Source organism: Pezoporus flaviventris, unplaced genomic scaffold (assembly GCF_033815535.1).
Source record: "Pezoporus flaviventris isolate CSIRO_AGI_PZ_B2104156 unplaced genomic scaffold, CSIRO_AGI_Pfla_v1 ptg000031l, whole genome shotgun sequence".
Taxonomy (NCBI): Eukaryota; Metazoa; Chordata; class Aves; order Psittaciformes; family Psittacidae; genus Pezoporus; species Pezoporus flaviventris.
Genome location: NW_026892579.1, coordinates 50,019,723 through 50,137,044, shown reverse-complemented (window position 1 = coordinate 50,137,044; position 117,322 = coordinate 50,019,723). Strand labels below are relative to the sequence as shown.

The window sequence follows — 117,322 nt, the reverse complement described above, 5'->3', positions numbered from 1 at the left end:
ATGAGCAAAACAAACTTGACTTAGGAAAAATCAGTTTCATTTATTGCCAATTGAAAATAAAAGTAGGGTGATGAAGAACAAAGACAAACCCAAGACACATGACTTCCACCCCCTCTTCTCAGCCTCATTTCTTCATTCCCAGCTTCTCTACCTCCTTCCCTCTAGCAGTGCAGGGGAATGGGGATTGCTGTCAGTCCATAATTTATTTTCTTTCCCACTTCTTTCTCCTCAAGCTCTTCCCTTGTCCCAGCATGTGTCCTTCCCATGGGCTGCAGTCCTTCAGGATAAGCCTGCTCCTGTGTGGGCTCCCTACAGTTTTCAGTCCTTTGGGGCATCCCTCTGTTCCAGCGTGGCGTCCTCCATGGGCTGCATGAGGATATCTGCTCCACCGTGGACCTCCATGTGGTGCAGGGGAATTTCTGCTCCAGTGTCTGGAGCACCTCCTTCCATTCCTTCTCTGACCTTGTTTGCTGCAGGACTGTTCCTCACAATTTTCCTCACTCCTCACTGCTGGGCAGTGGTTTTCCCCATCTTAAAGATATTTTCCCAGAGGCACCACCAGCACTGCTGATGGGCTGATCTGTGTGCTGCTATGGTGGGTCCATTGGAGCTGGGTTTCCCTGGCATGGAGCAGCCTTGACCTTTCCTCAGAGAGGCTCCCATGGACCCCACAACTGCCAGCACGTGGCACAAACGTCGTGTACAACTGCAGTGGGTCACTGCAAGAAGAAAGCTTGACTTCATCCGAGATCACACCTTGCACAAAACGCACTGTCCTCGGTGCTTTACTGCTCCAGAGTCCACTGGTAACAGCAGATGTCATGAGAAACAAAATGCAGAGCAGGGGCGCAGTCACATGGAGAAGAGGAAATCATGTTTTCACGTGAAGTGTGGCAGAGAGAGGACACATAAGGCTGGTGTGGTACAGGGGCTTTCCACCCCACCTGTCCACCCTGTGGCCAGTATTTAGCAATACTGGCTGTATTGCTAAAGCCAGTTAGCACCTCTGGTGAGTAATAGTGATCAACATATTCACGCTTGTGCTATAAACCAATGCATGATAGTGATACAGCTCATATTATTATGGACTGTGAAAGCAGAAATAAATGTAAAACAACAAATAGATATAAACATGTTTAGTTCAGTAGTTTCAATCAGCAGATACCAAATTTTTAGGAGGTTTGCAGTAGTGTTATTCCACTTTTGCATCTAGCCCATGTACCAGGTCTGATTTACTTTGACAATAACTTACACAACGAATTGTATAAATGATAATAGTAACTTATTTAACTCAGAATAATTGAAAGAATTGTAATGAAGCTTTCTTAACTTAGATAGTGAAGGTAGAACATCTGTATCATCTACACTGACTGGAGAGTTGCATTAGAGATTAAATTACTTGGGTTTTATAACAAAATATCAACATTTTTAATGGGCTTCAGCTTTTATTACAGTTCCTACTTCTTGCAAACCTTGCACTTCACACAGGGTAGAGTCCTTAGCAGTGCATTTTCCAGTTTGGGATTGCTGAAAATCAGAGTAAGGGAATGAAGAGATGGAAAAGCATACTGGAATATGAAAATGAGAAATGACACAGTATTTTCCTTCTTTGTGGCATAAATCAGTGTCAAGATCAAACATATAAAATTAAAGCTGTAAATAATGAAGATGGACAGAATAGATTTTATGGCTTTGATATAGGCGTCCATATTGAGTTCCTTCATTGAGTTGTTCTGCATCTTGCGTTTTTGTCTCCAGAGAGAAAAGATGAGTAGGACAGAAAAGATGACTGCCATGAATGCAGTGGCAAATCCAAAGCCGCTGATAAGAAAAACAGGAAAAAATTCTTCACTCATTCTGACATCCATTTTCCAGAAGTTTTCTAGGGCAGTGGAATTGGGGTGGACACATTTTGCCTTATCAGTGACGTAGTAGACAGTGATGCAGATGACCAGAGATAAAAGCACTGAAGCCAGCAACAGCCATGGCACAATCCTGTCAATTTTCACTTTCAGGTACAGGAAGAAGGTGTACCTGAAATTGGCAACTTTTACGCAATAAAAAACACACAGACAGGCAGAAACCCACAAGTTGGAAGAGTTTAAAAAGCTTTGAACAGCTACAACTACTTGCGGTATGGGGTGAACATAAAAGTATGTGGGATAAAGTATTGCGAGAAGGCAATACACCCATGTGACGATCAAATACGCAAACCTGGAGCATCCTAGAAACAGCATGACCTTCTCATTAGAGTTAAAGCTTTTCTTTTTGACCCAAGAAATACAAATCACAGAAATGATGAAAGCATTTATCCACGTGCCAGCAAGTGCCTGAAATGTGATGATGACAATAGCCAGGGTATCATATGAAGTGACATTGAATTCTTCTTGAGAGTAGCACAAATTCATCCTCCAAGATGGATGGTGACACTCCGCTGGAAGAGTAGGTTGTTGCACCAATGCTTAACGCAGGTTAGCAACTGCTGTTCTATGAGTGTCATGTGAGGGAGCTTTATAGAGCAGGGAAGAAGGCTGGGATTTTGGTGCTGCTCCTGTTCAGAGCAGGGCAGGTGCAGGAATGTAAATGTGCTGCGTATTCCCTTACCTGGTATCAGTGTCAGTCTTCAGTATTTGAATTTCGGTTCACAAGAGCTGTGCTGGATAGCACAAACAATGTAGATGTTTTTCTGCAATGGGCAATGTTGTGATTTAGTGACTGTCCCATGTTTGATCACTGTCAAGATTCATGATCTGTGTTCTTCTGTCCCTTTGTCACTTGTGATGCTCATGTGGAGGGGTGCGCTCAGGAAAACACAGGCAGGGAAGTCACTCTTTCATCTGAGAGACCAGGAGATGTAAAATTCAACCAAGATGCTGGAAACTGGAGTTCATTTTGATCCTCTAGAGGCACTGAGATCTATTTTAGCTTTCCTAATGGTAATGCCTCAATTTTAAGTGAAAAGCCGCTTGGTAGGGGGAGGACATTGAAAGAAAAGCAGGACTTTCTCTTAAAGTTTGAAGTTGAAGCATATAAAGGAAAAGGGCAAAAATAAATATGAGTCCTGTGCACAGGTTCAAAACACACCTGCTAGCAATGTAAAGAGCTTCAGGGACGGGTCCATGCTGGGTTCCTGCCACACTGAAATATTCCCAAGCTTCCAAACAAATTTAAGTCCTGGAAACTGTGGGTCTTTAACGGGAAAAGTGTGTCAAGCTCTGTAGAGCATGGACTGCCAATAGACTTTGAGTTTGTACAGGGCCCTGTACATTGGACCCTGCACATTGGGACCACAGCTACAAACTAGATCTTGGCTGGTGTAATCAGGAAAAATATTAGACCCAACAAATGGCTATACAGCTACGTGAAATAAACCACCAGCATTTTCTCGCTTCAGAATGATGCACTTGTTTTCTGGGGGATATAAATGTAGGAGCTGCTCTTTAAACATTAGAAATGTGTAGGAAGCCCAAAATCTTCATCATAAATTTGGCAATACATTCAGCTGCTCATGAGGAATCATAGAATCATAGAATAGTTAGGGTTGGAAAGGACCTTAAGATCATCTATTTCCAACCCCCCTGCCATGGGCAGGGACACCTCACACTAAACCATGTCACCCAAGGCTTCGTCCAACCTGGCCTTGAACACCTCCAGGGATGGAGCATTCACAACTTCCCTGAGCCCATTCCAGTGCCTCACCACCCTTACAGTAAAGAATTTCCTCCTTATATCCAATCTAAACTTCCCCTGTTTAAGTTTTAACCCGTTACCCCTTGTCCTGTCACAACAGTCCCTAATGAAGAGTCCCTCTCCAGCATCCCTACAGCTCCCCTTCAGATACCGGAAGGCTTCTGTGAGGTCTCCACGCAGCCTTCTCTTCTTCAGGCTTAACAGCAACGTCTCCCCTGTGCTCTTCTGCAGCACAACTCCCAGAGAAACCTTGGCAGTGGCTGTAGTTCAGCTTCTGCTTTGCCGATGTGAATTTATCTTGGTTGGTTACACACGATCCGTGACCAAGATATGAAGCCCAAGTACCTTCATCCCTGTCGCAGGGTTTCAGAACATTGCACTGAGAGCTTTTATTTTCTGACATTGCCCATTTTCTGCTGTATGCTCTGGCGTAAGTTTCCTCTGGTTTTAGTGACAGAACAGAAAGCGTGGTGTAGCATTAGGGGCTTTTTTCTTCTCTGCATATGTATGTGAGGAGAGTATAAGTTATCTCTATAACAAAAGGGCTGAAAATTAACTGCCTGTGCTGGGATTGTGCTTGTACAAGGGCACTAAATGAAAATGTTACACTCGCAGGACCATACAGTGGCTGGGGTTTGGCCTCAGCTCTGTGTGGGGAATCTGGCACCTTACAAAAAATAAGGGTATAAAATTAGATCTTCAAATGATTTTTAAAGCATGGAAGATGTGGATCAGCTGCTTAAAACAGCATTGTCTGCTGCCAGTCCCCCCCAGCACCACTGTAGAAGGGAAGCAATATCTCAAGCTTTTCATCTACCGGCCCATGGATAACCTTGTGCATCTCAAATGGCACCAGACTCCTATGTTTAGGCATCTGGATGAACACACAGCTGTAACGGGATCTGAGACACAGAGAACATAGATTTAATTGCTTCAACCTGAGCTTGGTTCAGGCTCAACCTCTTCCCTGTACAGAATCCTTGTCTGTCTCCTTTAATCATACAAGAAATCCCAGATGATTAACCAAGGTTAGCTAACTAGTTAGGCTATTAGATGCCCAACTTCCAAACAAATCCATTCCACCAGGATATCAGTGTTATTGTTCAGAAGTCCACAGTTATTTCAGGATACAAGCCTGAGAAAAAGAATAAAATCTCCTCTGGGCAGGTGTTACTAAACTGTTGCAGAAATCTTTATTCAGCCCCAAATCCCCTTAGTTTCTGACAGAGAACGGGCATGTTATAGTGTGTAATGGTTGGTTGTTTGCTTCTTTCTGGGCAGTTACTGTTTAGGGAGGTATGGGCTGGTTGATGAGGCAACCTGATGAATTGTGTGGTCCTTGAAAAAGCATATATTGTAGTTCTTGATATGTTACCCTGCCTAAATGGTTGTTTATCTCATTTCAGAAACGGGAAGGAAGCTTTTTGAAGTTGATATTATCTTACCACTATGTGCTGCTGCTCTAAACCAGCATCAGCAAAGACTGGGCTTAAAATGTTAATACAAACATGCAGATCTCATTAACAGCTGGAGAGGAATGCTCTGAGAAACAACTCCTACAGATGGAAATTTCCCAACGCATATATCCCAGCTGACAGCCTGGGTAGTAAGACTTTTTATTATGGTAGCATGGTATTACTTGCATTAGATATACTCTCTTTTTGTCCAGCTCTCTGGGCTGCTTTTGTTTCATTTGCTATTGAGGTATGCTGCATTAATTTAATAACAAGGGCTGCATTATGCTGCCCTTCTTACTGCTGGCCAGATAGAACAATGCAACTCTGCCCCAGGACACTGTTTTCAGTGCAACAGCCCCAGTGACCAGCCAGATGCTGACGAGCAGCCAATTCGACTAGTATCAGTGCATCTCTAGATAATGAAGTCAGGAAATCCTAATCTCAAGAAAAGGCATGTTGAAATACTGCACCCTTTGTGCCTTATCTCTTCTTAACAGGCCCACCTCAGTACAGGCAGAAAGGAAATGCAGGTGCTCTAGAAGTAAAAAATGTTCAGAGCATTCTCCCTCCTTGTTTTCAGCTAGTTTTAGGCACTATTTGAAATTCTGAACAATTTAAGAGTAAAATCTAATATTAAATCTGTTAAAATCCTGCACATTTCTCCTGTGTTTACTAGCCCCAAGCTCAAAGTTTACAATACTTAAAATTCCATAGTAATATGCAGTAACATTGCCCAGTGAAACATGAGCAATGCCCTGGATGTCCAAAAGCCTGTTTGCTTGTTTCAGCATTATCAGTTTATCCACAATATAATCTCTCTCTATGAGCTCTGCCAAAATTACTTCATTCAGGGAATTCTGCTAACAGCCTCCTGCTCTTTCATGCAGGTAGATATTTGTAATATGTGTTCATAGCTTTAATGCACGCTTGTTCATACTTTCTATCTAGAATTATAGATATTTACAATACTATAAAGGCAAAATAACTGCTATTGTTACCCTCTGCTGTCTGTTTCAGATCTGAATGCTAAAGATGTTATCCTGCAGATGTTTGACATGTTCAGGCTGAAGTCTTGCATTGATTTAAAGCCCTACAAAGGAGAACAGGCTTACCTGAGATTTGAGAAGCTGGATGGGTAATTTTGTATTAGAAACCTGTTTTGTACCACTCTGTTTTATATGATTGCTTTTCCATCTTAGAAGACATTAATTTTCATTCTTGTTTGTACAAAGGACATAACTACCTGAGCCACATTTCTGTTCCAGAGCTTATTTGTATTACACTGGAGTTAAAACTGATGCAAACAGACTAACCAAAGGTATTATCTGCATTGAAAAGATTATTTTATTTCCATTTGCATCCTAACTACTGAAATAAATCCCTTTGTTGGCACTGTTTTAGGGAAAACAAGCAAATAACTTCCTCCTGTTGTTGGCATGTCATTAATGTGTTGGCATTAGCATGATGCCTGAGCATCCTTGCTTTCAGATGCAGGGTTAGGTTTACTTGAGCAACTGCTGAAGCCAACAACCACCACTCTGCAGGTCACTGTGGGTTGCCTTTGCACTCAGTAGGTAACTCTTCAAGCCACAAACCATCTTATCTAAAATAGAAGTCTAAAATAGGCCTGGTGACTCATATCCCAAATGCCTGTTACTCTTCAGGGACTGTAAAGGTGCCAGGGAAGATAATACAGTGGTGATGCCAACACTGTGAATGTCTGAAGTTAGGTCAGGAGATTTTCCTGCTTGCTCGGGAGGACCATCAGGAAGTTGTTGATGCCAGTTAGTGTCTGTGTCTAGGAATCCAGTGTAGATCTGCCCCTGGGCATGTGTTGTGGTTTAAACCCAGCCAGGTAGATCGTTCACTCACTCCCCCCCTTCTTGTCCTCCCCCTACTCCCGGAGGAATGGAGAAGAGAATCAAAAGAATGCAACTCCCACGGGTTGAGATAAGAACAGTGCAGTAACTAAGGTATAACACAAATCACTGCTGCTACCACCAATAATAGTAATGATAAAGGAAATAACAAGGGAAGAGAATACAACACCTCACCACCAACCAACCAATAACTCACCCCCCCCAGCCCAACCAAGCACTGACTGATACCTTCTCCAACCCTGCACTGTACTAGCCCTTCTGGGTAACTCCCAGTTACCCCCTGGGCATGATGTGCTGTGGTATGGAATACCTCTTTGGTCAGTTTGGGTAAGGTGTCCTGTCTCTGCTTCCTCCCGGCTTCCCCTCCTCCCTGGCAGAGCATGAGGCTCACAAAGTCCTTGGCCAAACCAAAACATCATTGTTATCAGCTCTGTTCCCAGGCCGAAAGTCAAAACAGCGCTGCACCAGCTACCAAGAAGGAGAAAAATGACTGCTACTGCTGAACCCAGGACAGCGTGGGTACACTTGTGACATTGGCATTTTAGGCCAGCTTTTCTTTTCTTAAATCAGGATTTAAATTGGTACTTAGGAGCCAAACCGGGGAAGCCATTGCAACCTGAGCTCACTGGAAACTGCTCAGTACCTTTGAACATTGGACCACTTATTTAGGTACTCTGGTAAACATACACATAAACAACAGCCATGCTCATGGTCATTGCAAAACTCTCAGGAGCACAGATGGGGATGATTGTGATTTCCAACTCCACTGGCAAAGCTATGATGGTGAATAGTCAACATGTTATACAGTACTGACATGCTGTGTTAGCACACACCTGAATATTGCCACTAGCTTCAGCAGGACTACTTCTGATTGGCACCCTGAAGAGAGAAATGGGCCACAGAGCCTATCCCAGGCAGGGTTAGAGAATATTATGGGTGTCTGAAAGGGAAAGCTAACACGTAGGTTCTGAGCTAGTTCCCACAAGGAAATAGCCAGCCAAGAATGGGATAAAGATTTGAGATGTTGGAATGGAAGGTTACAGGCTTTTTAGAAAAGACAGGCCTGGCAGGCAGGGAGGGGGAGTTGCCCTTTATGTTAGGGATAGGCTGGAGAGTATGGAACTGTGTCTGGGGACAGGTGAGCAGTTAACAGAGAGTTTGCGGGTCAGGGTTAAAGGGAAAACAGCTATGGGAGACATTACTGTTGGGATCTGTTACAGACCGCCTGATCAAGGAGAACCTGCGGATGAAGCACTCCATAGACAGATAGGAAAAGCCTCACGCTCACAGGCCCTTGTTCTCATGGGTGACTTCAACCACCCTGGCATCTGTTGGAATGACGGTACGGCCTGGCACAAGCAATCCAGGAGGTTCCTCGATTGTGTGGAAGACAACTTCCTTCTGCAAATAATAGAGGAGCCGACAAGGAGAGGTGCCATGCTTGACCTCGTGCTCACCAACAGGGAAGGGCTCTTTGGAAATGTGACTCTCCAGGGCAGCCTTGAATGCAGCGATCACGAGATGCTCGAATTTGAGATCCTCAGGACAGTGAGAAGAGCGTGCAGCAAGCTCCCTGCCCTGGACTTCAAAAGAGCAGACTTTGGCCTCTTCAGGAACCTGCTTAGGAAGGTTCCATGGGATATAGCCCGAGAGGGCAGAGGGGCCCAAGACTGTTGGTTGATATTCAAGGATCACCTGCTGCAAGCTCAGGAGTGTTGCATCCCAACCAGAAGGAAGTGCAGCAGGAGGGCCAGGAGACCTCCTTGGATGGATAAGGAGCTCCTGAGGAAAATTAAAATGAAAAAAGAGGCTTTTAATAAGTGGAAGCAAGGACAGGCGGCCTGGGAAGAGTACAGGGATGTTGTCCGGGAAACTAGGGACCAGGTTAGGAAAGCTAAGGCCCAGTTAGAATTAAACTTAGCTAGAGGTATTAAAGATAACAGGAAGGGATTCTACAGGTACATAGCAAATAAAAAACAGACTAGGGAGAATGTAGGCCCCCTCAGGAAGCTCTCAGGAGAACTGGCTACACAGGATTTGGAGAAGGCTGAGGTTCTGAATGACTTCTTTGCCTCGGTCTTCACTGGCAAAGGCTCTGACTGCACCACCCAAGTCTTGGAAGGCAGATGCAGGGACTGTGAGAATGAAGACCTTGCGCCCACTGTAGGAGAGGAACTGGTTCAAGACCATCTTAAAAATCTGAACGTGCACAAGTCCATGGGTCCTGATGAGATCCATCCACGGGTCCTGAAGGAGCTGGCAAATGAAGTTGAGAAGCCGCTGGCCATCATATCTGAGAAATCCTGGCAGTCAGGTGAAGTTCCCGATGACTGGAAAAAGGGAAATATAACCCCTATTTTCAAGAAGGGGAAAATGGATGACCCAGGGAATTACAGACCAGTCAGCCTCAAATCTGTGCCTGGCAAAATCTTGGAGCAGATTCTCCTGGAAGCCATGCTAAGGCACATGAAAAACAACAAGGTGCTTGGTGACAGCCAGCATGGCTTCACTAAGGGGAAATCCTGCCTGAGCAATTTGGTGGCCTTCTATGCTGGGGCTACAGAACTGATGGACAGGGGTAGAGCAGTTGATGTCATCTACCTGGACTTGTGTAAAGCGTTCAACACTGTCCCACACAACATCCTTTTCTCTAAATTGGAGAGACATCAATTTGATGGATGGACCACTCGGTGGATAAAGAACTGGCTGGATGGCCGCACACAAAGAGTTGTGGTCAATGGCTCAATGTCCAGCTGGAGACCAGTAACGAGCGGTGTCCCTCAGGGATCGGTGTTGAGACCGATCTTATTCAACATCTTCATTGCTGACATGGACAGTGGGATTGAGTGCACCCTCAGCAAGTTTACCGATGACACCAAGCTGTGTGGTTCGTTTGATACCCTGGGGGGAAGGAATGCCATCCAGAGGGACCTTGACACACTTGTGAGGTGGGCTAATGCCAACCTCATGAACTTTAACCATGCCAAGTGCAAAGTCCTACACCTGGGTCGGAGCAATCCCAGGCACAGCCACAGGTTGGGCAGAGAAGAGATTCAGAGCAGCCCTGTGGAGAAGGACTTGGGGGTGTTGGTTGATGAGAAAATGAACATGAGCCGGCTGCAGTGTGCGCTTGCAGCCCAGAAAGCCAACTGTATCCTGGGCTGCATCAAAAGGAGCATGACCAGCAGGTCGAAGGAGGTGATCCTGCCCTCTGCTCTTGTGAGACCTCACCTGGAGTATTGTGTGCAGTTCTGGTGTTCTCAACATAAAAAGGACATGGAACTGTGGGAACAAGTCCAGAGAAGGGCCACGAGGATGATCAGCAGACTGGAGCACCTCCTGCATGAAGACAGGCTGAGGAAGTTGGGGCTGTTCAGCCTGGAGAAGAGAAGGCTGCGTGGAGACCTCATAGAAGCCTTCCGATATCTGAAGGGGAGCTGTAGGGATGCTGGAGAGGGACTCTTCATAGGGACTGTTGTGACAGGACAAGGGGTAACGGGTTAAAACTTAAACAGGGGAAGTTTAGATTGGATATAAGGAAGAAATTCTTTCCTGTTAGGGTGGTGAGGCACTGGAATGGGTTGCCCAGGGAAGTTGTGAATGCTCCATCCCTGGGAGTGTTCAAGACCAGGTTGGACGAGGCCTTGGGTGATATGATTTAGTGTAAGGTGTCCCTGCCCATGGCAGGGGGGTTGGAACTAGATGATCTTAAGGTCCTTTCCAACCCTAATTATTCTATGAGTCTATGATTCTGTTTCTTTCAGGGGAAAACATCATTTATGTGAGGTAACAGATGTAGATGTGACAGTCTATGTAGTCTTCAGCTGTATTAAGAACATATTTCCTGATTTTAAGTGCTGTATGTAAACGCTCCAGAATAGGGTTAACACTGGGAGCCTTATTTGATATTAATGAGCACGGTAAAGTATGTTACTCTATTCCCAGCAGCTTTGAGCCTCACCTTTTTGGACCAGTGCTCCTCTGAATACATCAATATATGTGGGATAATGCAGAGTGGACAAGATGGTGCTAACTGGGAGCACAGACTGGGCAAACCAGGAGATGAAGACCATACTTTGGTAGGAAGCTTTGTCAGTAACAAGTGTCATTTTAGAGGGTCATTACACTTTATCATGGTTTTATGAGATGTGAGAATTAAGATATACAGAGATAAAGAAGTCATTAGAAATACTCTTCTATTAATGGTAATCACGGTATACCTCATGCTAAACATGACTCTTGAATTTGCAGATTGAAAGGCTAATAATATTAATTTGAAATGATTAATCCTTATTTAAATCTTCTCCTTATAGTGTAATACCTCATGAAGAAATGACAGTTCAAGACTTAGCTGCTGTAAACTAGTGTAGCTCCATTAAAATGGAGTCCAATTGAAGCATCCCCAGAGAAGGACATGCATAAGCTGTCATGGTTTAAACCCAGTCAGGTAACTCGTTCACTCACTCCCCCCCTTCTTGCCCTCCCCCAACTCCTGGAGGGATGGAGAGGAGAATCGAAAAGAATGCAACTCCCACAGGTTGAGATAAGAACAGTTTAGTAACTAAGGTATAACACAAATCACTGCTGCTACCACCAATAATAGTAATGATAAAGGAAATAACAAGGGAAGGGAATACGTCACCTCACCACCAGCCAACCGATAACTCGCCCCCCCAGCCCGACCAAGCTCCGACCGATACCTCCTCCAACCCCGCAGTCTCCCAGCCCTTCCAGGTAACTCCCAGTTACCCCCTGGGCATGACGTGCTCTGGTATGGAATACCTCTTTGGTCAGTTTGGGTCCGGTATCCTGTCTCTGCTTCCTCCCGGCTTCCCCTCCTCCCTGGCAGAGCATGAGGCTCACAAAGTCCTTGGTCAAACCAGAACATCATTGTTATCAGCTCTGTTCCTGAGCCGAAAGCCAAAACACAGTGCTGCACCAGCTACCAAGGACGAGAAACATGACTGCTACTGCTGAACCCAGGACAATAAGCAAATATGACAAGACACAAATTTTGTTTGTAGACACATTCTGACAAAGAAACCAATCCAGGGCCATCAAAATAGGAAGCTGAGCTTCAGCAATGTGTCATGGAGCATCAGGAAACCACCCTCAGAAGACTTCTTCAAGGGGGGGGTTGCAGTATGATGCAGAGCTGTAACAGGAGGGTTTAGCTGCTGGTAAATCAAAGTTTGTTTTTTTGTGAGCTGCTCCACAAAGGGAGCCTGAAAGATTGTGTTAGAAGCAAACCCTGTGTGATTTCCCCTCTTCCAAGGAGAGCATTGAATGGGGTCCTTTGGCTCCGACTGCAGTGATTTAGACATGTATTGAACAAATATGATTGTACTGAGCTCTGTAGTATTTTGATTGCCAGGACACAAGAATCAAGTAGAGTCTCCTGTTTTCAAAGGCAGTGGGGAGGAAATGAAGCACTGCAGAAGAGCATCACATATACAGTCCAAAAATCCTCAAGGAAAAAAGTTTCTTTTGAAAGTCACAGGCACATATGGTCACATCTGCTTCCTGATACACAAGTGGCTAGTCACTAGAGTGTCTCACAGAGCAGGGGAGTTAAAAAATACTGACTGGAAAACAAAGCCATTTCCAGGGGGGAGGGAGTGAGAGATGGCTTTTGGCAGTAACAGGTCATGTTTGCTGCCAATGCTGCCTTTGATTGCAGTTCAGAGATCCTGGGGTTAAACCAAGTTTGCTAGAGGAGAGCAAGTGCATAGCAGGCAGGGCCAGTGAGTGTTCCTGTTCTTCTCACATGTGGTGTTTGAGAGGGCAGATGTGCACCCAGTGAAGAGCACAGTGCGAAAACCAGCACTTGGAAGACCTTCCGAGCAGGGGGCAAAATGAACAGGAGAGTTGCTTTGGACCTGTCATTGGCACTTTCTTGTTTCTACAGGAACAAGTCCATCTGGCTGTTGTTTGATGGGCTGCTTGCTTGCAGTTTGCAGGGTGTGTGGTTTGCTGACACTGTAAAGGCTCTGGATGTGTGATGGAGCATGTGGCTGGGGAGCTGACAGCAGCTTCCTGCCTCTTGTGGCTAGTGACAGATAAATAACTGCTCAGCTTCAAGGAGGGGGAAGAAAAAATGTTTAAAATGTAAGGAGTCAGCCTTCAGAAGTTTGCTGAGAGCAAACACATCAGCAGTTCTGGAAAATAAGCAGCTTTATTGGGTATTTGTAGGGGACCTTACTGCAGAAGGACAGCAATGCTTATGGGAGTACATCCAAGCACCAGCACATAGCTGGAAACAGCAGTGGAGCTCAGGGCAGCATCAGGCAGCCATTCAGTCATCGTTCTCCGCATGATCTCTGCTATTTGTATCAGCTGGCTCCCAGACTGACAGAAAATGCAAACCCATAGATGCAACAACAAGGTATTTGGAAATCCCCAGTGTGATGAAGCTTGAAAATATCCTTGCTGTCAGGAGAGACACTTCCTATATAGAGGGAATATATTGAGGCAATTAGGTGAAACTGATGTACTTGCTCAGTCTTCTTCAAGAGTCATATTTAAAATTGGAATATACAGATTATAGAATCATAGAATCACGTAATCATAGAATGGTTTCTGTTGGAATGGACCTTAAAGCTCATCCAGTTCCAACCCCCTGCTATGGGCAGAGACACCTTCCACTAGACCAGGTTGCTCAAAGCCCCAGACAACCTGGCCTTGAACACTGCCAGGGATGGGACAGTCACAGCTTCTCTGGGTAACCTGTGCCAGTGCCTCACCTCCCTCACAGGGAAGAACTTCTGCCTAAGACCTCATCTGAATCTCCCCTCTTTCAGATTAAAGCCATTGCCCTTTATCCTGTCCCTACAGGCCCTTGTAAAAAAATCCCTCTTCAGCTTTTTTGTCAGCCCCCTTAGGCACTGGAAGCTGCTCTAAGGTCTCCCTGGAGCCTTCTCTTCTCCAGGCTGAACAATCCGAGGTCTCTCAGTCTGTCTCTGTAGCAGAGCTGCTCCAGACCTCTGAGCATCTCTGTGGCCTCCTCTGGACTCGCTCCAACAGGTCCTTGTCTTCCTTATGTAAGTGAAAGTGTGCTTTCATATCTGAACTGCTGGAAACCTTGGCACAATACAGCACTGATGTGGTTTATCTTATGAAAGTTTGATCAGGTGTCTGGTGTAAATCTAACTTTCATTTGCTTCTCTTGAGGAACTCCAGAGTTAGTGCCCATGAGAACAGAACATGGCTTAGGGGCAGTTTCCTTAAGACTGTTCCCAGATTAGCAAGGGTGTGGGGTGTCCGACAGTCACCATCCAAACAAACAGGTCACAGGATGCTCTTCAGCTGACAAAGAACATCACTAGAAATTGGCCAGCTTTCCCTTTAGTGTCTAAAACAAATTCCAGTATGGATTTCAGGGTTCCAGTATGAGATTCAGGAGATACTTGTGAAGCACTGCTCTTCTGATGGGCTCATCTCCACCAGCTGTGAACTAATTCATCATTGCTGACTAATGGTGGGTGGGATGAATCCATCACCCTTCTGAAGTAAATTTCCTTTGGAAAATGTCAGTGACTGCAAGGTGAAAACACTTTTATAAGTAACTAATCATTAAACCAGGTCTGACCGTAGTACAGGAGGCAGAGCACTGGTCTGAGATAGGAGAGGGCAGTTGAGGGCACGCTGTGATAATCCACTCGCTCCTCATGACCAAGGACTGTGAATGCCAGGCTGTGAACTCTCCTGGCAGAGGAATTTCTCCCTTGCTTTTCATGGGGAAAAAAGTGCAAAGTTTTTGTTTTCATTGTAGCAGAGAATGGATAAACTTTTGAAATGGCAAGAACTGTGAGATGGAAAAGTTGCTTCCCATGAATGCTCAAACCAGGAACGTGTGCTGCCTACTAAAATGCAAAGGGCAGTCTACACTTCTGGTGTACAGAATGGCCCAGCTTTTCTGCAGGTTATGTGGGGCACCCAGCAGTGCTTCCAAGTCCCCTTCAGCAATAAGAAAAGCAGCTGAGGGCTCTTTGTGCTTTCCCTGAACAGTGCTTTGTACCAGGAGCAGTTCACTGTGGGAAATCCAGTTTCACTGTGTCAAATAGATGCCAGTGGTCTCCAGAACATTTGCAGCTCAGTAGAGTGAAATTGTAGTTAAGAATTTTTATGACTGGTTAGGAAACTGCATTTAGTCTCCAGTTATAAATGGGTTCAGCTTAATTTCTAGATATTAGATTGAATATGGTCACATTTGTAAGGTTCTAGTCTGCATCTGAATACTAATTTTGATACCAAGAGCAGTGTTACACTGCTCCCTGATGGAGGTTGGGAATTGTTTCTGTCCAACCACTGGGGATCTGCTCCATGCCTCCTCCTTCTCCACAAACTTTTCCACCCTCTCCCCTCACCTCCCAGCCCTGCTTCAGATCACTTCTGACCCAGGCCCTCTACTCTTATCACCCCAGTACCCTTACACCTCAGTAACCCCAGGATCCCCTGCCATGCATGCCTGCAGCTCTCCTCCCTTCCAGTTTCCCCTTCTTCCCATGAGATGGCCGCATAACCGTAGTCCTCTACAAACTCAAATTTATGCCTACAGAATGCTTATTTATAGACATTCTCTTTAGTTCTTTTGGGTAATTTTTAAATTAAGGGGACTAAAACCCAAATGTTTTAAGACTACTTTGATTTTGCTCCAGTTTTTTGTTCCTTTCTCATGTCTACTGCTACATATCTGCAAATCATGGACTTTTTGCTGTGTTTTGACTCTCTTTGCTCAACTGTGAAAACAGCCTTTACACGATTTATCTTGAGAAATGCTTGTCTTTTGCTGCTAGTGGAAGCCATGTGTGAGGCACCTCCACAGCACTTCTTGTCTTCCTACTCAAGCTCTCTCTATTGTGCTGTAGGTGGTTATGTCATGCTACAAGCCTTTTCCTACTTTATTGCTGAGCATAGAGGTGAGCATCTTCACCTTCATTCCTTGTAATTTCAGATGTGAAATGAGGAAATAGGATTCAATTGCCTAAGTTGAAGGCATTGAGACACTCCACGGAACATGGGACATTTGCAAGTGGGTAACAGGTATGATGCAGGACCTGTGGGAGATCTAGAGCTTTCTGGAGCCTTGCTTAGTTAGCCCATATGCTTCTCTGATACATGTTCCTGAGAAAGAAGATAGCAAAGTGGAGGACAAGAGTTTATCATTTCTGAAGTCCACCACAAATGAAAGAAACATCAGGCTGGAAGGCCAAAGTTTTACTGATATATGTAACTGTCTATGGAGGCAAAGAATGGCCATTTGTGTACTGGGGCATCAGTCCTGGGATGGGATCAGCTCTGGGAAAACACTGTCAGGGCATTCATAATAATCTCTCTTTTATGCCCATGGCAGGGGGGTTGGAACTAGATGATCTTAAGGTCCTTTCCAACCCTTACTATTCTATGATTCTATGATCTCTAATCTTTACAATGTGATGTTAATTATTACTTGAAAACAGCATTGGGCCAAATTCTAATGTCACTGGAGTGCTATAAACCTACAATAATTCTGCTTCAGCATTTGGCTTTCCTCCTGTGTGGCTGCAATCATAATGCTGACAAATAATAAGCACAGTGGAAGGAGTCAGCAACTTTGGACCAAATTGAGATTGTACACAAAGTCTGGGTAAGACTTTCACCAAGTGCACTGAAGACATGAAGTTATCACATTCCTCTCTGTAATATATATATATATATGGACTTTGGTAATCAATAACAACAATGCCGTCACGTGCCACTTACAAAGAAAATCTTGATGTTATAATAATATTGCAAAGGTGGAAAGATAGAAGCTGGTTGGCTGATGTTCTGTGGAAAGCTCAGCAGCATGCTTTATATGTTGCAAGAGATGAGAGGGACCAGCTTCTTTTTCCATTGCAAAAATGAGCTCCAACATCTTCCCACTCTGCCTAGTGCTTCTATTACGCTTTCTTTATGCTACTCCAGTCTCTGTAAGTAGAAACCTGACTTCTTGTCCTGGGTTCAGCAGTAGCAGTCATGTTTCTCCTTTGTGGTAGCTGGTGCAGTGCTGTGTTTTGACTGCTACTGCTGAACCCAGGACACTTCTATAGGGTCCTTTCAGTCCACAGACATCTCATACCTTATAATGGGTGTATTTTATTCTCTTTCAGGTCAGGCACCTCTCCCGTGCAGCTGGTAAGTGCTCTGTGAGCTGTTTTGAGTTTTGAAGCATTTTCGTCTGCTTGCTGTGTGCCACCACATCTGAACACATGATTTTTTGTCTGTCTTGCAGCAGCAGATGTTGATGCTGGTGAGACAATCAGTGACATTCCAGACATAAACTTAGGTGAGTTCATGTCTAAATTCTTGTAAAACCTGAAAAATTATGAGCAAAATAATGAATTTTTCAGTGTGGTAAAAAAGACATGGGTGGTCAGGTAGTTCATGGTAACAGGAGAAATATAATTAAGTGAACTCTGAATTACCATCCTCTGGATATAACATGTAAATCTATCCTAGTACTGTATCCCTGTGTAAACATGGGATGCAGATGTCTTTCATTTCTGAAGTTTGAACAGGATCCATGATGTAAGGCAGTATCACGCTGTATCGATTGGAAAAGCTCTAAGTTCCACTAGCATTTTTCCCCCCTTTCTATATTTTTTCTATATAATTATATAGAAGTTTTGCAAAGTGGAAAAGAGCTTACATGTTTATTGAGCTTCTGAATAAGTGGTAAGGAAATCAAATAGAAAAGATACAACAGACTTGTGGTTTAACAGGACAACACTCTACTGTCTTCCTCTATTTTTATATTTCTTGTAATACAAATTTCCATATCTCCTTTGATAATTTTGCACTGTATGATATTCTTCCTGATGCATTACTCAATATTACCATGTTCTCTAGAGCACTGTCTCATGGTATGACTGACTGATAGCAAGCAAGAGGTTATCAAACCAGACAAGGATAATGGTTTCCGCCACATTTCTGCCACCAAAAGTGCAGCCATCACTGGGTAGCAAATACTGAGTAGAAACTACTGTTACTTTTAGGCCTTTATCAGAATGAAGATGCTGGTACTTCTTTATTTTCTGTAAATGCCCAAGGACATTTATCTTGTATAAGTAAGCTCAATATGGTTTATGAGATGAAATACAGTCAATATTTAATATTTCATTTACATTATATTTCATTAAATTACTTTTCAGCTGCTGGACTGGACCTCTTTCAGGGTGATATCTATCTCCCTGTAAGTAATTAAAAATTTTATATTTATCATTTATCCTAATTGTATTTTTTTTGTACGAATCAGCCTATATCCTTAACACAGATGCATCACCAGCTGCTAATTTCCTTTTCAGATAAAACCCTTAAATGCCCTAAGAAATGAGAGCTACAGATGGAAGTTCCCCATTCCCTATATTCTCGCTGATAACCTAGGTAATGCAAATACTTTATGCAGATTTTAGTTCCCATCCTTATCTGCACTGGTGTCACTGTGATAAAAAAACCCTGCCTTTTTCAGAACTGGTTCTCTCCCATTCAAATTCACTAATAACTAGATGGCTCCTTTATGTCAAACCCTTTTTATTTTTTTCTTCTACAGCTATCATAACAAAGCATAGTTTAATCAAATTAATTTTTCTTTTTCATTTTTCTTTCAATCATCTTTCTTTTGGTCCTACATGTATATCTGTGTGCATATTTTATCTCTTCAGAATGAATGATCTGCAGTGTGTGTTGTACTAAAGATACTCTCCTGATGCATGTTTTCCAGATCTGAATGCCAAAGGGGTAATACTCCAGGCATTTGAAATGTTCCGTCTTAAGTCTTGCGTTGATTTTAAGCCTTATGAAGGAGAGAGCACCTTCATATTCTTTACAAAAGAGAGCGGGTAAGGGTTATACCAACTTCTGTTTAGTTTTGCTGTGGAGAATCAGCCGGGAATTCATTTCACTTGACTTTAGGAGTCTGAAAGTTTAGTCTAAGTTTGTTGTCAGCAGAGAAAAAGAGGCCACCAAGCAAGCAATCTATCTTACCTTCTTACACACAAAGCTTGCAAGCAGCTGCCTCCCTCTGCTGACTGCAGAGGATATTTAGATGATGAACTTGGAATGGGTATATGGTTACTCTTTGATGAGGTGAATCTCAGCATTGCTGAGTTTTCACCAACTGCTTCCACTTTCCCGCCTAGGGTTGCTTTCCATTTCAGTGGTGGGTGAATTGACCCCCATGTACATTCTCTTAGCTTACCAAGGATGTGAATAACCAAAATTTAGGGTTTGAAATCTTTGTAAGACAGTTCAAAAAAAAAGCTGTGGAAAGCCAGTTTATTGTAGTATTGCTAGCCTCATGCAAGCAATAGTGAGTATGTTTTAGGGTTTTAGTCTGCTTTCAGAGTAGAGTATCTGTAAAATATCAAGGTCAGCATCTAACTAATGATTTATGTAACTTCTTTTATATTTAAACCTTTTGGATATTACTTTAAATCCAATGAGCAGACTGAGAACTTAAATAAATTAGAGAAAACACTACTTAACAGACAATAAAATCTTTCTCTTTCTCAGGTGTTGGTCCCTAGTGGGGGACCAGCAGACAGGACAGAGCCTCTCTATTGGGGCAGGGTGTGACTACAGAGCAATTGTGGAACATGAGGTCCTGCATGCTTTAGGATTTTATCACGAGCAGTCGAGGACGGACCGGGATGACTATGTGACGATCTGGTGGGATGAAATTATTGAAGGTGGGTTTTGACTTACAAGTCAGATTTTGTCAAGTGTGGATTCATTGCTATCTTATTTTCCCACCTAGATTTTAAGACTTTCTTAAAGTTATGATTCCAGAAGGACTGGGCCACACCGGAGACCACTGTAAATCAGTCTGTACATGTAGCGGGATTTTGCTACAACTTCTCTGGTCTTTGACCAGAGACTGTCTAAGGCCAGAAGAGAGAGGCCCTGCTTGGAAGTCAGAGGACTTTATTTCCCCTTGGCTCCAGGACTGGTCTGCTCTCTGATTTTGAGCAAATTGCTTCCCCTCCCCATGAGTCTGTTTTCTCTTGCTGTGTAATATAAGTTGTAAACTTAGTGGGATGGCGAGCTTTGAGGTGGCTTTTCTTTAATCGAAGGTCCTCTCAAAATATGAAAGATTTTTATACTCAGAGATTCAGGCTTTCCTGAAACTGGAAAGATTTACTTTGAACATGGAGAAGACTCAAAGTTATTACATCAGATGGGACACATAAACCAGAGCTCTATCCTGCTCTACTGCTGCAGGATCTTGCTTTCAGGTTTAGTATCACCAGATTCAGTGGCTTTATGAGTTTCAGTAGAGTCTCCACAGTTCCCCTGGTTCCCAGGCAGTTCGTCCTGCTGTCTCCTATGAGAACGGTTCTGTACAGCTTAATGATCACTTATTTGAAGAAGAGTGAATGGGAGTCTATAACAAAATCTGAAAGGCATGCTGGCAAAGACACCAGCTGTAAACTCTTGTTCCCAGTGGTGGTGCTTTGCAATGCCAGTAATGGCAGCAGTGCAGCAAAGGTGCCCTGCCATTGCTCGTACTCTGCATGAACAAGCTCATCTCTTCAGTCTTCAGAGTTAGGCACTCACCATCTTTGCAAATAAGTGAAAACTATATGAAAAATAGTCATCAGAAAGGAACAAGATTCAGAGAATGCTGTGTTCTTTTTTGGGTAGGTAAGAACTGATGGTATGAGCAGTTTCTGCTGACCTCTAAGAGCAGTATCTGATATTTTAAATTGTTCCAAGTTGAATGCTCTTGTGCATTACTACTTACCTTTACTCAGTAGTCTGTAATGTCTTTTGGGGTGGCTAAGCAGTAGATAGAATGGGGATATTGATTTTGCAGACCATTTTTATTGTTAGGATTAGCACTAAAACCAATTCAGGTTATTACTAACTTGATCTTATCTTGGGTCGTGGTGATGAAGATAATGATGATGTTAATAATATCTAGACTCTGACTTTTGGACCCCTTTTTTTTCTGCATACTGTAACTAACTACCTCTAAAGCAAGAAGTTTTACAATGTACTTATAATGCACTGCTGTGGGCTCCATGATGTACAGAGGTATGGAAAAGCTCTACAAAACAGTGCCAGTTCTCCATGCTTTTTTTTTTCTTCCTCCTCCGAAAGAATATGTCATTGAATCCTCCTAATGTTATCTGTGGTGTATTCAGTAGTTACAAATCTGGAATGCTAAGAAAATGATAAAGCTGATGGACTTCAGTGTGGCTCTGTCCTGGAGCTGTCCTGATATCACTACAGTCAGTTCTGTAGGTTTCCATCCTACAGAAAAGCTCATTTTCCAGTTAGGCAAGTTTGTTAAGTAGAAAACTTCTGCTATAGTCATTTGAAAGATGCCTGTTCCTCTAAAGGGGAATAAGGCTGATATGATGGTGCTCTCTGGTGTGGGGCTGTGAACATCTGTTCCCATAATTCTGATCAGCAACCCCAGATTTAACAACATGGTAACAGGTTTTGCCATAATGAATTCTCATAAACTGCAATGCAGATAGCTGGCTGGCAAGAAGAGATCTTCTGTTCATGTTGCCGTTGACAGAAAATCTAATAAGCCTGATAGACTTCAGAGAAAACCCACAGACAGCCTAATGAAAATGCCACCTTGAAGTATGGTTTATTTCTCTTAAAAACACATAGAAGTTACCCTTTGCCTGGTAATGACCATTACACAAGCCTGTGCTCTGCCAAGATACTTTCCCCAGCTATTAAAAGTGATAGCACTCAATCAGCAAGATTCTCACTCTTTTAGATAAAAGATGTGATTCAAGTACCTGTAAGAAAACAATCACAAGTTCTTATACAATCTCAGACCTTGGACTGAAGACCTTTGCACACAGAATGGACTTGCAGGAGGGAAGGGCAGTCTTTACACAGAGAAGCTGTAATTATCCACCAGTCCAGTCATGTGCTCTTTGTTCTTGGAGAAAGTCTCTTTATACTTCATACCAAAGTATGTGAAGTGGCTCACTTTCTTTGTCCTAGCAGACATCTTCATAATGAAAAACTTTTCCTAAGGAGAAATTACTTGACCAAGAAACCATGAGAAACATGTTTCTAAAAGACATTTCAATAAAACTATCATGGCAATATTGTCAATCTAGGATAAAAGCATCCCGCCACCTCCATTGCTAATGTGTTCTTTGCTTCAAACAAGAACAGAACCTGGAGCCATTCCAGGAGTGTCATACTTGTCTCCTTAATGATTGGAGGGCTCCAGGGCCTCTCCTTGTCCATATGTGATCTAATATTTGCATCAATATTCACAGGCTCTAGATTGGAGCACGTTAATCCTTAAATTCAATTCCTTAGAATGCTTACTATCAGACAGTCTAATCTGACCTCCTGTATATCCCATTCTTTACAGAACATTGATATTTGATTTTGAACTTACTGAAGACACATATAAGAGTGAGAATTGCAATCTAAAGACACTGCTTTGTCGTCCAAATGACTACATAAGCAAATCTTTCTAAATTTGAATATTTCATTGTAAAGTAACTGCTTTTGTATGTATAAATTCTGCTTCATAAAACTGTATCCAAGGGGTCATGCAAAAGCCATTTTCTTTCCAATTTCTCTAAGCATGAAGCACTTTTCTGTTCTTTTACCAGACAGAGAGCACAATTTTGTGAAGTACGAGGACAGCTCCATCACTGACCTGAACACCCCGTATGACTACGAATCATTGATGCACTATCAACCATTTTCATTTAACAAAAATGAAAGCATCCCCACGATCACAGCAAAGATACCAGAATTCGATAATGTAATTGGACAACGTCTAGACTTCAGTGCCATTGACCTGGAAAGACTGAATCGCATGTATAACTGCAGTAAGTCGTAATGCAACCATGGCAAACTGTTTCTTTGGTGGTACTTGAGCCTGGCTGGTTCACCTCCCTTATATCTCTGAAATGACAAAAACTTTTCTCGGATGCTTGTGGGGAAGTATGGGAGAGGACCTGTGGTGTAAAGACCGAAACAGTTTATTCCTTCCTCACCCCTCTCTTTAGCTCTGCTACTTTCATTACTTTTGTAAAAGTTTGATTACTCAATGAAAGTCAATCCATTCACATCTTTTCTTCTGTGTTGCTCCTAGGGGTTCAGATGTGTAGTTGTGTTCTGCTCGTGTTTGGGCAGCTTCATTGTGGTTTTTTTGACATGAATGCAACTATACTTCTTCCTTTTGTTACTGATGTTTGGTTTTTATTAGATTATTTTGCACCTGAGATGGGCTAAGTCTAGAGTACGACACTGTCTAGTTGGTTGCTAAGCTGGTTGAAGATGTTATCACCACATGTTATTATTAGTGAGAGTTATTGTCCCCATGATCTGTCAACAGAAGCATCAATTTGTAGGCAAACTCAGCTGGACTGGTCCAAGGTAACTGAGTGGACTTTGCTTGAAGTGGAAGAACAGTGCTTGTACTCACCAAGCAGACAAGTAAGCCATGCAGAACCATAACCTCCAGCTGAGGAATGGTTGAATACACCAGCACTGTTCACGAAGTGACTTGTTTATCCAAGGCTTGCAAGCAGGCACAAAGACAGCCACCAGAACTCACTGTGTTTCAGCTGCCGCATGGGAGTTTAACCTTCTGCAAAGTGGTCAACTCTTGTTACCTTTATGCAGGCAATCCCTCCAGGAATCATATCTGTCCTCTTTTGAGTCTTTGGGCTTGCCTGTGCTGTCGGTTGTCTTTTTTACTGGATGTCTATACTGCTTTAAACAAAACACCCTAAAATTGGAGCAGAAATTGTAATGAAATACTACTTTTAAAGTAACTGAGTGTGCATTTTTTTTCAGCTTCAACTCACACTTTTTTGGACCAGTGTTCTTTTGAGATTGAAAATATCTGTGGCATGATTCAGGGCACCAAAGATGATTTAGACTGGGTACATCAGCAGAGCAGTGCTGCAGGGCAGGATGACCACACACTTTCTGGGCATTGTAGAGGTAAGCTAAACAGAATGCTTTCCCGTGGAGAAGGGGTTAGCTGGAGTAATGGTCCTTTGTGTATGTCTGTACTGGTATGGTGTGTTTTAAATACAGCATCTTTAAAATCTTTTCTGAACCTGTTATTGCAGTCAACTCTTGAGAAAACCCAGCATCGGCTACTCTGAAAACAGAGGAGTATAGGACCATATTTAAGATACTACCTAGCAAACAGCCGAGTTGTAGCATTTCTAGTTAAGCAACAAGCCCTTTTCCTTTTCACATGTCTTGGCCATGTGTCAGTTTATGGTTGCACTTCTGCTCTTGTTAATCTTTTTCAACATAGTGGAATGTTTTCCACACCAGTAGGATAAAGTGGAACAAAGAACGATCTTAACTAAAGGCCTTTTAAATATAACCTGGAAAAGGATTTACTGCAACTTCCCAAGTCTGAGTAAGAGTTGGGTTACTGAATAAAACGGCCCTCATAGCCACCCATAAAAGTTCTGTTTGCTCTGTTTGCAAAGCGAATGAAAAATTAAGCTTGAGAAGTGCTGGTTCTGGAGGTAGAAGAAAGTTACAAAGTATTTTATGATAGAAGTTTAAGGATAATTTTCTTTCTCATACAGTAATTTTTCTGGTCTTCAGAGGAAGAAAAAGGTAGAGCCAGCCAAAGTCACAGCTGCAGCATACTGGCTTACAACAGAGAATAAAGATTAAATCCCAATAGGCAATTCTGAAAAGCAAGGGCCTTATTTGTCATTATTTAGACAGGGTAAACTACTACAGGCTCAAAAAAAATAGTTCCTTTTCTGGTAAATTTTGCCTAATTACAAAGTGGGGGACTCCTGGCCTAAAGCAGGTGAGGACTTGGCATAGGTTGCTCAGAGAAGTTGTGGCTGCCCCATCCCTGGCAGTGTTCAAGTCCAGGTTGGATGGGGGTTGGAGCAACCTGGTCTGGTGGAAGGTGTCCCTGTCTCTGGCAGGGGGTTGGAACTGGATGAGGTTTATGGTCCCTTCCAACCCAAACTGTTCCATGATTCTATAATATGTTCACGTGATACCAAGATAAGATATGTGTGCAAACACTCAATCTCTTGTAAATGTCAGGATAAAAGTAGACCCTTGAAATTTAAAGTAAAAACACTTCAGAAAAGGTTAGTGGGAAATTAAACTAGAGGGGCAATAACTCTTAAATATTTTCCTCAAAATGAGTTTTGAAATGTCCTTGGGCAAGCTGTAAAAAAGATCTTCATGTGCAAGTTCAGAAGAGTGCTAGTTTTGTACCCAGGCCATTTTTATTGCCTTATCACTGATAAGAAGTTATCTTACTCTTTACAAGATAATATAGCATACGATCTCCAAGACCTTATCTTTAGATTATCTTGAGTATAAATCAAATAAAAAAAAAAATACATCTACTAATTACTTGCAGTCAGCACTGAACACTTTGTCTTACATCTCTGACATTCCTGAGACATCCAACCAGACCAACTAATGCAACATTGACATAAGCTGCCAGCCATATGGTAAACTACTAGTCCTGTTCTTATCCTGGTCTGTTTTGGAGGTTATCACATACTATTTCCTCTACTATTCATGTTAAGTACTACACTTATGCCTACTAAAAGAGTGGAGTTGAAATGGTAAATTTGCTCCATGCAGCCACAGGAAATCTGGAGATGGTAACACCATGCTTTCTTTGCAGATGCTGGCTATTTCATGTACTTCAGCACCAGCTCTGGCAAGGCAGATGAGGTGGCAATCCTGGAGTCTCGAATCCTTTATCCAAAGAGAACTCAGCAGTGCCTCCAGTTCTTCTATAAGACCACAGGAAGCCTTTCTGACAAGCTGATCATCTGGCTTAAAGAGGATGATGGCACTGGAAATGTTCGCAAGTTGAGGAAAATTCAAACCTTTCAAGGTAATTGTGGTAATATGAGGAATATCTATAGTATTAGAGATGGGAGGGAAGCGTTGCCTTACTGAGTCCATGAATGAAGTGGATTGGCACAGGAATCAAAATATTTTCCTAAAGCTACTAGCATAACTTGCAGTTGGCTATGGATTTTGGCATTCTGTAAGGGCTTTTAGCAATGAAACTATGGGTTGTAATAATGTAATTTAGATGCTCGACAGCAGAAGTCACAATGTTCTTAATAATGTTACACTTAGTGACTGAGATGGACCCAAACTCTGCTAGAGATCTGTTGACTAGATCTCCACTGGCTATATTATCTAACAGTGAGCTGGTCAGATGTAAATACCTGCGCTCATCTGTATTCATTAAGAATCCCAGCTTGATTTTTGCATGGTTGGAAATATAAAAACATATGTAATTCTGGAAATCTGAACTGAGTTCCCACTTCAGGTGATTTTGCTAAATGGGACAAATTCAGCCATGGCACTGTGCCTTTCTTGTGTCAAAACCCAAGACCTGTGATAACCTGCCTGTATCAACCTGCAGCAGTTTGCAGGGAAGCGTAAGTCCCTGGGAAAGTGGCAACAGCAGTTAAGTCTAACACACTGGGTCTTATCCACTTGTTATGACTCGGCCCTTAGCCTGTTCCCTTTACATTAGAGACTGACATTCACTGATGTTTGAAGAGTTCCTAATACAATGTCTCCAAAGCATTTAGATGGTAAGGCAATGTGAATACATAATAATCACAATACCAGCTTAAGATCTCTAGCCTTCAGGAGAGGTCCAGTTGTCCAAAAATGCAGTTGGAATGGGTGGCTAGGGGTAAGCCGTTTCATCATAGCTCTAATCATGCTGATGGCAATGTTTTACTTTCCTTTTACCAAAGCGGATGATGACTATAACTGGAAAATTGCCCATGTAACCCTCAATGCTCAGAAGAAGTTCCGTTACCTCTTCCAAGGAGTAAAGGGCAACCCTAGCTCTTCATCTGGTGGGATTGCTATCGACGATGTCATGCTGACAGAGACTCCTTGTCCCACAGCTGTGTGGATCATTCGGAATTTCAGCCAATTCCTTGAAAACACATCAAGTGATGTTATTCAAAGCCCCAGGTTTTATAGCCCTGAGGGTTATGGTTTTGGCATAAGTTTGCATCCCCACTCCAGAATCAGTGGCTACAGTCGTATTGCCTTTCACTTGTGCAGTGGAGAGAACGATGGTGTTCTGGAGTGGCCAGCTCTGAACCGCCAAGCTGTACTCACAGTGCTGGACCAGGACCCTGACGTCCTGAAAAGGATGTCCTCAAGCAGAAGCTTCACCACAAGAGCAGATGATGTTAGCTCAGGTAAGTGATGTCTGCCTGGAAGAATGATGAAAATGAAAGCCAAGGAACTTGAGTCAGAGGATTGAACATAGGACTGAAAAGCTGAGCAACTTTGGCTGTATCTCCCAATCTGGGACACTTTCTTGCATATAACTCAGAATTCCTGTCTGTGAAAGATCAACTAATGTGAAAAATGACACCTAGGAGGTTGGTGTTATTATAAACTGTCCCTGGGATATCTGAGTTTGAATCTAAATACAGAGTTCTAAGAGCTGGCAATTCCCATCCTACCTGTGTTTTGCCCATTATGGTAGGTGACATATCACCACAGGATGGTGTAGTGACAGCAGGGTGCTGTATTCCATTATTAAATCAGCAATAATTTAAGTTAAAACTGCGTTTTGGAGACTTGGCTAATTTGAACATACATGCTCTGAATTCACAGCATTCACATTGTAGCTGTATTTAATAAAAAAATATCTGTGAGATCAGTCTGCAGCACCTGAAGCCTGTCTTGCTTGGCTGGGTGTAGGCTGCTTTTTCCAGTGGAAGCTTAGTACACACCTTTTCAGTAGGAGCTTTTAAGCCTTAGGTGTGAATATGTTTAACAGAACCATAACAGTGAACAAGATCTGGTGAACAGTAAGGAATGCCCTTACACAGAAGGGAGCTCTTTCTTAGGTGACAATGAGGAGGTAACTTGTGTTTGGTTAGTCCTTAAGGAAAGGGGAGTTGTGGAATTTCAATGCCCTCATATGGACTAAGAGTCTTAATGCAGACCATATCTGACGATCTGCTGGCACCCATAATTTGTCAGTCCTCTGTGATTTGTTTGGGTATTTCAGATTTGAATTTGATTTTACAGCAGAAGTCCCATTTAACACTGTAATGCAGAAATAAAGGCATGTCACACTTCCAGCTGCAAACTTTGTGGCTCTTATTCATCACTTATATTCTCTTTGCAGATGATAATGAAACCTCAATATGGGAGAAACCATCAATTGTTGGGAATTTTGATGTGTCATGCAATTGCTATAGAAGTGTGTCCCTGGGGTGGAATAGCTTCATATCCCACAGACAGTTAAGACGGAGAAGCTTTCTGAAAAATGATGACCTAATTATTTTTGCGGAATTTAATGGTAAAGACCCTCTTCCTGGTTCTTCTTACAAAAGCAAATTGGTGATCCTTTTCTCTTTTCATACATCCAAGTAACTATTGCCACTTGAGTTGTTGTCTCTTCTAATGGGCATCAACTTTTAAAAGCATTTCTGTGTCTTAGTTTCAGGTGGGTGATGATGATTAAAGTGACTATGAGTTCAGAGGAATCTAAGTGGCAATAAGTTACTGAAGGTTAACATCTGAGACAGCTTTAAGCACCCTAACCAGTAGCTGTGTCCATTTCTAAGCATTGAACATAATGAAAGGCCATCTCTATTGTTCATATTTTCAAACAGCCATACTTGGCATAATTTTTTGAAATACAGAATACCACTGATTTACCTAACTATTATTTTCTACTTTGTGTTTTGAATACGAAGAACTTGCTGTGGTATTGCAGGAGCTCTGTATGGCAAGAGCTCTGTAAAGGAAAAATGGAGAAGTACCCTCTAGTCCACAAAGCAGCCTGTAAGCCCCTGGTATGAAGAATACTACATAAAGCATCACTCCTGTCTGATGTCTGTCTCCTCTTTTTCCTTTTTTAAAAGACCTAAGTCACCTCAATAACACTGAAGTTCCTGTTGAACCTGCACAAACTGCCTTCAGGAAAGGTCTCATTCTTGAAAGGCAGAAGAGAGCAGCTCAGGACATACAGCCCATTGAAGACCAGCTGCCTTATCTGCAAGACCCGTGTGACCCAAACCCTTGTCAGAATGATGGAGTCTGTGTGAATGTGAAAGGAAGACCAAGCTGCAGGTACCACAGACCTCTTCCCTGCTTGCCTTGACTTGCCCACCCCTCTGGGAGCGGGGGGGGGAAGTAGGTGGGGTTGGAGTTCAGTGAGCAAGCCGCTGTGTTGTTCTGGGTTGCCGGCTGGGTTTAAACCACTACAATTCTTATGCAAATGATGCAGCTATTAAGTAAGTATTCAGAGCTACACATTTCAGAGGTCTAAGCCACTAGGTTTTCAAGGAACAGTAGGAGCAAAACACGTTACTGCAGTGACCAGTTTTAGCTAGCAACCATAAGGGGAGGCAAAGAAACCCCACTCTCTGGTGCTTCCAGGGTATGTAGGTAGCTTCCAAATAAGGTGGGGATGTTGTGACATGAACCCCTCTGATGGGAACTGCCCACTGAGTGTGGGATACTGAGTGTGAGGTCCTTGGTGTGGACCTATAGGGCAGGACAACACTCCTGTTCCATATTAATCTGTACTTGATTTTCCCAGGTGTCCATCAGGACAAGCCTTCTTCTTCACGGGTGAGAGATGTCAGTCATGGCAGGTCCATGGGAACATCCTGGGACTGACAGTTGGTGGAATTGCTGGAACCATTGTCTTAACCATCGTCCTCATTTCTGTGATGGTGAGAAGATAAAAAGCTGCAGGAGGATAAATCACAGCCTGGTATTAATCCATAGTTCATGAGACATTGGGTTTCAGTGAAAAATTTTGAATACAGCTTGTCGAAAACCAGTCAGTGTATGTATGTGTGTATGTATGATGTAACCAAATAGCTGTTTACACTGTAAGACTTCACAGTTAAAAAACATAACGTAGAACTGTTGTCTAATGAAAGTTCATACACTGCCTTCCTTGTGTATTCTTTGCATGTTTCTGTTTTTCTTCATCCAATAGCAAGCAGTCCAACAATGCTGAGAGTCCATGCATTTACTCTCAACAACAGTTCAAACTTAAATACTGGTAGAACCTCTCAAAACACTGGAAAAAGTCACACAGAAGCACGTATGTTAAGATTCTACAATTGTTTACAGAAATTGCTCAAGAAGTCCATTTTGGGAATGGATGAAAGGTGCCATGGCCACAGGTGAAGTGCAGTTTTTGGGAACTCCTGGAGCTCAAATGAAAGTAATCACCATGGGTAAACTGCAAATACTGCACTCAGCCCATAAGCTACAAGCTTAGGAAAAATCGGTGCTAAGCACTGGAGTCTTCGGTGGTTCCTCTCTCCAGTGAGCCTGCGTTATAATTAACTTGTACACTTCCTGGGATCAGTCACTGTAGGATGTAGCTGACAGCATCTCTTGGCTCTCAAGCATCACATCTAATAAAGGCAGCTTTGTCACAGCTATTGGAGCAGAATATTGAAAGAATGACTCTCTAAGGCTCTGAAAATCTATATTTAGGCTCCTTAAATAGACCTGTACTGAAGTTGCTCAGAAGCATTGATTAACTGTAGTTTCTAGCATGAGACCTTGTTTAATCTGTACTTCTGAATACAGGTCAGTTCCAGGAAGGCCTCCTAACTCTAACCCCTTGGGAGAAGGACTATAATAAGCCTGGCTTGCCATCTAAAATCACTCTGAGAAGTGGCTTTTGGAAATTCTAGATGAGATTTTTATTCTTGTATGAAGGAAAAGATCTGCTTTGTGTGCAAACACAAACAGTAGCTGAAGTGTTGGTCATTTTTGCTTGAGGCCAAAGCATGTGTAGCTCTTTATTTCCTGTTGAAACTTGCATTTAGGGCATTCATTTTCCTAAAAGCAAAAAGCTGTTTCCAACTGTCCCTTGCTTAACAAACAGCACTTGCATGAGAACTGGGAATTCCGTTGTTAGAGAACAAATCCCTTTCTTTCTAACTTCCACCCACAGGCTTTCAGTGCAGAACCTCAGTCCTGCTTGTGTACCCCAGGCCTGTATGGGTGATGGAGCTGCATTACAGCCCTGCAACCCTGGCATGGGTTTGAAGCTGCTGATGCTTTGCTTGCCTTACCCACCTATTTTACCTCACAGCATTGAACTGGAACCAACAGTGGTCCAAGGTAATGGAGACTGGAGATCTGGATCATTGGGAATGCAGACACCACATCCTCTTAGCTTCTGCAAAAGACCCCTGTAACCTACAGAAGATCCTTTGGAGCCACCAGGTGTCATCAGCATTGCTTGCAGCTCTTGGCCACAGGAGAGAGATGTGAAAGGCACAGCTCAGACTGCCTGAGCTTTGAAGCGAGGGTGTCTTTGCCAGCTCCCAGCCCTAAACTTAGCCTGTCCCCTAGGAGGAGCTGTCTCAGCAGTACTTCTCAGGCAAGGTGCCTGTCCTCTCTCTTTTGGGTTTTCTCATCAGCAATGGCATCACTCAAAGGTGTGAACCTGCCCTCGTTCACTTAGCCAGGGCAAAACGGGGTCTGCAGCCCAGGCTTCATGGGGCAAAAGGGGTAGAGAAGACTTCCACAGTGATTTCTATGGCATTTCAGACTTCAGCTTAAAGACTCAGCCGCTTGCAAACAACCGCATGTATCTCTGCTCCTGACCCCACTGCCAGATCTGCTGCTGCAAGACTCTTTCTAACACTTCAGCGCATCACAGTGAGACGGCTCTTGCGTGGCTGTTCCTTGCCCAAGGATGGGACTGGAAGTAGACGGTTCTCAGGGACACATATTTACTTTGTTGTTAACACGACACCTCACCTGCCCAGGACGGCTAGCTGCTGCAAACACGCAGTTAAACAGGGGCTCTCAGTGCAGGGCTGACTGGCCACCACTGCTGCAGGCTAAATGATTTGGGCAATGCTTCCAGCAGTGCTGGACCGTGGGCAACCAGGAGCCTCTCCTGAGATCGCTGCTTAGAGTGAAGTGATTGCTGCTGCCAAACAGCATGTGGAAAAAATCCTACAAGCTCTCATTTGCCCCACACACTGGTTTATCTTCCATCTGCAGCCGTGGGAGATGGACTGCTGCCCAAGGAAGGGAGGGAGCTGCCTGGCCTGCCTGCAGCACAGTGTACAATGCCGACAAGAAGTCAGCAGTGTCACCCCGTGCAATGCACACGCCCTTTTCAAGGAGATGGCAGCTGGGCAGAGATAACACCCAGATCACACAATTCTCTAGCACTTTCCTGTTAGAAAGCCAGGGTGAAGCACAGGATACAGCTGATGTGGTGCACCCAGACTGCGGGCAGGACAGGCAGGTGAGCAGGGACCGGCCAACCATGATGCCAACACTGCCTTTCACACACAGCTCTTCTTTCCTTTGTGCAGCAGCTCTATCCCCTTCCCTTGGGGCTGATTTTTGCTTCCCAGTTCAATTAACAAAGGGAAGCCTCCTTCCTGCCTGACAAAAAGCCCCAAACCTAATGGGCTGAGATGTGCACTATTTGTTACCCTGCAAAGGGAGGAACGATCCAAGAAGAGATTGCAGAAGGATTAGCACTACTTATACCAAGGAAAAAGCTAAAAAGAATTTGGAAAGAGTGTTAAAGTGTTAGAAGAAATTATCCTGGATTTTGTGTAGGTTGTTTTGTACATTTTACCCTGGTTTTCTAACAGGAAAGTACTAAGGCAATGACACGGTCCATGTGTGAATCTGCCTGTCAGCCCCATGTCATCTCAATGGCATGGAATCCTGTTAGTTGTTGAGAATCAACTTGACCTTTCCAAAATGCAGCTGTTTCCTGGACATGTTTCCTGGGACAGTGTAAGGAGTGCATATGCTGGCCAGACTGCTGAGCCATCAAAACATCAGAGATCAGAACATAATTGGTTTCATGGCCCAAACAAAAGGTATCTGAACTGCACACCTGTAAACCCCAGTTCTGAGTCACATTGATTTTCACTGTCCACTCTAGTGTGATTAAAATGGTCCTGGGCTCTTTGCATTGTTTGTATCGAAGGTTCCCAAAGTCTTCTAAGAAATGGAGGGTAAAATCTGAGCTTGAAGCACATATAAGAGCTGTTCAGCAACCACACAGTCCAAAACCTCTATTCAGGGCATGTGAGAGAAGGCATGTCTGATCTTCAGAGACCTGTATGTCACAGTCCTCTTCTTTACTGTTTTTCCTGATTTGGAATATATGAGGAAGGTGTCAAGGCAGTGACTGTTCTCCATCCAATGCTATAAAAGGTGAATAATCCCTTTTAGAGATTAGTGGAACTTGGTAGGGTTTTGTTGCAATGTTTTTAACTCAGTGCCTTGCAGTTAAGCAGAGAGGTACATGAGTGACAGAATCATCAGGAAACAAGCCCCATGACAGCCCTGACTTCAAGAAGGTAGGTGAATGCAGGAATCTGGGCTTTGGTCAGACAAAGGGAAGGACTGGGCCAGCTGCCCACTTCTCACCTTGCCTTGTTCTTGCTGCTGGGAGGGGTATAGCGTTGTTGTGGCCATTTGTTTTCCCTTCTTCCACCATTTAGCACTTCCTTCCACTTTTTCTTCTCTTCCCTTATATCTGATCCGTGTATATACAAGTGAAGCCTTGGCCCCAAGTGTTTAAGACCAGCACAGTTAATTTCTGAGCTGCTTCTCTTTCATGAATTGTCATGGCTTTTGTAATGTTGGCAAGGACCTTGCCTTTCAAGATCCACCCAAAGACAGCTTTCAGTGCCAGACAGCTCAGCATCACATCACATCCTGATTTTTCATTCACATACAGTCAAGACCCAGGCTTAGCTAAACCGGGCAGTGTGGTGAAACCTCAGGGATGAAATGTCTGCAAAGGTAAAGTGGGTGGGACTACACCATCTACATGGACTTGTACTTTAGAGCTTATGTCCCACACAGTGGGATTGTATTATTCTGTAGCAAGTCAGTATTGCACAAGCTACTTCCAGAGTGAGTTAGATCAAATTGCTGTCCAAAGGCAAATATTGGTTGGAATAATGTGAAAAGGTCTAATTTTCAAGTTTCCACTGGCCATGGAGTTCAAAGAGATTCTGGATTTTCAAATATTTCTTAATCTCTGTACTCAAGTTTCAGTATTATATCTACGTCTTCAAGGAAAAAGAAATTCCTTTCAATATAAATAGTACATTTGATTGATGCTTGTTTATTGTTTTCGGTCATTACCTGCCCATACCAACCCATTGCACATGCCTGTAACTGTAGTCAAGAGTTTCACATCCTGATTCATCCCAGAGTCCTGGGAATGGGTTCACCACTGGTAGACATAGGCCTGATTCCCCAGTGACCATATGGGGCTGTACCACTCAACAGCAGTGTTTGATAATGGCCTCAAATCTAAATCTTCATGATTCCACCTACTATATTTTACATTAAGTTTTGTAAAATCTTTGTGCACTATAAATACTTTGCAGGCTCTCTCAGAGCCCCCCACTTTAGGCAGGAGTCCTGCCTTTAAAGGTATACAGGCTTGGAAATAGCTGGTTCCAAAAATGCAGTCTTAGAGCAATAATTTCTATAAAACCTTTCATCCTGCCTGGCACATGGTGGTTTACATTCACTGCAGAGTTGACTCTCTGAGCCCTCCAAGTGTGATGCTCTTCTGAGAGGACCCTCAAACATACAGACTTTACACAAAAGATTCCTTACATACTTAACACTACTATGCATTAGATAAATGCAGTTCCCTCTGTGGTAGAGGGCAGCAACCATCTCCCTCTTACCACATATCAAGGGAAGGACAACTATAGTTAAGGATATAAAGCTTCCTTTTCTTCAAAAATAGTGCCACATGGAGCTTTCAGTACAGAGCTTTCAGTACATTCCATCTGAAGAAGACCATGCAGGAATCATCATGGTCTTCGTTTTACCCAAGTTAAAAGTGAAGATCTGAAAGGGAGATTCTTAATGAATCTTTTTCTTTGTGAATCTTTAGTTCCAGAAAGTCTTAAATAGAAAGTGGAGAGCGCTATACCCTATGCACTTTCCAAACTCTTATATGAGGGCAAGAGACAAGCTGTGAGGTACTTGTGTATCTATCTACACAGGCTTTTTGCATCAGTCTGAGAGTTGATAGGGGAAATACTAAAACCACTGGACAACAGCTGTCTATACAACTGTAACTCATGGCTCAGTACTGCGCAGTGCTAAGCGCCCTCTTAAACGCTGAGAATTCTTCACTCCCAAATGTCTTTTCCAGCACTTAGAGGCCTTCAAATCCCTGTCATCTCTTCTGGGATTGGCAGCCCCTGTAAAATTCCACTTCTCAAAGCTTCCCTGCCTTACACGTTAACCAGAAATGATTATTCCAGAAGAATGCACCAAGGCAGTTTACTCAAAATGAAGCAGTCCACTTCTTGATGACTCACAGGTACTTTTTGTGTGCGTCTTGGAAAGGGCAGAGGTCCTTTCAGAGCTATGTGATTTAGCATTTGCAGTGCCTCAGTTAAGCAAAGAATATGCCTTGGAAGTGTTTTCAGAGGAAGAGCTGGATGGCTCTGAAGAAGATACTCTGTATTTTCCTGCAAAACAAAGCATAGTGGTTAGGCATAAGGACAGATAGCTTCGGACACGTTGTCACTGCAAAGCAAGGACAGTTAGACTGTCCTGATGACGCAGTTGGCTTTGACTTGGTCTGCAGCCCTGATACTAGCTGCATTACAGCAGTACAAGCAACCACAGAAGTCAGTGTGTTTGCTAACATAGCCAGGATATGTCAGCCTGAACTGATGATTATGCCATGGGATAGTAATTTACTCACTCAAATGCAGGGACTTAGTGGTCCTCGTTGAGCATGGTTGAGATAAATCCCAACTCCCTCCTTTTGTGACCATGAGACTCTAAACTAAGACGCAAGTGCAGAGAACCCAGGAGCAGAGTGTCGAAGAGAGTGGTAATAATGCAAGAGTCTCAAGTGACAGCAGCATGGGAGGCAGTTGTGGGCAAATATCTTTCTTGTGGTATGAGGCTTCTGTATCTGATCATTGTACTCATGTAAACTTACTGTAGCAGAGTAAGAAACCAACTTCTCCTTCCATTATCTGACTAATAAACTGGCTCTTAAAAAGCAATTGCTTGCCTACATTAAATTCCTCCTTATCCCACTTTGACCAAATGTCACAATCATCTTCTCTGAGCAATGGTTGGATGCAAAGATTACACACTTACTTAGGAAAGAAATTACTCATATTTCCAGCAGTGCGTCTTACAAGTCATAACTGAAATGCTGACTTCCATAAAATGACAGCCAGAGAACTTTTAAAGAGATATAGCTCCAAGGTGGTGAAGAGTAAATGAACAGTAAATGAAATGAGGAGCACTGTGTCAGGATATGATTAAGCTCAAAACAAAACTCAGTCAGTGGGTTTTAGAACTGATGAAGCATACCACTTTGCAATACTTTAGATTAAATATTAGGAAGGAGTTCTTCCCTGAGAGGGTGGTGAGGCACTGGCACACGTTGCCCAGAGAAGCTGTCCCATCCCTGGCAGTGTTCAGGGCCAGGTTGGATAGGGCTTGGAGCAACCTTATGTAGTGGAAGGTGTCCCTGCCCCTGGCAGGGGGTTGAGACTGGATGAGCTTTAAGGTCTCTTCCAATTCAAACCATTCTATGATTCTATGAATCTATGATTCTATGATTATGCTGCTAGCATTATGCTACAATCACAATCAGTTATGCTAGTGGTACCAATGGCTTACTATAGTTCCTTTGTATTAGGAGGTTAAATGCCATCTACAGATGGATGGATAGACAGTTTGATAGATATAGATAGATAGATGATAGATAGATAGATAGATAGATAGATAGATAGATAGATAGATAAAGAATAAACAGCCCCTGAGAGTGAGAATGCAGGCAAAACCTTATTTGTGCTTCAGTAGGCGAGATTTATTGTCACATACCTGTTTTCCCACATAAGTTGTTAAAGGTTCTTGAAAATGGATAGCTCATAGCAAGCATTGGTGTCACCAGGATCAGAGAGGTTGACTGTAAGAGAAAAAGAAAAAGCTTTTTGTCAAAAGCCTGGAACTTTCTTTGCAGCCACATTGATGGGGGAAAAATATAAAACTTAGCAACAAGATGTCCAGTAGTACAAGCAGGCAACCCACCAATGGACAAGTTAGATGTTTGAGAGGCATCAAGTTCACCCATTTGCATGTTTATGATGGCAATGAAGGAGACCAGCTTTGAAAGGAACTGCAAAGAAACAGCAGGACACAAACAGCGTGTCTCTAACTGCTGGCCAGGGAACATGGGGTGGGCTCCAGAGTCTACCATATCAGACAGTAGAGAGTTCTGGTCCCTTATCTGAGGGAATACGTCCATTAAGACAACCAGAAAAGCTGAGATTTATGTGCTTACGGATGCTCCTTGAATGCCAATAGCCTGAGATAATCAGAGGCAAATTTAACTTGGCACACTAGAGGGCATTGGAACACAACTCTCTACAGTCCAGACAGGAAAGAAGAAACGTTTGCTGCTAAAATGAAGTTTATTTTTTGGTTCTGGAGTGGCTTGGGATTCCTCTAAAGATGTGTTTAAAAAAAAGTGTATGGAAAACGTGGTTTTTTTTCTGTTCAGTCCCTCTCTGTTCATTAGGTTGTACCATGGTGGCAGAAATTAAGCAGTTTTGTGTATTGTCACCTGTATCATAAGGTGGTAGAGGAAGAAGAGATATGACTCATATCTAAAAAGTCTGATCAAAGACTTTGATCTTGCTTAATTTATTCCTTATCAGCAGAACTGCAAAGGACATATGCCAGTTTCCATTGGAGCAGCTTCCACAGTGTCAACTAGAGCTGGAAGAGTCTGAAAAGGAATTCAGAACTGAGATCCAAGACTTGTTATCTCTACTTTATTCTGCTAGATGTGTCAGTATAAGATGGAATGAAGAAAGGAACATGCCTAATGATAGCTGTATCAGTTATTCCTGCCTTCCTTCCAGTATCCTGAGAAAAAAGAATTTTTTCCCATAGTCAGAGTACCATCACGTACAGCAGATGTCCTATTCAAGTCAGAAAGAAGGAATGGTGCTGGGTTCCCAGGAGTAATCCTCCTGCAGAAAGCAATGGGATACTTGGAGTACTGCTGTAAAAAAATCCATGTGGATTATTCTGGGCAGCCTAAATGAAGAAAAATGAGTCAGAAACTGCATCTTTCCCTTTGATGGTTGGAGCACTTAAAATTTAGAGAGTTGCTCTGTCTCCTTCTGGGCCATCAGCTTGTTGCTGGAGGGGGCATGCAGAGAGGTCACTACATTAATAATATAGATGATGGGAAAGGGGCACCTTTACCAAGTCTGCAGAAGATAAAAAACTGAAATGAGCGGCTGATAGATCAGATGAGTCTGCTGTCATTCAGAAGGACCTCAACAGGCTGGAGAAATGGGATGACAGGAATCTTACGAAGTTTGACAAAGGGAAATGCAAAGTCATCCTATCCCTCAGGAGGAACAACCCTATGCACCAGGGCATACAGGGGACATCTAACTGGAAAGAAGTGAAAAGGTCCTACACTTGTGTCAGAGCAATCCCAGGCACAGCTACAGGTTGGGCAGAGAAGAGATTCAGAGCAGCCCTGTGGAGAAGGACTTGGGGGTGCTGGTCGACGAGAAAATGAACATGAACCAGCTTCTGTGTGTCCTCGCAGCCCAGAAAGCCAACCGTATCCTGGGCTGCATCAAAACGAGTGTGACCAGCAGGTCGAAGGAGGTGATCCTGCCCCTCTACTCTGCTCTTGTGAGACCTCACCTGGAGTATTGTGTGCAGTTCTGGTGTCCTCAACATAAAAAGGACATGGAACTGTTGGAACAAGTCCAGAGAAGGGCCACGAGGATGATCAGGGGACTGGAGCACCTCCCATATGAAGACAGGCTGAGAAAGTTGGGGCTGTTCAGCCTGGAGAAGAGAAGGCTGCGTGGAGACCTCATAGCAGCCTTCTAGTATCTGAAGGGGGCCTATAGGGATGCTGAGCAGGGACTCTTCATTAGGGACTGTAGGGACAGGACAAAGGATAACAGGTTAAAACTTAAACAGGGGAAGTTTAGATTGGATATAAGGAAGAAGTTCTTTACTGTGAAGGTGGTGAGGCACTGGAATGGGTTGCCCAGGGAGGTTGTGAATGTTCCATCCCTGGCAGTGTTCAAGGCCAGGTTGGACAGAGCCTTGGGTGGCATGGTTTAGTGTGAGGTGTCCCTGCCCATGGCAGGGGGGTTGGAACTAGACAATCTTAAGGTCCTTTCCAACCCCAACTATTCTATGATTCTATGAAAACAGAGCAGGACTTTTCTCCTTGGTGCCTACTAAAAGGACAAGAGGCGGTGGGAATGAAGACGGAGCCAGGCTTTTCTTGTTTGTGCCCAGTAAAAGGACAAGAGGCATTGAGAACAAACAGAAATACAGGAAATCCCACTTAAGAAGAAACTTTTTCACTGTGAGGTTGTTCAAACACAGGAAAAGGCTGCACAGAGAGATTGTGGGGTCTGTATCCTTGGAGCTACTCAAAATCCAGCTGGACATGACTCTGACCATGTTTTGAGTGAAAGGGTGGTACTAGATGATCTCTGGAGGTACTTTCCAACTTCAGCGATTCTATGACTTCAGGGAAGTTGGAGTGATTTTAGTCAATGCTGCTCCTCTGAGCTGACAGTCCAGCCTTAATAGATGCCTTAACTCCTTTGAGTATATGTACCCATCTGTCTTAATTATCCTCATTTTTAGGTCTGCTTCCTAATTCTTTAGCAGTACCTGTACAGACTTTTCTAAACCCGTATAATATTCAGATACCAATATAAAATTAACCCCTATTGTCATTTAAGAATGATGCTAGCATATATCACCATTTACTTTTTCCACTATAAGTGCCAGTAGTTAGATTCTGATGCCTTCAATCCCTTACCCATCCTTGTGTGGCTTTCTTTACTGAGGGATTATGAATGCAGAAGTGTAAGGTGAAACAAGCATTTCTGGACATAGAGCTATCCATCCTCATGCAGCCATCTCAGATACAAGTATTTTATTCCTGTTGGCTGAAACTTTTCTGTATTCTGTGTCTGGGAATGTGGCTCCTCTTGTGCAGAAGTAGAGATGGACACACCTTTGGCATCAGCGGGAAGAGGGTAATAAACAACTCTGTAGTCCCAACATGTCTTCAACCAGCAGAGTTCTTTGTGAGGTGAATATTAGTCCATAGCCTCAGCTCATGGCCCTCTCTTAGGGCTGTAATACATGCCCTGGGTCACTGAGGCTATTACCCCATTGTGTGGGTGGCCTCCTCTATTCTGTTTCAGAGTTTTGTCAACCCTCATTGTAAAAGCAGGAAGTTCTGTGGGTTTACTCCTTTGTGCACACTGACAGACCATCCCCAACCTCTCTAGAGGGCACTGGTTGCTTAATATCATAAACAGAATTGTACTCGGTTGGATGCAAGTATCCTCTAGCCCAGTTGCTTCTTATCCAACATAGGCTATAGCAGAGGCCCTAGGGAAGAGTTTTATAAAAGCAATGCAGTAGTTCTCCAGAATGTTCTTTCCCCTTCTGCCTTTCAGACATACAGGGACGTCTGGAGGCAAAAGGCAATACTTTGGTGTTTAACAGCCTTTAATGGCCTATTAAGCTTACACAACATGAAGTAAATCAAGGCTCATAAAGGGATATAGGGTACAGGTTATTTTCTCCTCTCTCCTTCCACTTGTGGGCAGCAACATGAGAACAAATAGACAGACACAGTCCATTAATACATGGCTTTGTGGTTGGATAGCCACAGAGCAGGTCAAAAGCTTAAGGGTAAGAATCAGAGAGCATGGCAACAAAGGATGGTTGGTGTTTACTACAGGCTGCCCAATCAGTACTACTGATGAAGCCTTCTTACTCCAGCTTGCAGGAGACATCATGCTTGCAGGCTCTTGTCCTGCCTGGGGACTTCAACCATCCTGACATCTGCTGGAAAAGTAGCATGGTGAGCTATAGGCAATCCAAGAGACTCCTGGAGTGCATTGAGAATCACTTAAACCAGGCAATAGAGAGCCCTACCAGGGCAGATGTGATACTGGACCTGATGGTCATCAGTGTAAGCAAGCTAATTGGTGATGTCAAGATTAGAGGCAGCCTGTGCTGCCGTGATCATGTACTCACGGAGTTCACAGCCCTGAGGGAGATGAGACAGACAAAGGATACAGTCAGGACTCTGAATTTTAGGAAAGCCAACTTGTAGCTCCTTAAGGAGTTAGTCAAGAGGACCCCCTGGGAAACTGCCCTCAGGGACAAGGGAGCAGAACAGAGCTGGCAGGTCTTTAAGGATGCTTTCCAGAAAGCACAAGAGCTCACAATCCCCAGGTGTGAGAAATGGGGTAGGGAATGCCAGCTGGCATGGCTGAGTTAAGACCTACTGGTCAAACTAAAGGGAGAGAAGGAAATGCACAGGCAGTGGAAACACGGACATTGTCCTGGACACTGCCTAGTTGTGCAGAGGTGGGATCAGGAATGCCAGGGTGTAGCTGGAGCTGAACTTGTCAAGAGAAGCAAAGAATATCAAGGGCTTCTACAGGTATGTCAACCAGAAGAGGAAGGTCAAAGAAAGTGTACCTCCCCTGATGTGCAAGACTGGAAAACTGGTAACAATGGATAAAGAGAAGGCTGAGGTATTCAGCAACATTTTTGCCTCAGTCTTCACTGGCAGGCTCTTTCCCTACACCTCTCAAGTGGATGAACTGCAGGGCAAGGACTGGGGAAGCAAAGTCCCTCTCACTGTAAGTGGAGATCAAGTTTGTGACCATTTGAGGAACCTGAACATACATAGATCTATGGGACCTGATGAGATGCATCCCAGCACCCTGAGGGAATTGGCTGATGTAGTTGCCAAGCCACTCTCCATGGTGTTTGAGAAGTCATGGCAGTCAGGTGAGGTCTCTGGTGACTGGAAAAAGAGCAATATCACTCCCATTTTAAAAAGGTAGAAAGGAAGACCCTGGGAGCTATGGACCTGTCAGCCTCACCTCTGTGAATGGGAAGATCATGGAACAGATCTTTCTAGGAGCTATGCTAAGGCACATGGAGGACAGGGACGTGATTTGAGACAACCAGCACAGCTTCGCTAAGGACAAATCTTGCCAGACCAACCTAGTGGCCTACTATGGTGGAGTTACTACATTACTGGGCAAAGGAAGTGCTATTGATGTTGTCTGTCTGGACTTCTGTAAAGCCTTCAACACAACATCCTTCTGTATAAATTGTAGAGGTATGGATTTAATGGATGGACTGTTTGGTGGGTGAGGAACTGGCTGGATGTCACATGGAGAGGGTTCAAGTTGCAATATCTCCATCCTTTCCTGCTCATAGCTGAAGGGCATCTTCCCCAAGAAGTTCCCTTTGTATTTCCCTTAGGTTGTGCATAAATAATAGCGCCACTTAAATTTTCGGTTTTCTAACTTAAAAAAACATAATTTCCATTATATTTATTATATGTCTTGTGGAATTTAGATCAAATGTCCACCAACCTCCTTCTAATTATTTACTAATTATAGGTGAAATAATGAACTTTGAAAATGTGGATCTGTTTATGGTATTAGTATCTTCTCTTTTATACAGCAGTAACTGACATAGATTCTTAGGTCATACTTCTAACCTTTGTTTGCTGAGAACTCCATTTGGACATTGAATTCCTTTTCAGCAGGGCTTCTTGTATCTATTTGTTAAAAAAAATATGATCAATTGGTAAATGCAGAATTATGTTTGAATTCCAACAGTATTTTCATGCAATATAAAAAATAATTTGAATTCTTACCTTCTTGTCCCAGAGAGTCCCAAACACCAAAATGAATAATCCCTAGGAGACAGACAGTTGCATGCAGTTTGATCATACCTTTTAATTGCAGTTTCTCATAATTATTTCAGACATTTTCCATGCTGACTATTTAAACTTTGAACTCTTTGATAGAGGACATTTTTCTAACTGCATCTCACATAATGGAGTGTTAATGTGGTAGGAGTTTTCCTGGTCTGGCCTATTTAAACAGGGTGTATATCTCTTCTGTAGAAGTGGCACAGATAGTTTCCTGGCACTAAACACATTTAGAAGAAGGCACCACTGTGTATGGAAGACATGCCCTGCCTATGCTTCCCAGATAAGCTAGCAGCTTGGACTTGAAGTATACAATTTTTATGCTGTTCTTTAGAGACGGAGTAGACATAACTACTGTGTCCTTAAAAGAAATCCCATTGTATTGGGATCCTACTGACCCCCTAAATATGTTGTTGTAAAAATCATACTGACTGAAAATGCTCAGTCACTTGTATTCTTTTTAATATTAGTACCATTCATCTGTTCTTGGTGACTTTCATGTTCTTTATACTAATTTCTTGAGCACACAAGAGCTTAATATGATGCCTCCAGATGCACTAAATGAAACCAAACAGCTGAAGCTTGCCCACCTGAACATAACAGGGCTATTTTCCTGATCTTCAGGAATGAAATTCTTCCCAAAGGTACTGGCAAAGTTGTAAGTTATCTTTACATCAGCTTTATCTATAAGGCACACCTGTTAAGGCAGCTGGGAATATGAAATGCTGCTGAATTCCTGGAATGGGTTTTCCAAAGAGCCCTTTGGGAATAAGGATGTGTAAGGTAAACCTGATCTCTCTCAAACTGTTTTTATTCCTCTCCAAACACAGCACTACAATAATGTCACTACATGTTAAATGGTCATACAGTAAACAAAACCATATGTATGTGCAACTCACCTGCAAAGCATTGAGAAGAGCAAAGAGGATATGGAAGATTCGATGACTATTTTTGATGATGGTGGCAAGACCAAATCCCCAGGTAAGGCCTAATAAGGGTGTCAAGATAGCCACACTTTTGCCAATTTGAAACAAAGAGTTCCTCTCCTGCCTGTTTGACCTATCCCCAATAGTTGGCCTCAGTATTTTTATTATAACAACTGCAGTGATGAACAAATTCATAGCCACAATGATCAGGGCAGGTATGACGAAGGCCAAGAGAGCTTTGCTGTCCTTCCAGTTGAGCCAGCAGACATCCTTTCTGGTGTAATTGTTCCTTGGCAGTGTGACAGCAATGGTGATGGCTGCAATGGCAAAGGGGCATCCATATCCCAAACAGAATGCCACTGCTTTCTGGGAGGACTTGCTTGTGTTATGCAAGATGAAGACCAGTCTGTAGAAAAGAATGAGGCCCAGGCTGAGCATCCAGAAAAAGACACACAGGTAGAATAAATGGATGAAGAAGGTGGCCACTAAACAGATACCTCTGCTCATCTGTTGGTTTTGGTCATTGATGGAGGCAGTGACAATGAACCAAATATCAGCAATCAGAAGTGATGTAGCTATGTTGAGTATACAGACATGGCGCATATAGGAGGTTGTGTTGTTTGTCACGTATTTCCAGACTAAGGATTCAATTATAATGCAGACCACCAAACTCAAGATTGAAATAGCCAGGCCAATGTAGGTAATGTAATCTTCAAAGATTAACTGGTAGGATTTATCAGGTGACATGAGAATGGAGAATGATGTCAAGTGATTGCAGGAGCAAATGACATAATCTTCTACCTCTGTGGGGGTGCAACCATTAGTATCCCAGCCCCCTCCAGCTTTGTTGAGTGTGAAGTTCCAAAAGACACACTGGGGCATCTTTAGAGACAAGTGTTTCTTTGCAAAGGTCATATTAATGTCGAACTTCTGGCTTCTGTTGCTGCTCACTGTTGTTGATAGCAGTAAACCGTTCAGATATTCAGACTCATTCTGGAGCAAAATATGTCCAAGTTTTGAGTACATCACACTGACAATGGTTGAATTTTGGGTTAGAGTCTGAATCTCAGTTTCATCAATGAGCACATTAACTGTGAGGTTTTCTGTACTGCGGAAGTTCTTATTATAATCCATGTTGCTGTTTTTTGTGACAACTATGCCTTGTAGCTGAAGGCTGTTTGCAGAGACAGGAGGAATGGTATTATTAACTGGTTGAAGACGCAGGGAAAAATTTTCTACTGATTGAAGTAACAAAGAACTTTTGAGTATCTCCTCTTTATTCAGGTCTTCCCAAACTTTAGCTGTGGCATCAGCAACAATGAAGTCCACTGTGGAGAGGAAATTCTAGAACAACAAAAGAATAATGTTGTTACTGAAATCCCATACAAATCACTGTTGTTTCTGATGGTGATTTCTGTGTGGTCCTAGAACTGGCTTTTGAAAAAGCCCAGCATTTTTGTATGTTGCTCAATCCATGAGGAACCTACACTTGTTAACCCTCTGAATGCTCTATTTTCAAGTTAAAGTTTCCAGAAATGGAGTTGTGTGGTGCTTTTTTTTTATATATATATATATTACTTGGTATTTGTCTTCTCCATCCTTCTTTTCCTTCTTTCTCAGGGTTTGTGCTATCTTTAATTTGTCACTTTCTATCATGTAGGGTTCTCCAGCTACAAAACATCATCTCTTTGCTCAGAAGAGCAGTGCTTTTCCTCTGTACCTCACAATCAATGTTTTAAAGTATTTCTAAGATTTGCTTTGCTAATCATTTATTGTAAGATCTAATTGATTTTCCTTGCTTGATCATGGTTCCTGGAATTCACTCTCCCTAACTGTATTTCAAACTTTTTTTTCTATTTCTTCTTCTACACATAGAATCATAGAATTATGGAATGGTTTTGACATTTTAAGACCAATCCAATCTCCTTTCTATGAGCAGGGAAATATACCTTGACCTTGAATATTTCTAATGATGTGGCATCCACAGCTTCTCTGGGAAACGTCTTCCTATGTCTCACCACCCTCATTGTAAAATATTTCTTCCTTATATCCAAACTAAATCTCCCCTCTTTTAGTTTAAAACCATTGCCCCTTGTCCTGTCGTTACAGGCCCTGGCAAAAAGTCTTTCTCTGTCTTTCCCATAAATACCCTTTAAGCACTTGAAGACTACTACAGTGTCTCCCCAGAGCTTTCTCTCCTCCAGGCTGAACAACCCCAACTCTCTCAGCCTTTCTTCGTAGGGGAGTTGTTCCAGCCCTCTGATGATTTTTGAGGCCCTCCTCTGGACCTGCTGTAAGAGGTCCATGTCTATCTTATACTGGGAACTCCAGAGCTGTACATAGTACTCCTGGTGGCTGTCACTAGAGCAAAATAGAGGGGGAGAATCTCATCCTTCAACCTGCTGGCCATGCCTCTTGTTATGTAATCCAGAATACAGTTGGTTTTCTGAGCTGCAAGTGCACATTGTGTACCCATGTCCAATTTCTAGTTGCTAAGCATGTCACATCATCTCTTTCATGCACAGGCTTCTTGTCTTCATCATTCGGACCTTTTATAAAATCTTCTGTATCTTTGCTGTCATTTCATATTTGCTCTCTTTAATACTTTTGTGTTCCTGACCCTAAGTAACTGTAGAAATTCTCCAGGGAGAACGTCATCCCCTGTGACAAAAGGGGCCAAAGGGCTTTGTAAGAATAGGTAAGACTTAAAATAAAACCTTACTTGAATAGTGAGCTCCTCTGCATCTGCTGGGATAGAGGAGATCATATCCAGGATGGTAACAATTGCGCCTAGGTTTGCAGGAGAATTGTTTATTATGTTTTGCTCCTTTCCTGTGTTTTCCTTAAGCTCCGCAAGGTAGTTAGGTAGGTTTGCTTTTGCCTCAGGACTGTTGACCAAGGACTGGAATAGAAGATAACAAACAGCGCACCACATGTTTGCAGTTTGCCTAGAGCTTGATCTTCCTACATAATGGCTATCCCTACACTAGTAAAATAAACAGAGCCAGGGTCATTCTAGACATGCTGTTAATGTTCAACTCTCTGACCCTTCAGAACACAGCATCCTAACTTGTTCTGGGTTAATATCTAGGGTATTATGAAGAGTGGTGTCTTCATGACAGAGAATAGTCTCTTGTCTGTGCTAACTCAAAGACTCCTGGAAATAAATTCCCCTCCAGTAATACTGGGGGAAAAAATAGTTTGCTTGGGCCAAAGCATATGAGGGAGCAAAATCTAGCAAGTGACAAAAATATATAACCCAGTAGCTGTACCTCTGCCTGGGACCTTGCTGTGCCTAATTTACCAAGATAAACATAGGAAGTATTTGGTGGAAGAAAGACAATTGTTCTTATCTAACCTCACTAAGGGAAAGGTCACTCTGGATGGTTTGTACAAGCAAACACCGCGATGATAGGATACCTAGGCTGCAAATCAAGGCCCAGCACTTATCTGTGAAGCATAGTGGCTGAGGGGAAATGCTAAACAGGGCCTGGGTCTGAAGTTGGGCAGTGGCCCAACTGCATCATTGTTAGTGTACTCTGTAGCATGCTTTGGGTTTGTGGCAACAGCATTCCCACCTGAGCATGGTTCAAGGGACACTGCAGGCCAGTGACACTATGAATAAGCTCACCTTGCCAGGGGAAGCGGGTGTTCATGTCTATGGACATTAGCCATGCAATGCCATGTGCCCTCTAGGCCAGAAAAGGGGACTTAGCCTCACTGACTTGCGCAGATATAGGTACCATTCTTTATATCTTTTAGAACATAGTTTTAATTATTTGATTTTTTAATGCTTCATATATTTTATATTATTATATTATTTTATATATGTTAAGCAAAAAAAAAAACCCAACAAAAGTATTTGCTCTCTTCCACTCCCACACCCCAGCCTCTAGAAAACTCATAAATGTTACCTCAGCACTACTCAGCAGGTTGCTTATTGGTACAGATAAGCAGTCATTCCTTTCAAGCTTCCAGGACTTGCCAGAGCACTTGTAACTTTTACTGCCTCGAATAAAACCATATGGATTATCCAACTCACAGCATGGCTTTATTAATGTGTCTCCTTCTATTCCAATCCCAAAGCTGTCTGAGCAGGAAACTTCCTTATCTGTATTGAGAAAAGACATGGAGGTGGAAAACTAAGAAGCAGGGAGATGAATAATTTACACCCATCAAAACTGTGACATCCTGAAGTTCAAAAGTCTTTAAATTAGTGAGGATTTCAGCTTGCTTTCTTCATTGATTATTACTTTTCAGGGTCTATGTCTTGCATTTCCCAATTTCTTGGAATCATGAAATTGAAAATGAAATTTAATAAAGCTCCTTGGTTTTGAGTACTGATTTAAACCAACAAACCAATACCCAAAGTTTTAGGATTTGTCTGTTACATTACAGGGCTAGATAGAGGTGGAGTGGGATTATATTGACTGCTATGTGAACAGTAACTCACACAAAGTTTATTCTGCTTGTCTCTGTGCTGCTGCAGCACTAATAGGAAATTCATTAAGACTTTGAATGTGAGATCTCAACAGCTTTTGATGAACAGTGAGTCCTGCTCATTGGTTTCATTTGGTTTGTAATATCAGTAAGTATCTGCTGCTTAAAATAAATAAAGTGCCTGCAGTGAAATCTGGCCAGATGCACTGATTCAAATTAGGCACCACTACTGTGGAAAACACAAAAATTTCTACATTATGGGGATGTCCAACATTTCTTTCTTTCCAGTTTAGAATAGAAATGTAAATATTCAAACTCTGGTCAGAACTAAACATTGAAACTGGATTTAGCAAAGTTGAATTTTAATTATCCATGTGTTTAAAGTGGTATGCTCTCCCACAGGAGGACCTCCTGAACTAGGTGACTTCTTCCTGAGGCACCACAGTCTTTTGTCTTTGTTAAATTGTTGGAGCAAGCTGGGAGCTGCTTGACCACATTTCAAAACAGGAGATGAAGCTTGGTGATGCACACTACACCATATAGAAGTGGGAACAGGAGATCTATAACTAGAACTACAACTGTAACTATAACTACAACTACAACTATACGGATATAACTAACTATATGGATATAGATATGGATATAGATGTGTAGATACAAGAACTATAACTGCTTGGGAACATACTGGGGCCACTGTCAAATACAGTGAAGACAAAACATGTTGTCTATTTTTCTTTTTTTTTAAATTACAGCAAAATTGGTATTTTCTTCTGTATTTCAAAATTTCTCATCAAATAAGGAGACAAAAAGTCTTGGCTAACAAATCCTGCTCCTGTTAGGGGTCACCAGTGATAAATCTGTGGCATCTGATTTAACAAAGTTATTGGGATTTCCTATTTAAAAGCTTTAAATAGTAACATTTTTTTCTTACCAGCTATCAGGTGCAGTCTTATACTTTCACTGTTGACTTCCTGTCCAATGCGGTTAATAAACTTGCAATGTGCTCTGAGCTCTTTCGTCATGCTGCATTCTGTTTCTGTGTAATTGCACATGTAGCAAAACAAATTTCCCTTTTTCTTTTTCTCTGTATGGAAGGATTAAGATAAGTTAATGCAGATTTGGGGTCAATCAGCTAGCAGACAGAAGAAAGCTTCAGCAAAACTTTCTTTTCGGTGGGTCCTAGAGAAAAAAAAAACCTTCCTTTGTGGAAAATCTTCCTTTCTGCACACTGATCTCTGTCTCTTACTTCCCATGTAATCTGGCAGCTGTTGCATGATCAGTACCTTTTCAAATCCTGCCCAAACCCTCCTTTACTGTTCAGGAACCAGAGTTTGCTTTAGAAACTCTTTTGGAGAAGTTCTTCCTGCTTCTGCTTCTACCCCAGGTGTTTCATTTAGGCTAGGATACTTTTTTGCTGCTTTCATCTGGTTCTTTGTAACTCAGGATCTGAGCCACACTTCGATTGCTTTTCACTGTGCCTGTGCCTGAGGGTCAATGAGTGCAGTATCTTCCAAGATCTCAGCATTTTTCTTAGCAACCAAGGGATCCCTCAGTCTCCACTTGCTTTACAGTTCAGCCTGGGCTAGTCTTCTGGGTTAGTTTAGGCAGGCCTTTGGTTTTGTTTTCAAGCTGTTTTGTAACCCACTTAAAAGCTTCTAGTCTATAAAAATGTGCCAGGGAAGCTGTAGAACTGCCCTAAATTTGAAGACATAGAAACCTAGGCTTTTGTGCTGTTAAAGATCTGTTACCTGTATCCTTGAAGAAAACAAAACAGTTCTTTGAATTGCATTCTTAATGAGTTATTCTACATTTTTCGTTAATTAGTAGATCTTTTCAAGTAATGTTTCCATGATAGTCAAAAAAAGTGGCAGTGTGGAAGATAAAAGCAAATAAATGCAGTTCAGCAATTTCTAATCTGAACAGTGGTGAGGATGCTCACTTCTCACTGCCTGGTAAGGCAGACCAAACATCGAATTTACCTATTTAGTATTTATCACTACAGCAATGACTTCATTTGCTCTTCTGTTAATCTCAGCCATGCTTCACAGCCGTGGTAACCTAACCACTCTAAGGAGTACTTATGAGTTGTCAGAATAACAGTAAGATTGAATTGGTTACAAAGACCTAACTGAAAACAAAAAGCCAAGGGACTGGGTTGTGACACGTAATGCAACTAATGATTCTGCAAGTTTATGATTCCTTACCAACTTGAAGTTCATTTTGTTGAACCACAAATGTAACAGTGTAATCTTCCTTGGTGTTAGCACTTATGCAGCACTCGAGGGCTTGTTGTGTTTTGCACCTCATAGGTGTTGCAATGGGGTCTATCAGGATGTTCTGCTTCAGAGGCAAGGAAATAACCTCAATTGTCACATTGGCAGAACTCTCTGCATGCTTCTGGGACAGTGTGCAGATGTAGGTGCCTGAAAGGAGTGACACAAAAAACATATCTCAGTCAGTGGAATTGCTTCTCAGTTTTTGCATGGTCCTGAGCCCTAAACTGATCAAGTACAGTGCTGTTGGCAGCATCATGTTTTACTGTCCTCCAGCAGTTTTAAATCCTGCTTTAATTTACTGTGGCCAGACTACACAGTGATTTGCAGGGCTAAGGCTGCTATAAATGATACAGAGATTTCATTGCCTTTGTAGCCAATATAAACTGTGTTCACTCACCTCTCCAGTCCTGTGTGGCAGTCTTCACTGTGAGCACAGATGTAGCTGGAAATTTGCTGGTTTTGATGCATGCATCACAGTCTACTATTTTCGTGTCATTTCCAGACTGGATTTTCCAGCTGATACTCTCATAATTGCTCACATCACTTTCACATGTTAGATTGAATGCATATCCTTCTGAAACTGCTGAGCTTACGCTTGAAGATATTGTTACATGGGCTAAGACAACACAAGACAGACATCACATTACTGAGAGTCACTTGCTATAATAAAATCCTTGCAAATGATATGTCCCAAAGAGACCACTTATGCATTATAGTGCTGGTGGTCTGTTACATGCTACCTGACTCTTACCTGTCCGGAAATATGTCACTCTGATGTTTTCCCGGCGCCTGGCACCATATCCAGTCTGTAGCTCACATGTATATGTAGTCACTGTACCTGATTTTTCAGGTGGGCATAGTGACTCATTGATGTTCAGCTTGTATTCAGTGCAGTTTTCACTGAAGCTGGAGACTCCTAAAGAGAAATAAACATTCCTTGACGGGTTGTGGATATCAAAAAATACCCGGGCTTTGGAAACCACAAGCAATCAGTCCAGCTAAGGAAAGCCTCATGGCTTTATATGATGGCATGGCACTTTTAACACATCATTGCTGAAGTTTGTTCACATTTTTTACTCGCTTTTTCACAGTGGTATTCCAAAGGTCTAATTGTCTGCACAGCGCTGGGCACCTACTGCCCTAATCAGTCTAAAAGCATCAACATTACTTGGCTAGCTCAGGATAAGCCAAAATTAAGAATATTCTGGTTTGGCCTAACCTCATTATCTGAGATATTTAAGATGAGTATCTCTTTGCAATACATTTACTTGGTGCTTTATTAACTCTTTATATTTACATTATGAGCAAACCCTTGTGGAATGTTACTGGCATGTGATAAATCACAGCTACAGGTGGAGAGGGAAACTGTGCACTCAGTATTAAGCTATGCTGCAGCTGGTTTAAAGTGTACCACCTGTCTCTCTTGGTTGCCAGATCTTGGTATATGGTATACAGAGGCTTTTCATTCCCCAAGGATGATTCTGGAGATAGCAGAAGAGATGATGCACTCATCCTTGCTCTCAAAACTAGACAATACCGAAATAAAGTTTTTGGGAAAAGTTGGTGTGATTCTTCTCCAGGCAGCTGTTTCCATCCAGGATGGCACATTTTGAAGCATTAATGTCTGCACAGTACATGGAGATGCCCAGGATCCCGCTGGCTCTGGCACAACACATATGGAGTCTGTACCATGCTGTCCATCCATCATCCTCCTGCCCCCCACCTTTGGAGCATACTCTGTATTCATCCTAGTACTTGGCTTTTGGGGTGGCCAATTAGGAGGAGATCTCTGAAGAACAAACAAACCCAGCAGGTGGAAGACAACCGTTTGTTAAACTTACCTGTAATATTGATTGCTCCGTTCACTTCCCAGTGACCAGTAAGTGATGGTAAGTGTTTGTCAATACAACAGGACAGCAGAAGACCATTTGCCTGCATTTCAGGACTGTTGCATGTAACATTGATGTCATATAAGTTCGGAGTGATGTATAGTGGAGACACTGCTATTGTTTTCGTGGCCTTGTATATCAGTGTGTTAAACTGATCACTGTTTGTGAAAGTGCACTTATAGGAACCTGTAAAACATAAGCAATATCTTAGCATTGAGAAGATGTTTTGCTGCTTTTTCCTCTACACGTAGAATCAGGAGGTGGGAGCTACTTCTATCCCTGGTTTTCACATCTCCCTGCTCTGCAGTGGCTTTGCTACTTGCTAATTAATGTGTACCCTCAAGTCATCTGCAGTATACTTTCTGCAGACTCCTGGTGCCAAATGTATCCAGGTTAGGCAGCTTCAGTGTTGATGGGTACTTGAGAAGAGACCAGCAGTCTGGGAGCGAAATACCTAAAATCTGGCTGAGTTGGTGTTTTGGGGATCTGTGCATTGCCTATAGTCCACATGGCAGCAATATGTCATAGTAAGAATATAGACTGTGCAAAAGGTTCCTACACAGAATGGGTGAGAGATAGGTGTCCAAGAGGGAGTCCAGAAGAGCTGGCACTCTAGGTGTAAGCACATACGCTGCTCAGAAGGTATTGCCAAAGAGCACGAAGTATTTATGAGCCATGTTCTCAGGCACTTGTCCTCTGGATACAGCCAGGCTTCCTTTAGAAACTGGCAATCACAGCTCCCAACTCCTTTCATACTTTAGGTATGTGGGTTCCCTTTCCCCATTGGGATAGCCAAGTGAGTAGGCCACTTACATTGGAGTGGAGACACCATGGTTCAGAGCATCCTTAGCCCAAAGAAGTTTGGGCCCGTGATTCCTACTTTGTGTATGTGTGCCCAAATACTTGGTTACAGATTCCCTTTTTTTGAATGTAAACTTTATGGTCCAAAGGACTGAGTGGGAGCTTGAGTCAAAGCTATGATAATACATGATAATTACCCTGACAACTCCTCAGCAAAAAGCCACAATTTAACGGGGTCTGATTTTCAAAAAGCCATAAACATGAACATGTAAAACTGTAACTGTGAGCTCTGATTGGTTAGGTGATGTTTGCAAAGGGGGCAAGGGCCATCGAGGACCAATTCAACCACAGCCTCAAATTAGCACACCAAGAGTGGCAAAGCCCCACAGCTGTGTAGTCACTGTTGTCTCCTGTGATACGGCAGTGAAGCCTGCACTGAGAATACCCAAGCCTGTATAATCATTTCAGTCGTTTCACATCTTTCTGGCAATGTCAGTCCAGTCAGTACATAATTCATTAAAAGTAAAAAAAAGCACCCCAAAACTACAAGGGACAGACATAGCAGCTTCCAGTATCTACAGGGGGCCTGCAGGGATGCTGGAGAGGGACTCTTCATCAGGGACCACTGTGATAGGACAAGGGATAACAGGTTAAAACTTAAACAGGGGAAGTTTAAATTGAATATAAGGAAGAAATTCTTTACTGTAAGGTTGGTGAGGCACTGGAATGGGTTGCCCAGGGAAGTTGTGAATGCTCCATCCCTGGCGGTGTTCAAGGCCAGGTTGGACAGAGCCTTGGGTGACATGGCTTAGTGTGTAGCGTCCCTGCCCATGGCAGGGGGTTGGAACTGTATGATCTTAAGGTCCTTTCCAACCCTAGCTATTCTATGATTCTAGGATTCTATTTTTTACATTTCCCCTAGGAAAATGCAGTCACTGCATTCCTCTTTGCTTTTTATAGAACTAACCACACTAGAAATTTACATCTGCTGTTTTAACAATAGAAAATCATACCAGAATCCTCCATCGTAATGCTGGCAATTTTAAGAGTCGACCTTGAGTTTTTCGTTGTAACTTTTTTCTCCATTGAATACCGCATGGAGGTTGAGATGATCTGATCGAAGTGATACCAGGTCACATTCTTAGATGTTGAATTTATCTCACAAATCAGTGTTACTGTATCCCCTTCAAAAATGTCTATAGGACTCACAATGAAGTTTGTCTGATCTGGGAAGACAAAGAGTAGCATTCTACATTATTGTCATTTCAGCTCATGTCTTTCATCTTTCATATGCCTTTCATCTCGTGGGAATCCTAGGTGCTTCGCAGCTAATACACACTCAACATCAGCTGCAGGGCACTACTTCTGATAGAAGGTATGCAATTTTCCCTCAATATATTCTTCTACTATCTTTGTCAGCCAAAGATCCCAGAGAGTTTTACACAGAGGGGCAGAAATATTATCACCACCACTACTATCTAAGTAGATAAATTGGGAAAAGAAGCAACCAGGTTGAAGTAATCCTCTGAGACCAACAGACCAGTGCTCAGTGCACTGAGAATAAGCACATTTGGGCACTTGATCAGGCAACTGATTTGTAACATGCTGTCCAGCAGCAGCATGAAAAATTTCCAAGGAAGCCAGGGGGAACTTGTTCTCATGTCAACTGCAAGAGGTTTTGCTTTTGTTTGAAGATGTGGGAAGTGCTGGCAGCCTGATATGCTAAGAGCTGTCTCAGTTCTGGAGGTGAACTTGAGAGCATTCAAGCTCTCTCCCATGGACGGACTGCATGAAAGTTCAGTGGAGTATCTAGAAGGATTTGGTTTTCTGTGCAAGGTATTACATGCATGGTCATCTCATGTACCTTTGGTGGTACAGGATGAAATGGAATAGCCAGAGAAGTAAACGGTTTTTAAAGGTCCAGTAACAAATAATCAACAGTATAAGGCAGCTACATGGTTCAGGCTAGAAATACTAAAGTAAAGGTTGAAGGAAAACACTGAGAGAACTTAAACTTACTAGTTATTTCTGCTGTGTATGTCGCTGGGTTTAGCTGGTATGATGAATCTAGAAATTGTGGTGTAACTTTGTTGGCATTTGCTAGCTGTTCAAAGCTTACTGTTCCTGCTTTTACTTCGTAGTTTGCAAAAACACTTCCAGGCCTGAACAGATACAAGAACAAGAGAAGCACCAGAATTAAATATCCTTGCATATTAGTGGTTTTCTATGTTGTGTTGATCCATCTTGTGTGACTAGGAAGGCTTCACAGGGCTCTCCTTTGAAGGCTCCTGATGTGACTCAAGACTTGATCTGGAATACATGAAGGTTATGCTACAGCTCTTCCCAAAGTAAGAACACCTCTGTGTGAGATCTCCTTTGCCTACTGTTAATCTCCATTAAACTTCTCTTAGATACCTAAAATACAGCTACATTTACATATGTGTGGACATAAATAATATCTCTGTTACTCAGATCCAATGTTATAGCCAGAGTCAATGTACTAACTCATCTTCCTGATGATCTAGGAAATTATACTAGGTTTACTCACATCTATTTCCCCCTTTGGGTGGAATTCAGTCTTTCCCATAAAAGGCTTTGATCTAAATGGAGAACAGTTATGTTTCTTGGAATTTTGCACAGTAGTGAATTTTACCCACAATCCTATTTCTATGCTAATAGTTGACCTTTCCTTTGAAGCTTTTATACTGTTATTCAGCATGTATATACTGAGTCATAAGCCTGCAGATGGTAGCCTCGTGCCAGTGGCTCCTAAGCCAAGCACACGCACCAGGGTTAAAGCCCTTCCTGAATCTTCATTAATGAAGACAAGCCTTCCTCATAGGAGAAGAAAACCTCCTATCTTCAAACCCAGGCAGATGGAGCTCGTCTAGCCTTGTATGGTCTTCCATCTAAGAGAAGGACACTCTTACAAAACCTACGACCTGTGGACTTTGCTGTCACCGTCCTAGCTAGCTAGGCCATGGCAGTTAAACCTCAGGTGTAAAGGGTAGGGCCAGTTCTGCACAAGCTGTGCCTCACCTAAAAAATCCACTGCGCAGGCTGGAAGGGCTCACTCTCACTTGTCTGTATGGACAGGCGAGGGTCGAAACGGCAGGTGACAAGGTGCATGAGAAGCTGCAGATCCAACCTTGCATGCGGGCGAACCAGTGCATGGGTAGCTCGAGATTGCTCAGGAGATGACAGTCATGGTTGGACACTTCCTGATTGCCTAAGCACCCTTTTTGCCAACCAGATTTGCATATTCCGCATGCCTTTGGTCATTGTGCTTGTAGTAAGCATGGTTAAAGCCCTTCCCAAATCTTTGCTTGCGAAGCTAAGCCATCAATCAATTAATATACTGAGTGTGGATTCTAGCCAGAGTGAAGGTAGTCTTTGCTGACTGGTATCTCATTGAGACTGGACAGAAGGATTTGTGTCTTTCATGAAAAAATATAATTGTTTACTTACCTGAAACCAGTCACTGTTGCCGATACAAAGCCTGGTAAACATCTGTAGCTAGCATTAAACTGTAAAAAAAGAAGACATATCACGACATAAGTCCTCTGTACATTGCTCTAGTCCTCTGTACATTAAAATGGGAAACTCTCCATTTTACACTGATGTAAGTGCACATAGCATATGTGATATGACAGGCCTGGTGTTTTCCCCACTTTCATGGGATAAGTTTGTGTTGATGGTTTCATTCTATGTGTGCTCATGTGGATTTAAGCTGGGACCCATTATAAGATTTATTTTTTCATGCTTTTGATGCAAAACATTCTAAATACTTTTCTATTGACAGACATATTAAAATCAATGGAGATATTGTCATTGCCTTCCAATGGAGGTCAGCCTTTGCCCACTTTGTAGCTACCACTGCTGCATACTTGACAGCTACTCACAGACACAGTGACAGTACACCAGATTTAACAGACACTTATGGTAAATACCATATTTCTTAGAGGGCTTTCTTCCTTCAGAGATGGAAAACTAAAGTCATTACCGCTTTTTCAAGGTCAGCTTTGTATTGTTTGTATAGTTCGGAAGAAGAATCCCTGAGATCATCCTGAAAGTCTGTGTCAAGTCTGACTGACATATTCATTACAATGGGCTCTCCCATACCACATGAATCTGTAAGGAAAAACATTCAAATTAGTGTAAAAAACAAACAAAATCAATGCTTACAAAGTGATTTCTTAGCTTATTCTTCTAATTTAATCATAGAATTATAACATCATACAATGGCTTGGGTTGGAAGGGATTTTTAAAGATTATCCAGTCAAACCCTCTTGCCATGGTCAGGGACATTCATCCTGACCTTGAATACTTCCAATGATGGAGCAACCACAACTTGTCTGGGCAACCTGTTCCTGTGTCTCACTGTCATTAATGTGAAAAACTTTTTCTTTATGTTCACTCTAAACCTACCCTCTTTCAGTTTAAAACCACTGCCTCTTGTCCTGTCATTACAGGCCCTGGTAAAAACTTTCTGTCTTTCCTATATAGGATCATGGAATCACAGAATAGTTAGGGTTGGAAAGGACCTTAAGATTCCAACCTCCTTCCACGAGCGGGACACCTCACACTAAACCATCTCACCCAAGGCTCTGTCCAACCTGGCCTTGAACACCACCAGGGATGGAGCATTCACAATTTCCCTGGGCAACCCATTCCAGTGCCTCACCACCCTCACAGTAAAGAACTTTTTCCTTATATCCAATCTAAACTTCCCCTGTTTAAGTTTTAACTCATTACCCCTTGTCTTATCACTACAGTCCCTAATGAATAGTCCCTCTCCAGCATCCTTGCAGGCCCCCTTCAGATACAGGAAGGCTGCTAGGAGGTCTCCATGCAGCCTTCTCTTCTCCAGGCTGAACAGCCCCAACTTTCTCAGCCTGTCCTCTTTTGGGAGGTGCTCCAGTCCACTGATCATCCTCGTGGCCCTCCTCTGGACTTGTTCCAACAGTTCCATGTCCTTTTTATGTTGACGACACCAGAACTGCACACAATACTCCAGGTGAGGTCTGACAACAGCAGAGTGGAGAGGCAGGATCACCTCCTTCAACCTGCTGGTCACGCTCCTTTTGATGCAGCCCAAGGTATGGTTGGCTTTCTGGGCTGCAAGCACACACTGAAGCCGGCTCATGTTTGTGTTCTCATCAACCAACACCCCAAGTCCTTCTCCATAGGGCTGCTCTGAATCTCTTCTCTGCCCAACCTGTAGCTGTGCCTGGGATTGCTCTGACCCAGGTGTAGGACCTTGCACTTGGCATGGTTAAACTTCATGAGGTTGGCATCAGCCCACCTCACAAGCGTGTCGAGGTCCCTCTGGATGGCATTCCTTCCCTCCAGCATATCAGCTGAACCACACAGCTTGGTGTCATCGGCAAACTTGCTGAGGGCGCACTCAATCCCACTGTCCGTGTCACCTACAAAGATGTTGAACAAGACCGGTCCCAACACCCATCCCTAAGGGACACCACTCGTTACTGTTTTCCCCCTCTAAGTATTGAAAAGCCACAATAAGTTCTCCCCAGAGCCTTCTATTCTCTCTCAGCCTGTTTCCATAGCAGAGGTGCTCCAGCCCTCTGAGTATCTTTGTAGCCTCCTCCAGACTTGCTCCAACAGTCCCACATCCCTCTTGCACTGGGGATCTGAGATGGATGCAGGCCTGCAGGTGGGGTCTCACAAAAGCAAAGTAGAGGGGCAGGATCTCCTCCCTCTACCTGCTGGTCATGCTTTTTCTGATGCAGCCCAGATCTGGTTGGTTTTCTTGGCTGTGAGTGCACACTGCAGGCTCATGTCCAGTTTTCACCCACCAGTATCTCAGCATGGCTGTTCTCAATCCCTTCACTCCCCAGCCTGTATTTATACTGGGGATTGTGCAGGACCTTGCTCTTGGCCTCATTGAACTTCATGAGGTTTGTACAGGCCCCTTCTCAAGTGGTCAAGGTCCCTTTGCATGACATCCCTTCCCTCTTGTGAATGAAGTACACCACTCAGCTTGGTGTTATCTGCTGACCTGATGATGCTATACTCAATTCAACTGCCTATGTCGTTGAAGAATATAATAGTACAGATCTTTGAGGACATCACTTGTAACTGGCTTCAATTCGTACATTGAACCACTGACTGTAACTCTGGATGTGGCCATCTGACCAGTTTATTGTCCATCTAACATTTCATCTGTCAAACCCATATCTCTCCAATTTATCAGCAAGAATGTTGTAGGGGATCATATCAAAGACCTTATAGACGTCTAGGTAGATTACATCTGTAGCTTTTCCCTTGTCCACTGATGCAGTTAGTCCACCCCCTAAGACCACTAGATTAGTCAGGTACAATTTTCCCTTGGTAAAGCTGTCTTAATGCTAAATCAAAATCTTACAACTGGCCAAGATTCATTTGTATAATAGGAAAGTTGGGATTCTTCTGATTTTTTATATCTAATTTAGATGCCTGGCATCTGCTAGAAATCTATGCAAAACTGTGGACACCTTCAAAAGGTGATAAACATCTTTCCTACAATGGTTGAATTACTACATTGCTCTAGCTATAGACAGCTTGCATGAATAAGTTTGATCAAATACTTATCTTTCATATACTGAAAGTTACACAGGATGAATATCCACTTATGTTTCACTGAAATTAATGTAAAAATCCTCAGTGACTTTGGAAGGGTAATATTCTGGGTGAAAACGCATCAATGGGCACAAAATAATATAAAATGCTTAAAGAGATACTGGAATTTTCTAAGTTGGGTCCACTTAAGGACATGTCCATACCATTCAGTGGAGGAGCATTGTACCAAGGGCCCTGGACTTCCAAAGGGTATGTGACTTCCACATGGAAGAGATACTAGGTGTAGTTCTGGAAGTAGTACGGCAGTGTTGAAATGAGGCTGCCCTGTGATAAAACATTGCCTCCAAGCAGAGTTGATTAGAATGGGCATGCTGACAGCACTGGACTTCTTCCAGCTCTAGGGCTGCCTCCGGATGACTCTGCATGCTGCTCATCACAAATCAGAGGAAGAGCCTCATGGGTGTTTGTCTTGGATTGCAGAGAAGCAGAGTTCCATCACACTGCTGTCAAACCTAAGTGCCCAGTCATCAGTTAGGTTCCTAAAAGCCCATGGGCGTCTTGTCACAAGAGTCATGAAATAAAGCCAGACAAAAGATTCGTGCTGGATTTTTGCTTCCTTTTTTTGAGCACTGTGGCACACTTTGATCGCATATGTAAGTTCCTCTGTTGAAAATCTGATGAGATGAAACTTTCTTTACTTAGCAGAAGCTGGAAGTCCTGAAGAGGCAGGAGAGTGATTCCAGAAGCTGGGGCTCCAGTATGGCACTAAATATCTGCAAGTACTTGGGTCAAGGTGGACCCACATCAGAATGATGAAGTTCAGCACTCTTTCTCCTTACCTTTAGTCTGTGGCTCACAGTAAGACCCAGAGAAAGGCATTTCCTTCATGTAGCCACAGGGCAGATCAGGTGCTAGGCTGACAGAAGGGCAGGTTATCAAGTCACCACACACCGCACTTGGCCAGGCATATCCATCTTCACAGGAACAACAGCTACTGTTCTCACCACTGGGCAGACAGACTAGTATCAGACAGAGAAATAGTATGAGAATGGTAAACATAGCATTTTATATTGCATGATATATATTCACCCTGTGTACCTTTATGCCAGTGATCTCAACTAAATGTTGCCCTTCTTGTGAGTTCACTTGAATGATGCAAACTTCTGACACCTTGCAAACCTTACTATACTAATGACAACTAACCAGAAATGGGGACTAGACTGGTACAGTGATAAGTCTGATTAATTACTTTTAAGTAATCGAATGCAGATGTAAACCCTGATCATAAAAATTTACCTGGTGTCTTGGCCAGGGTCCTGTGATAGTTTTCAGATTGGGTGTTTCTGTATTGTATAAGCTGGAAGCAAATGTCTAGGGTTTTAAAGATTTTAAGAACAGATAATGGTCATTACATGGTGACTAGTGAGTTGCTGTCTAATTCTGTCTTCTGACAGATGCTGCATGAGAGAAGGTAACGTTACCACCAAGTCCTTAAAAGACATACATTCTTTCTAATAAAAGAAATAAAAAATAAAAACATAAACCCCAAACCACTTCACTCTCAGTTTTTCTGTACCATTGACAAAATAAGGTATTAAAGTAATTTTCACACATTGCATGTGACCCTGAAGACCTCTAGAAGATCCATTTGCATGTTGTTTTGAGAAGCAATGAACACTTCCTTTCACTCCTTTATGGGTCAGCTCATGTAATAAAACTTGTCTGGTATCTTGTACAGTAAGAACATGGTTAGAGAATATACCAGGGAAAGACTGCACTTCATGCAGCCTATCTTGATCAGGGTCAGAGTACAGCCTCTTACAGCAATTTATGTTTCAAATGCAAGTGGAGGGAAGTAAACAGTCTGATAACTGCAGTCGCAGCTTCCTGACACTTGAAAGTAACTCAGACTGCCTGTTAGTCAAACTGGAGCAAAATCCTTTGGCTCAGGCTTCCTCTGGCTTTGTCCTTTCCTTAGGAAAAGAAAATCATTCAGGGTTATTCCTAATGCCATTATACAAAGGGGGTGGAGAGATGCAGATAACAAAACATGCTGTTGTGAGCTTCAGTCTTCATGGGTCTTCCATACACAGCAGAGACAGTTCAGTTTTGCTGATTCCTAAGCATGATGGATGGTAAAACTGGGAGAGATCAACTACTGGCAAAAAAAAGCATAATATATAAAAATAAAGCAGATTATAAAAGTAAATAACCAACCCACCTGTGGTAATGTTGATGTTTGAAACTGTCATTTCTACATTTGAAATATTTGTTGAAACTGAAAGATTAAGATTTTTGAAGTAGTCTTTGACTGGCTTCAGGAAAGATGAATCCGTAAGTCTTACTTCAATGTCAGTGGTGTACTCCAGAGGGGGAAGGTCAAAAATAAGCACTGAAAGAGAAGAGAAATAGCATGAGACTAAGCTGTGTGTGAGGGAAAATCAGAAATTGATAGCTTCCATTTTGGCATTTGGGACCTTTGTTGCTTAGTGTGGCATTCTGCTTAGGAAATCTTGTTTCCTACTCAGCAGATATTTTGCACATGTTTTATCTGCTGGTTGTCTGACAAAAGACAGATTTCTTTGGTCTTTGGACAATAGGAAGCTGATGCAAATGGCATAACAGATACAGAAAAAAGCTGTCCCACCCTTTCTCTCCTTTGACTCAGTAAGTCAAGGTACCTTAAGAGGTGCTGGCCCCAATAGTGATTTCACCCTTGGCTTACTAGAATCATATTGTTACCACATGTTTGTGTACGTACTGTTTCGCTTCTGCCTTTGCATCTCTGATTGAAAGTTTTCCTCTATTAGTTCACTGTCAATCTGTGGGGAAAAAAAAGAGAGTGAAGCTCTGTGAAAAAACAAAGTGAAGCTTTAGCTGCTGTTGTTGGCAAAGAATTGATGGAGAATGTATGTAGATAGTGTTTCTTTCCTCCACCAATCTTAGCCCCTCCTAGGTTTTCCTCTTTAAACAGAATATGTGTATCTTCCATGTAGGAAAGTAAGACACCACCTGAGGGACGTACTGAGTGTGTAGGAGTCTCTTTGTATATTTCTGCAAGGCAGTTGCCTCAGCTTACCAGGAATTCATCAGCTAAGGAGCTGATTCAGTGCTTTTAGTCCATGGCTAGCCTTGCAAACTTCTTGGGAAACCTAGCCACTCAGCCTCTGAATCCAGAACATGGACTCATGCCACCCTCTGCTTTCCTCTTTGCTCTGAGCTTCCAGCTCTGCAGCAGCAAAGCCAACCTGAGTAGGAGTAGAAAAGGGTTTGAAATGTCTTGGCTCCAGCTTAGGTGTCATGTCAGCTATTCTGTGGGCACAAGGTTGACTAGGGCAATGGTGGTACAATTTCAGTATGACTGGGTTCACGCAGGGTGCAGCCAAGTGAGATGCAGACCATCTTATTTTTTTAAACATGCCCTAAAAATACACTGGCACCACAGTTAGCAAGAAAGGCTGAAGAACAAGCAAAGACACAGGCAGGAAATTCACATCTTTGCCAGTTTCTTGATTCCTACTGAAATCTTTATTTACAGAAAGGGTGAATAGCTTGGCAACTCTTAAGTAATCTCCTTACATAAAGGAACCATCTGGTGTGTGATTAGAGCTGGGCTTCATATTGCAGCTGTGCTGTCAGCAAAGATCCCAAAGTGCTCTGGCAGTTTTGCACTGTTGGGGTACTGCTGTTCACCTCAGAGGTTAGCTAAGAGAGTTACAGAAAGCCCGCTGTGACCCATGTCTTCCTCCAGTTTTGGACTAAGTGGTTTCCCTTTTCAATTATTCTCCCAAACAAATGCAGGGTATTGCTACATGGCTAAATAGTTCAGGTATTTCACAGCATTAAATGATGGCTCATTTGCAGGTTGAAATAGGCATCAGTGGTGTTGAAAAACAAGGTGTTACTCTTAATGAAAATGCCTAAGTACTGAGATGGAGACAGTTTGGAAAAACAGAGCAAATGAGATACTTGGTCACTACTATACATCTGCCAGAGAGCAGATCAGGCTGCTGGCATCAGCTGTATCTTGGATAGCAAAAAAAAAAGGATTGGTGGCAGGAACAGCTTCAGGAGTTCCCACCTTCCTCTTCAAGTTTGCATGCCTTTTTTCAACCTGCTCAAAAAATTGCACTGTGCTCTGGTCAGTCCATCAGAACTAAGGTCCCTGTTGTTTTAGGGGCTGAACATAGATGTTGGAGTCCATTTTGGCTTGGCATCTTCATAATGTAGAAGATGAAAGAAGCATTTTCTGGACCAATAGTAATTGTGATAGACCAAGTGTTGGTAGATTTGTACATTAGTTTTCCTTACCAAAGTACATTAACTTCCACTTGGTCATACCATTTTTTTCTCTGTTCCTTTTTTCCTTTCCAGTTAGGGACTATTCGTACAGAAACTGTGTTAATAAAACCATATAGAGGACAAAGCACAAAATGGTTTTTCCATAGTTCACACTATTGATGAAGCAAAAACAGTATGGGAAGATTATTGAAAAAGTGGGAAAGCGAAGTGAAGTCTGACTGCAAGCACAATGCCTAAACACAGGTCTCTCAGGAGTGGCATTTTGATCATCTACTTGTCCTATTGTCAAGACAGTGGTAAAACTCCTGTCACCTACATGTAAGCACTTCCGTGCCTGAGCTAGTTTTGTTTGCACACCACTTCTAGGCAAGATTTATTTGATTTCTCTCTCTCATGGGACAGGTAAATTCCACCCAGGAGCAGTGCTTATGTAACTGTTATTTAACTCTAGGGACCGCAATTTAAATCCCTTGTGGACTAACATAAGTGAGAAATCAGTTTTGCTCAATCCCTTCTGGAGAGGAGTAAAACTGGGAAGCAAGGAGACCCCAGTTCCTGGATTTCTCCATCTCTTTTACACACTGGCTAAAAGTTTCGCCACCTGGTTTGAGTTTCCCCACCTGATCTTATACTGACTTTCTCTAAGGTTTTGTGGATAAAAAGGAGAGCTATTGTAGCTGGGTGATACACTTAGAGACCAAATGAAAACCAATGGGGCTGGGAAACGATACTCACTACATATCGGATGAATGGCTCAAAGTTTGAGTCTTGTGATGTCTGGCAACATGCTGTGACCAGTAGAAACAGGCAGTGGAGACCTTCAGCAATCAGGGATGGCATTTTGCCCAGTAACTTTGCTGTACAGCCTGAAAAGAAAATGAAGCAAAAACACTACGGGATTTTCAGCCGACTCACACAGTAGGAAACACCAAACACTCTACAAAACCAGTGTGTTCAGACTTTTTCAGCACCATCTGTTTGACTGCTCCATCCAGGAAGAGCATGAAGCAAGCTCTGCCACTGTCACCAGACTGTTTCCCTCATATCTCATTTTTTTCACATCAGTTGTACCTACTCAAAAAGGAGGAAGAAAGAAATCACCCGGAGAAGGCAGAGTCACAAGTAGATTAATAACAAGGACAAATGAGGTGCTAAAAATTCATCTGCCATGAGAAAAGTTGACTTTGGATCTTCAGATATTTCTCACAGTGGTACTTGGCAAATGCACAGCCAGAACATGAGGGAATAGTCAGGAATGTTGCTGTGAAGGCCTGTCCTGCTGCAGCAAGGGAGAGCTTTGCTACCAGTCATGTCCCACTCTGGAGAGGGCTGTAGTAATATCATGGGCTCAGCTAGAGATTTCTGTGTGTTTGTTACCCCTTGGCTAACCAGACAAACAATGAAAAGTGATATGTTCTTGAAAAAAATCCTTGCAATTCTGAATTTTTAGCATATATCTCCATTAATTGCACTGAAGTTTACAAATAAATAACCTAGAATACAAGAATATTTGCACACCGGAACAACAAAGCAAGAAATCAAAAAAATCAGGCAACCAAAACCCAGAAAACCCCAACCTTTTCCAGCTCATTCATACCTAAGCTAATTTACTTGTGCAACAGATTGGATGATGAAACAGAAAGGGAGAGGTAAAATGTGCATGAACCCTTATTACAGGTCTTGATGCATTTCTGCAATCAGACGAAACAGAAAGGAGCTGAAGAATATGTAAACATATGCATTTTCCTATGAACATACACTTTATGATTATTCCTAAAAACACAGGCAAAACATGCCTCTAGCACACTTTCCTAGCTCCAGAATGAACAGCTAGTAGAGAGGTACAGGAAAAGGAAGAAACCAAGTAGATTATGAGAATCATTTTAAGAAAGGCACTGAGAAAAGACTCAAGAATAGTACTGAACAGTACCTGAGTGGATAACATCAGCTTCATTAAAATAATGAGCTTTTGTACAGTTATGATCTTTCTGCATTGAAAGATCTGGCTGTGAAAGGCTGTGAATCACTAGGGGAAAGCAGAAATATCAGCACCTCCTGAGATGATAGTGAACATTGGCAATGACTGCCGATCGCCACCATGATATATATCAGAGCTGGGGCTCACAAGAAGACAGGGTGCTTCATTGTGACTTTACAGATCAGAAGAGCCCATGATGGAAAATTACAATATGAACATAACCTGAGCTCTCACCTTGTGAATGGATAGAGGACAGCAAGGATCTTATAGCCAAGCAATATGCCTGCTGTCACTGATGCAGATATCCAGCAGGGACGTACCAGTGTTTCTCACCAAATGTGGCTCTTCAAGCAATTCATCTGCAATGAGATTTCACCTGGATACTAGTTAAAAGATAGGGGGAAAAAGCAAGAGGAAATTATTTGCTTTTCCAATAGAGAGATGTCATAACCAGAGCTCTGCAGGATCCTGTGTGTAAGCCTGCGTCTTACCCTCGGTTCCCAAGTGACTTGAAAAAGGCAGTGATAGTGATACAACACTGTGGAAAACTTTAAATGACTGAGACTGAGAAAAGCAAAGTCTGCCTGTGCAGACAGTGTTGGGACAAAAGATTACTGAGTGACTGAGTTATGAAATCCAGGGAATTCAGCACTGATAAGCATAAAGAAGAGAGAAACAATCCTGATGTTACGTATACTCTGATGGACTGATAGACTCTGAGCTGACTATTACCACTCAGAAAATGGGGTCTGAAGAAATGTCAGTGGAATTCTGAGGTGCAGTTAAAGAAGGAAAATCAATTTTAAGATATTCTAAGTTAGCAACGGGGGGGGGGGGGGAACAAAAAAAAAGGGGGGGGGGAACCCCAAACCCACAAAAAAAAACCCAAAGCAATAACCTCCTGCTAGTATCTGGACATTTGAGCTCACCCAGCATGGCTGTTCTTATGCTTCTATGTAGGGATAACCAGAAAGTAAGACATCTCGCTGATTCAGATTATCTTCCCACTCCACCCTAAAATCCATTAAAAGAAGATTGTTTCAGAATGTGTGTATATATATATATATATATGCATATATATATTAATGCACTGGATGAATGGCTGTCAGAACTGGGGGGTGGGGAGTGGTAGGGACAGAAGTAGGAAAAAGTTTCTTAGCTTTTCTGGGCACGTCCAGCACTGTATCCAGCATTCCACAAAAGACACTATTTTGCTGTTTTGAAGACATTATCCACATGTGACAACCTCAAACTTGCATGGATCTGGCTAATCCCAAGACCAGGATGGATCAAAATGGACCAAGAGGGAAACATTTTCAAGTTATAAGCTGTGACACAGATCCTTGATATAGTGACATGACTTACTAGTAGAAACACTAACAAAAGAAAGATTTCTGATAGTTTTGTATATGCACGTATGCTTCCAGCATATGGTACACCAGCTTAACCTGCACAAAAAAACTTGTACTTCATGGCAGAAAGGAAAAAAACCATTAAACAAAATTTATGATGAGGCTACACAGCATCTGCTATGGTTTTGCATGTATCGCTTGCACTGTCCGCAAACTTGCATTCATATTCAAATGTTGTGGGTCAGCCTCTATTTACAGATGCACCCTTTGTGCAACCATGTAGCTGAGACCAAACACCCTGTTAATGGAGAACTGTGCTGCTATTCAGGCTTTGATAGCTATTTAAAAGTACTCAAACCAGTATCTAGAAAGCCAGAAAACTAACAAATATCAAATTGCAAATGGGGGAAAATATCAATGCTCTTCTCAAGTAATGGCTGCTCCCCTTGTTCATTTAATTTTTCATTGAAGAAAAAGAATTGCAGTAAACTTTTCAGTGAGCAATTTCTTAAAGTATCTATCTACCTTCAGTTGGTAAAACAGAAGATATGGGGACACATTAATCATTTCTCATAAAAACTGTCTCCTGGGAGGCAATAAACACCTTCCACTTATTAAGACCCAATATGCTACAGAAACCCAGGTTTGCTACCAAATCGCATCTCCACGGCATTCAGGCTAAAAAATGTTTAAAGTTAACTTTAAAGTGCAGAAGATTCCTAGAGGTAAATAGCAACTTGTCATTTTAACCCAGGAGAGAGGTGATCTACATGACCTTCTCTTTACTTTTTCTGTAAGTTTCTTTTTTCCATGAATGTTGAAAAATAATTACACCCTCTTATAAATCACAATAGAAACCATCACATATCTTTTAGAAAATAAAAATGTTACCTGGAGATGTAATCTGTTTTACCTTCTCACATGATTCAAGTTGAAGACCTTCTAATTACATCCGTCTTAAACATCCTCTGTTTTCTACTACAGCCCAGTCTACTCTCTCAGAGGGAAACCAAGACACAAGAACTTGTATAATTAGCTGAACATGTTATGACCAGAGATGCCACTGCAGAAAACCCACAAGGCATTTTAAGAGGAGCTGTTTCCTGATACCATCCATCAGGTAGTAGTTATTAGTTCCCCCTGCATGGATCTAAGTCCTTCAGGTTCTTATCTGCAGATTAGTTTATCAAGTGGACTAACTTGTTCTGCTGCTATTACTCACCTGCTTTCTTCTAACAAAAGAAGGTGTTTGAGAACTGAAAGCAGTAAAATCCTGTTTTGCAGCTATGGCTAAATGTCTGTGGGTTTGATTAAATTAAAAAGAGAGGAAAACCCTCAAGTTTTCCCATACATGCTGGCAGCATGCTTGCTATGGGCTGGACCTGGAAGGCACTAGTGACATGCGTCGATAATCTTGGAGAAGGGGTATGCAGACCTATGGCTCTGATAGCTACTCTGAAAGGTGGGGAAGTGCAGGAAAATCCCAGAAACCAGGGGAAACTCTGATGTGTTACTGATGTTTCTACCTTGAATAGAATCTGGAGCCATGAAACCCACTGTACAAGCAGGGACCATCTGTCCAAACAACAGTGGGGCCCTTGTCCCTACAGTGTTTTATCACAGCTGGTTTATCAATGGAATTTCTTTCCACAGCAATGTGTGTGAGACAGTGATTCACTGAGCTCATGTAAAGTCCGTTGGAAAGCCTGGGGTTGAGCTCATGTTGTATTACAGACTCAGAAGAAAGATGGTGAAACCTCTCAGAATCTGGATGCGACACTGCAGGTTCTTTACACCATTTGCTGCTCTTACTATTTTGGACTCTGAATTCACATGGTCAGCCTCTCAGAGAGATGTGTTTTAGAAATGTAAGGACAGAGTGAATCCTGAGCATATTTGAACTAATAGGCAGATTACTTTGAGATAAACAGTTTGGGACTGAACCTGGCAATGCCTGGGGCTTCATTTATCATCTCTCTCACATGACTTTATATAGTTTTTCCCACCACAGTCTTGTAGAAAAGAATCTGGATGAACTCCTAGCAAATTGCTACCTAAATCCACTCAGCAAGATGATGTTGCAAATAAGGCTTATCTAATTCTGAAGTATTTTTAATTTAAGACCTGGAAGGTAACAAAAATGCTCTACTTGATGCTCTTGATGCTGTGGCTGGAGTGCTGTGTCTGGATGTTGCTGTATCAGAGAGTACCCAAAGGAGAGCCATGTGAATGCTAAGACATGAGCAGAATATGATCTTGCGAATAGGTTGAAGGTTGTTTGGTGTAGTCAGGACAAGACTCAGCTAAGGACACAGTAACTTGTTTGTCACTTGGTAAAGGACTGACATAAATGTTCACAGCAACAGCTGGGTGAAGGATGATCTGGAATCATACAATCTGAAGCAAAGTTAAATATGTCGGTGATTATGGAAAATGTGTAATTGTAAAAGTTAGAAGCACTGAATAGAGCTACCCAGGGCAGATGCAAAGTTCCCTTCACTGGACTATTTTAAGAACAGGCAAAAAAATTGCATAAAAAGGGGCACCAGGTAGATGGTTTATTGACCTCTTCCAATTACCTCAGTTTCTTTACACTGCTTCTATTTCTGTGCAATCAGTGAGCTCAAAGAGATTCAGAGACATGCAAGACCACTGTTCTTTGTACTCAGAACTCAGTCTGGACTGACTAGGGCAGTGACCATCACCCTGTACTCAGCACTGGGGAGCATGCACCTCAAATCCTGTGTTAAGTTCTGGGCCCCTCACTACAAGGGAGATACCAAGGTGCTGGAGCGAGTACAGAGAAGGGCAACAAAACTGGTGAAGAGCCTGAAGCACAAATCCTGTGAGGAGTAGCTGAGGGAACTGTGGTTGTTTAGTCTGGAGAAAAGGGGGCTCAGAGGAGACCTTATTGCTCTCTACAACTACCCGAAAGCAGGTCGCAGTGAGGTGGGGTTGGCCTCTTCTCCCAGGCAACAAGCAATAGGGCAATAGGAAATGGCCTCATGTTGAGCCAGGAGATATTAGGAAAAATTTCCTCACCAAAAGGGCTGTCAAGCATTGAACAGGTTGCCGAGGGAAGTGGTTGAGTCACCAGCCCTGGAGGCATTTAAACACATGTAGAAATCGCACTTATGGACATGGTTTAGTGGTGGACTTGGCAATACTGGGTTAACGGTTGAACTAGATGATATTAAAGGTATTTTCCAAACTAAATGATTCTATCTTAGACAAGTTCAGGAATTCCTTTCTGGACCGGCACAACATTTCCACTGGTTTAAGCGCAGAGCAGGTCAACTGTATCTACAGCCTTATCAAGAGTTTCCCCAAAATGATATTTCCAGAGAAGGGCTCTGGTTCACACCCTTTTCTACATCATCACATTTTCCATCCTTTCTTACTAAGAATATACTTTTCCTTCTTGACTTACGACTTTAAATTCCTCTATTCCTCTGTGAGCCTCCCCGTGAATTAGTGATGACCTTTTAACATACTGAAATAGTCTACATGGAAAACTAAAATAATTAAGCCCAGCTATCTGCAGATCAGGCTTAATTCATAGCATGACCAAGCAGGGCTTCCTGCAAGGAAAAATATAGCTCTGCAAGACTCATGTCTGCAAGGCACAGTAACTGAAATAGAAACCACTCAACCAGATAACTGAATGGCAGCACTGACTAGTTTGAAGAAGACCTTTAAGATCATCAAGTCCAACCATTACTCCATCACTGCCAAGACCACCACTAAAACATGTCACTAAGGGCCTGATCTACATGGTATTTGAACATTTCCAGGCATGGTCATTCCACCACTTCCCTGGACAGCCTCTTCCAATATGTGATCATCCTCTCTCTGAAGAAATTTTTCTTAATATCCAGTCTAAACCTCCCTTGGCACAGCTTAAGGCCATTAGCTCTTATCCTATCAATCATTTGTCACTTGAGCAAAGAGACCAGCCATCTCCTCACTCCATCCTCCTTTCAGGTAGTTGAAGAGAGCAATAAGGTCCCACCTGACCCTTCTCTTCTTCAGACAAAGCAACCCCAGTTCTGCCCAGCTGAATGACCAAATTATCAGACCCTTCAAGCACTCCTAATGCTGTGAGAGGCCAACAGAACTTTTCATGAGCATTTCAGCATACTCTGGACAATACCAGCCAGCCCTCAAACGTCATCCTAGCTCCCCCAGAATAATTCACAGTTAGACATACTGCTTGTAGTGGAGAACAGCAGTCTGCTGGATAAGTGAGGGTATTCTGACAGGAACAGAATCGTAGAATCACAGAATCAACCAGGTTGGAAAAGGTCTTTAAGATCATCAAGTCCTATAATTACCTCAGGACTGCTGAGACCACCACTAAACCATATGACTGAGGGCCTCATCTACACGGTTTTTGAACACTTCCGGGACAGTGATTACGCCACTTCCCTGGGCAGCCTGTTCCAATGCCTGATTGCCCTCTCTGTGAAGAAATTTTTCCTAATTTCCAATCTAAACCTCCCCTGGCACAGCTCGAGGCAGCCACCTCTTGTCCTAGCGCTTGTTATTTGGGAAAAGAGACTGAGATCTCCCTTCAAGTAGCTGTAGAGATTGATAAGGTCCACCCTGAGCCTTCTCTTCTCCAGACTAAACCCGGTTCCCTCAGCCGTTCCTCATAAGACTTATCCTCCAGACCCTTTATCAGATTTGCTTCCCTTTTCTGGACCCGCTCCAGCACCTCAATGTTTTTCTTGTAGTGAGGGTAAATACACATTAACTGCAGCCATTATTGGCTAAGCGTAAACTCAGGGAAGGAGGAAGGTGAGAAACAGTCTGCAGTATTTGGTGGGACATTAGCACTGTCCCAGCTGCAGGCTATCTGTGCAGGTAACCTGTCTGGGAAGCTGCCCCACTTGCAGCAGCTTGGTAGCTCATGTCTGGTGGCTAAGCTGCTTCTATAGACACTCTTGCAGGCCTGTGGCTCCTAACACGGGTTCTCTAGCTCAGGTAACCACTGTTCACTCAGTGGGACATGGCTTATTCTACCGTATCCTTCTGTCTGACTTCCCGATTTCCACTCTCTTGTCTCTTACAGGCAAACACATTTGATAGCCTCTCTTAGCATGCCCAGCCATGTCTTCTTTCTAGATTCTTTGGGACAACATTTCTGATATGATACCAGACTTAATGATGAGAAGATTTCCTGGTTCTGGATATATCTGAAGCCCAGTGTCCGTTCCCAGGTTCCTCAGTATGAGAGACATAGACATGTTAGCGTGAGTCCAGCAAAGAGCCATGAAGAAGACTAAGGAGCTGGAGCATCTGTTATACCAGGAGAGACTGAGAGAAATGTGGCTGTTTATCCCGGGAAAGGAAAGGCACAGGGGGATCTAGTCAATGCCTATAAATAACTGATGAGAGAAACTAAAGAAACACCCACCCTGGAATGGTTTCTTCGATGAGGGAATGCAGAAGTGTAAGGTGAAACAAGCATTTCTGGACATAGAGCTATCCATCCTCATGCAGCCATCCCAGATACAGGTATTTTATTCCTGTTGGCTGAAACTTCTCTGTATTCTGTGTTTGGTAACATGGCCCCTTTCGTGCAGAAGTAGATATGGACACACCTTTGACACTAGCAGGAAGAGGATAACAAACAACTCTGTATCTGCAACAAAGCAGAGTTCTTTCTGAGGTGAATATTAGTCCACAGCCACAGCTCGTGGCCCTCTCCTAGGGCTGTAATACATGCCCTGGGTCATTGAGGCTATTACCCCATTGTGTGGGTGGCCTCCTCTATTCTGCTTTAGAGTTTTGTCAACCCTCATTGTAAAAGCAGGTAGTTCTGTGGGTTTCCTCCTTTGTGCACACTGAGAGACTGTCTCCCAACATTTCTAGAGGGCACTGGTTGCTTAATGTCATAAGCAGAATTGTACTCGGTTGGATGCAAGTATCCTCTAGCCCAGTTGCTTCTTATCCAACATAGGCTATAGCAGAGGCCCTAGGGAAGAGTTTTCCAAAAGCAAAGACAGCATGTAGCAGCAGATCGCTAAAACGTTCTTTCCCCTTCTGCCTATCAGAGGTACAGGAATTCTGGAGGCAAAGGCAAGATCTTGGTGTTTAGCAGCCCTTTTAATAGCCTATTAAGCCTACACAAAATGAAGCAAACTATAAGGAAACAAGCTGGAACACAAGAGGTTCCACTTAAACTTGAGAAGAAACTTCTTCTCAGTGAGGGTGACGGAACACTGGAACAGGCTGCCAGGGAGGTTGTGGAGTCTCCTTCCCTGGAGACATTCAAAACCCGCCTGGACACATTCCTGTGTAACATTATCTAGGTGTTCCTGCTCCGGCAGGGGGATTGGACTAGATGATCTTTCGAGGTCCCTTCCAATCTCTAGCATACTGTGATACTGTGATAAGGAAACCTAGGAGAGTGTCCAGCATCCACGTTGTCCAGGAGCAAGCAGGTCTAAATCTCCTTTGTTTGCTTTGAATCTACCACTCATTAGGGCCTTGATTATCAAACTGGATGGCACACTTGCTCTATGGCCTCATAGCAGTATACGTCACTTTTATATTCCCCATCAGTTGCCTATGTCATTCTAGCACAGCAGTCCTCCCACCTCTTTGGTATTTGTTGTGCTCTGCATCTTTCTAATTAGGCTGTACCATTTTTTGAACTTAATTAAGCTCATTTGTCACCATGCCAGCATTGTTCTGTGGCCTAAATAGCTCTGCCTCCCTTTAAGGCATTTTGGATGAAAGGCCTGTGGTGTCGTGAGATCTGTAGAAGTGAAGAGCATATAGAGAGAGGAACCAGGAGCTGCTAAAGATTAGAAGGTGTGAAGGGAGTAGATATGTGGTTGGCACAAGACAGGCAAGCTCTACAGCTGCCCAGTAGCTTGTAGCAGCCGAGCTCTGGTTTACCCTTCTCAAACAGCCACTGAGCATTTTTTCAGAGACTTAGTCTCTGGGGCTAAAGCCCTTGTTTTCAGTGACCATCCAGTTTGTTATTCCTCAGGCACAACAGAAAAGCTTTCTTTTCTGTGCATAAAACATGACCTTTGGGTAGTGCGTAATAAGTTGGATGATCAGACAATGTTTGTTTCAGACACAAAAAACACAATGACTTTAAGAAACACACACCCAGGCACAACAATATTTCACTGGCGAGTTGGCTAGAAGGGAGAGGGGGGACAGGGGAAGTTGCACTGACCTTAGATAACACATCTGAATGAGAACAAAAATAAAATAAACACAAATTAATCAAGGACTCCAAACCAAACCACTCAAGTGATAAGGATTCAAACAGGCAATAAACAGGCTGTGAGATACTTTCTCTGTGATGTTTGAGGAACTGTGTTATTCCAGCTCTGTCCCTAGCATGGTGCAGGAGGCTGAGCTAGCTGGTGCACTATGGGATCTGCAGAAATTGAGAAGAGGTTCTGTTTTCAGGGGCTATTTTAATTTTGTGTGAGCTACTTGCATGCAAACAGATGTTGTGGCACTCATAAGTGAAGGGATAAATGCTCCCCATGCCATGTGGGACATTAATATGTCAGACTGATAACAGAGGTCCCTGAAACCAAAGTGAAAAAGGATTTAAATCAGCACTTCACTGGAAAAAGAAAGCCCTACCCAATTCTTGCCTTCCCCCTGGCATTTCTTCCTTACCTCTGCTCGGGAAATAATAATTTTCTACTTGACAAAGAAAAACACTTTTGCAATGGACTGATTAAAATTAGGCGTTTATCAGTATAAAGTATGAAGAAAGCGGGAGCAAGTATGGAGTTGAGGTTTACAACAGAGCATCACACTCAATACAGCTGCTTTTAATTTCATGTGAATATTCTCAACTCCAGCTAATGGCTGCTGCTTGACCTTTGTGTTGGAGTTTGTAGAAAGAACAAAGAAAAAAGAAAAGAAAAAAGGAAAGAAAGAAAGAAAATGCAAAACAATGAGCTCCACTCTGCTATTCTAGCTCTTTGAATGGAGCTGAGAACCATACGTTTTAAACGGCTGTGGGAAAGCACACACATACATTCGATCCCCTCTGATGGCTGGGATGTGAGAAAAGATGTAGCCATGATATTTCCTTTCTTCTCCTCAACCTTTTTGGAGCATGTGGAGTTATTAGTGGCAGACCTATCTCACAGCTAGCATCAATGATGCAAGAGATTTGGAGCTCAGCACCAGGAACAGGGAAGGTGGAACTCTCCACGTACTCCCATATCAATATAGTAAAGAGTGAGGTCTAACAACATCCGTTGAAGTGGAATTTCCATGGGCTTCAATGAGTTTTGGATTAGATCCCTAAGTCAGGCCAGCCACGGGTTACTTCTATAGACTGAAGTACTAGAAAGCCTGATGACTGCATGCTTCCTGCTCATTTCATTTTATTAACCTCTTGATTTTTTTCCTGTTATTGCGGCAAGCACAGCTGGCTGTATAGGAAGCTACTGCGAGTTGTGTAGGTGTCAGCCATTTGGAGTTTGTATAATCCCACTCTGGACAGCAGGAGTTTCCTGCCTGAAGGCCTGGCCTGTCACACCTAGCAACACAAATGTAGACGTACAAAATAGCATCCACCTGTCACATAAAGAATTGCATAAATGGAGAGAAATCCCTCAGATCAGTGAAGGCAGGTATCTGTTGTCCAGATCTCATAATTCTCCTCTCTAATGATCAGGCCTGAGAGAAAAAAAAATTGTTTATATTTTGTTCCACTGATTTCACTTCCATCCTTACTTATTTTTGTACTCATCTGTCTGCCAGAGCACAGAATAACTCAGAAATGCTAAATACTGCCAGTATTAAACTTCTTTGAAGCTACACTTGTCTATAATGTTTTCAAAATCTTCAGAACTCTTTCCTCTTCATCACTGGCATTAGGTGTGAAATCAAGACAGAACAGCATCAGCCCAGAGGGCACTAGTTTGTTTTACTAATGTTCAGAAGACTTTAAGGAACATTAGACTTCAGACAGATGCTTGGCCTGGTTCAAAATAACATCACACTTGTGAACCCTGTGGTGCATGTTGGGCTCACATGGTGTAAAATCACGGTGATGCAAAGACAACTTGCACTTGATGGCAGGTTTGTTCATGCGATCCAACACCAGCCTGTGTAGCCGAGTGGCATTTCTCATGCCCCAGGGTGCCTTTGGAGAGCTTAAACAAACACCTGCCATGAGATGTAGAGCTGGAGTAGGTGACCTGCTGAGGTCTCTTTCTGCCCTATTTTTCTAGGAGACCTAGTCAATAGTTAGCCTGTTCCCCATCTCAGCTAACTTCAATGCCAAGATTCACAGAAATGATTCAAAAAGCAGTATGGGTCAAGGGCTGTCCCCTGTTGGCAGCACAGCCTAAACTGCCTTTTAGAGGGAAAAAAGGAGTTCAGGCATAGGGAGATGAGCGCTGCCCTGACTGATGGAACAACTCTAGGCTCTCATGCTGTACTGTTGCTGTTGCACATGTTTCTCCTAATCCTAGTATGACCTCAGGTAAAATGCACATTTCAAGACCAGGAAATAATAGCACAGAATACCTCCACTATGAAGACAGGCCAGGAGAATTGGGGTTGTTCAGCCTGTAGAAGAGAAAGCTCCAGGGAGACCCTAGAGCAGCTTCCAGTGCCTAAAGGGGCCAACAAGAAATCTGGAGAGAGACATTTGACAAGAGCAAGTAATGACAGGACAAAGGGGAATGGCTTTAAACTGACAGAGAGGAGATTTAGGTTAGAAATTAGGAAGAAGTTCTTCTCTATGAGGGTGGTGAGGCGCTGGCACAGGTTGCCCACAGAAGCTATGGATGCGCCATCCCTGAAAGTGTTGAAGGCCAGGTTGGATGGGTCTTGGAACAACCTGGTCTAGTGGAAGGTGTCCCTGCCCATGGCAGGTGGCTGGAACTGGATGAGCTAAAGCTCCCTTCCAACCCAAACCATTCTGTGATTCTATGATTCTAACATCTTATGTGTCCTGTCTGAAATAAGGGCCAGTGTTTATGAACAGCAAGTGGTTTTTTTAAACTGTAGGCTTGAAACAGGATGGATAGTGAGAGGAAGGAAGGAAGGAAGTTCCATCAGTCCTGCTTTACAGCCAGCGAGACTTAAGGCATGCACAGGCTCATTAGGGATCTCAGCCATAGGATCAGTTAACCCAGATTTTAGGGACCCCATGCACGAATTTAAAGAATTTCTCCTCAAGAATGAACAGTAAAACAATCTCAGGAGCAAGGAGCATGCTGTGAACAGCCTGTCATAAGGCACGTAGGGACAGCTTTGGAATGAAGATGGTTTTTACACACTTGGTCTGATGGTTGTCGAGGGCCAAGCCCGTGGTCACAGGAGTGAGCCAAAGCAGGAACTCTAGTAGAGGTTTTCCTCTGCACATGAACAATTGGGGGAAGCTCTGCCGTTTTGAGGAATTTCCGAGGACAGTAAATTACATACTAGATCACAGCTCTATTATGTTTTTGGGGAAGGCATTTGGAAATTAATGTTTCATATTAAGATACAAATGGTGAATACATACAGCTCTGCTGCTCATGGGCATCCTCAAACCTGGCCTTCCACTGCATTGTCTCTCCTGTTAAGGTGGATTTAAGCAGGACCTGGGTTGACAGCAGCCACCCATGTAAGCAGACCCTCACTATCTCCTTGCTTCTGTTCTCTGCTGCCAATCAAGGATGGTACTAGCTGTCCCTACTCTGAGACAGGGTGTTTAGAGACAACCTGGGGCAGGAATAAGCCATTACTGCTTGCACTAATAGTCTGATAGAGCAAGAGCTGTAGAAATGCCTCGAAGGCAAATGAGACACAGCTCTCCTTTCAGCTAGAAGGAAGGATTTCAGTACCAGGACTGGTCAATTTTTGGTGATCTTTGAGTTCTTCCTAAAACAAATATTATTTTGTGTAAATCACAGAATAGTTAGGGTTGGAAAGGGCCTTAAGATCATTCAGTTCCAACCCCCCTGCCATGGGCAGGGATGCCTCACCCTAGACCATGTTGCTAAAGGCTCTGTCGAACCTGGCCTTGAACACTGCCAGGCAGGGGTGGAGCATTTACCACTTCTTTGGGGAGCCTGTTCCAGTGCCTCACCACCCTCACAGTAAAGAAAGAAATCAGCTGATTGAGATGACACAAGGCAGTTAAAGGTTTTTCCTGGGCTGGGAAAAACCTGTTTATTCAAAAGCATCTAAAAGGTGGGCTAGATACCCTGTTGTGCTGCATTGACCCTGTCCTGCAGCTAAGCACCCACACAGCCACTCACTCCCCACCCAGCAGCGGGACTAGGGAGAGAATAGGAAAAAACAAAGTGAGAAAAGTGGTGGGTTGAGATAAATAGATGTTAATAAGGGAAAGAAAGGAAAGAAAAAAGTGATATGAAGACCATCACTAATCCCCTCCCACAAGCAGAAAGTCTCCAAGCAATGGCCACCTTGGAAGACAATCGTGTCCCCATCCTTATTTATTATTGCTGAAGATGATCTTACATGGTTTGAAATAGCCTATTTGTGAATTGGAGTCAGCTTTCCCAGCTGTAACCCCTCCCAGCCTCCAGCCCACTCACTACAGAGGCAGAGTGGTAAGAAAAGAAAGCCAAATGTTATGCAACCACTACTCAGCAATAGCTAAAACATTGGTGTACAAGCAACTCTGCTGTAGCCACAAATCAAAACACAGCACCTTATGGGCAGTTATGAAGAAAGTTAACTCCATCCCTGCCAGACCCAGTACACCCACCTTGTTTGGCTTACTCAGAAGGGAGTTATGATGGAGAGGGGAGGGCTTTGGGGGAGAATTCATTACAGGCTTCAGCAGGGATAAACTGACGTTTGGAGAAAAGATAGGGGCTGAGAGCAGAGATGGTGAATCAAGGTTATAACATCCATGTGATGTCATGGGGTGGTTGTCAGTGAAACCTCTCTTACTGGCCACCACCATCAGCAGACAAGCCTTCAGATAAGGCTGCAAATGTAGTCAAAAATTCCTTAACAAAGTCCATTGGTGCAGCATTATAACATGCAAATATAGTGCTGTTATTACTAGTCAACTGCTACAGTGAATTAGCTGCTATGCAAGAACTGCAGAAGACATGGAGCAGATAATTCCTTTGTCAGAGAGAAACAAGCCATTACAAACCCCCTCTTCCACGCTCTTTCCCTTGCTCCCTGCTCCTGAACACCTACCTTGTGCCTTCCCTCTCACGCTCATCCCTGAACCAACCCCTCCAGCCCACTTCAGGGTCAGCATCACAGCCCCCCAGTTTCTGCCTTTGCCCAGCACTGACTCAGTCCTCATGGAGGATGCTGCCAAGCATAGATAAGGGGGACAAGCTGCTGTTTCGTTACCACACACCAGGTGTTGGATCAAATTAGTTGATGGCTGGTAAATGCCCATGGGCAGGCTGAGCAAAAGCAGGATCATTTGAGAAATAAACTGTTTAATTATGAAATTACAGTGGATCAGCTTACAAATGACAATGGGACCCCTCTTTGAGATCACAGCCCTAAGAAACTCTTTCCTGGAATACTGGAAATGGTTTTCTTGAAGGTATTTGGGTTTATTGTAGCATGGTCTTAGAAAGCCATGATTCCTGCACAAGCTGGAGTTGAATTCCAGCAGCAGACAATTTCAGTTTCAAGTTCAAGTACATTTCCTTTATGACATGCAAACATAGCCCCAAAGCTACTGATGCCCTCACGGGTGATACAATGCCTGCCTACTGCAAGCCCTTGTTTCTTCTGGGAAACTGTGGGTTGCAGCCGTGAACAGTGACAGCATCAGGGAGGTTTTCTTGATCAAGATGAATGGGTTAAAAAAGGAACTCTAGTAAAGGCTGAGCTGCTCTTTTGTGTTTTAACAATAAGAGGAAGCTCTGCCTAGTTTGAGGAATTTCCCACGTCTCCAATTCAGACTTTGGTAAAATGCTTTACAAAGCCTGTCTAAGAGGTGTTAAAAAAATAAAAACAATCAAGGAGATGAGGACAAAGATATCTCCCCAGAGCCTGCGCATGTTCTGTTTGGTTTTGAAACCTGGATCACCGGAGGCAAACTCAGAGGAATCTAGGGAAGTTAAATAATGACAAATGCCAAATAGTCACACCAGGTTCCTGCCAAGTTGGCCAAGCCATTACGGAGTTCAGTCAAGTGTCACTGCTATGCAGATGCTAAAAATTTGCCACTAAACTTCCTTATGTATCACTTCATTCTGCAGTGCTACCAGACAGATTCAGTGACAGAAACAGATGAGGAATTTTCTGGGTGACAGGAAGATCTATGGGTTGAGAAATGCCATTTTTGCCATGCAATAGCAAATGATGGAGAAAGCCTCAGGCTTTCAGATTTACAACATCTTTTCACTTGCTATTCCCTTGCCTGTTACAAGATAATTGCCTCCCATAAAACTGTCACTGAAAGCAATAGCTACAGCATTCAAACAGTAACACCTTTCTTCTCCAGATCTGAAAGCTCCTTATGCACCCAGGTGAGCATCACTTTCCCACTGATGGGGAGAGAAACAAGGTTGTACAAGGTCAAACCACAACTGTGTTTTTTCTGAATTACAATCATTTAAGCATCCAGTAGATACTGCTGCACCAGACGTGTTTGGATGGAGCAGAACTTTCAGGGTTATGGGCATTGTTGGAGGTGAAAGCATCAGAAAGCATCCCTGCATCCCACCTGACACAAGCACTGCAACAACACTTCAACACTTGAACATAACACAGTAAAACTGGCTTTCATTTAAGCAGCTCAAAACACGGGTAGAAAAGAATGGAAACAAGATAAGTGTGACACTCAAGAACATTACACAGTAGTGTCTCAGCCTGTGGCCATGGCTGCCCCAAGTCCCTCTCCCTTGTCAACAAGTGTCACCTAATATGAAACTGAAGGGGGATACAAGAAATTGCTCAAAAAAGGAGCAAATCCACCATTTTATACAGCTGACAAAAATACATTGCCCGTTACCTGCACTGCAAATCCCAGCCACTGTAGCCGTAAAGCAAAGTGAAAAAAATATAAATGCTTTTGCAGTTGATCTGTTTGTTTTTTTTCTGAAACTAGGTAGCTTGCCCTAGGAGGTAATAAATGCAGTCCAGATAAGCACAGCGTTTCCATGCACATCTCTCTTTACCTCTGCAGCCCCAAGCTTAAACTAGATTAACCATAGCCTGTATTAAAATTCACTAGCCAAGCTAACAGACAGTGTCTGAATGGCTTAATTCATACCCTCACAAGCCAAAAGCATCCTACAGAAAACTGTCAACTAATCACCCCAAAGTTAAACACGTGCCGATCGCATGCCTCCCAGTAGGAACCTGCAGCAGGTTTACTAGTCATGCAAAGCTCATACCTCAATGTCACAAGCTGGTCCCGAAAACTTCTCCAATCAGCCTTCACCTGCCCCAAACAACTAAACCGCATGAGGAAACCAATGCCACATTTCACAAGCATCATCCATACCTGTAGGACAACAAGTACTGTTCGTGTCCGAGCCTCTTCCAAACTTGTCCTCCTGTGCTGGGAAGGGAACTTCCCATCTAAGTGTCAACTCCTGCTTCAGTCTCTGTCCTTTGTTTTCCCAAGATCTGGAGACACACCTGCTTTTCCGTGTGTGCTGTTGGTTGTTGGGCTTGGGGCTTGTTTCTTGTTTTGCTTTTCTTTTTGGAACAAATTAAACAGCCTGTGAGCAATTCTCAGTAAAGGAGAGAGAGAACCTTTTGGCTTGTGGTGATTTAAGCAAGCAAACCCCGTGACCTCCCTTTCCTGCGATCAGTGGGAACAGCTCCCTTCTCCACCAGCACGGGGTGGAGTTGCAGCTAAAAAACACAAGCCTGAAAACGCAGTGCTGGATGGGCAGGGCAGATCTTCCTTCTCCGTTTGTTGTGTCAGAGAACATGGTGATTCCTGCTGGTCTGAAACACCGAGGTGACCTCTAGCCAGGAAGGAACCTGGGAAATATTTTCTCAGTGATTTCCTGCTGTGGGGGGGGAAAGTGGATGCAAGAGACACTTGGGCGGGGGCGCTAACAGGGCTGCTAGGGACTGCAACTGCAAGATGAGGAAAACACTTTTTTGGTCATCAGGGAACTAAAAGAAATTGCTATTTTTTTTTCCTAAGGTAAATGTTCTAAGGGCCTCAGTTGTCACTATGCACAGTGAGCTCCGCTGTGTGGGTGCTTCTCGGACTTTCAGCTGTGGTGCCGTTCATGCCAAGAGGTGCTGAGATGCTCTGCAAATTAATGTAGGAGAGCCTTTCCACAGGGAGCTCATGTTCAGCAGCACCTCAGTGATGCAGCCATGGCACAAAGGATTCTTGTCAAGGTGCAGAAGAAATCTGGGCAGGCTTACGCATCCAGAAGGATGTCTATGCCTGGAATTACTGCCAAACTGTGCTGTACAGGCCCAGCCGTCTCACACTGGGGCAGAGTGGGACTTTCATGCACTAGCCAAAAGACTGCACCCCAGGAACGTGGGGATGGTTCCCCATGGCTGAGTCCCAATTACGGTGATAAAATGGAGGAACTGTAATGGCCTCCTTTCTTTTGTCTCTCCTGGCTTTGCATCACCTCTGATGTTTCTGGAAGATAACACTTGCAAGCACATCATCAACCCATCGGATAGCACAGGGCATGTGCCATCTGTGATGAGTATTGGTCTCTGGAAGTATCAGCATCTCCTTCTTCACTGTAGAAGTGGCTGAGAACAGCTAGTATCTCTGTGTTTCAGGGTCTGAGTGTAGGCTATCATCTGAACCTTCTTCACTGTAGAAGTGGCTGAGAACAGCTAGTATCTCTGTGTTTCAGGGTCTGAGTGTAGGCTATCATCTGAACCATCCTTATGAGGATGTTTTAACATGGAAAGTTGTAAAAAAAATTGTCCTTCTTTCTGGACACCAAAAGAATTTATTTTAGTAACTTGGTATCTCCATTCAGGATCACTTTTTAATTACTTTATTGTGATCCAGTTCATACTATAAAAACAAGAATGGACATTTCACTGCTGAATACATCTCACCCACATACTCACTGACATACACTTTTATTTTCACAGAGGGAGAGAAAGAGACAGAGAATGAGAGGTGTGTACCCTGTCTTTATGTGCTTTTGATTAATGAGTGTCATCCATATTTCTTATATTTAACGGCAGCCTTGATATGTAATAGCAGCCACTTCATCGCAGTGGGCTTTTCAGTTTCATTTCTTTTGGTCTGGCTAGAGCTGGAAATGTTATTCCTGTCCATCTCGTTCTGTTGTCTGGGATAAGAAAAATATGATGGTTGGGGCATCTAGGAAAGAAAATCATAGTTGCAGAATAGTTAGGGTTGGAAATGACCTTAAGATCATCTAGTTCCAACCCCCCTGCCATGGGCAGGGACACCTTCCGCTAGAACAGGTTGCTCAAAAATACTGCTGCAATGCTTTCCTTAGAGTGATAGAATGATTATTTCTTTAAACAAGAGCACCTGAGAGATTATTTTTTAAAGTATATAGAAAGCACTTATATTTATTGCTCAGGCTTGTCTTCCTGACTTTTATTCCCACCTATATTGCAGTTTGCTGGAGAGTTTGGTGGTTGGTGGAACAAGACTTCTACCCCCATGGTAATTTTCAAGGTTTCGGAAATGTTCCTATTCAACATCAAGATAAATTTAAAATCTGGGATTGTCACATCTGGGAATTGGAGAGAAGTGGAAAATCTAGAGAAGGGTTAAATAAATATCTAAAACGACTCAGAAGAAAGTATCTAGATCTGTTCAGACTAGAGATGCTTATTCTCTCTACTGACTAATGGGAACCTCAAAGACTAGGTTAGGAGCAGTTATCTACATTGTAATTTCTAGTGAAGTGAAATGAATACTAGTCTTTGTGAAAAGACCTTGTTGCCTTCAATGGGTCATTATTATTATGCAAAATGGAATGGCTCTTTGGACTTCAAGAGCTGACAGGCATGGTTTAACAACAGCATCATTCAACAATTCTATTTGCCAGAGCGCAGACTGGGGCTTAGGCCAGAAAGAAATTTTGGAGGGAACGAGGGAAATCTGAACTTTGAATAGTTGAGCAGACATGAGTAAATGCAGGCTATTCCTAGGTTTGGATTATTCTGTTTTAGAGATTAGGAAAGGCTTGCAGGACCTCAAAAAAGTCCTATCATCTTTTTTTTCTATATCCTGTGCTCTGTCTTTGCATGTCAAAGCTTAATTTTAACCCCAAGCACTATAGGGTTCTGAAGATGGCTAGGGCATCTCAGTACAACAGTAAATCATTAAAAGCCACAGGTCACTAGAAGGATGATACAGCAGTTCTCTCACAAACCTGTCCTGCCATCAAGGAGTGTCTGTAAACTGCAGTGCTCTAACATGCACAGGGACAGTAAGGGGATATTTCAGTTGTCCTGGTGATCCTGGCAGAGAGCAAAGACTTAACCTTTGCTCATACCCCTGACAGCAAATCCTGACTCGTTTTGCTCTAATGTGCTGAGAAGGAAGGAAGTAATGAAATGTCTCATTATACAACTGACTCGAGTAATATATTTAGAACTGACAGTAGTGCTGCAGACTGCATGGTTTCATACCAAAAGGAATGACATGCTCTGGGTTGTCTCATTGCAGCCAGTGGTCAACTAAAACTATTTATTGAATAAGGCCCCTGAAAATTATTTTTTCTTTCCTGAAGCACCAGGAATTCATTGCAGTGATAGAACAATTAATTTAGGTAATCAGAATACTTCAGTTATACTCTGCCATTGCCCAGGTTTATTTTAGATTTCAGTGGTTTAAACTGTAGGGTTTTCAGGCTAATTACCACACTTGTATGAATTTCATTATAGGAGAACAATGACTACAATAATGTGTAACATAATCATTGCGTTGAAAAGGTACAAACTCCTAAATAACTATTTAATCTTCTAGAGAAAAGCAAAGAAGAATCAAATGTTGGAAACTGAAGGTGGACAAATCTAATTTAAAAGCAAAGCTTCATGTTTTTAATAATTCCAGGTGTCAGCCATACATGTAAACTTCTATGTGATTCAATACTTGACACATTCATATCATAGCTGGCTGCTTTCCTACATGAGGTGTTTTGGTTTTCTTCATTATTGGGTTTAGATAGACATACAGCTATTTGACAACCTTCATACATAACCTGCTTTTTCAGCCTTTAGACTTCCTGAAGCTCTTCTATTACTAAATTAGGGATTTAGGTACTTTAGTGGTCTGTGGTTTCAATAACATGTTTTGTCTGGGGTTATATAAAGCTTCATGTGCTAAAAGCACTTTTGACAATAGGCAAACAAGGGCCTTCATAGCTGATAGGAAATCCCAGTGCAGAGACCCAGGCCAAAGTAGGGACTTCTGCAGAATGATGGAGAACTCATTGACCTCTTGTGAAAACCAATAGAGGAAGTGGACATGCCTGTAGCTGGTAGCCTTTGTACTCATGCGATTGTTGGATTTCCCCTACCATAAAACACACAGCAATTCCTCCAGGGATTTTTGAGTCCCTACCCACAAAGTGCAACCCACCCATCCCTTTCTGAAACTTCAAGCAGCTTCCTTGGGTTAGCTGGACCTTGTTTAAATTGAATGGCTCCAGGCAATGGCCTATTTTCCTGTCCTTTCTTCTGACAATGCGCAATGAAGGAAGTGCTTTTAAATGGTGTATTGCCAAACAGAAGTGTTTGCATGTGGAGTGCTCTGTCATGCTGTATGCTACTAAAATGGGGCTTAAGGATTCCATACAATGCAGTGTGCTGAGGAACTGACACATTTTTTGATTATCTTCAAAGTTGCTAACAAAAGTAATCCCAAGAATAAATACAGGCTGGGCAGAGAATGGATGGAAAGCAGCCCTGAGGTGAAGGACTTGAGGCACTGGCTGTTGAGAAGCTCAACATAACCTGGCAGTGCGTGCTTGCAGCCCAGAAACCAACCATATCCTGGACTGCATCAAAAGAAGAGTGACCAGCAGGTCGAGGGAGGTGATTCTCCCCCTCTGCTCTGCTCTTGAGAGACCCCACCTGCAGTCCTGCATCCAGCTCTGTGGCCCCAAGATAAGAAGGATGTGGAGCTGCTGAAGTGAGTCCAGAGGAGGCCACAAAGATGCTCAAAGGGCTGGATAATCTCTCCTACAGAGGCAGGCTGAGAGAGCTGGGCTTGTTCAGCCTGGAGAAGAGAAGGCTCTGGGGAGAACTTAGGGCATCTTCCAGTGCCTAAAGGGGGCTGACAAGAAATCTGCAGAGGGACTTTTACGAGTGCCTTTAAGGACAGGACAAGGAGAAATGGCTTTAAACCCAAAAGGTTTAAAGAGGGTAGATTGAGATGAGATCTTAGGAAGAAGTTCTTCCCTGTGAGGGTGGTGAGGCCCTGGCACAGGTTGCCCAGAGAAGTTGTGGCTGCCCCACCCCTGGAAGTGCTCAAGGCCAGGTTGGATGGGGCTTGGAGCAACCTGGTCTAGTGGAAGGTGTTCTTGCTTGTGGCAGGGGGTTGGAACTGGATGAGCTTTAAGCTGCCTTCTAACACAAACCATTCTGAGATTCTAATAGCAACAACACAACCTTTGTATTGAAGATGTACAGACACAAATTTCCTGTTCCAAAGAGCAGGACAAGTAGTAGAATCATAGAATTGTTAGGGTTGGAAAGGATGTGCTATATTGTGATCAAAAAAATATTTGCCCCTGGAGCAAAGGGTAAGATGTAGGGAAAGAGCTCCAGGAGCTTTTCTTTGCTGGGGAGATGGGCTATACTATACTGCCTTTTTTCATGTTCTCACGTTCCTTTCACTTAGTACTCTGCTTACTTAGTACTCACTTTATATACAAGAGAAGGGAAGCCTGATACAGGTAGGTGTTAGGATAATAAACTTGCTTAGGAAGACGTGGATTTAAAAGCCTTGCTTTGACAGCAAATATCATGTATGATATTAAGGTACAAGGTGTTTTCCATGCTTATGAAGGTGAAGAAGGGATCTGGTAGCTGTTAAGAGACCCCCAAGGTGGAAAAGTAAGGACTGTACAACCCCTAATGATACATATTTAATGTGTGCTGGCCAAAGTACCTGTCAGCGGGTTGCATGTCTATTTAGTTCATGGGTTTGTGTACCCTTTCCAGTGAAGAGACCTTTTCACTCAGAACATGTTTAGGCATCATTCTGGTTACTGGTAAAGAACATTCTGGTCACACAGTTGCTTCCCAGCAAACCTTCTGCCCTGAGCAGCCTTTAGCTCACTGCAAATCCCAAGCAGTCATGAGACAGCAAAGGTCAGATCCCTCTGTGAGAGCTGTGGAGTCACCACAAGGATAGCTAGAGGCAATTGAGCCCAAAGAAAAGCAAATACAAAAAGTATTTATGAATTCCAGCTTGCAGAGAGTCCATACATATATTTAGATATATATAGTCCATTCACTCAGTAAGCTGTTTCCTTTTTTTTTGCATAGAAAATGACTAGGCAAAACAGAAACTCTGGCTATAGCAAAACCTTTGTTTTTGCTACAATTCCTTGTGAAAGGCACTTTTCCTGTGTGAATCAGATCTTTTCTTTCCTATTCAGATGTCAATGAGACATCTTTACCAGATATGTTCTCCCTGACTCAGAGATCCAGTTCTCAGACCTGTTTTCTATTAAATCAAATTCTTCTTTGCTGTCCATCTTTGCTCTGGGACAAGAAGCACTCTTTCCGCTGTTGGAAAGAAGACAACATTGCCACAGAGGTTCCCTGGCCAGATAACTGTGGCATTTCTGAGACAAGCCCATGTGTATTGAGAGAAGCAAACTAATTTGAGGGAGAGGTTCTTTTTTAGTCATGAGTATGCCTTGTATATTGCACTGTTTTTAAATTCCTTCTCTATCCCCTTTTAGTCTGATCACACGGTTTCTCTGTGTGAGATATTTCAGTCATGTAATCTCAGTTATAATAAATACCTGTATGCTTCCTGTCAGAGGCTGGGCTAAAGTACAAATACCTAAAGGATAAGTATGTTTTGTTTGGCTGCTCAACAGCTAGAAAAGATGCCCAGATACTCAAACACCAGATAAATGGTTGCTGACTTATATGGTGAAGACTTTTATCAGGCTAACAACCAGGCTGAGCCAGACAAAAGACATGAGGGTTGACATGTTAGAAAGGGATGGACAGTATAGAAAGGAGTCGGGGGGTACTGTGGGGAGAAAAGGGATAGATCTGCTGGAAATACAGGCCACAGCTGAGAACAGAGTCATAGAAAGTACACAGAAGGAGTATAGTAGGGTCTAGGGCTGGTGCAGTGGGTTGAGTACTGTTATGGTATTACAGGGAATATGGTGGGACTCCAAAATGTTGAAGTAGAAGGTGTTGGATAATAAAGCTGGGGAAAAATTAATTACTTCTATGGTTCATAAAACAACTTTATCTTTCTACAGTTCTATGCTAAACAGGTGGGAGGTTGTTGAAGAATCCCAAATGCTCCTGCATCCCAAAGACTCTGCAAGGAAAAGTCCCATCCAGTGTCCTGGGTGTGAGACACGGATAAGCTTGGAGCCAGAGCAGTGGAGAAAGGCACCCTGGCTCCATTGCAGGAGTATTTAAGCAGGCTTTTATCAGTGTTACTGGAAGGTGGTTCACCTGAATTCCCGTCTTATAACAGAGACTTCCTTGTTTGCTTACAGCCTTGTGAAATGGGGAAACTACCATGTAGCAGCATTAAGAAAGGGTGCAGTTTGTTTCTCAGTAGAGTGGAAGGAATCTATACAATTTAGTTGCCTACCAGGGGGAATGATGACAAATGCCACCCTCACCCCTCCCAAGAGCACTCCTCTTTCATCTACCACCTGGTAGAATTATTGCATTATTACATTGCTATGGTGGCTAAGTCATTGCTTTGTGCCTGACCCATGATGCTCATCAGTCCATTAGTTGCTTTTTACTCAAGATAGATGGACCATAGAACAATTCAGTTGATTTATTTTCCTGCAGATTGGAACCACCAGCAGATATCATGATGTTACCCTGAATCTTCAAGTGGTTTCCATTGGCATAGAAGTCTCCAGCATAGCTTCTGGTTGACTTAAAGTAGCGTGTTTCCAAAGACTGACAAATTCCCAGGAAAACCAATGGAAAGGCACTGGCTGAGGGACCTAGGGCTTGGCTTGCAACTGCCTGGGTAAATGCTTAGCCTACAGGTGAAGGAGAAACCCAGCTCCAGGGAGCAGAAGAGGCTGGCTGCTCCACACAGCACACTGGTGGGCACAGTCCCATGGCATCTGAACAAGGAAAGCAGATCAAGTCTGGTGACAGTGACTGTGTTCAGCCACAGACTCATCCCTAAACGTGTCCATAGTGAAGACACAGGTCCAAGGTGAAGCTGGGAGTCATGTCAGCAAGTTGATGTTGGGATTAGCAAGGTACAAGGTTGGACACACACAGACGGTCGATATGGCTTGGCCAAGGAAAGAGCCACTTAAACGTGGTTCCTGAGCCAAGGTGGGGTCTGCAGTGAGTTGTCTCCCACCTTGTTCTCACACCTTAGCTGTTTCCCCAGCAGTCTGATTCCTGGTTACACAGCTGCACCCTTGCAGATCTAACCTTGGGTTATTCTGCAAAACAATAAGATGCCTAGACCCAATGTGAAAAAAGAGACAACACCTCCCTTCTCAGCATCTGCTCCTACCATGATAATTTGCCTTCAGTTCAGTGTCCAGGCTTGCCATTACACATGAGGAGGACTAGTTGCCTTGGGTCTCAGATCCAGCTAAAGCAAGAGAGAAATGCTGTAGAACAGGGTGGATTTGAGTACCAAATCTTTTATGCCTTGCTAGATATGGGATGCTTCTCTCAGCAGCCTCACTTAAAGGTTTTACCCATGTTGGGGCCTCAGTTGCACTAATGGCTTCAGTTTTCTGTGCTTACTGTGTTGAAAAAGAAAGAAAAAGAGAGACTAATAGAGAAAAACAGACCTGAGTAACCAAAAAACCCCAATTATTCACAAGGAAAATCAGTGTTAGAGGCCAAAAAAGTAGATGCCAAATGGATCAAATGCCAGACATAACCTTGATTTGCAGCTCATTTCCCCAGTCCAAGGTTTGGCTTTTGATTGTCCACTGAGCTCTCTCATTTGTCAATGCCAGAAATGCCTCTGCGGTATGCAGTTATACTGGTCTGATCCCTTAGGCTCAGCCTGGCATCTTTGCCACCCATGCAGAGCTGATGCAGCTGGTGCTGGGCAACTGCAAACTGAACCTGAAAGGGTTTGGGTGAGATAAGTGTAGTGGCATGGCCTCATTCACATCTCTTGGATGCGCTGAGACAGCACTGTACTGGTATTTCTGATGTGTAACAGGTACAGGTGTGAGGTGCTGTGTCTGACTACACAGTCTGGAAGTTTTTGCTGGAAGTCCCTGTGATTTTTAAAGTCTGCAATTCCCTAGCCATAACTAAGTGCCGTGTTCAGCTTCACAGGTTTCCGAGTCCCTTCCTGAGGAACTCAGCCTGGACCAGCTCCAGAGAACATCCACGCAAGGAGGCATTTATGAGGATTACAGGCTGTCCCTGTAATCTGGGGCTGCATGTGTGCTTTATGATTTGCTCCAGACTTGTTTCCTCCCAATAGCCCTTCAGATCTCACCTCTAGAAATGACTGGAAAACCTGTGGGATTGTGCCCCAGTACAAATATATCACCTGCAGAACAGATCTGGAGAGAAAACCCTTGCTGCACATCCCAAAAACCTTTCAAGAGACAAGAGAGCACAGCACGGGGCAACACCAAACTGTCAGGTTAACACAACCTGAAAATGCCATCTCTGAATAAAAAAAGGTTGGTTGATTGGTTTGTTTATTAACCAGCACACCTGGCCCTTTTATTAGTGCAGCACAGAAGTGGTTCATTCTTAATTGTTAACACAAAAATAAGGAAGAAATATCAACCGTAGACTGTGTACATGAAAATAAACCCTGATCTTGGGTTAAGGATTGCATTCACTAAGCTCAGCTGATGTTGAGCACAGGTTTGACCTTCCCACTAGTCCCAGCTGAACAGAATAATAGCTGAACAATATTCAGCTTGAATTTCCTCTCACACCAGTTTTGCGCCAAGGGTGGATGGAGAGGAGGATCAGACCTGTGGACTGGCAGGTGGTCCCCCTCCTCTGGGACTCTTCCTCCTCAGGTCCCAGATCACTGAACACGGTGATCCTTACAGAAAGGCTCTCCCCCATCCAATTTTTGGTGTGTCCATTCTTTCTGAGGGACTGGGGAATGGAAGCTGAAAAGTAGCTGAGAGTAGAGGTGGTTGAAAGCTGGACTTTCCCTCCAGCTAAAATTCAGCACGTCATATCCTCCTCTGGGACCTTAAACAAGGATCTCTAATTGAGTCTCTAAGAGAAGGAAATACAGGAAAAATATTTTGAAACAACCATTTATCTGATAAATGACCCTGGGATTGAAACAGCCTTATCCATGTTGACGGTTTCTTTCATCTTTGCTAACAGTCAGCCAGACTAATGAATACTCAAGATTAGTGAATACTCAAGTAGAGTTTTACAGAGCTTGAGCACTGGGGGAAAATTTTCCTGGCCAAAGGCATTGAGAGCCTTCCACCAAGCCCAGAAGCAGTTCCTGTTGCTTTTTGAGTGTCCCAGGTGTTCAAGATGTGGATCTAAGATGTCTTGGATCTTTAGCAGAGATCCGAGACATCCTAGGACCCTCAAAATGGGAGAGCTCTGCTGGGTAGAGTTTCCCTGGAGGCATCACTGGTGGTGGCTAGGTCTCAGAGGCAGTAAGAAAGCAGGCTGGCTTCCAGCACACGTAGCCCTGTCAGTGTTTCCTCCGTGGTTTTGTGGAGTCAGACACATTTCCACAAGACTTAATTTGTGATAAAATAACATTCCTCAGTTAAAAAAACAAACAAACAAACAAAAAGTCCATGAAGAAGACCCACAGGCTTTCAGCACTGGCTTTTCTCCCTCTTCCCATCTGCACACGAGGCTGATCCAGAGCAAACCTTCTACCTTTGCCTGGGTCAGTTGTACATTTCCGGCAATTATTGTTTGCCCGCTATCCTTCCTGTTACGAAAGGGAAGTTGGCAAGATAAATTTTTGGGACTAGGCTACACTTGAAAGCACTGGCCCTATGCTAACCCTAGCAAGGAATGCGGAGGGACATGTGCTGTCACCCGCCACACCTCAGAGGGGTCTCCCAGCGGGTGAGATGCTGCCTCTGGCAGCAGGTGGAAGAGGCACAGCTTGGGGGGCTTTGTTGGATGATTGGGGCATATCCCCTGTTTTACCTCCTTTCCCCAGATCCCTTGCACAGCAGCTGACTCAGTAAATTTCTGGCTCATCCAAATCCACCATCCTCATGGTCCCAGCACCATGAGGTAGGGGGCAATATGACTTGCTGCTGCTGATACACGATGGAGGCTGCTGGAGCATAGCCACGACCTTAGGAGATGCATGTGCAGGTGCTTTGAGCACAGACCTCATTAAACATATCCCTCTGGTGCTGCTGTTTGTACAGAGCTTATGCTCCTGTGGTAGATGGGTGCGCTGTAGTCGCTGTGGGACCTTTCTCCACTGATGCTGTCTGTTGTAGGATGTGTCCCAAAGGAAAAGCAACATTCCTTCTCCCACTAGCCAGCACAGACTAGAGCCGCTTGCTGCTGAGGGGTTTTAGACCAAGGACTGCATGTTGCCACCAGCCCATGCTTACCCATTTATTCTTGTCAAACTGCCAGGGGCCATAGGGCAACACAGATCTGTGTATGCATGGCCACAATGTCCATTCCCATGGCTAAATTCAAGGTCAGATGGGACAGGCACCCACTGCTTTCTGGGAAGAGCAGCTTTTGCTTTCTCCTGTTTCAAAGCTTTAGAGTTGGTCAGATGCTCCCTGTGGAGCACAGCCCAGCTTTCACATTGGTTTTGCTTAAAAACACACACTGATGTAGCTCAAAACACCAGCAAATCTGACCAGCCTGAGCTGCGTGCTTGTGGAAATGTTGGTTGCAGGTTGTCTGGTTCAGACTACAAAGGATGCTCAGAGGATGTCTCTAAGAGACCTCAAATGAGCAAAGTCTGTTTGTCTTATCTTGAGTAAACAGGTGATACTTTCTGATAAACAGACATGATAGAAGCAGGAAGGAAAACCTGAGGTATGGCTGTCCACCAGCATTGCTCAGCCAAGCAAGAAAATAAATCTTGTCTTTTTATGCAGTTGGGAGAGCCAGGGAAGCCTTTCATCCATCCTGCTCATTTGAAAGGGAAATGGTTCCAAGAATGCAATATTTATTTAGTATTAAATGCAGTCTTTGCCAACTATTGAAAAAGACAGGTTTAGCTTTTGCTGCAGTTGGTTAATGATAGACTGACTGCCCACTTTTATGTTAGAATTGCTACCAAAACCCTGACAGTTTTGTACTGAGCTGGCAGGAAACCTCATGGAAGGTTTGGTTTGGTTTTGTTTTGAGCTGGCATGTGCCAGCATAGTGGGATGAAGCAAAGCAGCAGATGGAGGAACTGGTGGAGCACTCAGGATGCCACAGAGCAGGGGACAAGGAGGGAACATGGCAAAGAGTGCAAGAGAAAGGGACAATCAGCTCTGTTCAAGACTTCATGTGTCATACAAGGGAGAAGAAAAAGTGAACTGAACTCACCCCTTGGAATTTTCCTGCTTGAGTGGTTTCATCAGAAAAATTCTGCAGAAAAATGTTATCCTACCCAGTTAAATATTTTATTTAGAGAGGAATTTTGGCCAGTCCTACCAAGTAGTCCTCGTTTTATGCAGACAAACAAGAGGTTTACATAGACACCTCTCATGTGACCTGAGGCACAGCACCAGAGACTTTTTTCAGATGTGAAGGACAAATCCTTTTAAATGAGTTCATTACTCCCTTTTGGAGCTCTGCAGTTCCGTTTTCATCCCTGGGCAAATGAAAACATGCCCTATGTTGTCAACCCAAGGGACTGCTTTGTACCTCAAATGAATTTTCCTTAAAGAAGTATCCTCTAATTCCCTGTGTATGTGTGAAGTATTAAGGGAATTAATGAACATCTTACTTGTGCTAGTCTCTGAGTGGTGCTTGTTCCCTGCTATCCAGGGCTGCTTATTTGCCCCATGCTTTTTGCAGCAATCAAGCATCAATTCCAGCTCTCATCCTGGCCCATGGACGTAGCTCCTGGGGAGTTGCAGGCAGCTCGATTCAGCTTGTCTGCTCCCAGCATGAGCAACTGGAGCTTGCCTGGTGCTGCAGGTCCATGAGCACTTCGGGGCACAAAGGGACCCCAGGGACAGAGAAGGACCCAGTGGGAGTCGTGTGAACTGGCCTGTGTTTATGCAGCAGCAAAGCTGTACTCAGGCCCTTGTGTTTAGGGATCAAGGTTCTCATTAATGTTATTAGTGCAGCAACTCTTTGAATGCAAGAGCTGAAGTTCCCTGTGCACTCAAAGGGACAGTGAGTTCCCCCAGGACTTAGGGTAGACAGCAGTTAATAGGCTTTAAGAGGTACCCAGCAGAGACGTGGGGGATCAGTAAGAAACCACCCATCTTGAGTCCGCCCAGCCAGAAACCTGTGAGAAGGAAACCAAACCGGGCACTGCTCCTCTGGTGTGTTGTTGGCAAAGGATGAATCGGTTGATTTAATAAACAGTGTTTTTTCAAAGGCAGAAAAGAAAATGGTAACAGGAAGATAATGAGTAACACAGGATACCTAATCACTTCTGCAAAGGTTGATCATAACTGGTCACTGCCCTTATCTCAGTGTCCCCAGGGAGGCAATTGCAAGATCAAAAGCTCTTGAAGTCAGAAGGTGCATTTCTAGTACAGTGATCTGTGCAGGTCTCTGAGATCTCACAGTGTAGTGGTGTGCATGAGCTGGAGAGCATGAGCAAGCTGCAAGGGAGGGAAGGATGTATGCAGCACTCCTGAAATCTGTAGGGTCTCCTCCTAGAGAGGGCTGTATGGGGAAGGCAACCCCTGCAAGCAGTTACACAGCAGCCCTCCATCAGTGAGGGACAATTTTGCCTCCTCTGCTGCCCACTCTGACTCCCCAGCTGGCAGCTGGAGATGGGCTTGGTCCAGCATGTTTATTTCAGTCTGCTTAAAATAATCATTGGTATTTATGGCTGATTCAATGCCAAAAATATGTCCAACACCCAGTCAGCTGGCTTTGCTCTGAGCAACACAAATCAAATCAGCCCTTAATTGAATTCCTCTCTGTTGAGGCAAACTGGAACTCGAGCGCTGGGATTTCCTTGGATTGTTCCCACCAGTGAAGCTTTCATCCAGTTTTGCTCTTGCGCTTGGCACTTCTTAATGACTTCATATAGAGCTGTATGCAAATAGACTTAATGAACTGTGGATGCTCTCAGGTTGGCAAGGGGCAGACAGAGCATCAAGCCATGTGTGGTGTGCCCAAGCTCTGACACCAGTGTCAAAGGTAGCACACCAGTCACCTAGTGCTACAGTAGATGTAAGACTTGGTGGATTAGACTGCTCTTTCCATGGTCCCAACATGCTTGGTCACTCTGCAATATAATACAAATTGCCCTGTGAATAAACTTCATAGCAAGAAACTCCATGAGCCAAGGGAAGCTTCTGCTCTGCAGGGAGCTATGTGCTCCACATGGGTGCTGCATTCCTGGATGGTGCAGGGCAAGTATTCCCCAACACCATAGTGATGTGAAACGGTACTACGGTAATTCTGGGCAGCTGGGCCAGGGCTTTGTCTGCACTGACCAGAGACCTTCAAAGGCACTTTCCTTGCTGTCATTTCTCCCCTAACAAGAAGGCTGCTGCAGGTTTGCTGCAGATCTGGCCCCAAGTCCTGGTAACCAAACCACTAAAGGGGATGAACCATGAGTGCTGCCAGTACCTAACTTAAAGGCAGAGGAGATGCGTCCCCAGCAGCATCCCATCGTCACCACAACCAGCCTGTGGCACCCCTCAGTCACCTTCCTCCCAAGCTGGTAGGTTGTTTTGGGTGAGAGCTCAGGCTTGAAAGAAGCCTTTCACAGCAATAAGCCTTCATTCACCACATAGGGCTCTCCCTAAGTCACTACAAGTCGCACAGAAACCTTGTGCCCGCCCGCCCTCCTCTAAGAGGTAACAAGAAGGAGCAGCATGTGAATTTCTGTGGTAAGTAAGGACTGCCTGTCCTCTTCGACTGCCTCGGCTGCTCCTCATCCTGGGGACAGCCTGCCACCTGGCGTTGGAAGCTGAGGATTATCAGGGTGGTTTTGCTCAGGGCATTGGAAATGACTCAGGCATTACTTAACTGGTTTGCATTTAAGATTCCTAAAGCCCAGAAGAGCTGATGAAGGCCTTGAGGAGCTCAGCAATATGGGGGAGTCAGGGATGCAGCAGAAACTTAGACTGAAAGAGGACAGATTTAGGTTACATGCTAGGAAGAAATTTTTCACTATGAGGGTGCTGAGGCTCTGGCACAGGTTACCCAGAGAAGCTGTGGCTGCCTCAACCCTGCCAGTGTTCAAGGCCAGGCTGGACAGGGCTTGGAGCAACCTGGCCTAGTGGAAGGTGTCCCTGCTCGTGGCAGGGGGTTGGAACTGGATGAGCTTTAAAGCTCCTTCTAACACAAACCACTCCGTGATTCTGTGAAATCGCCTCAGTTTCCCTAGTCCTGGCTTTGGTGGCACAGTTTCTGTTGGGTAGGTCATTGCCTGGAGTTTCTCTCCCCAGGTAAGGGTGAGCATCTGTAAGGTGCCCAGATTTTGAGCTGTCACTGGTACAGAGAAGAATTTCAGTCCATTCAAATTGCGGCATTCACCACAGCTGGGTATGACCCTTCTTACCTTTGAGCCTCGCCCATATTTTGCAGCACCCATATCAAAATATCCATGAAAGCTCCATTGCTTTTCTTCACTGAAGGCCTCAGGCATCACTGAGGTGCTTATGGGCATCACAGACATAGACACGGGCTTCAGGTGCAACATATGGGACATCAACAGCCACTAAGTGGTGGCTGGAGGCCATTCCAGGTGCTCAGGGAACCTCAGACAGCCCTAAGTACCTGTAGGAGCCAAGGACTGCAGGGCCTTATACACTTCAGGGGCTTCATCTCAAACCAGACCCTGCTTGACTTCCACTTGGCTCCTTTTACTTCCTTCACACTTAAGAAGCATAAGGTTCATTAGAAAGGATAGATGTTTAGAGGGTGTAAGACTCTTTCCAGATTAGTTTTTCATTTTCCTAAATGCTCCTACAAACTCTTCTCATAAATTCTGTTTGTGGTTAATGAACCAAGAGGGAGATGCGCATCATCTCACTGAGCACTGCTGTAGCTTTCTACAGAGGTTCTCTTTTATTCCTCATGTCTTTCATAGTTTCCTTCATGTTTTTTCTTTTCTTCATCATCAGCATTTCTGCCCTTCTTACGTTGTTTTCCTCCTGTCCTTGTTGTTGCTGCAAGTGGTGTTTTCACCACGTATACTCCGTCCATGGGACAGACAAATTGCACACATGATGCACAGATGTTATTCAGGATGGGAGGAATGGGTAAGATATTCACAAAAAACTCCATCTACCCAAATGTACTGGCTCTTGCAGCTCCCAGCCAAGGGGTGACAGCAGCTGGATTAGCCATGACACCCCAGCAGATGTGAAGGAACCTGCCTTCGCTCGGTTTTACAGTGGACACATAGGGACTGAGCTGCAAAACGGTGATGGGTCAGAGCCAGCTTAGACATATGGAAAACCATCACTTCATCCTCCTGGTTTTGGATTTCACTTCATACACAGACCTGATTCCTCTTACCCTCGTACAGGCAAAGAGCTGCCCAGCTGAGAAAGGCTGTGTTTGGAGTTACTAACTCAGTTATGACTTCAGAGATACCTGTATGCTTACCAGTGGGTGATTACTCAACCAGGCATAACACACTGATCAGAATGAGCAGGGCAAAAGTCAGGTTTTGGGACTAAGTTGAAGTACTGACTGCTTCCTGAAATGTGATGGACATTGTGTGGTATATCACTGATGTAATCCGCTGAGGACACGGGGGCATGGTGCACATCTTCCTCGTGAGCAACCGCAGGCTGGGCAAGGCAAAGTTGTGCTGCTTTTTCTAAAATGAGCTTCCCTTTCTTTCTCCTGTGGCTGGGCCAGCCGAGAATCAGTCTTCAGGACTGGTGCTCCATGTGTGCTGAGGTGAACCAAAGGAGACCTAAACTGCAATGCTGTTTCCTTATTAGCAGCGGGCTGCGCATGCAGTCTGGTAGTGCGGCACTCACTGAATCCTCCCCAGGTATTGAAGAGCCTCCTTGCAATTCAGCTGGAGAATGACTTACGGGTTTGTTTACTTGCTAGGGCTCCAGCTCATGTTCAGTGTAGGCAAAGCTGAGTCAAATGTACACATTTTGCTAACATGGCATGTGCGCATCAGGCATGAGGAAACATGCTAACACAGCAGGGACACAGCCATGTGAGAGCACTCCCTGGTTTCCTTGTTCCTGCATACCAGTGCTGGTCAAGGCAGAAGCTAAAGGGTGGCAGATCCTGTTGTTGGTTCAAGCCTTGGCTGCTGACCTGCTTATCCAAGTACAAAATTAAATCATTTTCTAAAGAAAGTCTGAAATCCTTGCTTTTCCAGTAAGCAAGCAGGTAACTGTTTACTGGCACATTGTGAAACCCAGCCAAGAAATTGTGCAGAGTGCTAGCAACAACAAAAAATGATCCCACGTGTCCTCATAGCAGCAGGCCCTTTAATACGATGAGGAGCAAGCAAAAGGCAACATTCCAATTACTTTAACATGCATAAAAAAAATGGATTGTGCCTGGTCATGGCTCTGTGATCTTTCAGTGGAACTGCTATTTTGCACTGACTTGCTCTTGCATCTTTATTGCTTATTTAAAATGTGCCTGTGCTTGGACTGGAGTTTTGTAATAGCAGCACTTGGGCTGCCACATCTATTGCCTTGGAAAACATCACATTAAAACTTGTTCAGCTGTATAAATCCCAGCCCTGCAGACAGAATTCCAAACAGCTCTGGCGCCTTCCTGGGTTCCCTGTAATGCACTGACAAAGCCTACCCCAAATCTGCAGTAATGAGCCCATCCCTGTGACTGCACCCCTCTGACCACACACTGTGAAAGTGCCCTTCTGCTTCTGATCCAACTTGGTAACTTCAGTACATATCAGATGTACTCCACCAAGGCAATTCATTTACCTCTGCTCCTCCATCAGAACGTATTTACCTCCATTGTAGAGCACAGTATGAAATTATTAAGTAATTTACTGCTGTCATGGTTTAACTGCAGCCAGCAGCTAAGTACCACACAGCTTCTTGCTCCCTCCTGCCTTGGTGGGATGGGGAGGAAAATTGGAAAAATTCTGTGTTGAGGTAAGAACAATTTAATAACTGAAATAGAATGAAATGATATAATAACTAAAATAATAGTTATTATTAAAGGGGAGACAACAAAAATAGAGGAATAAAACCCAAGAAAGACAAGTGTTGCACAATACAGTTGCTCACCACCCGCTGACCGATACCTGGCCCACCACCAAGCAGTGATTGGTCCCTTCTGGTCAACTCCCTCCAGTTTCTGTACTGGGCATGATGTGCCGTGGTATGGAATACCCCTTTGACCAGTTTGGGTCAGGTGTTCTGTCTCTGCTCCCTCGTGGCTTCCTGTGCCCCTTCGCGCTGGCAGAGCATGAGAGACTGAAAAGTCCTTGATCAGGATAAGTGCTACTGAGCAACAACTAAAACGTCGATGTGTTATCAGCATTGTTCTCAGACTAAAACCAAAACACAGCACTGCACCAGCAAGTAGAGAGAAAATTAACTCTATGCCAACCAAAACCAGGACAACTGCTTTCAGTTAGCCATGTAGAAGGCTTTTTCCCAAGTTCAGACCTATCCAAATGCGGAGGGAGTCACTATGGTTAATCCCTTCTAGGTTTTCTTCATCATCCCTCTCCTCTCTGGACTTTGTTTTCCTACAGTCTCTCACTTTTCCCTTGGAAAAGGCTGTGCCTTTCCCTTCAGCAGCCCTGTGGGATGGAGCTGACCCCATACAGAAGTGTTGAATGTTACAGAGATGGAGGAAGGCATCTTGTCAAGACTGGGCATGAAGCTGGACAGGAAAACAAAGGGACACTTGGCTGCTTCATGGTGTTGCACATCTTCTTTCCAGCCATGAGTGTGATGTAGACCTGTGACATATTGGCAGAATGTGGGAATTTTTTGAGCTCTTGAGGTGTATAGATCACAGGTGGTCAACTCTTCCTGACAGATGGATGTGCAGTAGGTGTGAGAAGCAGTGAGCAAATGCCTCTGAAGCTGTGGAAATCTAAAAATCCTTGGTTATGAAGCATAACTGTTACATGCTTTGTTTTCTAGAAACAAGATCCAAGTCTACAAGGATGTTTAGGAGCATCATTCCTACATAGGCTACTAACCTGTGTCAGCATCTATGGGTGTTTATGCCACCGGTACGAGCTAGGTGCTAGCTATCTTTCACACATCTGGCTTCAAGCTATCATTTTGGCAGACATGCAAAGACAGGCAATCCTGACTGGAAGAGACCACACACGAAATACAAGGTGTCCCGTGTGGGTTTGTTGCCAGGGAGAGGACATTCTGCATCTCTGCCCCTGGCTAACTGAATCACATCACCCATGCCTGGATCTTGGCATTGTGCCTCCATGCACAGCACTTTTTGTATTCTTCCTGTGTGTTAGCTGAGCTGTGTGTTAGCTTGACAGAGGATGTGCTAGAGGTTTGTAAGAAAAATCCAGAGAAACAGGAGGACTGCACAGCTGTCAGGCTCCCCAGGGAACTGGGGACCAAGTCACAGCAGAAAGACATAGGGAAACAAAATCACACAGATAGGTAGATGCTGCTAGGCCAAGCCCAGCACAAACCAAACCTGAAGTCAGGTTTTTTGTGTCACCCTTTTCCCCACAGTGTTTTTCATTAACAAAAAAACCTACTGGTTTTATCCCCTGGTTCTAATTGTAGGTAAAGGAATGGAGCTATGTTTGATGAAGGCAAACTGTGGGAATTTCAAAGGATATCCAGACATTTAATTTCTAAAATTTAGAAATGTCATGTGTACTTTAGCCTCCACATAGTACTTCATAACCATAGAATCATAGAATGGTTCAGGTTGGAAAGGACCTTAAGATCATCAGGTTCCAATCCCCTGCTATGAATAGGGACATTTCACCCTAAACCATGTTGCCCAAGGCTCTGTCAAACCTGGCTTTGAACACTGCCAGGGATGGAGCATTCACCACTTCTTTGGGCAGCCTGTTCCAGTGCCTCACTACTCTCATAGTAAAGAACTTCTTCCTTATATCTAACCTGAACTTCCCCTGTCTAAGTTTAAACCCTTGTCCTATTGCTACAGCCCCTGATGAAGAATCTCTTTCCAGCATCCTTATAGGCCCCCTTCAGATATTGGAATGCACAATCTATGCAAAGATGGGGGAAAAACAAAAGGGGAATAAAATGACTGTAAAATTAACTAGATCATCAGGTTTTATCTGGAATTGTCAAGGTGGGATGATTCAGCATGGTCTGGACACTATTCAGTACAGTTGCATCAGGAAGAAGGCTGATGCTGAACAAAATGACCCTGGGTCCCACTGAGTATTTCAATGTCATGTGAGAGTTGTCCTTGCCCATGATCAGCTTTTCAGGAGAAGCTCTTTGAAGCCTACCAGCTCCTTGCAGGTTTACTCTCATGGGGGCTGCATTTCTGCAAATGTAAGATTTGAGCCTTTTCTTAGCTCCCTAGCATTTGCTTTCCTAATGTTAGCCTCCAGAGGGCGAAAACCTTTCAAACAGGCTCTGCGAAGAGCTCCAGCCAAACTGGAGGTGATCTGCCTGCAAAAGGGCAGCAAAAAGACTCGTGACAAGGAATTCCCCCTCCCCGATCGTGCATTTTCCGGTCCTTTTCCATGATGACGTCTACGGCCCCCAAGCGTGACCACTGCTGCAGAGGTCAGAGCGATGCGTTGGGGGAGAGAAGGCGAAGGTGAACTCCTGACTGACTCCGGACTTCCTGGAAAGCTTCTGGGATGATGAAATCGTCTGGTGCCTTACGTCAGGTGGGAAGTTTTCAGTAGCTTGTCCCAGGTACTGGTTCACAAGCCAGGAACCCTGGGCGATGCAGGGAAGTCCTAATGGTGCTGATGCAGAAGTTACGCTCCTATTCAGTGCAGTATATAAGAAGTTTCCTTGCAAAGTGCTTAAGAAAGAAAGGACTCTGCCATATGCCAGCTTCAGAGGGGGTAGAAATCCTGCTGGATCGGAGCATCCTGGTGCTCTAACCATCACTCTAAGTGATGGAGAAATGAGTCTCAGGACAGCTGGTATTAAAGCAAGGACTGGGTGGTTTTGAGGACAACACATACCTTGCCACTTGCTGAAGAGACCTAATTCCTGGGAAAGGTTGAGCATCTGCTTGAAAAGCAGATCTTTGTGTATGTCTCCAAAGGAACTGGAAAAGTAAGAACTGGTAGGAATACCATACTCATGGGCAGAGATGATACTGCCTCACAGCTGGAAAAAAATGGGGTTTAAGAGGGTACAAAGGTAAGATGGAATGGGATAGGAGCAGTTGGGGGTGAGATGAGAAATGGGGCTGAGGAAGGTAATTAAAGGAGAAATAGGACTGCTGGGGGCCTCAGTGTATGAAATATCTCAGTATCTATATACATACCTATCATCTATACATTTAGGATACTCACTTTCTACAGTATAATTCAATTTTATAGCGTATTTATGGTGAGGTGGGAGGCCACAAGCTCAGGCTTGCCCTTGCTGCTGGGCTATGGAAGGATGCTGATGTCAGCTGAAGGGACCCAGCACCTCTGCATCCATCCCGGCACCATCACTGAAATAAGCTGAGTAATTAAATCATTTACTGCTACGTTTCTGTCAAATCTCATTACACAACACCTGAGTTATTTTTCCAATTGAGTGATTGCCTGGGTTCTACTGTGATGAAGTCCTTGGCAATAGCCTCAGAGGGGACATTTGGTCAGGTCTGGCAATAACGTTCTTCTGCGGCAATAATGTTCTTCTGCAGCAATAATGCTGTTGGGGTATAATCCTGATACGGATGTGCTCCTGCCTCATCTGGCACCACAGCTCACCATGGACAGAGGGGGAGAAGTTCAAAGCACTAAAGATCAAACAGCTCCTGCAATGAGTAGGTCAGGGCACATTGTCTTTGAAAAGAAATGGCTGGAGGGGAAGCATAGTAAGGCTTATGAAACTGGGAGAGGACAGGCTGTTCACTGCCTCATCCAGCAACAAATAAAATAAACAACAAACAAATAGATAAGGGCGTCAGCTGAGGTTGGCAGGTTCAAAACAGACATATCAGCCAGTGTTTGGTACAAAGTCTGGCAAGGAAGCGAAGGCTGGTCCTGCTCTCCCTGGAGGAGCCAAGGTGGTCATGGAAGGGAAACCTGTGGAGGGTCACCCCAGGTCACAAATGGTCAGAGATAGGAGGGTTTGAAGAGAAAATGTCAATACCTACTCTTGTGCCTTTCCAGACGTTTTCTGGTGAGTGTCAGGGACAGAACTGCGGGTGACTGGGACATGTGGTGACCTGGTACAGCAGTCCTGTCCTGTTCTTATAACCCCTTCGACCAGTTCAAAGAAGCTGCAGCAGCTAGGCAGAGCCTTTGCGGGCTCACCTTGGTTCCACTGTTTGTCGCCTTGTTTTTTGCAGCGCAGGCATGGGTGGCCTGTGCCAGCACAGATGCTGTCCTTATGCCAGTCCAGTTGGAGAAACACCTGGAAACAGATCCCCTGCTTTCATCCGTCTGTGTTATACCAGGCTAAGGAGTCTTTGCCTCAGCTGCCTCTTGTATCCGATAAATCCTGAATTGGTTTTTTTTTGCACAGTCCAGCATTAACAGCACAGATGGAGCAGCCATACTGGAATATGCATAGCTTTTAGTTGAGAGGAATAAATTATAATGGTACACAGCTGTTTTTTTCTATGGCTAGGAATGGTATAAATGTATCTTACCAAAAAAATTACTTCCTTCTCCTTTGGTCTTCTGTCCCATCCAAAATAATTGTGCTGGCCAGATTCTTATGCAGAACCTCTGAGTTACCAGATGAGCTTAAACCATGGCAGTCTTGCAAGAGAGTTTTTAAAAGCTTCATCTTCCGATTTTTAATTTGCACATATCTGACATTAAAGGGACCAAACACGAGCACCACAAAGCCCATGTGTTTTTTGCTTTGCCACTTTTCAGAGTGTTGCTGTGTTTTGAAGTGGTTTGTACTGAAGAAAAAAAGTGTCAAATACAGGGAGCCTGCTGTCAGAGCAAGCCCATGTTCACAGCACTTCCAAAACATTTTGCCTATATTCTGCATTTTGTGTGAACGTTCAAAACTGCTTGTTTCATTTCCTTTTTCTCAGAAAAAAGTAAAGCAGACAAGGTTTGAAAGCCGAGAACATGATGAGTGCTTCAGAGAGTTTTTCTAGCAATGCTTGTCAGGTCCTTCATCTAGAGCTGCTCTGCTTGACAGCCTGTGAACTCCCATTTCTTCAACCAAAGCTCTGAAAACATGATATTCTGCTTAAACTACCCTAACCCTTTAAACTACTGTAAACCTTTATAGCTGTTTAAGCTGCTTAAGATTCAGATCAATTCAGATGCTAAATCATTGCGGAGTAGCCGAATGTTATAAACTCTCCTGGCTTTGAAATGATCTCAAAATTGAAAATGTTTCAACTGGTAGCATTTAAATATTCATTGCTCTAAATCTAAGAAATTTGCTTCTAAATAGGATTGAATTATGAGCCTCAAAGAGATTTGCAGCACAAAGCCCCATTTTCAGAGAGCCTGAGTAGCAGTTTTAAAGTTATTAACCTCTGCAGTTAGGAAATTCCTCTTTAAGTGGCATCTTTAACAAATGCTTCACAAAATTGCCTTCACCAATCAAAAAATACAGATGCAATTAATTTGTCCTGAATTTTAAATCTTGCTGGCATCAACAAAACGAGCTGTATTTTATCTCCATGGCTCCCACTTCCCAAGCTGAGTGCAAAATCTGGCAGTGACATAAAGTCAGTGCGGCTCGATGGTTTTGTGCTCGTTTGCTCAGATTGATTAAACCAGTTATGATGGGGATGTGCAGTCGCACATGCGGGCAGGCACAAACCCAAAGCTGTTGTTGGGTGAGATGGAGCAAGCCCAATCCCAAGCACAAGGCGAGTTGTTTTTAAGTTACAAGAACCATGTGGGTCACCCTTTAAAACTGCTGACAGGGCGGTTAAGTGCATCGATATGACGCTGTGCCAGTGTGCTTGTGCCAGTTTTTAGCCTGTCATTGCAGGGGTTAGATGAGGTGACCCAAGCCTGGGTGAGGAGCAGATGCCTCCAGTGCACAACAAGATGCAATATGCCTGTGGCCAAGTTTTTTCCTGCCTAAAGAACAGGACGTGATTTTCCTGGCTGAAATAGAGCAAGACCTTGTTGGGTCACCTCTCCTGCCTCCGCCTGGCTGTGGATCCAGGTTAAATATCAAACTCTTCAGCTGAACCCATTAACCAGCTCTAACACTGCACAGAGCTGCTGGGGTGGAAGCAGTGGAAAAATGCACAGGCATGGGATGTGATGCGTTAATATGCTGGGCATTGAGCTCATCCTAAAAGCCCAGCAAAATGCCATGGGGATCCAGGTCTGCAAGCTGGGAGACAAGCAGGGAGCCTGTCCTCTGTAGTGATGACCTCTAAACCACCATGTGTCCCAGGAGTACTTGATGGTACTTCTGCTGATGGTACTGTTTCTCCAGCTGATACTGGGTGCAGGCCCTTGGTGTGGGACTTGAGCACGTACATCCCACTAGGAGATCCTGTAAGTCCCATTCAACCCATTGATCAGAAATCATGGAATAGTTTGGGTTCGAAAGGACCTTTAAAGGTCATCTAATCCACCCCCCATGCCATGGCCATCTTCAACTAGATCAAGGTTGCTCAGATCCTTGCTCAAGCTGAACTTGAATGTTTCCAGGGATGGGGCATCTACTACCTCTCTGGGCAACCTGTGCCAGTGTTTCACCACCCTCATCATAAAACAAATTCTTCCTTATATCTAGTCTACCCTTTTTTAGTTTGAAACCATTACTCCTTGTCCTATCTCAATAGGACCTACTAAAAAAGGCCACTTAATCTCCCCAAACTCCAGCCTGGAACTGGTGTCCAGACTGGCATCATTCGCAGCAGTGTTTGGCATCATGTATAGGGGCACAGGGGCTGTCCCAGGCCTTTAATGAGAAATTTCAGGTGCTTTAGTGGTGCTGGTCATGGAGGTTTCTCAGAGCCCAAGGATGGGCAGGTCTGTTGGTCACTGCAGTGAGGATTACGTTAAATAGAGTTTGAATGTGGCAATGCCAGCTTGCAAAATGCTCCAAAAAACAGCAAGCACAGGAAAATAGCTGCTTTCTCTGGTCAAAATCAGCATTTCTTTTTATCTTCAGAAAAATGTATCCTCTGAAGAATAGGGTTGATTGAAGAATGGGGTTGATTGAAGAATAGGCTTGCAAATAAGTAACTTCAAGGACATTAGGCTTTGTTAGCAACTATAGAGATAAGGAAATGGCTAAGATAAGCATTGCACAAGAACTGGCCAGAACCAGCCTGGTGGTTACTGACATGACAACAATCCTAAAACAAAGTGATGAAGAGGAAGATGATGAAGAAATAACCACCAGTGGTCCCAAAGCCCACGACCACATTTTAGTGCGCATGCAGGAGGAATTCTACAAGTATGATGTAATGCATAAGTAACTCAATGAGTATGTTTGTAATCTAATGAATATGTATGTTTAAGGACAATATAATCACAGCCTGGTTGATGCTCGGACGAGACAGCTAGGAGGAGCTATCCCCCGTGTCTCCCGGCACCACAATGAAGAATACCTGCTCGTCAACTTAAACTTTGTTGGCGAGTTCCTGGAGATTTCTCCGAATCACTCTGTGAGGAAATGGCTGCACATGTAGAGATGGGTGATGGTGAGACAGTGGCATTTCAGCACTCCACTTACACCTTGTTCTTTTTAACAGAGCCTCGGGGAACAACGCGAATGACACAGAGGACAGGCGCTGCAAGCATTGTTGTCCTGCTTTTACCACTTCCCTCCCTCCTACTGGAGCTACCAGGGGGAGCACCTGGCCTTCCTTTGAAAGCCACGTGCAATTTATTGCTCCAATATTAAAGGCTGAACTCTGAGCCCAAACATCACCCTCATAGCAGCAGGGTGTAAATCCATGCTGCTTGCTGTAGGACTGCCACCATGGCAGGACAGCTCCCAGTAGGCATCCCTTTATCCTGGAGGAGGCCTGAGGCCAGCTGAGCAGCAGTCTTGACTCTTGCTCATCTAAGAAATGCTAATTGTGCTGCGCTTGCTTGAGCCTGGGCTCTAAAATTAGCAGTGCTGCATCAGCAGGTGTTGGTGCTGCAGTGTTAATGGTGCAGCTCCTTTTCCAGGAGCTGCTGGGACCCCAGACAAATGAGGCATTATTCTGGGTGACTTGTCCATCATGCAGCTTCCCCAGGTCCGTCCATCTCCACTGAGCACAGGTCACTGTATGATGGCAGAGCTGGATTTTTATGGTGACTAACTCATCAGTCTGGTTGGGAAACACGGAGTTTGGAACACAGTCCTATGGGCTTCATACTGAGACTCCAGAGGGTGACAGTTGAGAAGATAACTGGGACCCAGCCTGTGGATGCAGCCCCAGCCCCAGGGCAGCACCAAGGGCCAGGGCAGCATTAGGGGTGTTAACCGCAAAGGAAGGGTTTTCTGACTTCAGAAGAAGCATTTTCACCCCTTTGAATACCCAAAACCCAAACTGGAGGGTCTAGTCCCCTGTGGCTCTTGCACACTGGGGCAAGTGTGTCAAAGTCAGTGATGATGAATGCTATTTTAGGATGCAAGCCAGATGCTGTGCCACAGGTACAGGTGTATTCATTGAAAATCTGGCATGCCATCCTAGATTGGTTCCTCCAGAAGCATGTTGAATGGGGCAGAGCACCTGTAGTTTGGGATGTCAGGCTCAGACTGAGAGCCATGTGGTCATCCATGGCAGCAAAATACTGTTGGCATTTTTCATACATGAGGATCATGTACAAGAGTGCATCACCTTGGGGTGGATGCAGGAAAACAGCCTTTCCCTACCCCAAGCCCTTCCCACCCCAGATCCTTCCACACTGTGATCCAGGGGTGCCACTGTAGGGCACAGAGCAGGGGAAGGTGGTGCAGAACAAAGGGGAGTGGGAAAGGACAGTAAAGAGTAGGGGGACATTCAGTGTGGGGTACAGAATACCCAGGTTACTTTCATTTTTCCCACCAAAACAGCTTCCTCCCCTCCTCCCCCCATGGAATTGCTCAGGTATCCTGGAGACACACTGAGCTTCTTCCATAGCCTGTGAGTTAAAGGATAAGCCTGCCACTGATCCTCCAGGATTTGTTCCCTGCTGGACCAGCTTTTATTTCCCTCCCAGATCCAGAAAACCTTGAAGATTCATCTCCTTGGCACTTCATCCCACACGCCCATGGCACAATCGAGTAGCTGCAGTTCCTGAGTGTCATCCCCAGTTTGTGTCACCACAGGAGGGAGAAGAGCCAGGACTGTTCCGTGTTTCATACATTAGTGGCCCTATTTCCAGGCTAACAGCAAGACCAAGGCGTGTTTTGCAGAAGCCTGTGCACTTTATCCCAGGAATAAAACCTGACTCAGCCTGTTACATAAATGATTTATCACAGTCACAGAAAGTTTGAGGAGAGCAAGGCTGCATTAGTCCAGACAAGGCGGTTGATGGCAGTGAAGTGAAAATGTAAGCAAACGCAGGGCCCTGATGAAGGTTCCTGATTTCAACAATGCAAAGCTCGCAAACAGCATCACCAGAGCCTGGCTGCAAATGCCACCGGTCTGAGGAGCGTCTGTCTCTGGCACGGTTTTGGCCGAGGATAGCTCTCAAAGGCCTCCTGTGTGTTGCTTGGAGTGTGGGGGATAAGGGACATCACCTTGTCCTTGGGGCATATTTGGACAGGGCCAGCCTGTGTAAGAGGATGAGAGCTAATGTACTAGCTGGCCCTGGTGCTGTCGAGTTTACTCACCATCTCAAGGATATTAGGAATAAATGACAAGACTGCAAAGTAACCAGGGTTCCCCAGTGGTGGGGGCCCTCCCATGGGTGTCCACAATGGGAAGGGAGAGGGGACTAGCCAGGAGCTGTGTCAAATAGCAAAGAGCCACAATGCAGTTACGCTGTTGGTGGATAAGGGAAAAGCAACTAGCGTCATGTACTTGGAGTTGCTCAAAGCCTTTGACACTGTCCCACACAACATCATCTCTAAACTGGAGAGATGTGGACTTGATGGATGGACTACCTGGTGGATAAGGAATTGGCTGGATGGCTGCACTCAAAGTGTTATGGTCAACAGCTCGATGTCCAGGTGGAGACTCGTGGTGAGTGGCATTTCTCAGGAGTCAGTTCTTACCTCCTTACCACCACCACTGCTACAGGGGTGAAAACATCCAGAGAGGGAGAGCAGATGTTTGAGGATGGGAGCTCTCTAAATGACCACATGAGTCAAAACCCTGAGAAAACCTGACTTTTTCTGAGCCCAGAAGAAGAAGGAAAGGAGGCAGTGGGATCACGGTCCTCAAATACCTCCAGAAGGGGGCCAAGGGGCAGACAAAGAAGGACAAACATCAGGCAGGGAAAACATTTAATTTAGCTAAAGGACCATATTGACACTAGAGCAAAACAGGATTGTCTGTCCATGGGTACATTTAATTAGAGGAAAGTTCACAGCCATTAGAGCAGAAAAAGAAGAAAAAAGCAGAGGTGAGAAATGAAAAAAGGAAATCTGTTTTCGGGATTAAATGTCATTTTAAGAAAGGAAGCGTTAAAAGATGGGAACAGCAGGGGTAGGGGGAAAGGCTGGTTGCTGTTATGCAACTGGAATCTTTATTTGCTATGTTGCATTTCAACAGGTTTAATTCCCTTCTCTCCCTTGAGGAAACCGGATGAGAAGGTTGTCACAATGGGCAGCTGTGATTTCCAGTTGTGAATCCCCTGGCCCCATGGGATTGTTTTGCTTGCAATGCCAACAGCTCTGCTCACCCATTTCATGTCCGTCTTCCATCGACCTCTGTATGGGTGTCACTGCCATGCCATGCCCATGCACAGGGCAGAGAGAAGGAATATTCCTGGTCTGGGGAGGCAGGACAGCCTAGGGCATAAGGCAGGAGAGGATAGGGAAACAGGGCAGAGGGCAGAGGACAAAGAATAAGCCTATTGTCTTAGCTCTGGACCTGGACCTTCCTCCCAGCTGCACATTGTGAATCTGAACAAGAAGAAGGCAAATGGTCTAACCAGGGAGCCACCATGGCCATAGATTATTTTCCAGCTAAAAAAAAAGTTTAGTGGGCAAATTAATTAATGGAAAACATGGTTTGGGAGCACTGCCCACAACCCTCTCTGCTTGCTGGGGCTCAGCACTTCAAACCCCAAGTGTTACCCATATACTCCTCAAGAGAGGATGGTGTGGGGTCTGATGGGGTTTCTCTGAATTTCACCCTGATTTTTTTTCTGATGGGGAGTTTTATCTCCATCCTTCAAGTTTCCTTACCAGTAAAATGACAGTAACATTGCCAGCCTCAGCTGCAAGGTATCACAGTATGCTAGAGATTGGAAGGGACCTCAAAAGATCATCTAGTCCAATCCCCCTGCTGGAGCAGGAACACCTAGATAATGTTACACAGGAATGTGTCCAGGTGGGTTTTGAATGTCTCCAGGGAAGGAGACTCCACAACCTCCCTGGGCAGCCTGTTCCAGTGTTCCGTCACCCTCACTGAGAAGAAGTTTCTTCTCAAGTTTGAGTGGAACCTCTTGTGTTCCAGTTTGTACCCATTACCCCTTGTCCTATCATTGTTTGCCACTGAGTAGAGCCTGGCTCCATCCTCGTGACACTCCCCCTTTATATATTTATAGACACTAATAAGGTCACCCCTCAGTCTCCTCTTCTCCAAACTATAGAGACCCAGCTCCCTCAGTCTTTCCTCATAAGGGAGATGCTCCACTCCCTTAATCATCTTCGTTGCCCTGCGCTGGACTCTCTCCAGCAGGTCCCTGTCCTTCTTGAACTGAGGGGCCCAGAACTGGACACAATATTCCAGATGCGGTCTCACCAGGGCAGAGTAGAGGTGAAGGAGGACCTCTCTCGACCTACTAACCACCCCCCTTCTAATACACCCCAGGATGCCATCGGCCTTCTTGGCCACAAAGGCACAGTGTTGGCTCATGGTCATCCTAAAGGTACCTGGAGCTCCGCTCACTGGGAGAGCTGTAGGACAACTAGCTATTCTTACAATAAATTAGTATTATCAGTGTAAGAGAAGAAGCAGTTTCCACAAAAAGCAATCACCAGCCTATTGAAGCACTCTGGAAGATCAATGATTTAATCAATCTAATCTTTGCCAAGTAGTAGTCTGGAAAGGTCTGAGCTGCCAGAAACAGTCAGGCCGATTTATGTCTTGCCACAGTCCTGGTTTCCCACTGAGCCTGTCAGGTCCTGGCAAAAGGTCCTGTGTCCAGAAGTGTATTTTGAGATTAGCATGCTTGCAGAGTAACTCATTTCCTTCATATTAAATTAAAGCTAAACTAATCTCATACACAGTGGAAAGACAACGGGCAGGTGAAGCTGGCATTGCAGCAAAGGGGTCCTTGTGGGGCTTGGAGCAGAAATGGGGTTGCAGGAACACAGACATACAAGGGTGTCTCGGCTCAGCTCTGCTGAGCACTGCAAAGTTACAAGGGCTCAGGGTTGAGTGCAAGAAGTATGGCTGACAGAAATCATAGCATCATGGAAAGGTTTGGGTTGGAAGGGACTTTAAAGATCATCCAGTTCCAACCCCCTGCTGCTAGACCAATCCCTGTCCAACCTGGCCTTGAACACTGCCAGGGATGGGGCAGCCACAGCTTCTCTGGGCAGCCTGTGCCAGGGCCTCATCAGCCTCACGGTAAAGAACTTCTTCCTAATATCTAATCTAAATCTACCCTCTTTCAGTTTAAAGTAATTCCCCCTTGTCTTATCACTACTTGCTCTTATAAAACACTATCTTGCTCTTATAAAACGCTATCTTGCTCTTATCTAATAACATCTACATGTCTGCTGGTGACGCCCTGTGGATGTAAGTTGTTGGCTTCCTTTGCCACAGCAGCACATTGTTCACTCATTGAGCTCATGTCCACCATGACCCCCAGGTCCTTCTCTTTGGAACTACTCCCCAGAATGGCTGATCCCTGCCTGTGCTGCACTCCTGGATTGGGTTTACCCAGGTGAAAGACCTTACGTTTGTCCTTGTTGAACTTCACAAGGTTCTTGTTAGCCCAGGCCTACACATGTCACCCTGCAGGGTGGCTCTCCCTTACGAAGTGTCCACTTCAAAACTTCACCAGGGTACACCTGATCCCATCTTCCAGGTCACTTATGAAGGCATTGAATGGTATTGTGCCCAACAGGAGTCCCCGGCGGACCCTACTGGTGACAGGTCTCTGCTTTGAGAAGGAGATGTTCACCACCATCAGGGAGCTCCTGCCTGTGCAGGGTAGCTTATTCCCAATGTCAGAACTAAATACCATTAATCTCCTCCACCTTCAGCTATTCTCAGGGTAAGGTCCCCAAGCTAGGGCCTCACGTGCATTCAGAGAAAAAAAGCCCAGTGAGAAAGTGCCATAATTTGTGCATTCATGTCTGTAAATTACCACCTGTGAGTTTATTGGGGGTGGGGGTAGCAAGGCTTCAGTCATGCCCGAAACATGAGATTCCCTTCCTCAGCATCAGGAAAACACAAAAAAAGGAATAAAGAAATATTAAACAAATATTTAAAGAATAAAAAGAAAAACTAAAATTCACAGGATCACAACATTTTATAAACTTATTTTTTTACAGGAAAAGGATTCTATCATAAGACTAGCTTCTGATTTTTAATTTGATCATTGCTACAGTTTAATCATGTAGCCAAAGCAAATCAGAGAGGAACATGTCCAACATCACTTAAATGATCTTGAAGCCAGCTACTCCAAGGGCAATTTGGGCACCTAAAGAACAGAGAATAGAACCTGGCCTGGCTGTAATAGCACGTAAACCTGAAGGAAGGTTGGTGCAAGTTCAGAAAATCCCACAAAGTCGCTGCCTGATCTGCTGGACAGCATCTTCATCAACAGCTGATCCAATGTTATTTGGATGCTTTTGGTGTCATTTTTGTTTGGTTTTTTTTTTCCCCCTTTTTTTGCATTATATTTGTTAAGAAAATGCTTGAGAAAGAGAGGAAAGCTGGAAGGGAAAATTAAATTACAACAGTCCAAAGGAAACTGCAAACCTTGTAAATGCTCACATGGTGAAGGAGCAGCCATGTCTAAAGGCTGGTTTGATAAACACCTTGGGAGATGCCACCACTAGGCATGTGCTTGAATACGTAAACAATGGCTCCTCTTATTTCTTCTCCAGCTTCCTATTTCCTAGCAGTTGCCCTGGAAACTTCCCCAACCCAGTACTCACAGGAGCAAAATCCATGAGAAGAAAAAGCAGCCGCAAAGCTTTCATGACTTGAAACTCATGGCCCAGCAATGCCAGAAGAGGATTTTGGGGTGAGCCATCCCTGTGCCAACCTGCCTCCCTCCCACACCCTGCGCAGCTTGGCCCCGCAGCCCCGGGATGGGCACAGACCCCCTGGGTAACTCCGCATCCCACGCTGAGCCTGCGGACATCCTTGGGCAGCATCGCTACCCATCTTCCTGCAGGTTATTCACACAAAGGCTGCACAGACGATTCCTCCTACGCACAGGCTGTGTTGCAATTGAGCCAGACAATAGCTGATGTAAGAGGGGTGAATAACCTCCCAGAACACTTGGGTGCTTTTCCAAGGAAGGATGTGAGCAGCCATGCCTAGAGGGTTGCAATTAATTCACAATTAGGATAAACTCCAATTAGGCTGGGGTAGGAGGAAAGTGCGCCAGGTGCCTTGTTCTTCTGCACGGAGCACCTGCAATTGGTGGAGCAAATAAAGAAAAAGAATAATAAAAATAATCCCAAACCTCATTTGCACTGGAGGAATTGAAAGACCCTGGAAGAGCAGAGCCATCCAGTCCTGAGTATGCTAGGCCATGCTGGAGGCATCTCCAGAGAGTTTTGTCCCAGCAAACACTGTGATCTTGGTGGGAGATGTGATCGTCACACTTCATATCCATGCCCACAGCAAGCAGGACTAGAGCAGCTGATGTTTTCTTGTGTGACCTGCAGGAGAAATGTCAGTCTCTGCTCTGACACAAGATGCCCGCAGCAGACAGAAGAGGGGAGCGTGGCTGCACTCTTATTTTGCTTTCTGGCCCCCCGGTTGTTTTACAGGCTGTCCCAACCAGGATTGTGACCCCAGCACCTAAATTCCCCCTCATACCGGCTCTCCCTTGGTGAAGAGCACGTAAGGACCAAGCATAACTGAGCAAGCACAGCCAGACAACGGGCAAAGCAAAGCCACACATTCCACACCCCACCTCTCGCCTACAGTGCACACTGGAGTACATTTTTACTGCATACTTTACATAAAATGCACATCTATGCATGTTAGATGCATGTATAAATGTCTTTGTAGTCACAGCTTAACCTTGCTAAACCCATTTAGCCCAAAACCTCACCCATTCAGCTGCACCAGTGCTGCGGTGTGCAAGGTTTGTGTATTGCCCACGATGCCTCAAATAAGCCATGCAAGAGAACAAGGACCGTCTCTGCCTCTGTAGGGTTATGCCTCCAGGTCACAAACCCATCGGTCCTACCTGCCTCGTTTGTTTTCTCAAGGCCCTAGAGCTGGCTCAGAGGAAGGGTGGGGGTATGGGGCTCCTGCCTCCTCACACCTCCCACACTGCCAGGAAATACCTCACCTGTATGTGGGGCTCAGTGTGGCTCAGCTGCTCTCAAGCATTTCCCATCACACCCCCAGATGCCTAAAATACATATATATATTTATACACATATATACATAAAAATAATTTTAAAATATATAATACAGAAAAATGTAGCATATATTCATATACAATACCTGTATCTAGCAAATATACATATTGTACACATATGCAAACAGCAAAGGGCTGCTTAGAGGGTACAGCTTGGAAATGGAAATGATAGAGCCAGGGACAAGACCAACATCCAGGTGCAAGCACAGGAAGGAGCAATGCTGGAAGTGTGCACTGCATGGATGGAGCCAAATTTTGGCCTGTCCCACAACCTGCCACCAAGATGAGTTGAACACAGCCCAGAGACCCACCAATGCCTCCTTGTGCCTCCTCAGAATCTCCTGGCCTCCACATCATGCCTGCTGCAGGACCAGCAGGTCAACAGAGGTGATTCTAGCCCTCTGCTCTGCTCCAGTGAGACCCTCCCTGGAACACTGTGTCCAGCTCTGGAGTCCACAGTACAGGAAAGACATGGACCTGTTGGAGAGGGTCCAGAGAAGGGCCACAGAAATGATCAGAAGGATGGAACACCTCTCCTATGAGGAAAGGCTGAGAGGGTTGAAGTTGTTCAACATGGAGAAGACTCCAGGGAGACCTTGTTGTGGCCTTTCAGTATTAAAAAGGGGCTTACAAGAAAGATGGGGAGAGGCTTTTTATCAAGGCCTGTTGTGATAGGATGAGGGGTGATGGTTTTATACTAAAAGAAGGGAGATTGAGGCTGGATGCAAGGGAGAAATTTTTTACAATGAGGGTGGTGAAGCATTGACACAGGTTGCCTGGAGAGGTGGTGTATGCGCCATGCTGGAGACACTCTGGGACAGGCTGGATGTGGCTCTGAAGGGCAACCTGATCTAGCTGAAGATGACCCTGCTCGTTGAAGGGGGATGGACTAGATGACCTTTGAAGGTCCCTTCCAACCCAAGCCATTCTGTGACTCTATGATTTCTTCTGCTGGTTGCTAAATCCTCTTCTCAGGACCACTTTGTTTCACTTTACCTTCAAAGCCCATCAGAAAGCACAAGCAGCTGGCAGGATGGGAAGCAGAGCTGCGGGATAAAGGCAGTGGTGCCCTGGGAGGGTGGCACAATGGCTCTGGTGCCTGCAACCCATGTCTGTACCTGGAAGAACTTGAACCATCATTATAAAGGACAAAGCCCCAGTTTCCCAGCTGGACTCACTCCAAGAGCCTGCTAAGGATAATTTAAAGCCAGTGATTTGCGCTTGCCTTAAGCTATTGATTGAACCTATGATCACACACCTTCCTTCCCCTTGTCAGTTCTTGCCTGGGCACATCAACAGCAACCACCACCACTCCCAGTACGGGGATGTAAAAAATCCACTTGCCAACAGAGTGGTGCTGGGCTGCACCTCAATACTGCTTTTAGCAACCTGGTGTATGCCAGGAACATGAGCCACGCTCATGATTTCATGATGCTTTGAAGGCATGTTGAAGCATTGAGCTCTTCAGTGGCTGCAAGCTGGCATTGCCAGCAAGGAAAAAGCCCACCCCACTGCTCCCAGTAAAGGCTCTTGCTGTTTTGCACTGTATTTGATGTGTCCATGTGTTGAAAAGTTTTAATCCTGTACCTATGTATAGTACTGTAACAGCAATTTTCAATGCCAGACAGAAGGAAAACACACTACCCGAGTTAACAGAAACCACTCTGGCGCTAAGTATACTAAATGACAGTATTATAAAACCAGAAGCATTTGTCCCATTAACATTTCCATTCATAGACAGAATAACAAGGGATGAGTTATTTGGAAGTGGAGATGTTAAGGACACTGGTAATGTAACAGGACAACAGAAATGCTGTGACTGCAAGACCTCCACTTAGGAGTGACTCAGCACAGCAGCTGCATCCTGGAAAATTAATATTTCAGCCCTCCCCCCCCCCCCCCCCCCCAGATGCCTGCAAAGCCTTTGAGAGCTTGCAAAAAACATCCCTGG

General features: G+C 43.9%; 3 protein-coding genes across 6 annotated transcripts; 1 reads left to right on the top strand and 2 right to left on the bottom strand.

The window, feature by feature from the left end:
* Positions 1 to 986: 986 nt before the first annotated feature.
* Positions 987 to 3,510, bottom strand: LOC133273070 (taste receptor type 2 member 40-like). Its single transcript, XM_061461000.1, has one exon. It carries the CDS (start codon positions 2,406 to 2,408, stop codon positions 1,458 to 1,460), a length of 951 nt encoding a protein of 316 aa, XP_061316984.1. The 5' UTR covers positions 2,409 to 3,510; the 3' UTR covers positions 987 to 1,457.
* A 12,862-nt stretch (positions 3,511 to 16,372) lies between these two features.
* Positions 16,373 to 29,861, top strand: MEP1A (meprin A subunit alpha). The gene is made up of 14 exons (XM_061460965.1): positions 16,373 to 16,977; positions 17,158 to 17,182; positions 17,280 to 17,333; positions 18,199 to 18,239; positions 18,352 to 18,430; positions 18,768 to 18,885; positions 19,559 to 19,738; positions 22,652 to 22,869; positions 23,843 to 23,992; positions 25,680 to 25,895; positions 26,782 to 27,240; positions 28,185 to 28,358; positions 28,927 to 29,134; positions 29,607 to 29,861. The coding sequence occupies exons 1-14, from the start codon at positions 16,909 to 16,911 to the stop codon at positions 29,752 to 29,754; spliced, it is 2,139 nt and encodes a 712-aa protein (XP_061316949.1). The 5' UTR covers positions 16,373 to 16,908; the 3' UTR covers positions 29,755 to 29,861.
* A 4,276-nt stretch (positions 29,862 to 34,137) lies between these two features.
* Positions 34,138 to 82,158, bottom strand: ADGRF5 (adhesion G protein-coupled receptor F5). Of its 4 annotated transcripts, XM_061460961.1 has the most exons (22): positions 81,844 to 82,158; positions 66,277 to 66,425; positions 64,800 to 64,930; positions 62,524 to 62,584; positions 61,984 to 62,154; positions 60,602 to 60,781; positions 57,184 to 57,311; positions 56,649 to 56,707; positions 55,200 to 55,342; positions 54,194 to 54,406; positions 52,332 to 52,565; positions 51,242 to 51,406; positions 50,888 to 51,106; positions 50,419 to 50,637; positions 49,146 to 49,298; positions 47,689 to 47,885; positions 46,497 to 46,676; positions 43,748 to 45,118; positions 42,792 to 42,833; positions 42,633 to 42,692; positions 36,914 to 36,998; positions 34,138 to 35,532 (listed from the first exon to the last, which is right to left on the bottom strand). In XM_061460961.1, the coding sequence occupies exons 3-22, from the start codon at positions 64,902 to 64,904 to the stop codon at positions 35,453 to 35,455; spliced, it is 4,065 nt and encodes a 1,354-aa protein (XP_061316945.1). In that variant the 5' UTR covers positions 64,905 to 64,930; positions 66,277 to 66,425; positions 81,844 to 82,158; the 3' UTR covers positions 34,138 to 35,452. The 4 variants fall into 4 exon arrangements, with proteins under 4 accessions (XP_061316945.1, XP_061316948.1, XP_061316947.1 ...); XM_061460964.1 differs by lacking the exon at positions 42,633 to 42,692; XM_061460963.1 differs by lacking the exon at positions 42,792 to 42,833.
* Positions 82,159 to 117,322: the final 35,164 nt, after the last annotated feature.

What these genes read in the sequence shown, in the direction of transcription:
- LOC133273070 (XM_061461000.1), bottom strand. Translation starts at nt 2,408, where the DNA reads ATGAATTTGTGCTACTCTCAAGAAGAATTCAATGTCACTTCATATGAT.
- ADGRF5 (XM_061460961.1), bottom strand. Translation starts at nt 64,904, where the DNA reads ATGCCATCCCTGATTGCTGAAGGTCTCCACTGCCTGTTTCTACTGGTC. An exon ending in CTGTGAGCCACAGACTAAAG is followed by an intron (nt 57,312 to 60,601) that starts GTAAGGAGAAAG and finishes TTTTCCTTACAG; the next exon opens with ATTCATGTGGTATGGGAGAG. An exon ending in AAGACTGCACCTGATAGCTG is followed by an intron (nt 47,886 to 49,145) that starts GTAAGAAAAAAA and finishes TTCTCAATACAG; the next exon opens with ATAAGGAAGTTTCCTGCTCA.
- MEP1A (XM_061460965.1), top strand. Translation starts at nt 16,909, where the DNA reads ATGAGCTCCAACATCTTCCCACTCTGCCTAGTGCTTCTATTACGCTTT. An exon ending in AGGGTGATATCTATCTCCCT is followed by an intron (nt 18,240 to 18,351) that starts GTAAGTAATTAA and finishes TTTCCTTTTCAG; the next exon opens with ATAAAACCCTTAAATGCCCT. An exon ending in AAAGGAAGACCAAGCTGCAG is followed by an intron (nt 29,135 to 29,606) that starts GTACCACAGACC and finishes TGATTTTCCCAG; the next exon opens with GTGTCCATCAGGACAAGCCT.